This window comes from Pantherophis guttatus, chromosome 6 (assembly GCF_059756535.1).
Source record: "Pantherophis guttatus breed Tessera chromosome 6, ASM5975653v1, whole genome shotgun sequence".
NCBI classification, from domain to species: Eukaryota; Metazoa; Chordata; class Lepidosauria; order Squamata; family Colubridae; genus Pantherophis; species Pantherophis guttatus.
The window spans coordinates 83,101,701-83,245,879 of record NC_142068.1 but is presented as its reverse complement, the minus strand read 5'-3'; positions in this window follow the sequence as shown (position 1 = coordinate 83,245,879).

Here is a 144,179-nt window from a genome sequence, read left to right as displayed (position 1 = left end):
ACTGCCCAGGAGCAAAAAAATTTTTTTTGACTCAAATGTAACAACGGATGCTAGAATGTGATTCGGGGTGGAATTCCATGCTTAAAAATGTTATTATTAGCTGTTTTTAAAAATCGAGTGTTTTTGCTCCCAGAGGAAGAAAACGCGTGATGCCGGGGTCAGAAAAAAAACTGCCCAGGAGCAAAAAATTTTCTTTTGACTCAAATGTAACAACGGATGCTAGAATGTGATTCGGGGTGGTATTCCATGCTTAAAAATGTTATTATTAGCTGTTTTTAAAAATCGAGTGTTTTTGCTCCCAGAGGAAGAAAACGCGTGATGCCGGGGTCAGAAAAAAAACTGCCCAGGAGCAAAAAAATTTTTTTTGACTCAAATGTAACAACGGATGCTAGAATGTGATTCGGGGTGTAATTCCATGCTTAAAAATGTTATTATGAGCTGTTTTTAAAAATCGAGTGTTTTTGCTGCCCGAGGAAGAAAACGCGTGATGCCGGGGTCAGAAAAAAAACTGCCCAGGAGCAAAAAAAATTTTTTTGACTCAAATGTAACAACGGATGCTAGAATGTGATTCGGGGTGGAATTCCATGCTTAAAAATGTTATTATGAGCTGTTTTTAAAAATCGAGTGTTTTTGCTCCCAGAGGAAGAAAACGCGTGATGCCGGGGTCAGAAAAAAAACTGCCCAGGAGCAAAAAAATTTTTTTTGACTCAAATGTAACAACGGATGCTAGAATGTGATTCGGGGTGGAATTCCATGCTTAAAAATGTTATTATTAGCTGTTTTTAAAAATCGAGTGTTTTTGCTGCCCGAGGACGAAAACGCGTGATGCCGGGGTCAGAAAAAAAACTGCCCAGGAGCAAAAAAATTTTTTTTGACTCAAATGTAACAACGGATGCTAGAATGTGATTCGGAGTGGAATTCCATGCTTAAAAACGTTATTATTAGCTGTTTTTAAAAATCGAGTATTTTTGCTGCCCGAGGAAGAAAACGCGTGATGCCGGGGTCAGAAAAAAAACTGCCCAGGAGCAAAAAAATTTCTTTTGACTCAAATGTAACAACGGATGCTAGAATGTGATTCGGGGTGGAATTCCATGCTTAAAAATGTTATTATGAGCTGTTTTTAAAAACCGAGTGTTTTTGCTGCCCGAGGAAGAAAACGCGTGATGCCGGGGTCAGAAAAAAAACTGCCCAGGAGCAAAAAAAATTTTTTTGACTCAAATGTAACAACGGATGCTAGAATGTGATTCGGGTGGAATTCCATGCTTAAAAATGTTATTATGAACTGTTTTTAAAAATCGAGTGTTTTTGCTGCCCGAGGAAGAAAACGCGTGATGCCGGGGTCAGAAAAAAAACTGCCCAGGAGCAAAAAATTTTTTTTTGACTCAAATGTAACAACAGATGCTAGAATGTGATTCGGGGTGGAATTCCATGCTTAAAAATGTTATTATTAGCTGTTTTTAAAAATCGAGTGTTTTTGCTCCCAGAGGAAGAAAACGCGTGATGCCGGGGTCAGAAAAAAAACTGCCCAGGAGCAAAAAATTTTCTTTTTACTCAAATGTAACAACGGATGCTAGAATGTGATTCGGGGTGGTATTCCATGCTTAAAAATGTTATTATTAGCTGTTTTTAAAAATCGAGTGTTTTTGCTCCCAGAGGAAGAAAACGCGTGATGCCGGGGTCAGAAAAAAAACTGCCCAGGAGCAAAAAATTTTTTTTTGACTCAAATGTAACAACGGATGCTAGAATGTGATTCGGGGTGTAATTCCATGCTTAAAAATGTTATTATGAGCTGTTTTTAAAAATCGAGTGTTTTTGCTGCCCGAGGAAGAAAACGCGTGATGCCGGGGTCAGAAAAAAAACTGCCCAGGAGCAAAAAAATTTTTTTTGACTCAAATGTAACAACGGATGCTAGAATGTGATTCGGGGTGGAATTCCATGCTTAAAAATGTTATTATGAGCTGTTTTTAAAAATCGAGTGTTTTTGCTCCCAGAGGAAGAAAACGCGTGATGCCGGGGTCAGAAAAAAAACTGCCCAGGAGCAAAAAATTTTTTTTGACTCAAATGTAACAACGGATGCTAGAATGTGATTCGGGGTGGAATTCCATGCTTAAAAATGTTATTATTAGCTGTTTTTAAAAATCGAGTGTTTTTGCTGCCCGAGGACGAAAACGCGTGATGCCGGGGTCAGAAAAAAAACTGCCCAGGAGCAAAAAAATTTTTTTTGACTCAAATGTAACAACGGATGCTAGAATGTGATTCGGGGTGGAATTCCATGCTTAAAAATGTTATTATGAGCTGTTTTTAAAAATCAAGTGTTTTTGCTCCCAGAGGAAGAAAACGCGTGATGCCGGGGTCAGAAAAAAAACTGCCCAGGAGCAAAAAAATTTTTTTTGACTCAAATGTAACAACGGATGCTAGAATGTGATTCGGGGTGGAATTCCATGCTTAAAAATGTTATTATTAGCTGTTTTTAAAAATCGAGTGTTTTTGCTGCCCGAGGAAGAAAACGCGTGATGCCGGGGTCAGAAAAAAAACTGCCCAGGAGCAAAAAAATTTTTTTTGACTCAAATGTAACAACGGATGCTAGAATGTGATTCGGGGTGGAATTCCATGCTTAAAAATGTTATTATGAGCTGTTTTTAAAAATCGAGTGTTTTTGCTGCCCGAGGAAGAAAACGCGTGATGCCGGGGTCAGAAAAAAAACTGCCCAGGAGCAAAAAAATTTTTTTTGACTCAAATGTAACAACGGATGCTAGAATGTGATTCGGGGTGGAATTCCATGCTTAAAAATGTTATTATTAGCTGTTTTTAAAAATCGAGTGTTTTTGCTCCCAGAGGAAGAAAACGCATGATGCCGGGGTCAGAAAAAAAACTGCCCAGGAGCAAAAAATTTTCTTTTTACTCAAATGTAACAACGGATGCTAGAATGTGATTCGGGGTGGTATTCCATGCTTAAAAATGTTATTATTAGCTGTTTTTAAAAATCGAGTGTTTTTGCTCCCAGAGGAAGAAAACGCGTGATGCCGGGGTCAGAAAAAAAACTGCCCAGGAGCAAAAAATTTTTTTTTGACTCAAATGTAACAACGGATGCTAGAATGTGATTCGGGGTGTAATTCCATGCTTAAAAATGTTATTATGAGCTGTTTTTAAAAATCGAGTGTTTTTGCTGCCCGAGGAAGAAAACGCGTGATGCCGGGGTCAGAAAAAAAACTGCCCAGGAGCAAAAAATTTTTTTTTGACTCAAATGTAACAACGGATGCTAGAATGTGATTCGGGGTGGAATTCCATGCTTAAAAATGTTATTATGAGCTGTTTTTAAAAATCGAGTGTTTTTGCTCCCAGAGGAAGAAAACGCGTGATGCCGGGGTCAGAAAAAAAACTGCCCAGGAGCAAAAAAATTTTTTTTGACTCAAATGTAACAACGGATGCTAGAATGTGATTCGGGGTGGAATTCCATGCTTAAAAATGTTATTATTAGCTGTTTTTAAAAATCGAGTATTTTTGCTGCCCGAGGAAGAAAACGCGTGATGCCGGGGTCAGTAAAAAAAACTGCCCAGGAGCAAAAAAATTTTTTTTGACTCAAATGTAACAACGGATGCTAGAATGTGATTCGGGGTGGAATTCCATGCTTAAAAATGTTATTATGAGCTGTTTTTAAAAATCGAGTGTTTTTGCTCCCAGAGGAAGAAAACGCGTGATGCCGGGGTCAGAAAAAAAACTGCCCAGGAGCAAAAAAAATTTTTTTGACTCAAATGTAACAACGGATGCTAGAATGTGATTCGGGTGGAATTCCATGCTTAAAAATGTTATTATGAACTGTTTTTAAAAATCGAGTGTTTTTGCTGCCCGAGGAAGAAAACGCGTGATGCCGGGGTCAGAAAAAAAACTGCCCAGGAGCAAAAAATTTTTTTTTGACTCAAATGTAACAACAGATGCTAGAATGTGATTCGGGGTGGAATTCCATGCTTAAAAATGTTATTATGAGCTGTTTTTAAAAATCGAGTGTTTTTGCTGCCCGAGGAAGAAAACGCGTGATGCCGGGGTCAGAAAAAAAACTGCCCAGGAGCAAAAAAATTTTTTTTGACTCAAATGTAACAACGGATGCTAGAATGTGATTCGGGGTGGAATTCCATGCTTAAAAATGTTATTATTAGCTGTTTTTAAAAATCGAGTGTTTTTGCTCCCAGAGGAAGAAAACGCATGATGCCGGGGTCAGAAAAAAAACTGCCCAGGAGCAAAAAATTTTCTTTTTACTCAAATGTAACAACGGATGCTAGAATGTGATTCGGGGTGGTATTCCATGCTTAAAAATGTTATTATTAGCTGTTTTTAAAAATCGAGTGTTTTTGCTCCCAGAGGAAGAAAACGCGTGATGCCGGGGTCAGAAAAAAAACTGCCCAGGAGCAAAAAATTTTTTTTTGACTCAAATGTAACAACGGATGCTAGAATGTGATTCGGGGTGTAATTCCATGCTTAAAAATGTTATTATGAGCTGTTTTTAAAAATCGAGTGTTTTTGCTGCCCGAGGAAGAAAACGCGTGATGCCGGGGTCAGAAAAAAAACTGCCCAGGAGCAAAAAATTTTTTTTTGACTCAAATGTAACAACGGATGCTAGAATGTGATTCGGGGTGGAATTCCATGCTTAAAAATGTTATTATGAGCTGTTTTTAAAAATCGAGTGTTTTTGCTCCCAGAGGAAGAAAACGCGTGATGCCGGGGTCAGAAAAAAAACTGCCCAGGAGCAAAAAAATTTTTTTTGACTCAAATGTAACAACGGATGCTAGAATGTGATTCGGGGTGGAATTCCATGCTTAAAAATGTTATTATTAGCTGTTTTTAAAAATCGAGTATTTTTGCTGCCCGAGGAAGAAAACGCGTGATGCCGGGGTCAGTAAAAAAAACTGCCCAGGAGCAAAAAAATTTTTTTTGACTCAAATGTAACAACGGATGCTAGAATGTGATTCGGGGTGGAATTCCATGCTTAAAAATGTTATTATGAGCTGTTTTTAAAAATCGAGTGTTTTTGCTCCCAGAGGAAGAAAACGCGTGATGCCGGGGTCAGAAAAAAAACTGCCCAGGAGCAAAAAAAATTTTTTTGACTCAAATGTAACAACGGATGCTAGAATGTGATTCGGGTGGAATTCCATGCTTAAAAATGTTATTATGAACTGTTTTTAAAAATCGAGTGTTTTTGCTGCCCGAGGAAGAAAACGCGTGATGCCGGGGTCAGAAAAAAAACTGCCCAGGAGCAAAAAATTTTTTTTTGACTCAAATGTAACAACAGATGCTAGAATGTGATTCGGGGTGGAATTCCATGCTTAAAAATGTTATTATTAGCTGTTTTTAAAAATCGAGTGTTTTTGCTCCCAGAGGAAGAAAACGCGTGATGCCGGGGTCAGAAAAAAAACTGCCCAGGAGCAAAAAATTTTCTTTTTACTCAAATGTAACAACGGATGCTAGAATGTGATTCGGGGTGGTATTCCATGCTTAAAAATGTTATTATTAGCTGTTTTTAAAAATCGAGTGTTTTTGCTCCCAGAGGAAGAAAACGCGTGATGCCGGGGTCAGAAAAAAAACTGCCCAGGAGCAAAAAATTTTTTTTTGACTCAAATGTAACAACGGATGCTAGAATGTGATTCGGGGTGTAATTCCATGCTTAAAAATGTTATTATGAGCTGTTTTTAAAAATCGAGTGTTTTTGCTGCCCGAGGAAGAAAACGCGTGATGCCGGGGTCAGAAAAAAAACTGCCCAGGAGCAAAAAAATTTTTTTTGACTCAAATGTAACAACGGATGCTAGAATGTGATTCGGGGTGGAATTCCATGCTTAAAAATGTTATTATGAGCTGTTTTTAAAAATCGAGTGTTTTTGCTCCCAGAGGAAGAAAACGCGTGATGCCGGGGTCAGAAAAAAAACTGCCCAGGAGCAAAAAATTTTTTTTGACTCAAATGTAACAACGGATGCTAGAATGTGATTCGGGGTGGAATTCCATGCTTAAAAATGTTATTATTAGCTGTTTTTAAAAATCGAGTGTTTTTGCTGCCCGAGGACGAAAACGCGTGATGCCGGGGTCAGAAAAAAAACTGCCCAGGAGCAAAAAAATTTTTTTTGACTCAAATGTAACAACGGATGCTAGAATGTGATTCGGGGTGGAATTCCATGCTTAAAAATGTTATTATGAGCTGTTTTTAAAAATCAAGTGTTTTTGCTGCCCGAGGAAGAAAACGCGTGATGCCGGGGTCAGAAAAAAAACTGCCCAGGAGCAAAAAAATTTTTTTTGACTCAAATGTAACAACGGATGCTAGAATGTGATTCGGGGTGGAATTCCATGCTTAAAAATGTTATTATGAGCTGTTTTTAAAAATCGAGTGTTTTTGCTGCCCGAGGAAGAAAACGCGTGATGCCGGGGTCAGAAAAAAAACTGCCCAGGAGCAAAAAAATTTTTTTTGACTCAAATGTAACAACGGATGCTAGAATGTGATTCGGGGTGGAATTCCATGCTTAAAAATGTTATTATTAGCTGTTTTTAAAAATCGAGTGTTTTTGCTCCCAGAGGAAGAAAACGCATGATGCCGGGGTCAGAAAAAAAACTGCCCAGGAGCAAAAAATTTTCTTTTTACTCAAATGTAACAACGGATGCTAGAATGTGATTCGGGGTGGTATTCCATGCTTAAAAATGTTATTATTAGCTGTTTTTAAAAATCGAGTGTTTTTGCTCCCAGAGGAAGAAAACGCGTGATGCCGGGGTCAGAAAAAAAACTGCCCAGGAGCAAAAAATTTTTTTTTGACTCAAATGTAACAACGGATGCTAGAATGTGATTCGGGGTGTAATTCCATGCTTAAAAATGTTATTATGAGCTGTTTTTAAAAATCGAGTGTTTTTGCTGCCCGAGGAAGAAAACGCGTGATGCCGGGGTCAGAAAAAAAACTGCCCAGGAGCAAAAAATTTTTTTTTGACTCAAATGTAACAACGGATGCTAGAATGTGATTCGGGGTGGAATTCCATGCTTAAAAATGTTATTATGAGCTGTTTTTAAAAATCGAGTGTTTTTGCTCCCAGAGGAAGAAAACGCGTGATGCCGGGGTCAGAAAAAAAACTGCCCAGGAGCAAAAAAATTTTTTTTGACTCAAATGTAACAACGGATGCTAGAATGTGATTCGGGGTGGAATTCCATGCTTAAAAATGTTATTATTAGCTGTTTTTAAAAATCGAGTATTTTTGCTGCCCGAGGAAGAAAACGCGTGATGCCGGGGTCAGTAAAAAAAACTGCCCAGGAGCAAAAAAATTTTTTTTGACTCAAATGTAACAACGGATGCTAGAATGTGATTCGGGGTGGAATTCCATGCTTAAAAATGTTATTATGAGCTGTTTTTAAAAATCGAGTGTTTTTGCTCCCAGAGGAAGAAAACGCGTGATGCCGGGGTCAGAAAAAAAACTGCCCAGGAGCAAAAAATTTTTTTTTGACTCAAATGTAACAACGGATGCTAGAATGTGATTCGGGGTGGAATTCCATGCTTAAAAATGTTATTATTAGCTGTTTTTAAAAATCGAGTATTTTTGCTGCCCGAGGAAGAAAACGCGTGATGCCGGGGTCAGAAAAAAAACTGCCCAGGAGCAAAAAAATTTCTTTTGACTCAAATGTAACAACGGATGCTAGAATGTGATTCGGGGTGGAATTCCATGCTTAAAAATGTTATTATGAGCTGTTTTTAAAAATCAAGTGTTTTTGCTCCCAGAGGAAGAAAATGCGTGATGCCGGGGTCAGAAAAAAAACTGCCCAGGAGCAAAAAATTTTTTTTTGACTCAAATGTAACAACGGATGCTAGAATGTGATTCGGGGTGGAATTCCATGCTTAAAAATGTTATTATTAGCTGTTTTTAAAAATCGAGTGTTTTTGCTGCCCGAGGACGAAAACGCGTGATGCCGGGGTCAGAAAAAAAACTGCCCAGGAGCAAAAAAATTTTTTTTGACTCAAATGTAACAACGGATGCTAGAATGTGATTCGGGGTGGAATTCCATGCTTAAAAATGTTATTATGAGCTGTTTTTAAAAATCGAGTGTTTTTGCTCCCAGAGGAAGAAAAGGCGTGATGCCGGGGTCAGAAAAAAAACTGCCCAGGAGCAAAAAATTTTCTTTTGACTCAAATGTAACAACGGATGCTAGAATGTGATTCGGGGTGGTATTCCATGCTTAAAAATGTTATTATTAGCTGTTTTTAAAAATCGAGTGTTTTTGCTCCCAGAGGAAGAAAACGCGTGATGCCGGGGTCAGAAAAAAAACTGCCCAGGAGCAAAAAAAATTTTTTTGACTCAAATGTAACAACGGATGCTAGAATGTGATTCGGGGTGGAATTCCATGCTTAAAAATGTTATTATTAGCTGTTTTTAAAAATCGAGTGTTTTTGCTGCCCGAGGAAGAAAACGCGTGATGCCGGGGTCAGAAAAAAAACTGCCCAGGAGCAAAAAAATTTTTTTTGACTCAAATGTAACAACGGATGCTAGAATGTGATTCGGGGTGGAATTCCATGCTTAAAAATGTTATTATGAGCTGTTTTTAAAAATCGAGTGTTTTTGCTGCCCGAGGAAGAAAACGCGTGATGCCGGGGTCAGAAAAAAAACTGCCCAGGAGCAAAAAAAATTTTTTTGACTCAAATGTAACAACGGATGCTAGAATGTGATTCGGGGTGGAATTCCATGCTTAAAAATGTTATTATTAGCTGTTTTTAAAAATCGAGTGTTTTTGCTCCCAGAGGAAGAAAACGCGTGATGCCGGGGTCAGAAAAAAAACTGCCCAGGAGCAAAAAATTTTCTTTTTACTCAAATGTAACAACGGATGCTAGAATGTGATTCGGGGTGGTATTCCATGCTTAAAAATGTTATTATTAGCTGTTTTTAAAAATCGAGTGTTTTTGCTCCCAGAGGAAGAAAACGCGTGATGCCGGGGTCAGAAAAAAAACTGCCCAGGAGCAAAAAATTTTTTTTTGACTCAAATGTAACAACGGATGCTAGAATGTGATTCGGGGTGTAATTCCATGCTTAAAAATGTTATTATGAGCTGTTTTTAAAAATCGAGTGTTTTTGCTGCCCGAGGAAGAAAACGCGTGATGCCGGGGTCAGAAAAAAAACTGCCCAGGAGCAAAAAATTTTCTTTTGACTCAAATGTAACAACGGATGCTAGAATGTGATTCGGGGTGGTATTCCATGCTTAAAAATGTTATTATTAGCTGTTTTTAAAAATCGAGTGTTTTTGCTCCCAGAGGAAGAAAACGCGTGATGCCGGGGTCAGAAAAAAAACTGCCCAGGAGCAAAAAAAATTTTTTTGACTCAAATGTAACAACGGATGCTAGAATGTGATTCGGGGTGGAATTCCATGCTTAAAAATGTTATTATTAGCTGTTTTTAAAAATCGAGTGTTTTTGCTGCCCGAGGAAGAAAACGCGTGATGCCGGGGTCAGAAAAAAAACTGCCCAGGAGCAAAAAAATTTTTTTTGACTCAAATGTAACAACGGATGCTAGAATGTGATTCGGGGTGGAATTCCATGCTTAAAAATGTTATTATGAGCTGTTTTTAAAAATCGAGTGTTTTTGCTGCCCGAGGAAGAAAACGCGTGATGCCGGGGTCAGAAAAAAAACTGCCCAGGAGCAAAAAAATTTTTTTTGACTCAAATGTAACAACGGATGCTAGAATGTGATTCGGGGTGGAATTCCATGCTTAAAAATGTTATTATGAGCTGTTTTTAAAAATCGAGTGTTTTTGCTGCCCGAGGAAGAAAACGCGTGATGCCGGGGTCAGAAAAAAAACTGCCCAGGAGCAAAAAAATTTTTTTTGACTCAAATGTAACAACGGATGCTAGAATGTGATTCGGGGTGGAATTCCATGCTTAAAAATGTTATTATTAGCTGTTTTTAAAAATCGAGTGTTTTTGCTCCCAGAGGAAGAAAACGCATGATGCCGGGGTCAGAAAAAAAACTGCCCAGGAGCAAAAAATTTTCTTTTTACTCAAATGTAACAACGGATGCTAGAATGTGATTCGGGGTGGTATTCCATGCTTAAAAATGTTATTATTAGCTGTTTTTAAAAATCGAGTGTTTTTGCTCCCAGAGGAAGAAAACGCGTGATGCCGGGGTCAGAAAAAAAACTGCCCAGGAGCAAAAAATTTTTTTTTGACTCAAATGTAACAACGGATGCTAGAATGTGATTCGGGGTGTAATTCCATGCTTAAAAATGTTATTATGAGCTGTTTTTAAAAATCGAGTGTTTTTGCTGCCCGAGGAAGAAAACGCGTGATGCCGGGGTCAGAAAAAAAACTGCCCAGGAGCAAAAAATTTTTTTTTGACTCAAATGTAACAACGGATGCTAGAATGTGATTCGGGGTGGAATTCCATGCTTAAAAATGTTATTATGAGCTGTTTTTAAAAATCGAGTGTTTTTGCTCCCAGAGGAAGAAAACGCGTGATGCCGGGGTCAGAAAAAAAACTGCCCAGGAGCAAAAAAATTTTTTTTGACTCAAATGTAACAACGGATGCTAGAATGTGATTCGGGGTGGAATTCCATGCTTAAAAATGTTATTATTAGCTGTTTTTAAAAATCGAGTATTTTTGCTGCCCGAGGAAGAAAACGCGTGATGCCGGGGTCAGTAAAAAAAACTGCCCAGGAGCAAAAAAATTTTTTTTGACTCAAATGTAACAACGGATGCTAGAATGTGATTCGGGGTGGAATTCCATGCTTAAAAATGTTATTATGAGCTGTTTTTAAAAATCGAGTGTTTTTGCTCCCAGAGGAAGAAAACGCGTGATGCCGGGGTCAGAAAAAAAACTGCCCAGGAGCAAAAAATTTTTTTTTGACTCAAATGTAACAACGGATGCTAGAATGTGATTCGGGGTGGAATTCCATGCTTAAAAATGTTATTATTAGCTGTTTTTAAAAATCGAGTATTTTTGCTGCCCGAGGAAGAAAACGCGTGATGCCGGGGTCAGAAAAAAAACTGCCCAGGAGCAAAAAAATTTCTTTTGACTCAAATGTAACAACGGATGCTAGAATGTGATTCGGGGTGGAATTCCATGCTTAAAAATGTTATTATGAGCTGTTTTTAAAAATCAAGTGTTTTTGCTCCCAGAGGAAGAAAATGCGTGATGCCGGGGTCAGAAAAAAAACTGCCCAGGAGCAAAAAATTTTTTTTTGACTCAAATGTAACAACGGATGCTAGAATGTGATTCGGGGTGGAATTCCATGCTTAAAAATGTTATTATTAGCTGTTTTTAAAAATCGAGTGTTTTTGCTGCCCGAGGACGAAAACGCGTGATGCCGGGGTCAGAAAAAAAACTGCCCAGGAGCAAAAAAATTTTTTTTGACTCAAATGTAACAACGGATGCTAGAATGTGATTCGGGGTGGAATTCCATGCTTAAAAATGTTATTATGAGCTGTTTTTAAAAATCGAGTGTTTTTGCTCCCAGAGGAAGAAAAGGCGTGATGCCGGGGTCAGAAAAAAAACTGCCCAGGAGCAAAAAATTTTCTTTTGACTCAAATGTAACAACGGATGCTAGAATGTGATTCGGGGTGGTATTCCATGCTTAAAAATGTTATTATTAGCTGTTTTTAAAAATCGAGTGTTTTTGCTCCCAGAGGAAGAAAACGCGTGATGCCGGGGTCAGAAAAAAAACTGCCCAGGAGCAAAAAAAATTTTTTTGACTCAAATGTAACAACGGATGCTAGAATGTGATTCGGGGTGGAATTCCATGCTTAAAAATGTTATTATTAGCTGTTTTTAAAAATCGAGTGTTTTTGCTGCCCGAGGAAGAAAACGCGTGATGCCGGGGTCAGAAAAAAAACTGCCCAGGAGCAAAAAAATTTTTTTTGACTCAAATGTAACAACGGATGCTAGAATGTGATTCGGGGTGGAATTCCATGCTTAAAAATGTTATTATGAGCTGTTTTTAAAAATCGAGTGTTTTTGCTGCCCGAGGAAGAAAACGCGTGATGCCGGGGTCAGAAAAAAAACTGCCCAGGAGCAAAAAAAATTTTTTTGACTCAAATGTAACAACGGATGCTAGAATGTGATTCGGGGTGGAATTCCATGCTTAAAAATGTTATTATTAGCTGTTTTTAAAAATCGAGTGTTTTTGCTCCCAGAGGAAGAAAACGCGTGATGCCGGGGTCAGAAAAAAAACTGCCCAGGAGCAAAAAATTTTCTTTTTACTCAAATGTAACAACGGATGCTAGAATGTGATTCGGGGTGGTATTCCATGCTTAAAAATGTTATTATTAGCTGTTTTTAAAAATCGAGTGTTTTTGCTCCCAGAGGAAGAAAACGCGTGATGCCGGGGTCAGAAAAAAAACTGCCCAGGAGCAAAAAATTTTTTTTTGACTCAAATGTAACAACGGATGCTAGAATGTGATTCGGGGTGTAATTCCATGCTTAAAAATGTTATTATGAGCTGTTTTTAAAAATCGAGTGTTTTTGCTGCCCGAGGAAGAAAACGCGTGATGCCGGGGTCAGAAAAAAAACTGCCCAGGAGCAAAAAATTTTCTTTTGACTCAAATGTAACAACGGATGCTAGAATGTGATTCGGGGTGGTATTCCATGCTTAAAAATGTTATTATTAGCTGTTTTTAAAAATCGAGTGTTTTTGCTCCCAGAGGAAGAAAACGCGTGATGCCGGGGTCAGAAAAAAAACTGCCCAGGAGCAAAAAAAATTTTTTTGACTCAAATGTAACAACGGATGCTAGAATGTGATTCGGGGTGGAATTCCATGCTTAAAAATGTTATTATTAGCTGTTTTTAAAAATCGAGTGTTTTTGCTGCCCGAGGAAGAAAACGCGTGATGCCGGGGTCAGAAAAAAAACTGCCCAGGAGCAAAAAAATTTTTTTTGACTCAAATGTAACAACGGATGCTAGAATGTGATTCGGGGTGGAATTCCATGCTTAAAAATGTTATTATGAGCTGTTTTTAAAAATCGAGTGTTTTTGCTGCCCGAGGAAGAAAACGCGTGATGCCGGGGTCAGAAAAAAAACTGCCCAGGAGCAAAAAAAATTTTTTTGACTCAAATGTAACAACGGATGCTAGAATGTGATTCGGGGTGGAATTCCATGCTTAAAAATGTTATTATTAGCTGTTTTTAAAAATCGAGTGTTTTTGCTCCCAGAGGAAGAAAACGCGTGATGCCGGGGTCAGAAAAAAAACTGCCCAGGAGCAAAAAATTTTCTTTTTACTCAAATGTAACAACGGATGCTAGAATGTGATTCGGGGTGGTATTCCATGCTTAAAAATGTTATTATTAGCTGTTTTTAAAAATCGAGTGTTTTTGCTCCCAGAGGAAGAAAACGCGTGATGCCGGGGTCAGAAAAAAAACTGCCCAGGAGCAAAAAATTTTTTTTTGACTCAAATGTAACAACGGATGCTAGAATGTGATTCGGGGTGTAATTCCATGCTTAAAAATGTTATTATGAGCTGTTTTTAAAAATCGAGTGTTTTTGCTGCCCGAGGAAGAAAACGCGTGATGCCGGGGTCAGAAAAAAAACTGCCCAGGAGCAAAAAATTTTTTTTTGACTCAAATGTAACAACGGATGCTAGAATGTGATTCGGGGTGGAATTCCATGCTTAAAAATGTTATTATGAGCTGTTTTTAAAAATCGAGTGTTTTTGCTCCCAGAGGAAGAAAACGCGTGATGCCGGGGTCAGAAAAAAAACTGCCCAGGAGCAAAAAAATTTTTTTTGACTCAAATGTAACAACGGATGCTAGAATGTGATTCGGGGTGGAATTCCATGCTTAAAAATGTTATTATTAGCTGTTTTTAAAAATCGAGTATTTTTGCTGCCCGAGGAAGAAAACGCGTGATGCCGGGGTCAGTAAAAAAAACTGCCCAGGAGCAAAAAAATTTTTTTTGACTCAAATGTAACAACGGATGCTAGAATGTGATTCGGGGTGGAATTCCATGCTTAAAAATGTTATTATGAGCTGTTTTTAAAAATCGAGTGTTTTTGCTCCCAGAGGAAGAAAAGGCGTGATGCCGGGGTCAGAAAAAAAACTGCCCAGGAGCAAAAAATTTTTTTTTGACTCAAATGTAACAACGGATGCTAGAATGTGATTCGGGGTGGAATTCCATGCTTAAAAATGTTATTATTAGCTGTTTTTAAAAATCGAGTATTTTTGCTGCCCGAGGAAGAAAACGCGTGATGCCGGGGTCAGAAAAAAAACTGCCCAGGAGCAAAAAAATTTCTTTTGACTCAAATGTAACAACGGATGCTAGAATGTGATTCGGGGTGGAATTCCATGCTTAAAAATGTTATTATGAGCTGTTTTTAAAAATCAAGTGTTTTTGCTCCCAGAGGAAGAAAATGCGTGATGCCGGGGTCAGAAAAAAAACTGCCCAGGAGCAAAAAATTTTTTTTTGACTCAAATGTAACAACGGATGCTAGAATGTGATTCGGGGTGGAATTCCATGCTTAAAAATGTTATTATTAGCTGTTTTTAAAAATCGAGTGTTTTTGCTGCCCGAGGACGAAAACGCGTGATGCCGGGGTCAGAAAAAAAACTGCCCAGGAGCAAAAAAATTTTTTTTGACTCAAATGTAACAACGGATGCTAGAATGTGATTCGGGGTGGAATTCCATGCTTAAAAATGTTATTATGAGCTGTTTTTAAAAATCGAGTGTTTTTGCTCCCAGAGGAAGAAAAGGCGTGATGCCGGGGTCAGAAAAAAAACTGCCCAGGAGCAAAAAATTTTCTTTTGACTCAAATGTAACAACGGATGCTAGAATGTGATTCGGGGTGGTATTCCATGCTTAAAAATGTTATTATTAGCTGTTTTTAAAAATCGAGTGTTTTTGCTCCCAGAGGAAGAAAACGCGTGATGCCGGGGTCAGAAAAAAAACTGCCCAGGAGCAAAAAAAATTTTTTTGACTCAAATGTAACAACGGATGCTAGAATGTGATTCGGGGTGGAATTCCATGCTTAAAAATGTTATTATTAGCTGTTTTTAAAAATCGAGTGTTTTTGCTGCCCGAGGAAGAAAACGCGTGATGCCGGGCTCAGAAAAAAAACTGCCCAGGAGCAAAAAAATTTCTTTTGACTCAAATGTAACAACGGATGCTAGAATGTGATTCGGGTTGGAATTCCATGCTTAAAAATGTTATTATTAGCTGTTTTTAAAAATCGAGTATTTTTGCTGCCCGAGGAAGAAAACGCGTGATGCCGGGGTCAGTAAAAAAAACTGCCCAGGAGCAAAAAAATTTTTTTTGACTCAAATGTAACAACGGATGCTAGAATGTGATTCGGGGTGGAATTCCATGCTTAAAAATGTTATTATGAGCTGTTTTTAAAAATCGAGTGTTTTTGCTCCCAGAGGAAGAAAACGCGTGATGCCGGGGTCAGAAAAAAAACTGCCCAGGAGCAAAAAATTTTCTTTTGACTCAAATGTAACAACGGATGCTAGAATGTTATTCGGGGTGGTATTCCATGCTTAAAAATGTTATTATTAGCTGTTTTTAAAAATCGAGTGTTTTTGCTCCCAGAGGAAGAAAACGCGTGATGCCGGGGTCAGAAAAAAAACTGCCCAGGAGCAAAAAATTTTTTTTTGACTCAAATGTAACAACGGATGCTAGAATGTGATTCGGGGTGGAATTCCATGCTTAAAAATGTTATTATTAGCTGTTTTTAAAAATCGAGTATTTTTGCTGCCCGAGGAAGAAAACGCGTGATGTCGGGGTCAGAAAAAAAACTGCCCAGGAGCAAAAAAATTTCTTTTGACTCAAATGTAACAACGGATGCTAGAATGTGATTCGGGGTGGAATTCCATGCTTAAAAATGTTATTATGAGCTGTTTTTAAAAATCAAGTGTTTTTGCTCCCAGAGGAAGAAAATGCGTGATGCCGGGGTCAGAAAAAAAACTGCCCAGGAGGAAAAAATTTTCTTTTGACTCAAATGTAACAACGGATGCTAGAATGTGATTCAGGGTGGAATTCCATGCTTTAAAATGTTATTATGAGCTGTTTTTAAAAATCGAGTATTTTTGCTGCCCGAGGAAGAAAACGCGTGATGCCGGGGTCAGAAAAAAAACTGCCCAGGAGCAAAAAATTTTCTTTTTACTCAAATGTAACAACGGATGCTAGAATGTGATTCGGGGTGGTATTCCATGCTTAAAAATGTTATTATTAGCTGTTTTTAAAAATCGAGTGTTTTTGCTCCCAGAGGAAGAAAACGCGTGATGCCGGGGTCAGAAAAAAAACTGCCCAGGAGCAAAAAAATTTTTTTTGACTCAAATGTAACAACGGATGCTAGAATGTGATTCGGGGTGGAATTCCATGCTTAAAAATGTTATTATGAGCTGTTCTTAAAAATCGAGTGTTTTTGCTGCCCGAGGAAGAAAACGCGTGATGCCGGGGTCAGAAAAAAAACTGCCCAGGAGCAAAAAAATTTTTTTTGACTCAAATGTAACAACGGATGCTAGAATGTGATTCGGGGTGGAATTCCATGCCTAAAAATGTTATTATGAGCTGTTTTTAAAAATCGAGTGTTTTTGCTCCCAGAGGAAGAAAACGCGTGATGCCGGGGTCAGAAAAAAAACTGCCCAGGAGCAAAAAAATTTTTTTTGACTCAAATGTAACAACGGATGCTAGAATGTGATTCGGGGTGGAATTCCATGCTTAAAAATGTTATTATGAGCTGTTTTTAAAAATCGAGTGTTTTTGCTCACAGAGGAAGAAAACGCGTGATGCCGGGGTCAGAAAAAAAACTGCCCAGGAGCAAAAAATTTTCTTTTGACTCAAATGTAACAACGGATGCTAGAATGTTATTCGGGGTGGTATTCCATGCTTAAAAATGTTATTATTAGCTGTTTTTAAAAATCGAGTGTTTTTGCTCCCAGAGGAAGAAAACGCGTGATGCCGGGGTCAGAAAAAAAACTGCCCAGGAGCAAAAAATTTTTTTTTGACTCAAATGTAACAACGGATGCTAGAATGTGATTCGGGGTGGAATTCCATGCTTAAAAATGTTATTATTAGCTGTTTTTAAAAATCGAGTATTTTTGCTGCCCGAGGAAGAAAACGCGTGATGCCGGGGTCAGAAAAAAAACTGCCCAGGAGCAAAAAAATTTCTTTTAACTCAAATGTAACAACGGATGCTAGAATGTGATTCGGGGTGGAATTCCATGCTTAAAAATGTTATTATGAGCTGTTTTTAAAAATCAAGTGTTTTTGCTCCCAGAGGAAGAAAATGCGTGATGCCGGGGTCAGAAAAAAAACTGCCCAGGAGGAAAAAATTTTCTTTTGACTCAAATGTAACAACGGATGCTAGAATGTGATTCAGGGTGGAATTCCATGCTTTAAAATGTTATTATTAGCTGTTTTTAAAAATCGAGTATTTTTGCTGCCCGAGGAAGAAAACGCGTGATGCCGGGGTCAGAAAAAAAACTGCCCAGGAGCAAAAAAATTTTCTTTTTACTCAAATGTAACAACGGATGCTAGAATGTGATTCGGGGTGGTATTCCATGCTTAAAAATGTTATTATTAGCTGTTTTTAAAAATCGAGTGTTTTTGCTCCCAGAGGAAGAAAACGCGTGATGCCGGGGTCAGAAAAAAAACTGCCCAGGAGCAAAAAAAATTTTTTTGACTCAAATGTAACAACGGATGCTAGAATGTGATTCGGGGTGGAATTCCATGCTTAAAAATGTTATTATGAGCTGTTTTTAAAAATCGAGTGTTTTTGCTGCCCGAGGAAGAAAACGCGTGATGCCGGGGTCAGAAAAAAAACTGCCCAGGAGCAAAAAATTTTTTTTTGACTCAAATGTAACAACGGATGCTAGAATGTGATTCGGGGTGGAATTCCATGCTTAAAAATGTTATTATGAGCTGTTTTTAAAAATCGAGTGTTTTTGCTCCCAGAGGAAGAAAACGCGTGATGCCGGGGTCAGAAAAAAAACTGCCCAGGAGCAAAAAAATTTTTTTTGACTCAAATGTAACAACGGATGCTAGAATGTGATTCGGGGTGGAATTCCATGCTTAAAAATGTTATTATGAGCTGTTTTTAAAAATCGAGTGTTTTTGCTCACAGAGGAAGAAAACGCGTGATGCCGGGGTCAGAAAAAAAACTGCCCAGGAGCAAAAAAATTTTTTTTGGCTCAAATGTAACAACGGATGCTAGAATGTGATTCGGGGTGGAATTCCATGCTTAAAAATGTTATTATGAGCTGTTTTTAAAAATCGAGTATTTTTGCTCCCAGAGGAAGAAAACGCGTGATGCCGGGGTCAGAAAAAAAACTGCCCAGGAGGAAAAAATTTTCTTTTGACTCAAATGTAACAACGGATGCTAGAATGTGATTCGGGGTGGTATTCCATGCTTAAAAATGTTATTATTAGCTGTTTTTAAAAATCGAGTGTTTTTGCTCCCAGAGGAAGAAAACGCGTGATGCCGGGGTCAGAAAAAAAACTGCCCAGGAGCAAAAAAATTTTTTTTGACTCAAATGTAACAACGGATGCTAGAATGTGATTCGGGGTGGAATTCCATGCTTAAAAATGTTATTATGAGCTGTTTTTAAAAATCGAGTGTTTTTGCTCCCAGAGGAAGAAAAGGCGTGATGCCGGGGTCAGAAAAAAAACTGCCCAGGAGCAAAAAATTTTCTTTTGACTCAAATGTAACAACGGATGCTAGAATGTGATTCGGGGTGGTATTCCATGCTTAAAAATGTTATTATTAGCTGTTTTTAAAAATCGAGTGTTTTTGCTCCCAGAGGAAGAAAACGCGTGATGCCGGGGTCAGAAAAAAAACTGCCCAGGAGCAAAAAAATTTTTTTTGACTCAAATGTAACAACGGATGCTAGAATGTGATTCGGGGTGGAATTCCATGCTTAAAAATGTTATTATTAGCTGTTTTTAAAAATCGAGTATTTTTGCTGCCCGAGGAAGAAAACGCGTGATGCCGGGGTCAGAAAAAAAACTGCCCAGGAGCAAAAAAATTTCTTTTGACTCAAATGTAACAACGGATGCTAGAATGTGATTCGGGGTGGAATTCCATGCTTAAAAATGTTATTATGAGCTGTTTTTAAAAATCGAGTATTTTTGCTGCCCGAGGAAGAAAACGCGTGATGCCGGGGTCAGAAAAAAAACTGCCCAGGAGCAAAAAAATTTCTTTTGACTCAAATGTAACAACGGATGCTAGAATGTGATTCGGGGTGGAATTCCATGCTTAAAAATGTTATTATTAGCTGTTTTTAAAAATCAAGTGTTTTTGCTCCCAGAGGAAGAAAACGCGTGATGCCGGGGTCAGAAAAAAAACTGCCCAGGAGCAAAAAATTTTCTTTTGACTCAAATGTAACAACGGATGCTAGAATGTTATTCGGGGTGGTATTCCATGCTTAAAAATGTTATTATTAGCTGTTTTTAAAAATCGAGTGTTTTTGCTCCCAGAGGAAGAAAACGCGTGATGCCGGGGTCAGAAAAAAAACTGCCCAGGAGCAAAAAAATTTTTTTTGACTCAAATGTAACAACGGATGCTAGAATGTGATTCCGGGTGGAATTCCATGCTTAAAAATGTTATTATTAGCTGTTTTTAAAAATCGAGTATTTTTGCTGCCCGAGGAAGAAAACGCGTGATGCCGGGGTCAGAAAAAAAACTGCCCAGGAGCAAAAAAATTTCTTTTGACTCAAATGTAACAACGGATGCTAGAATGTGATTCGGGGTGGAATTCCATGCTTAAAAATGTTATTATGAGCTGTTTTTAAAAATCAAGTGTTTTTGCTCCCAGAGGAAGAAAACGCGTGATGCCGGGGTCAGAAAAAAAACTGCCCAGGAGCAAAAAATTTTCTTTTGACTCAAATGTAACAACGGATGCTAGAATGTGATTCAGGGTGGAATTCCATGCTTTAAAATGTTATTATTAGCTGTTTTTAAAAATCGAGTATTTTTGCTGCCCGAGGAAGAAAACGCGAGATGCCGGGGTCCGAAAAAAAACTGCCCAGGAGCAAAAAATTTTCTTTTTACTCAAATGTAACAACGGATGCTAGAATGTGATTCGGGGTGGTATTCCATGCTTAAAAATGTTATTATTAGCTGTTTTTAAAAATCGAGTGTTTTTGCTCCCAGAGGAAGAAAACGCGTGATGCCGGGGTCAGAAAAAAAACTGCCCAGGAGCAAAAAAATTTTTTTTGACTCAAATGTAACAACGGATGCTAGAATGTGATTCGGGGTGGAATTCCATGCTTAAAAATGTTATTATGAGCTGTTTTTAAAAATCGAGTGTTTTTGCTCCCAGAGGAAGAAAACGCGTGATGCCGGGGTCAGAAAAAAAACTGCCCAGGAGCAAAAAATTTTTTTTTGACTCAAATGTAACAACGGATGCTAGAATGTGATTCGGGGTGGAATTCCATGCTTAAAAATGTTATTATTAGCTGTTTTTAAAAATCGAGTGTTTTTGCTGCCCGAGGAAGAAAACGCGTGATGCCGGGGTCAGAAAAAAAACTGCCCAGGAGCAAAAAAATTTTTTTTGACTCAAATGTAACAACGGATGCTAGAATGTGATTCGGGGTGGAATTCCATGCTTAAAAATGTTATTATGAGCTGTTTTTAAAAATCGAGTATTTTTGCTGCCCGAGGAAGAAAACGCGTGATGCCGGGGTCAGAAAAAAAACTGCCCAGGAGCAAAAAAATTTTTTTTGACTCAAATGTAACAACGGATGCTAGAATGTGATTCGGGGTGGAATTCCATGCTTAAAAATGTTATTATGAGCTGTTTTTAAAAATCGAGTGTTTTTGCTCCCAGAGGAAGAAAACGCGTGATGCCGGGGTCAGAAAAAAAACTGCCCAGGAGGAAAAAATTTTCTTTTGACTCAAATGTAACAACGGATGCTAGAATGTGATTCGGGGTGGTATTCCATGCTTAAAAATGTTATTATTAGCTGTTTTTAAAAATCGAGTGTTTTTGCTCCCAGAGGAAGAAAACGCGTGATGCCGGGGTCAGAAAAAAAACTGCCCAGGAGCAAAAAATTTTTTTTTGACTCAAATGTAACAACGAATGCTAGAATGTTATTCAGGGTGGTATTCCATGCTTAAAAATGTTATTATTAGCTGTTTTTAAAAATCGAGTGTTTTTGCTCCCAGAGGAAGAAAACGCGTGATGCCGGGGTCAGAAAAAAAACTGCCCAGGAGCAAAAAAATTTTTTTTGACTCAAATGTAACAACGGATGCTAGAATGTGATTCGGGGTGGAATTCCATGCTTAAAAATGTTATTATTAGCTGTTTTCAAAAATCGAGTGTTTTTGCTGCCCGAGGAAGAAAACGCGTGATGCCGGGGTCAGAAAAAAATCTGCCCAGGAGCAAAAAAAATTTTTTTGACTCAAATGTAACAACGGATGCTAGAATGTGATTCGGGGTGGAATTCCATGCTTAAAAATGTTATTATGAGCTGTTTTTAAAAATCAAGTGTTTTTGCTCCCAGAGGAAGAAAACGCGTGATGCCGGGGTCAGAAAAAAAACTGCCCAGGAGCAAAAAATTTTCTTTTGACTCAAATGTAACAACGGATGCTAGAATGTGATTCGGGGTGGTATTCCATGCTTAAAAATGTTATTATTAGCTGTTTTTAAAAATCGAGTGTTTTTGCTCCCAGAGGAAGAAAACGCGTGATGCCGGGGTCAGAAAAAAAACTGCCCAGGAGCAAAAAAATTTTTTTTGACTCAAATGTAACAACGGATGCTAGAATGTGATTCGGGGTGGAATTCCATGCTTAAAAATGTTATTATTAGCTGTTTTTAAAAATCGAGTATTTTTGCTGCCTGAGGAAGAAAACGCGTGATGCCGGGGTCAGAAAAAAAACTGCCCAGGAGCAAAAAATTTTTTTTTGACTCAAATGTAACAACGGATGCTAGAATGTGATTCGGGGTGGAATTCCATGCTTAAAAATGTTATTATTAGCTGTTTTTAAAAATCAAGTGTTTTTGCTCCCAGAGGAAGAAAACGCGTGATGCCGGGGTCAGAAAAAAAACTGCCCAGGAGCAAAAAATTTTCTTTTGACTCAAATGTAACAACGGATGCTAGAATGTTATTCGGGGTGGTATTCCATGCTTAAAAATGTTATTATTAGCTGTTTTTAAAAATCGAGTGTTTTTGCTCCCAGAGGAAGAAAACGCGTGATGCCGGGGTCAGAAAAAAAACTGCCCAGGAGCAAAAAATTTTTTTTTGACTCAAATGTAACAACGGATGCTAGAATGTGATTCGGGGTGGAATTCCATGCTTAAAAATGTTATTATTAGCTGTTTTTAAAAATCGAGTATTTTTGCTGCCCGAGGAAGAAAACGCGTGATGCCGGGGTCAGAAAAAAAACTGCCCAGGAGGAAAAAATTTTCTTTTGACTCAAATGTAACAACGGATGCTAGAATGTGATTCGGGGTGGTATTCCATGCTTAAAAATGTTATTATTAGCTGTTTTTAAAAATCGAGTGTTTTTGCTCCCAGAGGAAGAAAACGCGTGATGCCGGGGTCAGAAAAAAAACTGCCCAGGAGCAAAAAATTTTTTTTTGACTCAAATGTAACAACGGATGCTAGAATGTTATTCAGGGTGGTATTCCATGCTTAAAAATGTTATTATTAGCTGTTTTTAAAAATCGAGTGTTTTTGCTCCCAGAGGAAGAAAACGCGTGATGCCGGGGTCAGAAAAAAAACTGCCCAGGAGCAAAAAAATTTTTTTTGACTCAAATGTAACAACGGATGCTAGAATGTGATTCGGGGTGGAATTCCATGCTTAAAAATGTTATTATTAGCTGTTTTCAAAAATCGAGTGTTTTTGCTGCCCGAGGAAGAAAACGCGTGATGCCGGGGTCAGAAAAAAATCTGCCCAGGAGCAAAAAAATTTTTTTTGACTCAAATGTAACAACGGATGCTAGAATGTGATTCGGGGTGGAATTCCATGCTTAAAAATGTTATTATGAGCTGTTTTTAAAAATCGAGTGTTTTTGCTCCCAGAGGAAGAAAACGCGTGATGCCGGGGTCAGAAAAAAAACTGCCCAGGAGCAAAAAAATTTTTTTTGACTCAAATGTAACAACGGATGCTAGAATGTGATTCGGGGTGGAATTCCATGCTTAAAAATGTTATTATGAGCTGTTTTTAAAAATCGAGTGTTTTTGCTCCCAGAGGAAGAAAACGCGTGATGCCGGGGTCAGAAAAAAAACTGCCCAGGAGCAAAAAATTTTCTTTTGACTCAAATGTAACAACGGATGCTAGAATGTGATTCGGGGTGGTATTCCATGCTTAAAAATGTTATTATTAGCTGTTTTTAAAAATCGAGTGTTTTTGCTCCCAGAGGAAGAAAACGCGTGATGCCGGGGTCAGAAAAAAAACTGCCCAGGAGCAAAAAAATTTTTTTTGACTCAAATGTAACAACGGATGCTAGAATGTGATTCGGGGTGGAATTCCATGCTTAAAAATGTTATTATTAGCTGTTTTCAAAAATCGAGTGTTTTTGCTGCCCGAGGAAGAAAACGCGTGATGCCGGGGTCAGAAAAAAATCTGCCCAGGAGCAAAAAAATTTTTTTTGACTCAAATGTAACAACGGATGCTAGAATGTGATTCGGGGTGGAATTCCATGCTTAAAAATGTTATTATGAGCTGTTTTTAAAAATCGAGTGTTTTTGCTCCCAGAGGAAGAAAACGCGTGATGCCGGGGTCAGAAAAAAAACTGCCCAGGAGCAAAAAAATTTTTTTTGACTCAAATGTAACAACGGATGCTAGAATGTGATTCGGGGTGGAATTCCATGCTTAAAAATGTTATTATGAGCTGTTTTTAAAAATCGAGTGTTTTTGCTCCCAGAGGAAGAAAACGCGTGATGCCGGGGTCAGAAAAAAAACTGCCCAGGAGCAAAAAATTTTCTTTTGACTCAAATGTAACAACGGATGCTAGAATGTGATTCGGGGTGGTATTCCATGCTTAAAAATGTTATTATTAGCTGTTTTTAAAAATCGAGTGTTTTTGCTCCCAGAGGAAGAAAACGCGTGATGCCGGGGTCAGAAAAAAAACTGCCCAGGAGCAAAAAATTTTTTTTTGACTCAAATGTAACAACGGATGCTAGAATGTGATTCGGGGTGGAATTCCATGCTTAAAAATGTTGTTATGAGCTGTTTTTAAAAATCGAGTGTTTTTGCTCCCAGAGGAAGAAAACGCGTGATGCCGGGGTCAGAAAAAAAACTGCCCAGGAGCAAAAAAATTTTTTTTGACTCAAATGTAACAACGGATGCTAGAATGTGATTCGGGGTGGAATTCCATGCTTAAAAATGTTATTATTAGCTGTTTTTAAAAATCGAGTGTTTTTGCTGCCCGAGGAAGAAAACGCGTGATGCCGGGGTCAGAAAAAAAACTGCCCAGGAGCAAAAAAATTTTTTTTGACTCAAATGTAACAACGGATGCTAGAATGTGATTCGGGGTGGAATTCCATGCTTAAAAATGTTATTATGAGCTGTTTTTAAAAATCGAGTATTTTTGCTGCCCGAGGAAGAAAACGCGTGATGCCGGGGTCAGAAAAAAAACTGCCCAGGAGCAAAAAATTTTTTTTTGACTCAAATGTAACAACGGATGCTAGAATGTGATTCGGGGTGGAATTCCATGCTTAAAAATGTTATTATGAGCTGTTTTTAAAAATCGAGTGTTTTTGCTCCCAGAGGAAGAAAACGCGTGATGCCGGGGTCAGAAAAAAAACTGCCCAGGAGGAAAAAATTTTCTTTTGACTCAAATGTAACAACGGATGCTAGAATGTGATTCGGGGTGGTATTCCATGCTTAAAAATGTTATTATTAGCTGTTTTTAAAAATCGAGTGTTTTTGCTCCCAGAGGAAGAAAACGCGTGATGCCGGGGTCAGAAAAAAAACTGCCCAGGAGCAAAAATTTTTTTTTTTACTCAAATGTAACAACGGATGCTAGAATGTTATTCAGGGTGGTATTCCATGCTTAAAAATGTTATTATTAGCTGTTTTTAAAAATCGAGTGTTTTTGCTCCCAGAGGAAGAAAACGCGTGATGCCGGGGTCAGAAAAAAAACTGCCCAGGAGCAAAAAAATTTTTTTTGACTCAAATGTATCAACGGATGCTAGAATGTGATTCGGGGTGGAATTCCATGCTTAAAAATGTTATTATTAGCTGTTTTCAAAAATCGAGTGTTTTTGCTGCCCGAGGAAGAAAACGCGTGATTCCGGGGTCAGAAAAAAATCTGCCCAGGAGCAAAAAAAAATTTTTTGACTCAAATGTAACAACGGATGCTAGAATGTGATTCGGGGTGGAATTCCATGTTTAAAAATGTTATTATTAGCTGTTTTTAAAAATCGAGTATTTTTCCTGCCCGAGGAAGAAAACGCGTGATGCCGGGGTCAGAAAAAAAACTGCCCAGGAGCAAAAAAATTTCTTTTGACTCAAATGTAACAACGGATGCTAGAATGTGATTCGGGGTGGAATTCCATGCTTAAAAATGTTATTATGAGCTGTTTTCAAAAATCGAGTGTTTTTGCTGCCCGAGGAAGAAAACGCGTGATTCCGGGGTCAGAAAAAAATCTGCCCAGGAGCAAAAAAAAATTTTTTGACTCAAATGTAACAACGGATGCTAGAATGTGATTCGGGGTGGAATTCCATGTTTAAAAATGTTATTATTAGCTGTTTTTAAAAATCGAGTATTTTTCCTGCCCGAGGAAGAAAACGCGTGATGCCGGGGTCAGAAAAAAAACTGCCCAGGAGCAAAAAAATTTCTTTTGACTCAAATGTAACAACGGATGCTAGAATGTGATTCGGGGTGGAATTCCATGCTTAAAAATGTTATTATGAGCTGTTTTTAAAAATCAAGTGTTTTTGCTCCCAGAGGAAGAAAACGCGTGATGCCGGGGTCAGAAAAAAAACTGCCCAGGAGCAAAAAATTTTCTTTTGACTCAAATGTAACAACGGATGCTAGAATGTGATTCGGGGTGGTATTCCATGCTTAAAAATGTTATTATTAGCTGTTTTTAAAAATCGAGTGTTTTTGCTCCCAGAGGAAGAAAACGCGTGATGCCGGGGTCAGAAAAAAAACTGCCCAGGAGCAAAAAAATTTTTTTTGACTCAAATGTAACAACGGATGCTAGAATGTGATTCGGGGTGGAATTCCATGCTTAAAAATGTTATTATTAGCTGTTTTTAAAAATCGAGTATTTTTGCTGCCCGAGGAAGAAAACGTGTGATGCCGGGGTCAGAAAAAAAACTGCCCAGGAGCAAAAAAATTTCTTTTGACTCAAATGTAACAACGGATGCTAGAATGTGATTCGGGGTGGAATTCCATGCTTAAAAATGTTATTATGAGCTGTTTTTAAAAATCAAGTGTTTTTGCTCCCAGAGGAAGAAAACGCGTGATGCCGGGGTCAGAAAAAAAACTGCCCAGGAGGAAAAAATTTTCTTTTGACTCAAATGTAACAACGGATGCTAGAATGTGATTCAGGGTGGAATTCCATGCTTTAAAATGTTATTATGAGCTGTTTTTAAAAATCGAGTATTTTTGCTCCCAGAGGAAGAAAACGCGTGATGCCGGGGTCAGAAAAAAAACTGCCCAGGAGGAAAAAATTTTTTTTTGACTCAAATGTAACAACGGATGCTAGAATGTGATTCAGGGTGGAATTCCATGCTTTAAAATGTTATTATTAGCTGTTTTTAAAAATCGAGTATTTTTGCTCCCAGAGGAAGAAAACGCGTGATGCCGGGGTCAGAAAAAAAACTGCCCAGGAGCAAAAAAATTTTTTTTGACTCAAATGTAACAACGGATGCTAGAATGTGATTCGGGGTGGAATTCCATGCTTAAAAATGTTATTATTAGCTGTTTTTAAAAATCGAGTATTTTTGCTGCCCGAGGAAGAAAACGCGTGATGCCGGGGTCAGAAAAAAAACTGCCCAGGAGCAAAAAAATTTCTTTTGACTCAAATGTAACAACGGATGCTAGAATGTGATTCGGGGTGGAATTCCATGCTTAAAAATGTTATTATGAGCTGTTTTTAAAAATCAAGTGTTTTTGCTCCCAGAGGAAGAAAACGCGTGATGCCGGGGTCAGAAAAAAAACTGCCCAGGAGCAAAAAATTTTCTTTTGACTCAAATGTAACAACGGATGCTAGAATGTGATTCGGGGTGGTATTCCATGCTTAAAAATGTTATTATGAGCTGTTTTTAAAAATCGAGTGTTTTTGCTCCCAGAGGAAGAAAACGCGTGATGCCGGGGTCAGAAAAAAAACTGCCCAGGAGCAAAAAAAATTTTTTTGACTGAAATGTAACAACGGATGCTAGAATGTGATTCGGGGTGGAATTCCATGCTTAAAAATGTTATTATTAGCTGTTTTTAAAAATCGAGTGTTTTTGCTCCCAGAGGAAGAAAACGCGTGATGCCGGGGTCAGAAAAAAAACTGCCCAGGAGCAAAAAATTTTCTTTTGACTCAAATGTAACAACGGATGCTAGAATGTGATTCGGGGTGGAATTCCATGCTTAAAAATGTTATTATTAGCTGTTTTTAAAAATCGAGTGTTTTTGCTCCCAGAGGAAGAAAACGCGTGATGCCGGGGTCAGAAAAAAAACTGCCCAGGAGCAAAAAAAATTTTTTTGACTCAAATGTAACAACGGATGCTAGAATGTGATTCGGGGTGGAATTCCATGCTTAAAAATGTTATTATTAGCTGTTTTTAAAAATCGAGTATTTTTGCTGCCCGAGGAAGAAAACGCATGATGCCGGGGTCAGAAAAAAAACTGCCCAGGAGCAAAAAAATTTCTTTTGACTCAAATGTAACAACGGATGCTAGAATGTGATTCGGGGTGGAATTCCATGCTTAAAAATGTTATTATGAGCTGTTTTTAAAAATCAAGTGTTTTTGCTCCCAGAGGAAGAAAACGCGTGATGCCGGGGTCAGAAAAAAAACTGCCCAGGAGGAAAAAATTTTCTTTTGACTCAAATGTAACAACGGATGCTAGAATGTGATTCAGGGTGGAATTCCATGCTTAAAAATGTTATTATTAGCTGTTTTTAAAAATCGAGTATTTTTGCTGCCCGAGGAAGAAAACGCGTGATGCCGGGGTCAGTAAAAAAAACTGCCCAGGAGCAAAAAAATTTTTTTTGACTCAAATGTAACAACGGATGCTAGAATGTGATTCGGGGTGGAATTCCATGCTTAAAAATGTTATTATGAGCTGTTTTTAAAAATCGAGTGTTTTTGCTCCCAGAGGAAGAAAACGCGTGATGCCGGGGTCAGAAAAAAAACTGCCCAGGAGCAAAAAATTTTCTTTTGACTCAAATGTAACAACGGATGCTAGAATGTGATTCGGGGTGGTATTCCATGCTTAAAAATGTTATTATTAGCTGTTTTTAAAAATCGAGTGTTTTTGCTCCCAGAGGAAGAAAACGCGTGATGCCGGGGTCAGAAAAAAAACTGCCCAGGAGCAAAAAAATTTTTTTTGACTGAAATGTAACAACGGATGCTAGAATGTGATTCGGGGTGGAATTCCATGCTTAAAAATGTTATTATTAGCTGTTTTTAAAAATCGAGTGTTTTTGCTGCCCGAGGAACAAAACGCGTGATGCCGGGGTCAAAAAAAAAACTGCCCAGGAGCAAAAAATTTTCTTTTGACTCAAATGTAACAACGGATGCTAGAATGTGATTCGGGGTGGAATTCCATGCTTAAAAATGTTATTATTAGCTGTTTTTAAAAATCGAGTGTTTTTGCTCCCAGAGGAAGAAAACGCGTGATGCCGGGGTCAGAAAAAAAACTGCCCAGGAGCAAAAAAAATTTTTTGACTCAAATGTAACAACGGATGCTAGAATGTGATTCGGGGTGGAATTCCATGCTTAAAAATGTTATTATTAGCTGTTTTTAAAAATCGAGTATTTTTGCTGCCCGAGGAAGAAAACGCGTGATGCCGGGGTCAGAAAAAAAACTGCCCAGGAGCAAAAAAATTTCTTTTGACTCAAATGTAACAACGGATGCTAGAATGTGATTCGGGGTGGAATTCCATGCTTAAAAATGTTATTATGAGCTGTTTTTAAAAATCAAGTGTTTTTGCTCTCAGAGGAAGAAAACGCGTGATGCCGGGGTCAGAAAAAAAACTGCCCAGGAGGAAAAAAATTTTTTTTGACTCAAATGTAACAACGGATGCTAGAATGTGATTCAGGGTGGAATTCCATGCTTTAAAATGTTATTATTAGCTGTTTTTAAAAATCGAGTATTTTTGCTCCCAGAGGAAGAAAACGCGTGATGCCGGGGTCAGAAAAAAAACTGCCCAGGAGCAAAAAAATTTTTTTTGACTCAAATGTAACAACGGATGCTAGAATGTGATTCGGGGTGGAATTCCATGCTTAAAAATGTTATTATTAGCTGTTTTTAAAAATCGAGTGTTTTTGCTGCCCGAGGAAGAAAACGCGTGATGCCGGGGTCAGTAAAAAAAACTGCCCAAGAGCAAAAAAAATTTTTTTGACTCAAATGTAACAACGGATGCTAGAATGTGATTCGGGGTGGAATTCCATGCTTAAAAATGTTATTATGAGCTGTTTTTAAAAATCGAGTGTTTTTGCTCCCAGAGGAAGAAAACGCGTGATGCCGGGGTCAGAAAAAAAACTGCCCAGGAGCAAAAAATTTTCTTTTGACTCAAATGTAACAACGGATGCTAGAATGTGATTCGGGGTGGTATTCCATGCTTAAAAATGTTATTATTAGCTGTTTTTAAAAATCGAGTGTTTTTGCTCCCAGAGGAAGAAAACGCGTGATGCCGGGGTCAGAAAAAAAACTGCCCAGGAGCAAAAAAATTTTTTTTGACTCAAATGTAACAACGGATGCTAGAATGTGATTCGGGGTGGAATTCCATGCTTAAAAATGTTATTATTAGCTGTTTTTAAAAATCGAGTGTTGTTGCTGCCCGAGGAAGAAAACGCGTGATGCCGGGGTCAGAAAAAAAACTGCCCAGGAGCAAAAAATTTTCTTTTGACTCAAATGTAACAACGGATGCTAGAATGTGATTCGGGGTGGTATTCCATGCTTAAAAATGTTATTATTAGCTGTTTTTAAAAATCGAGTGTTTTTGCTCCCAGAGGAAGAAAACGCGTGATGCCGGGGTCAGAAAAAAAACTGCCCAGGAGCAAAAAAATTTTTTTTGACTCAAATGTAACAACGGATGCTAGAATGTGATTCGGGGTGGAATTCCATGCTTAAAAATGTTATTATGAGCTGTTTTTAAAAATCGAGTGTTTTTGCTCCCAGAGGAAGAAAACGCGTGATGCCGGGGTCAGAAAAAAAACTGCCCAGGAGCAAAAAATTTTCTTTTGACTCAAATGTAACAACGGATGCTAGAATGTGATTCGGGGTGGTATTCCATGCTTAAAAATGTTATTATTAGCTGTTTTTAAAAATCGAGTGTTTTTGCTCCCAGAGGAAGAAAACGCGTGATGCCGGGGTCAGAAAAAAAACTGCCCAGGAGCAAAAAAATTTTTTTTGACTGAAATGTAACAACGGATGCTAGAATGTGATTCGGGGTGGAATTCCATGCTTAAAAATGTTATTATTAGCTGTTTTTAAAAATCGAGTGTTTTTGCTGCCCGAGGAACAAAACGCGTGATGCCGGGGTCAAAAAAAAAACTGCCCAGGAGCAAAAAATTTTCTTTTGACTCAAATGTAACAACGGATGCTAGAATGTGATTCGGGGTGGAATTCCATGCTTAAAAATGTTATTATTAGCTGTTTTTAAAAATCGAGTGTTTTTGCTCCCAGAGGAAGAAAACGCGTGATGCCGGGGTCAGAAAAAAAACTGCCCAGGAGCAAAAAAATTTTTTTGACTCAAATGTAACAACGGATGCTAGAATGTGATTCGGGGTGGAATTCCATGCTTAAAAATGTTATTATTAGCTGTTTTTAAAAATCGAGTATTTTTGCTGCCCGAGGAAGAAAACGCGTGATGCCGGGGTCAGAAAAAAAACTGCCCAGGAGCAAAAAAATTTCTTTTGACTCAAATGTAACAACGGATGCTAGAATGTGATTCGGGGTGGAATTCCATGCTTAAAAATGTTATTATGAGCTGTTTTTAAAAATCAAGTGTTTTTGCTCTCAGAGGAAGAAAACGCGTGATGCCGGGGTCAGAAAAAAAACTGCCCAGGAGGAAAAAAATTTTTTTTGACTCAAATGTAACAACGGATGCTAGAATGTGATTCAGGGTGGAATTCCATGCTTTAAAATGTTATTATTAGCTGTTTTTAAAAATCGAGTATTTTTGCTCCCAGAGGAAGAAAACGCGTGATGCCGGGGTCAGAAAAAAAACTGCCCAGGAGCAAAAAAATTTTTTTTGACTCAAATGTAACAACGGATGCTAGAATGTGATTCGGGGTGGAATTCCATGCTTAAAAATGTTATTATTAGCTGTTTTTAAAAATCGAGTGTTTTTGCTGCCCGAGGAAGAAAACGCGTGATGCCGGGGTCAGTAAAAAAAACTGCCCAGGAGCAAAAAAAATTTTTTTGACTCAAATGTAACAACGGATGCTAGAATGTGATTCGGGGTGGAATTCCATGCTTAAAAATGTTATTATGAGCTGTTTTTAAAAATCGAGTGTTTTTGCTCCCAGAGGAAGAAAACGCGTGATGCCGGGGTCAGAAAAAAAACTGCCCAGGAGCAAAAAATTTTCTTTTGACTCAAATGTAACAACGGATGCTAGAATGTGATTCGGGGTGGTATTCCATGCTTAAAAATGTTATTATTAGCTGTTTTTAAAAATCGAGTGTTTTTGCTCCCAGAGGAAGAAAACGCGTGATGCCGGGGTCAGAAAAAAAACTGCCCAGGAGCAAAAAAATTTTTTTTGACTCAAATTTAACAACGGATGCTAGAACGTGATTCGGGGTGGAATTCCATGCTTAAAAATGTTATTATTAGCTGTTTTTAAAAATCGAGTATTTTTGCTGCCCGAGGAAGAAAACGCGTGATGCCGGGGTCAGAAAAAAAACTGCCCAGGAGCAAAAAATTTTCTTTTGACTCAAATGTAACAACGGATGCTAGAATGTGATTCGGGGTGGTATTCCATGCTTAAAAATGTTATTATTAGCTGTTTTTAAAAATCGAGTGTTTTTGCTCCCAGAGGAAGAAAACGCTTGATGCCGGGTTCAGAAAAAAAACTGCCCAGGAGCAAAAAAAATTTTTTTGACTCAAATGTAACAACGGATGCTAGAATGTGATTCGGGGTGGAATTCCATGCTTAAAAATGTTATTATTAGCTGTTTTTAAAAATCGAGTGTTTTTGCTGCCCGAGGAAGAAAACGCGTGATGCCGGGGTCAGAAAAAAAACTGCCCAGGAGCAAAAAAATTTTTTTTGACTCAAATGTAACAACGGATGCTAGAATGTGATTCGGGGTGGAATTCCATGCTTAAAAATGTTATTATTAGCTGTTTTTAAAAATCGAGTGTTTTTGCTCCCAGAGGAAGAAAACGCGTGATGCCGGGGTCAGAAAAAAAACTGCCCAGGAGCAAAAAAATTTTTTTTGACTCAAATGTAACAACGGATGCTAGAATGTGATTCGGGGTGGAATTCCATGCTTAAAAATGTTATTATGAGCTGTTTTTAAAAATCGAGTGTTTTTGCTCCCAGAGGAAGAAAACGCGTGATGCCGCGGTCAGAAAAAAAACTGCCCAGGAGCAAAAAAAATTTTTTTGACTCAAATGTAACAACGGATGCTAGAATGTGATTCGGGGTGGTATTCCATGCTTAAAAATATTATTATTAGCTGTTTTTAAAAATCGAGTGTTTTTGCTCCCAGAGGAAGAAAACGCGTGATGCCGGGGTCAGAAAAAAAACTGCCCAGGAGCAAAAAAATTTTTTTTGACTCAAATGTAACAACGGATGCTAGAATGTGATTCGGGGTGGAATTCCATGCTTAAAAATGTTATTATGAGCTGTTTTTAAAAATCGAGTGTTTTTGCTCCCAGAGGAAGAAAACGCGTGATGCCGCGGTCAGAAAAAAAACTGCCCAGGAGCAAAAAAAATTTTTTTGACTCAAATGTAACAACGGATGCTAGAATGTGATTCGGGGTGGTATTCCATGCTTAAAAATGTTATTATTAGCTGTTTTTAAAAATCGAGTGTTTTTGCTCCCAGAGGAAGAAAACGCGTGATGCCGGGGTCAGAAAAAAAACTGCCCAGGAGCAAAAAAATTTTTTTTGACTCAAATGTAACAACGTATACTAGAATGTGATTCGGGGTGGAATTCCATGCTTAAAAATGTTATTATGAGCTGTTTTTAAAAATCGAGTGTTTTTGCTCCCAGAGGAAGAAAACGAGTGATGCCGGGGTCAGAAAAAAAACTGCCCAGGAGCAAAAAAATTTCTTTTGACTCAAATGTAACAACGGATGCTAGAATGTGATTCGGGGTGGAATTCCATGCTTAAAAATGTTATTATGAGCTGTTTTTAAAAATCGAGTGTTTTTGCTCCCAGAGGAAGAAAACGAGTGATGCCGGGGTCAGAAAAAAAACTGCCCAGGAGCAAAAAAATTTCTTTTGACTCAAATGTAACAACGGATGCTAGAATGTGATTCGGGGTGGAATTCCATGCTTAAAAATGTTATTATTAGTTGTTTTTAAAAATTGAGTATTTTTGCTGCCCAAGGAAGAAAACGCGTGATGCCGGGATCAGAAAAAAAACTGCCGAGGAGCAAAAAATTTTCTTTTGACTCAAATGTAACAAAGGATGCTAGAATGTGATTCGGGGTGGAATTCCATGCTTAAAAATGTTATTATGAGCTGTTTTTAAAAATCGAGTGTTTTTGCTCCCAGAGGAAGAAAACGCGTGATGCCGCGGTCAGAAAAAAAACTGCTCAGGAGCAAAAAAAATTTTTTTGACTCAAATGTAACAACGGATGCTAGAATGTGATTCGGGGTGGAATTCCATGCTTAAAAATGTTATTATTAGCTGTTTTTAAAAATCGAGTGTTTTTGCTACCCGAGGAAGAAAACGCGTGATGCCGGGGTCAGAAAAAAAACTGCCCAGGAGCAAAAAAATTTTTTTTGACTCAAATGTAACAACGTATACTAGAATGTGATTCGGGGTGGAATTCCATGCTTAAAAATGTTATTATGAGCTGTTTTTAAAAATCGAGTGTTTTTGCTCCCAGAGGAAGAAAACGAGTGATGCCGGGGTCAGAAAAAAAACTGCCCAGGAGCAAAAAAATTTCTTTTGACTCAAATGTAACAACGGATGCTAGAATGTGATTCGGGGTGGAATTCCATGCTTAAAAATGTTATTATGAGCTGTTTTTAAAAATCGAGTGTTTTTGCTCCCAGAGGAAGAAAACGAGTGATGCCGGGGTCAGAAAAAAAACTGCCCAGGAGCAAAAAAATTTCTTTTGACTCAAATGTAACAACGGATGCTAGAATGTGATTCGGGGTGGAATTCCATGCTTAAAAATGTTATTATTAGTTGTTTTTAAAAATTGAGTATTTTTGCTGCCCAAGGAAGAAAACGCGTGATGCCGGGATCAGAAAAAAAACTGCCGAGGAGCAAAAAATTTTCTTTTGACTCAAATGTAACAACGGATGCTAGAATGTGATTCGGGGTGGAATTCCATGCTTAAAAATGTTATTATGAGCTGTTTTTAAAAATCGAGTGTTTTTGCTACCCGAGGAAGAAAACGCGTGATGCCGGGGTCAGAAAAAAAACTGCCCAGGAGCAAAAAAATTTTTTTTGACTCAAATGTAACAACGTATGCTAGAATGTGATTCGGGGTGGAATTCCATGCTTAAAAATGTTATTATGAGCTGTTTTTAAAAATCGAGTGTTTTTGCTCCCAGAGGAAGAAAACGAGTGATGCCGGGGTCAGAAAAAAAACTGCCCAGGAGCAAAAAAATTTCTTTTGACTCAAATGTAACAACGGATGCTAGAATGTGATTCGGGGTGGAATTCCATGCTTAAAAATGTTATTATTAGCTGTTTTTAAAAATCGAGTATTTTTGCTGCCCGAGGAAGAAAACGCATGATGCCGGGGTCAGAAAAAAAACTGCCCAGGAGCAAAAAAATTTCTTTTGACTCAAATGTAACAACGGATGCTAGAATGTGATTCGGGGTGGAATTCCATGCTTAAAAATGTTATTATGAGCTGTTTTTAAAAATCAAGTGTTTTTGCTCCCAGAGGAAGAAAACGCGTGATGCCGGGGTCAGAAAAAAAACTGCCCAGGAGGAAAAAATTTTCTTTTGACTCAAATGTAACAACGGATGCTAGAATGTGATTCAGGGTGGAATTCCATGCTTAAAAATGTTATTATTAGCTGTTTTTAAAAATCGAGTATTTTTGCTGCCCGAGGAAGAAAACGCGTGATGCCGGGGTCAGTAAAAAAAACTGCCCAGGAGCAAAAAAAAATTTTTTGACTCAAATGTAACAATGGATGCTAGAATGTGATTCGGGGTGGAATTCCATGCTTAAAAATGTTATTATTAGCTGTTTTTAAAAATTGAGTGTTTTTGCTCCCAGAGGAAGAAAACGAGTGATGCCAGGGGTCAGAAAAAAAACTGCCCAGGAGCAAAAAAATTTCTTTTGACTCAAATGTAACAACGGATGCTAGAATGTGATTCGGGGTGGAATTCCATGCTTAAAAATGTTATTATTAGCTGTTTTTAAAAATCGAGTGTTTTTGCTGCCCGAGGAAGAAAACGCGTGATGCCGGGGTCAGAAAAAAAACTGCCCAGGAGCAAAAATTTTTCTTTTGACTCAAATGTAACAACGGATGCTAGAATGTGATTCGGGGTGGAATTCCATGCTTAAAAATGTTATTATTAGCTGTTTTTAAAAATCGAGTGTTTTTGCTCCCAGAGGAAGAAAACGCGTGATGCCGGGGTCAGAAAAAAAACTGCCCAGGAGCAAAAAAATTTTTTTTGACTCAAATGTAACAACGGATGCTAGAATGTGATTCGGGGTGGAATTCCATGCTTAAAAATGTTATTATTAGCTGTTTTTAAAAATCGAGTATTTTTGCTGCCCGAGGAAGAAAACGCATGATGCCGGGGTCAGAAAAAAAACTGCCCAGGAGCAAAAAAATTTCTTTTGACTCAAATGTAACAACGGATGCTAGAATGTGATTCGGGGTGGAATTCCATGCTTAAAAATGTTATTATGAGCTGTTTTTAAAAATCAAGTGTTTTTGCTCCCAGAGGAAGAAAACCCGTGATGCCGGGGTCAGAAAAAAAACTGCCCAGGAGGAAAAAAATTTCTTTTGACTCAAATGTAACAACGGATGCTAGAATGTGATTCAGGGTGGAATTCCATGCTTAAAAATGTTATTATTAGCTGTTTTTAAAAATCGAGTATTTTTGCTGCCCGAGGAAGAAAACGCGTGATGCCGGGGTCAGTAAAAAAAACTGCCCAGGAGCAAAAAAAATTTTTTTGACTCAAATGTAACAACGGATGCTAGAATGTGATTCGGGGTGGAATTCCATGCTTAAAAATGTTATTATGAGCTGTTTTTAAAAATCGAGTGTTTTTGCTCCCAGAGGAAGAAAACGCGTGATGCCGGGGTCAGAAAAAAAACTGCCCAGGAGCAAAAAAATTTTTTTTGACTCAAATGTAACAACGGATGCTAGAATGTGATTCGGGGTGGAATTCCATGCTTAAAAATGTTATTATTAGCTGTTTTTAAAAATCGAGTGTTTTTGCTCCCAGAGGAAGAAAACGCGTGATGCCGGGGTCAGAAAAAAAACTGCCCAGGAGCAAAAAAATTTTTTTTGACTCAAATGTAACAACGGATGCTAGAATGTGATTCGGGGTGGAATTCCATGCTTAAAAATGTTATTATGAGCTGTTTTTAAAAATCGAGTGTTTTTGCTCCCAGAGGAAGAAAACGCGTGATGCCGGGGTCAGAAAAAAAACTGCCCAGGAGCAAAAAATTTTCTTTTGACTCAAATGTAACAACGGATGCTAGAATGTGATTCGGGGTGGTATTCCATGCTTAAAAATGTTATTATTAGCTGTTTTTAAAAATCGAGTGTTTTTGCTCCCAGAGGAAGAAAACGCGTGATGCCGGGGTCAGAAAAAAAACTGCCCAGGAGCAAAAAAAATTTTTTTGACTCAAATGTAACAACGGATGCTAGAATGTGATTCGGAGTGGAATTCCATGCTTAAAAATGTTATTATGAGCTGTTTTTAAAAATCGAGTGTTTTTGCTGCCCGAGGAAGAAAACGCGTGATGCCGGGGTCAGAAAAAAAACTGCCCAGGAGCAAAAAATTTTTTTTTGACTCAAATGTAACAACGGATGCTAGAATGTGATTCGGGGTGGAATTCCATGCTTAAAAATGTTATTATTAGCTGTTTTTAAAAATCGAGTATTTTTGCTCCCAGAGGAAGAAAACGCGTGATACCGGGGTCAGAAAAAAAACTGCCCAGGAGCAAAAAAATTTTTTTTGACTCAAATGTAACAACGGATGCTAGAATGTGATTCGGGGTGGAATTCCATGCTTAAAAATGTTATTATTAGCTGTTTTTAAAAATCGAGTATTTTTGCTGCCCGAGGAAGAAAACGCGTGATACCGGGGTCAGAAAAAAAACTGCCCAGGAGCAAAAAATTTTCTTTTGACTCAAATGTAACAACGGATGCTAGAATGTGATTCGGGGTGGTATTCCATGCTTAAAAATGTTATTATTAGCTGTTTTTAAAAATCGAGTGTTTTTGCTCCCAGAGGAAGAAAACGCGTGATGCCGGGTTCAGAAAAAAAACTGCCCAGGAGCAAAAAAATTTTTTTTGACTCAAATGTAACAACGGATGCTAGAATGTGATTCGGGGTGGAATTCCATGCTTAAAAATGTTATTATTAGCTGTTTTTAAAAATCGAGTGTTTTTGCTGCCCGAGGAAGAAAACGCGTGATGCCGGGGTCAGAAAAAAAACTGCCCAGGAGCAAAAAAATTTTTTTTGACTCAAATGTAACAACGGATGCTAGAATGTGATTCGGGGTGGAATTCCATGCTTAAAAATGTTATTATTAGCTGTTTTTAAAAATCGAGTGTTTTTGCTCCCAGAGGAAGAAAACGCGTGATGCCGGGGTCAGAAAAAAAACTGCCCAGGAGCAAAAAAATTTTTTTTGACTCAAATGTAACAACGGATGCTAGAATGTGATTCGGGGTGGAATTCCATGCTTAAAAATGTTATTATGAGCTGTTTTTAAAAATCGAGTGTTTTTGCTCCCAGAGGAAGAAAACGGGTGATGCCGGGGTCAGAAAAAAAACTGCCCAGGAGCAAAGAATTTTCTTTTTACTCAAATGTAACAACGGATGCTAGAATGTGATTCGGGGTGGTATTCCATGCTTAAAAATGTTATTATTAGCTGTTTTTAAAAATCGAGTGTTTTTGCTCCCAGAGGAAGAAAACGCGTGATGCCGGGGTCAGAAAAAAAACTGCCCAGGAGCAAAAAAAATTTTTTTGACTCAAATGTAACAACGGATGCTAGAATGTGATTCGGAGTGGAATTCCATGCTTAAAAATGTTATTATTAGCTGTTTTTAAAAATCGAGTGTTTTTGCTGCCCGAGGAAGAAAACCCGTGATGCCGGGGTCAGAAAAAAAACTGCCCAGGAGCAAAAAAATTTTTTTTGACTCAAATGTAACAACGGATGCTAGAATGTGATTCGGGGTGGAATTCCATGCTTAAAAATGTTATTATTAGCTGTTTTTAAAAATCGAGTGTTTTTGCTGCCCGAGGAAGAAAACGCGTGATGCCGGGGTCAGAAAAAAAACTGCCCAGGAGCAAAAAAATTTTTTTTGACTCAAATGTAACAACGGATGCTAGAATGTGATTCGGGGTGGAATTCCATGCTTAAAAATGTTATTATTAGCTGTTTTTAAAAATCGAGTGTTTTTGCTCCTAGAGGAAGAAAACGCGTGATGCCGGGGTCAGAAAAAAAACTGCCCAGGAGCAAAAAAATTTTTTTTGACTCAAATGTAACAACGGATGCTAGAATGTGATTCGGGGTGGAATTCCATGCTTAAAAATGTTATTATGAGCTGTTTTTAAAAATCGAGTGTTTTTGCTCCCAGAGGAAGAAAACGGGTGATGCCTGGGTCAGAAAAAAAACTGCCCAGGAGCAAAGAATTATCTTTTTACTCAAATGTAACAACGGATGCTAGAATGTGATTCGGGGTGGTATTCCATGCTTAAAAATGTTATTATTAGCTGTTTTTAAAAATCGAGTGTTTTTGCTCCCAGAGGAAGAAAACGCGTGATGCCGGGGTCAGAAAAAAAACTGCCCAGGAGCAAAAAAAATTTTTTTGACTCAAATGTAACAACGGATGCTAGAATGTGATTCGGAGTGGAATTCCATGCTTAAAAATGTTATTATTAGCTGTTTTTAAAAATCGAGTGTTTTTGCTGCCCGAGGAAGAAAACGCGTGATGCCGGGGTCAGAAAAAAAACTGCCCAGGAGCAAAAAAATTTTTTTTGACTCAAATGTAACAACGGATGCTAGAATGTGATTCGGGGTGGAATTCCATGCTTAAAAATGTTTTTATGAGCTGTTTTTAAAAATCGAGTGTTTTTGCTCCCAGAGGAAGAAAACGCGTGATGCCGCGGTCAGAAAAAAAACTGCCCAGGAGCAAAAAAAATTTTTTTTTGACTCAAATGTAACAACGGATGCTAGAATGTGATTCGGGGTGGAATTCCATTCTTAAAAATGTTTTTATGAGCTGTTTTTAAAAATCGAGTGTTTTTGCTCCCAGAGGAAGAAAACGCGTGATGCCGGGGTCAGAAGAAAAACTGCCCAGGAGGAAAAAAATTTTTTTTGACTCAAATGTAACAACGGATGCTAGAATGTGATTCGGGGTGGAATTCCATGCTTAAAAATGTTATTATTAGCTGTTTTTAAAAATCGAGTGTTTTTGCTGCCCGAGGAAGAAAACCCGTGATGCCGGGGTCAGAAAAAAAACTGCCCAGGAGCAAAAAAATTTCTTTTGACTCAAATGTAACAACGGATGCTAGAATGTGATTCGGGGTGGAATTCCATGCTTAAAAATGTTATTATTAGCTGTTTTTAAAAATCGAGTATTTTTGCTGCCCGAGGAAGAAAACGCGTGATGCCGGGGTCAGAAAAAAAACTGCCCAGGAGCAAAAAAATTTTTTTTGACTCAAATGTAACAACGGATGCTAGAATGTGATTCGGGGTGGAATTCCATGCTTAAAAATGTTATTATTAGCTGTTTTTAAAAATCGAGTATTTTTGCTCCCAGAGGAAGAAAACGCGTGATACCGGGGTCAGAAAAAAAACTGCCCAGGAGCAAAAAAATTTTTTTTGACTCAAATGTAACAACGGATGCTAGAATGTGATTCGGGGTAGAATTCCATGCTTAAAAATGTTATTATTAGCTGTTTTTAAAAATCGAGTATTTTTGCTGCCCGAGGAAGAAAACGCGTGATGCCGGGGTCAGAAAAAAAACTGCCCAGGAGCAAAAAAATTTTTTTTGACTCAAATGTAACAACGGATGCTAGAATGTGATTCGGGGTGGAATTCCATGCTTAAAAATGTTATTATTAGCTGTTTTTAAAAATCGAGTATTTTTGCTCCCAGAGGAAGAAAACGCGTGATACCGGGGTCAGAAAAAAAACTGCCCAGGAGCAAAAAATTTTTTTTTGACTCAAATGTAACAACGGATGCTAGAATGTGATTCGGGGTAGAATTCCATGCTTAAAAATGTTATTATTAGCTGTTTTTAAAAATCGAGTATTTTTGCTGCCCGAGGAAGAAAACGCGTGATGCCGGGGTCAGAAAAAAAACTGCCCAGGAGCAAAAAATTTTCTTTTGACTCAAATGTAACAACGGATGCTAGAATGTGATTCGGGGTGGTATTCCATGCTTAAAAATGTTATTATTAGCTGTTTTTAAAAATCGAGTGTTTTTGCTCCCAGAGGAAGAAAACGCGTGATGCCGGGGTCAGAAAAAAAACTGCCCAGGAGCAAAAAAATTTTTTTTGACTCAAATGTAACAACGGATGCTAGAATGTGATTCAGAGTGGAATTCCATGCTTAAAAATGTTATTATTAGCTGTTTTTAAAAATCGAGTGTTTTTGCTGCCCGAGGAAGAAAACGCGTGATGCCGGGGTCAGAAAAAAAACTGCCCAGGAGCAAAAAAATTTTTTTGACTCAAATGTAACAACGGATGCTAGAATGTGATTCGGGGTGGAATTCCATGCTTAAAAATGTTTTTATGAGCTGTTTTTAAAAATCGAGTGTTTTTGCTCCCAGAGGAAGAAAACGCGTGATGCCGCGGTCAGAAAAAAAACTGCCCAGGAGCAAAAAATTTTTTTTTTGACTCAAATGTAACAACGGATGCTAGAATGTGATTCGGGGTGGAATTCCATTCTTAAAAATGTTTTTATGAGCTGTTTTTAAAAATCGAGTGTTTTTGCTCCCAGAGGAAGAAAACGCGTGATGCCGGGGTCAGAAGAAAAACTGCCCAGGAGGAAAAAATTTTTTTTTGACTCAAATGTAACAACGGATGCTAGAATGTGATTCGGGGTGGAATTCCATGCTTAAAAATGTTATTATTAGCTGTTTTTAAAAATCGAGTGTTTTTGCTGCCCGAGGAAGAAAACCCGTGATGCCGGGGTCAGAAAAAAAACTGCCCAGGAGCAAAAAAATTTCTTTTGACTCAAATGTAACAACGGATGCTAGAATGTGATTCGGGGTGGAATTCCATGCTTAAAAATGTTATTATTAGCTGTTTTTAAAAATCGAGTATTTTTGCTGCCCGAGGAAGAAAACGCGTGATGCCGGGGTCAGAAAAAAAACTGCCCAGGAGCAAAAAAATTTTTTTTGACTCAAATGTAACAACGGATGCTAGAATGTGATTCGGGGTGGAATTCCATGCTTAAAAATGTTATTATTAGCTGTTTTTAAAAATCGAGTATTTTTGCTCCCAGAGGAAGAAAACGCGTGATACCGGGGTCAGAAAAAAAACTGCCCAGGAGCAAAAAAATTTTTTTTGACTCAAATGTAACAACGGATGCTAGAATGTGATTCGGGGTGGAATTCCATGCTTAAAAATGTTATTATTAGCTGTTTTTAAAAATCGAGTATTTTTGCTGCCCGAGGAAGAAAACGCGTGATGCCGGGGTCAGAAAAAAAACTGCCCAGGAGCAAAAAATTTTCTTTTGACTCAAATGTAACAACGGATGCTAGAATGTGATTCGGGGTGGTATTCCATGCTTAAAAATGTTATTATTAGCTGTTTTTAAAAATCGAGTGTTTTTGCTCCCAGAGGAAGAAAACGCGTGATGCCGGGTTCAGAAAAAAAACTGCCCAGGAGCAAAAAAATTTTTTTTGACTCAAATGTAACAACGGATGCTAGAATGTGATTCGGGGTGGAATTCCATGCTTAAAAATGTTATTATTAGCTGTTTTTAAAAATCGAGTGTTTTTGCTGCCCGAGGAAGAAAACGCGTGATGCCGGGGTCAGAAAAAAAACTGCCCAGGAGCAAAAAAATTTTTTTTGACTCAAATGTAACAACGGATGCTAGAATGTGATTCGGGGTGGAATTCCATGCTTAAAAATGTTATTATTAGCTGTTTTTAAAAATCGAGTGTTTTTGCTCCCAGAGGAAGAAAACGCGTGATGCCGGGGTCAGAAAAAAAACTGCCCAGGAGCAAAAAAATTTTTTTTGACTCAAATGTAACAACGGATGCTAGAATGTGATTCGGGGTGGAATTCCATGCTTAAAAATGTTATTATGAGCTGTTTTTAAAAATCGAGTGTTTTTGCTCCCAGAGGAAGAAAACGGGTGATGCCGGGGTCAGAAAAAAAACTGCCCAGGAGCAAAGAATTTTCTTTTTACTCAAATGTAACAACGGATGCTAGAATGTGATTCGGGGTGGTATTCCATGCTTAAAAATGTTATTATTAGCTGTTTTTAAAAATCGAGTGTTTTTGCTCCCAGAGGAAGAAAACGCGTGATGCCGGGGTCAGAAAAAAAACTGCCCAGGAGCAAAAAAATTTTTTTTGACTCAAATGTAACAACGGATGCTAGAATGTGATTCGGAGTGGAATTCCATGCTTAAAAATGTTATTATTAGCTGTTTTTAAAAATCGAGTGTTTTTGCTGCCCGAGGAAGAAAACGCGTGATGCCGGGGTCAGAAAAAAAACTGCCCAGGAGCAAAAAAATTTTTTTTGACTCAAATGTAACAACGGATGCTAGAATGTGATTCGGGGTGGAATTCCATGCTTAAAAATGTTTTTATGAGCTGTTTTTAAAAATCGAGTGTTTTTGCTCCCAGAGGAAGAAAACGCGTGATGCCGCGGTCAGAAAAAAAACTGCCCAGGAGCAAAAAATTTTTTTTTGACTCAAATGTAACAACGGATGCTAGAATGTGATTCGGGGTGGAATTCCATTCTTAAAAATGTTTTTATGAGCTGTTTTTAAAAATCGAGTGTTTTTGCTCCCAGAGGAAGAAAACGCGTGATGCCGGGGTCAGAAGAAAAACTGCCCAGGAGGAAAAAAATTTTTTTTGACTCAAATGTAACAACGGATGCTAGAATGTGATTCGGGGTGGAATTCCATGCTTAAAAATGTTATTATTAGTTGTTTTTAAAAATCGAGTATTTTTGCTGCCCAAGGAAGAAAACGCGTGATGCCGGGATCAGAAAAAAAACTGCCGAGGAGCAAAAAATATTTTTTGACTCAAATGTAACAAAGGATGCTAGAATGTGATTCGGGGTGGAATTCCATGCTTAAAAATGTTATTATTAGCTGTTTTTAAAAATCGAGTATTTTTGCTGCCCGAGGAAGAAAACGCGTGATGCCGGGGTCAGAAGAAAAACTGCCCAGGAGGAAAAAATTTTTTTTTGACTCAAATGTAACAACGGATGCTAGAATGTGATTCGGGGTGGAATTCCATGCTTAAAAATGTTTTTATGAGCTGTTTTTAAAAATCGAGTGTTTTTGCTCCCAGAGGAAGAAAACGAGTGATGCCGGGGTCAGAAAAAAAACTGCCCAGGAGCAAAAAAATTTCTTTTGACTCAAATGTAACAACGGATGCTAGAATGTGATTCGGGGTGGAATTCCATGCTTAAAAATGTTATTATGAGCTGTTTTTAAAAATCGAGTGTTTTTGCTGCCCGAGGAAGAAAACGCGTGATGCCGGGGTCAGAAAAAAAACTGCCCCGGAGCAAAAATTTTTTTTTGACTCAAATGTAACAACGGATCCTAGAATATGATTCGGGGCGGAATTCCATGCTTAAAAATGTTATTATGAGCTGTTTTTAAAAATCGAGTGTTTTTGCTCCCAGAGGAAGAAAACGCGTGATGCCGGGGTCAGAAAAAAAACTGCCAAGGAGCAAAAAATTTTCTTTTGACTCAAATGTAACAAAGGATGCTAGAATGTGATTCGGGGTGGAATTCCATGCTTAAAAATGTTATTATGAGCTGTTTTTAAAAATCGAGTGTTTTTGCTCCCAGAGGAAGAAAACGGGTGATGCCGGGGTCAGAAAAAAAACTGCCCAGGAGCAAAGAATTTTCTTTTTACTCAAATGTAACAACGGATGCTAGAATGTGATTCGGGGTGGTATTCCATGCTTAAAAATGTTATTATTAGCTGTTTTTAAAAATCGAGTGTTTTTGCTCCCAGAGGAAGAAAACACGTGATGCCGGGGTCAGAAAAAAAACTGCCCAGGAGCAAAAAAATTTTTTTTGACTCAAATGTAACAACGGATGCTAGAATGTGATTCAGAGTGGAATTCCATGCTTAAAAATGTTATTATTAGCTGTTTTTAAAAATCGAGTGTTTTTGCTGCCCGAGGAAGAAAACGCGTGATGCCGGGGTCAGAAAAAAAACTGCCCAGGAGCAAAAAAATTTTTTTTGACTCAAATGTAACAACGGATGCTAGAATGTGATTCGGGGTGGAATTCCATGCTTAAAAATGTTTTTATGAGCTGTTTTTAAAAATCGAGTGTTTTTGCTCCCAGAGGAAGAAAACGCGTGATGCCGCGGTCAGAAAAAAAACTGCCCAGGAGCAAAAAATTTTTTTTTTGACTCAAATGTAACAACGGATGCTAGAATGTGATTCGGGGTGGAATTCCATTCTTAAAAATGTTTTTATGAGCTGTTTTTAAAAATCGAGTGTTTTTGCTCCCAGAGGAAGAAAACGCGTGATGCCGGGGTCAGAAGAAAAACTGCCCAGGAGGAAAAAATTTTTTTTGACTCAAATGTAACAACGGATGCTAGAATGTGATTCGGGGTGGAATTCCATGCTTAAAAATGTTATTATTAGCTGTTTTTAAAAATCGAGTGTTTTTGCTGCCCGAGGAAGAAAACCCGTGATGCCGGGGTCAGAAAAAAAACTGCCCAGGAGCAAAAAAATTTCTTTTGACTCAAATGTAACAACGGATGCTAGAATGTGATTCGGGGTGGAATTCCATGCTTAAAAATGTTATTATTAGCTGTTTTTAAAAATCGAGTATTTTTGCTGCCCGAGGAAGAAAACGCGTGATGCCGGGGTCAGAAAAAAAACTGCCCAGGAGCAAAAAAATTTTTTTTGACTCAAATGTAACAACGGATGCTAGAATGTGATTCGGGGTGGAATTCCATGCTTAAAAATGTTATTATTAGCTGTTTTTAAAAATCGAGTATTTTTGCTCCCAGAGGAAGAAAACGCGTGATACCGGGGTCAGAAAAAAAACTGCCCAGGAGCAAAAAAATTTTTTTTGACTCAAATGTAACAACGGATGCTAGAATGTGATTCGGGGTGGAATTCCATGCTTAAAAATGTTATTATTAGCTGTTTTTAAAAATCGAGTATTTTTGCTGCCCGAGGAAGAAAACGCGTGATGCCGGGGTCAGAAAAAAAACTGCCCAGGAGCAAAAAATTTTCTTTTGACTCAAATGTAACAACGGATGCTAGAATGTGATTCGGGGTGGTATTCCATGCTTAAAAATGTTATTATTAGCTGTTTTTAAAAATCGAGTGTTTTTGCTCCCAGAGGAAGAAAACGCGTGATGCCGGGTTCAGAAAAAAAACTGCCCAGGAGCAAAAAAATTTTTTTTGACTCAAATGTAACAACGGATGCTAGAATGTGATTCGGGGTGGAATTCCATGCTTAAAAATGTTATTATTAGCTGTTTTTAAAAATCGAGTGTTTTTGCTGCCCGAGGAAGAAAACGCGTGATGCCGGGGTCAGAAAAAAAACTGCCCAGGAGCAAAAAAATTTTTTTTGACTCAAATGTAACAACGGATGCTAGAATGTGATTCGGGGTGGAATTCCATGCTTAAAAATGTTATTATTAGCTGTTTTTAAAAATCGAGTGTTTTTGCTCCCAGAGGAAGAAAACGCGTGATGCCGGGGTCAGAAAAAAAACTGCCCAGGAGCAAAAAAATTTTTTTTGACTCAAATGTAACAACGGATGCTAGAATGTGATTCGGGGTGGAATTCCATGCTTAAAAATGTTATTATGAGCTGTTTTTAAAAATCGAGTGTTTTTGCTCCCAGAGGAAGAAAACGGGTGATGCCGGGGTCAGAAAAAAAACTGCCCAGGAGCAAAGAATTTTCTTTTTACTCAAATGTAACAACGGATGCTAGAATGTGATTCGGGGTGGTATTCCATGCTTAAAAATGTTATTATTAGCTGTTTTTAAAAATCGAGTGTTTTTGCTCCCAGAGGAAGAAAACGCGTGATGCCGGGGTCAGAAAAAAAACTGCCCAGGAGCAAAAAAATTTTTTTTGACTCAAATGTAACAACGGATGCTAGAATGTGATTCGGGGTGGAATTCCATGCTTAAAAATGTTTTTATGAGCTGTTTTTAAAAATCGAGTGTTTTTGCTCCCAGAGGAAGAAAACGCGTGATGCCGCGGTCAGAAAAAAAACTGCCCAGGAGCAAAAAATTTTTTTTTGACTCAAATGTAACAACGGATGCTAGAATGTGATTCGGGGTGGAATTCCATTCTTAAAAATGTTTTTATGAGCTGTTTTTAAAAATCGAGTGTTTTTGCTCCCAGAGGAAGAAAACGCGTGATGCCGGGGTCAGAAGAAAAACTGCCCAGGAGGAAAAAAAATTTTTTTGACTCAAATGTAACAACGGATGCTAGAATGTGATTCGGGGTGGAATTCCATGCTTAAAAATGTTATTATTAGTTGTTTTTAAAAATCGAGTATTTTTGCTGCCCAAGGAAGAAAACGCGTGATGCCGGGATCAGAAAAAAAACTGCCGAGGAGCAAAAAATATTTTTTGACTCAAATGTAACAAAGGATGCTAGAATGTGATTCGGGGTGGAATTCCATGCTTAAAAATGTTATTATTAGCTGTTTTTAAAAATCGAGTATTTTTGCTGCCCGAGGAAGAAAACGCGTGATGCCGGGGTCAGAAGAAAAACTGCCCAGGAGGAAAAATTTTTTTTTTGACTCAAATGTAACAACGGATGCTAGAATGTGATTCGGGGTGGAATTCCATGCTTAAAAATGTTTTTATGAGCTGTTTTTAAAAATCGAGTGTTTTTGCTTCCAGAGGAAGAAAACGAGTGATGCCGGGGTCAGAAAAAAAACTGCCCAGGAGCAAAAAAATTTCTTTTGACTCAAATGTAACAACGGATGCTAGAATGTGATTCGGGGTGGAATTCCATGCTTAAAAATGTTATTATGAGCTGTTTTTAAAAATCGAGTGTTTTTGCTGCCCGAGGAAGAAAACGCGTGATGCCGGGGTCAGAAAAAAAACTGCCCAGGAGCAAAAATTTTTTTTTGACTCAAATGTAACAACGGATCCTAGAATATGATTCGGGGCGGAATTCCATGCTTAAAAATGTTATTATGAGCTGTTTTTAAAAATCGAGTGTTTTTGCTCCCAGAGGAAGAAAACGCGTGATGCCGGGGTCAGAAAAAAAACTGCCAAGGAGCAAAAAATTTTCTTTTGACTCAAATGTAACAAAGGATGCTAGAATGTGATTCGGGGTGGAATTCCATGCTTAAAAATGTTATTATGAGCTGTTTTTAAAAATCGAGTGTTTTTGCTCCCAGAGGAAGAAAACGCGTGATGCCGCGGTCAGAAAAAAAACTGCCCAGGAGCAAAAAAATTTCTTTTGACTCAAATGTAACAACGGATGCTAGAATGTGATTCGGGGTGGAATTCCATGCTTAAAAATGTTATTATTAGTTGTTTTTAAAAATCGAGTATTTTTGCTGCCCAAGGAAGAAAACGCGTGATGCCGGGATCAGAAAAAAAACTGCCGAGGAGCAAAAAATTTTTTTTGACTCAAATGTAACAAAGGATGCTAGAATGTGATTCGGGGTGGAATTCCATGCTTAAAAATGTTATTATTAGCTGTTTTTAAAAATCGAGTATTTTTGCTCCCAGAGGAAGAAAACGTGTGATGCCGGGGTTAGAAGAAAAACTGCCCAGGAGGAAAAAAATTTTTTTTGACTCAAATGTAACAACGGATGCTAGAATGTGATTCGGGGTGGAATTCCATGCTTAAAAATGTTTTTATGAGCTGTTTTTAAAAATCGAGTGTTTTTGCTCCCAGAGGAAGAAAACGAGTGATGCCGGGGTCAGAAAAAAAACTGCCCAGGAGCAAAAAAATTTCTTTTGACTCAAATGTAACAACGGATGCTAGAATGTGATTCGGGGTGGAATTCCATGCTTAAAAATGTTATTATTAGCTGTTTTTAAAAATCGAGTATTTTTGCTCCCAGAGGAAGAAAACGCGTGATGCCGGGGTCAGAAAAAAAACTGCCCAGTAGCAAAAAAAAATTTTTTGACTCAAATGTAACAACGGATGCTAGAATGTGATTCGGGGTGGAATTCCATGCTTAAAAATGTTATTATTAGCTGTTTTTAAAAATCGAGTATTTTTGCTGCCTGAGGAAGAAAACGCGTGATGCCGGGGTCAGAAAAAAAACTGCCCAGGAGCAAAAAAATTTTTTTTGACTCAAATGTAACAACGGATGTTAGAATGTGATTCGGGGTGGAATTCCATGCTTAAAAATGTTATTATGAGCTGTTTTTAAAAATCGAGTATTTTTGCTGCCCGAGGAAGAAAACGCGTGATGCCGGGGTCAGAAAAAAAACTGCCCAGGAGCAAAAAAAATTTTTTTGACTCAAATGTAACAACGGATGCTAGAATGTGATTCGGGGTGGAATTCCATGCTTAAAAATGTTATTATGAGCTGTTTTTAAAAATCGAGTGTTTTTGCTCCCAGAGGAAGAAAACGAGTGATGCCGGGGTCAGAAAAAAAACTGCCCAGGGGAAAAAAAAATTTTTTTGACTCAAATGTAACAACGGATGCTAGAATGGGATTCGGGTTGGAATTCCATGCTTAAAAATGTTATTATGAGCTGTTTTTAAAAATCGAGTGTTTTTGCTGCCAGAGGAAGAAAACGAGTGATGCCGGGGTCAGAAAAAAAACTGCCCAGGAGCAAAAAAATTTTTTTTGACTCAAATGTAACAACGGATGTTAGAATGTGATTCGGGGTGGAATTCCATGCTTAAAAATGTTATTATGAGCTGTTTTTAAAAATCGAGTATTTTTGCTGCCCGAGGAAGAAAACGCGTGATGCCGGGGTCAGAAAAAAAACTGCCCAGGAGCAAAAAAAATTTTTTTGACTCAAATGTAACAACGGATGCTAGAATGTGATTCGGGGTGGAATTCCATGCTTAAAAATGTTATTATGAGCTGTTTTTAAAAATCGAGTTTTTTTGCTCCCAGAGGAAGAAAACGAGTGATGCCGGGGTCAGAAAAAAAACTGCCCAGGAGCAAAAAAATTTCTTTTGACTCAAATGTAACAACGGATGCTAGAATGTGATTCGGAGTGGAATTCCATGCTTAAAAATGTTATTATTAGCTGTTTTTAAAAATCGAGTATTTTTGCTGCCCAAGGAAGAAAACGCGTGATGCCGGGGTCAGAAAAAAAACTGCCCAGGAGTAAAAAAAAATTTTTTTTTGACTCAAATGTAACAACGGATGCTAGAATGTGATTCGGGGTGGAATTCCATGCTTAAAAATGTTATTATGAGCTGTTTTTAAAAATCGAGTGTTTTTGCTCACAGAGGAAGAAACCGAGTGATGCCGGGGTCAGAAAAAAAACTGCCCAGGAGCAAAAAAAATTTCTTTTGACTCAAATGTAACAACGGATGCTAGAATGTGATTCGGGGTGGAATTCCATGCTTAAAAATGTTATTATTAGCTGTTTTTAAAAATCGAGTATTTTTGCTGCCCAAGGAAGAAAACGCGTGATGCCGGGGTCAGAAAAAAAACTGCCGAGGAGCAAAAAAAATTTTTTTGACTCAAATGTAACAACGGATGCTAGAATGTGATTCGGGGTGGAATTTCATGCTTAAAAATTTTATTATTAGCTGTTTTTAAAAATCGAGTATTTTTGCTGCCCGAGGAAGAAAACGCGTGATGCCGGGGTCAGAAAAAAAACTGCCCAGGAGTAAAAAAATTTTTTTGGACTCAAATGTAACAACGGATGCTAGAATGTGATTCGGGGTGGAATTCCATGCTTAAAAATGTTATTATTAGCTGTTTTTAAAAATCGAGTATTTTTGCTCCCAGAGGAAGAAAACGCGTGATGCCGGGGTCAGAAAAAAAACTGCCCAGTAGCAAAAAAAAATTTTTTGACTCAAATGTAACAACGGATGCTAGAATGTGATTCGGGCTGGAATTCCATGCTTAAAAATGTTATTATTAGCTGTTTTTAAAAATCGAGTGTTTTTGCTGCCCGAGGAAGAAAACGCGTGATGCCGGGGTCAGAAAAAAAACTGCCCAGGAGCAAAAAAAATTTTTTTGACTCAAATGTAACAACGGATGCTAGAATGTGATTTGGGGTGGAATTCCATGCTTAAAAATGTTATTATTAGCTGTTTTTAAAAATCGAGTGTTTTTGCTGCCCGAGGAACAAAACGCGTGATGCCGGGGTCAGAAAAAAAACTGCCCAGGAGCAAAAAAATTTCTTTTGACTCAAATGTAACAAAGGATGCTAGAATGTGATTCGGGGTGGAATTCCATGCTTAAAAATGTTATTATGAGCTGTTTTTAAAAATCGAGTATTTTTGCTCCCAGAGGAAGAAAACGCGTGATGCCGGGGTCAGAAGAAAAACTGCCCAGGAGCAAAAAAAAATTTTTTTGACTCAAATGTAACAACGGATACTAGAATGTGATTCAGGGTGGAATTTCATGCTTAAAAATGTTATTATTAGCTGTTTTTAAAAATCGAGTGTTTTTGCTGCCCGAGGAAGAAAACGCGTAATGCCGGGGTCAGAAAAAAAACTGCCCAGGAGCAAAAAAAATTTTTTTGACTCAAATGTAACAACGGATGCTAGAATGTGATTCGGGGTGGAATTTCATGCTTAAAAATGTTATTATGAGCTGTTTTTAAAAATCGAGTATTTTTGCTGCCCGAGGAATAAAACGCGTGATGCCGGGGTCAGAAAAAAAACTGCCCAGGAGCAAAAAAAATTTTTTTGACTCAAATGTAACAAAGGATGCTAGAATGTGATTCGGGGTGGAATTCCATGCTTAAAAATGTTATTATGAGCTGTTTTTAAAAATCGAGTGTTTTTGCTGCCCGAGGAAGAAAACGCGTGATGCCGGGGTCAGAAAAAAAACTGCCCAGGAGCAAAAAAAATTTTTTTGACTCAAATGTAACAACGGATGCTAGAATGTGATTCGGGGTGGAATTTCATGCTTAAAAATGTTATTATTAGCTCTTTTTAAAAATCGAGTATTTTTGCTGCCCGAGGAATAAAACGCGTGATGCCGGGGTCAGAAGAAAAACTGCCCAGGAGGAAAAAAAATTTTTTTGACTCAAATGTAACAACGGATGCTAGAATGTGATTCGGGGTGGAATTCCATGCTTAAAAATGTTATTATTAGCTGTTTTTAAAAATTGAGTATTTTTTCTGCCCGAGGAAGAAAACGCGTGATGCCGGGGTCAGAAAAAAAACTGCCCAGGAGCAAAAAAATTTTTTTTGACTCAAATGTAACAACGGATGCTAGAATGTGATTCGGGGTGGAATTCCATGCTTAAAAATGTTATTATGAGCTGTTTTTAAAAATCGAGTATTTTTGCTGCCCGAGGAAGAAAACGCGTGATGCCGGGGTCAGAAAAAAAACTGCCCAGGAGCAAAAAAATTTGTTTTGACTCAAATGTAACAACGGATGCTAGAATGTGATTCGGGGTGGAATTCCATGCTTAAAAATGTTATTATGAGCTGTTTTTAAAAATCGAGTGTTTTTGCTCCCAGAGGAAGAAAACGAGTGATGCCGGGGTCAGAAAAAAAACTGCCCAGGAGCAAAAAACTTTTTTTTGACTCAAATGTAACAACGGATGCTAGAATGTGATTCGGGGTGGAATTCCATGCTTAAAAATGTTATTATGAGCTGTTTTTAAAAATCGAGTGTTTTTGCTCCCAGAGGAAGAAAACGAGTGATGCCGGGGTCAGAAAAAAAACTGCCCAGGAGCAAAAAACTTTTTTTTGACTCAAATGTAACAACGGATGCTAGAATGTGATTCGGGGTGGAATTCCATGCTTAAAAATGTTATTATGAGCTGTTTTTAAAAATCGAGTATTTTTGCTGCCCGAGGAAGAAAACGCGTAATGCCGGGGTCAGAAAAAAAACTGCCCAGGAGCAAAAAAATTTTTTTTGACTCAAATGTAACAACGGATGCTAGAATGTGATTCGGGGTGGAATTTCATGCTTAAAAATGTTATTATTAGCTCTTTTTAAAAATCGAGTATTTTTGCTGCCCGAGGAAGAAAACGCGTCATGCCGGGGTCAGAAAAAAAACTACCCAGGAGCAAAAAAAAATTTTTTGACTCAAATGTAACAACGGATGCTAGAATGTGATTCGGGGTGGAATTCCATGCTTGAAAATGTTATTATTAGCTGTTTTTAAAAATCGAGTGTTTTTGCTGCCCGAGGAAGAAAACGCGTGATGCCGGGTTCAGAAAAAAAACTGCCCAGGAGCAAAAAAAATTTTTTTTACTCAAATGTAACAACGGATGCTAGAATGTGATTCGGGGTGGAATTCCATACTTAAAAATGTTATTATGAGCTGTTTTTAAAAATCGAGTATTTTTGCTGCCCGAGGAATAAAACGCGTGATGCCGGGGTCAGAAAAAAAACTGCCCAGGAGCAAAAAAATTTCTTTTGACTCAAATGTAACAACGGATGCTAGAATGTGATTCGGGGTGGAATTCCATGCTTAAAAATGTTATTATTAGCTGTTTTTAAAAATCGAGTGTTTTTGCTGCCCGAGGAAGAAAACGCGTGATGCCGGGGTAAGAAAAAAAACTGCCCAGGAGCAAAAAATTTTTTTTTGACTCAAATGTAACAACGGATGCTAGAATGTGATTCGGGGGGGAATTCCATGCTTAAAAATGTTATTATGAGCTGTTTTTAAAAATCGAGTATTTTTGCTGCCCGAGGAAGAAAACGCGTGATGCCGGGGTCAGAAAAAAAACTGCCCAGGAGCAAAAAAATTTTTTTTGACTCAAATGTAACAACGGATGCTAGAATGTGATTCGGGGTGGAATTCCATGCTTAAAAATGTTATTATTAGCTGTTTTTAAAAATCGAGTATTTTTGCTGCCCGAGGAAGAAAACGCGTGATGCCGGGGTCAGAAAAAAAACTGCCCAGGAGCAAAAAAAATTTTTTTGACTCAAATGTAACAACGGATGCTAGAATGTGATTCGGGGTGGAATTCCATGCTTAAAAATGTTATTATGAGCTGTTTTTAAAAATCGAGTATTTTTGCTGCCCGAGGAAGAAAACGCGTGATGCCGGGGTCAGAAAAAAAACTGCCCAGGAGCAAAAAAATTTTTTTTGACTCAAATGTAACAACGGATGCTAGAATGTGATTCGGGGTGGAATTCCATGCTTAAAAATGTTATTATGAGCTGTTTTTAAAAATCGAGTGTTTTTGCTCCCAGAGGAAGAAAACGAGTGATGCCGGGGTCAGAAAAAAAACTGCCCAGGAGCAAAAAAATTTCTTTTGACTCAAATGTAACAACGGATGCTAGAATGTGATTCGGAGTGGAATTCCATGCTTAAAAATGTTATTATGAGCTGTTTTTAAAAATCGAGTATTTTTGCTGCCCGAGGAAGAAAACGCGTGATGCCGGGGTCAGAAAAAAAACTGCCCAGGAGCAAAAAAATTTTTTTTGACTCAAATGTAACAACGGATGCTAGAATGTGATTCGGGGTGGAATTCCATGCTTAAAAATGTTATTATTAGCTGTTTTTAAAAATCGAGTATATTTGTGCCCGAGGAAGAAAACGCGTGATGCCGGGGTCAGAAAAAAAACTGCCCAGGAGCAAAAAACTTTTTTTTGACTCAAATGTAACAACGGATGCTAGAATGTGATTCGGGGTGGAATTCCATGCTTAAAAATGTTATTATGAGCTGTTTTTAAAAATCGAGTATTTTTGCTGCCCGAGGAAGAAAACGCGTGATGCCGGGGTCAGAAAAAAAACTGCCCAGGAGCAAAAAAAATTTTTTTGACTCAAATGTAACAACGGATGCTAGAATGTGATTCGGGGTGGAATTTCATGCTTAAAAATGTTATTATTAGCTGTTTTTAAAAATCGAGTATTTTTGCTGCCCGAGGAAGAAAACGCGTGATGCCGGGGTCAGAAAAAAAACTGCCCAGGAGCAAAAAAATTTTTTTTGACTCAAATGTAACAACGGATGCTAGAATGTGATTCGGGGTGGAATTCCATGCTTAAAAATGTTATTATTAGCTGTTTTTAAAAATCGAGTATTTTTGCTGCCCGAGGAAGAAAACGCGTGATGCCGGGGTCAGAAAAAAAACTGCCCAGGAGCAAAAAAAATTTTTTTTACTCAAATGTAACAACGGATGCTAGAATGTGATTCGGGGTGGAATTCCATACTTAAAAATGTTATTATTAGCTGTTTTTAAAAATCGAGTATTTTTGCTGCCCGAGGAATAAAACGCGTGATGCCGGGGTCAGAAAAAAAACTGCCCAGGAGCAAAAAATTTTCTTTTGACTCAAATGTAACAACGGATGCTAGAATGTGATTCGGGGTGGAATTCCATGCTTAAAAATGTTATTATTAGCTGTTTTTAAAAATCGAGTGTTTTTGCTGCCCGAGGAAGAAAACGCGTGATGCCGGGGTAAGAAAAAAAACTGCCCAGGAGCAAAAAAAATTTTTTTGACTCAAATGTAACAACGGATGCTAGAATGTGATTCGGGGTGGAATTCCATGCTTAAAAATGTTATTATGAGCTGTTTTTAAAAATCGAGTATTTTTGCTGCCCGAGGAAGAAAACGCGTGATGCCGGGGTCAGAAAAAAAACTGCCCAGGAGCAAAAAAATTTTTTTTGACTCAAATGTAACAACGGATGCTAGAATGTGATTCGGGGTGGAATTCCATGCTTAAAAATGTTATTATGAGCTGTTTTTAAAAATCGAGTATTTTTGCTGCCCGAGGAAGAAAACGCGTGATGCCGGGGTCAGAAAAAAAACTGCCCAGGAGCAAAAAAATTTTTTTTGACTCAAATGTAACAACGGATGCTAGAATGTGATTCGGGGTGGAATTCCATGCTTAAAAATGTTATTATGAGCTGTTTTTAAAAATCGAGTATTTTTGCTGCCCGAGGAAGAAAACGCGTGATGCCGGGGTCAGAAAAAAAACTGCCCAGGAGCAAAAAAATTTTTTTTGACTCAAATGTAACAACGGATGCTAGAATGTGATTCGGGGTGGAATTCCATGCTTAAAAATGTTATTATGAGCTGTTTTTAAAAATCGAGTGTTCTTGCTCCCAGAGGAAGAAAACGAGTGATGCCGGGGTCAGAAAAAAAACTGCCCAGGAGCAAAAAAATTTCTTTTGACTCAAACGTAACAACGGATGCTAGAATGTGATTCGGAGTGGAATTCCATGCTTAAAAATGTTATTATGAGCTGTTTTTAAAAATCGAGTATTTTTGCTGCCCGAGGAAGAAAACGCGTGATGCCGGGGTCAGAAAAAAAACTGCCCAGGAGCAAAAAAATTTTTTTTGACTCAAATGTAACAACGGATGCTAGAATGTGATTCGGGGTGGAATTCCATGCTTAAAAATGTTATTATTAGCTGTTTTTAAAAATCGAGTATATTTGTGCCCGAGGAAGAAAACGCGTGATGCCGGGGTCAGAAAAAAAACTGCCCAGGAGCAAAAAACTTTTTTTTGACTCAAATGTAACAACGGATGCTAGAATGTGATTCGGGGTGGAATTCCATGCTTAAAAATGTTATTATGAGCTGTTTTTAAAAATCGAGTATTTTTGCTGCCCGAGGAAGAAAACGCGTGATGCCGGGGTCAGAAAAAAAACTGCCCAGGAGCAAAAAAAATTTTTTTGACTCAAATGTAACAACGGATGCTAGAATGTGATTCGGGGTGGAATTTCATGCTTAAAAATGTTATTATTAGCTCTTTTTAAAAATCGAGTATTTTTGCTGCCCGAGGAAGAAAACGCGTCATGCCGGGGTCAGAAAAAAAACTACCCAGGAGCAAAAAAAAATTTTTTGACTCAAATGTAACAACGGATGCTAGAATGTGATTCGGGGTGGAATTCCATGCTTAAAAATGTTATTATGAGCTGTTTTTAAAAATCGAGTATTTTTGCTGCCCGAGGAAGAAAACGCGTGATGCCGGGGTCAGAAAAAAAACTGCCCAGGAGCAAAAAAATTTTTTTTGACTCAAATGTAACAACGGATGCTAGAATGTGATTCGGGGTGGAATTCCATGCTTAAAAATGTTATTATGAGCTGTTTTTAAAAATCGAGTATTTTTGCTGCCCGAGGAAGAAAACGCGTGATGCCGGGGTCAGAAAAAAAACTGCCCAGGAGCAAAAAAATTTTTTTTGACTCAAATGTAACAACGGATGCTAGAATGTGATTCGGGGTGGAATTCCATGCTTAAAAATGTTATTATGAGCTGTTTTTAAAAATCGAGTATTTTTGCTGCCCGAGGAATAAAACGCGTGATGCCGGGGTCAGAAAAAAAACTGCCCAGGAGCAAAAAATTTTCTTTTGACTCAAATGTAACAACGGATGCTAGAATGTGATTCGGGGTGGAATTCCATGCTTAAAAATGTTATTATTAGCTGTTTTTAAAAATCGAGTGTTTTTGCTGCCCGAGGAAGAAAACGCGTGATGCCGGGGTAAGAAAAAAAACTGCCCAGGAGCAAAAAAAATTTTTTTGACTCAAATGTAACAACGGATGCTAGAATGTGATTCGGGGTGGAATTCCATGCTTAAAAATGTTATTATGAGCTGTTTTTAAAAATCGAGTGTTTTTGCTCCCAGAGGAAGAAAACGAGTGATGCCGGGGTCAGAAAAAAAACTGCCCAGGAGCAAAAAAATTTCTTTTGACTCAAATGTAACAACGGATGCTAGAATGTGATTCGGAGTGGAATTCCATGCTTAAAAATGTTATTATTAGCTGTTTTTAAAAATCGAGTATTTTTGCTGCCCGAGGAAGAAAACGCGTGATGCCGGGGTCAGAAAAAAAACTGCCCAGGAGCAAAAAATTTTTTTTTGACTCAAATGTAACAACGGATGCTAGAATGTGATTCGGGGTGGAATTCCATGCTTAAAAATGTTATTATTAGCTCTTTTTAAAAATCGAGTATATTTGTGCCCGAGGAAGAAAACGCGTGATGCCGGGGTCAGAAAAAAAACTGCCCAGGAGCAAAAAACTTTTTTTTGACTCAAATGTAACAACGGATGCTAGAATGTGATTCGGGGTGGAATTCCATGCTTTAAAATGTTATTATGAGCTGTTTTTAAAAATCGAGTATTTTTGCTGCCCGAGGAAGAAAACGCGTGATGCCGGGGTCAGAAAAAAAACTGCCCAGGAGCAAAAAAAATTTTTTTGACTCAAATGTAACAACGGATGCTAGAATGTGATTCGGGGTGGAATTTCATGCTTAAAAATGTTATTATTAGCTCTTTTTAAAAATCGAGTATTTTTGCTGCCCGAGGAAGAAAACGCGTCATGCCGGGGTCAGAAAAAAAACTACCCGGGAGCAAAAAAAATTTTTTGACTCAAATGTAACAACGGATGCTAGAATGTGATTCGGGGTGGAATTCCATGCTTAAAAATGTTATTATTAGCTGTTTTTAAAAATCGAGTGTTTTTGCTGCCCGAGGAAGAAAACGCGTGATGCCGGGTTCAGAAAAAAAACTGCCCAGGAGCAAAAAAAATTTTTTTTACTCAAATGTAACAACGGATGCTAGAATGTGATTCGGGGTGGAATTCCATACTTAAAAATGTTATTATTAGCTGTTTTTAAAAATCGAGTATTTTTGCTGCCCGAGGAATAAAACGCGTGATGCCGGGGTCAGAAAAAAAACTGCCCAGGAGCAAAAAATTTTCTTTTGACTCAAATGTAAGAACGGATGCTAGAATGTGATTCGGGGTGGAATTCCATGCTTAAAAATGTTATTATTAGCTGTTTTTAAAAATCGAGTATTTTTGCTCCCAGAGGAAGAAAACGCGTGATGCCGGGGTCAGAAAAAAAACTGCCCAGGAGCAAAAAAATTTTTTTTGACTCAAATGTAACAACGGATGCTAGAATGTGATTCGGGGTGGAATTCCATGCTTAAAAATGTTATTATGAGCTGTTTTTAAAAATCGAGTATTTTTGCTGCCCGAGGAAGAAAACGCGTGATGCCGGGGTCAGAAAAAAAACTGCCCAGGAGCAAAAAAAATTTTTTTGACGCAAATGTAACAACGGATGCTAGAATGTGATTCGGGGTGGAATTCCATGCTTAAAAATGTTATTATTAGCTGTTTTTAAAAATAGAGTATATTTGTGCCCGAGGAAGAAAACGCGTGATGCCGGGGTCAGAAAAAAAACTGCCCAGGAGCAAAAAAAATTTTTTTGACTCAAATGCAACAACGGATGCTAGAATGTGATTCGGGGTGGAATTCCATGCTTAAAAATGTTATTATGAGCTGTTTTTAAAAATCGAGTGTTTTTGCTCCCAGAGGAAGAAAACGCGTGATGCCGGGGTCAGAAAAAAAACTGCCCAGGAGGAAAAAAATTTCTTTTGACTCAAATGTAAGAACGGATGCTAGAATGTGATTCGGGGTGGAATTCCATGCTTAAAAATGTTATTATTAGCTGTTTTTAAAAATCGAGTATTTTTGCTCCCAGAGGAAGAAAACGCGTGATGCCGGGGTCAGAAAAAAAACTGCCCAGGAGCAAAAAAATTTTTTTTGACTCAAATGTAACAACGGATGCTAGAATGTGATTCGGGGTGGAATTCCATGCTTAAAAATGTTATTATTAGCTGTTTTTAAAAATCGAGTGTTTTTGCTGCCCGAGGAAGAAAACGCGTGATGCCGGGGTCAGAAAAAAAACTGCCCAGGAGCAAAAAAATTTTTTTTGACTCAAATGTAACAACGGATGCTAGAATGTGATTCGGGGTGGAATTTCATGCTTAAAAATGTTATTATTAGCTGTTTTTAAAAATCGAGTATTTTTGCTGCCCGAGGAACAAAACGCATGATGCCGGGGTCAGAAAAAATACTGCCCAGGAGCAAAAAAAATTTTTTTGACTCAAATGTAACAACGGATGCTAGAATGTGACTCGGGGTGGAATTCCATGCTTAAAAATGTTATTATGAGCTGTTTTTAAAAATCGAGTGTTTTTGCTCCCAGAGGAAGAAAACGCGTGATGCCGGGGTCAGAAAAAAAACTGCCCAGGAGCAAAAAAAATTTTTTTGACTCAAATGTAACAACGGATGCTAGAATGTGATTCGGGGTGGAATTTCATGCTTAAAAATGTTATTATTAGCTCTTTTTAAAAATCGAGTATTTTTGCTGCCCGAGGAAGAAAACGCGTCATGCCGGGGTCTGAAAAAAAACTACCCAGGAGCAAAAAAAAATTTTTTTGACTCAAATGTAACAACGGATGCTAGAATGTGATTCGGGGTGGAATTCCATGCTTAAAAATGTTATTATGAGCTGTTTTTAAAAATCGAGTGTTTTTGCTGCCCGAGGAAGAAAACGCGTGATGCCGGGTTCAGAAAAAAAACTGCCCAGGAGCAAAAAAAATTTTTTTTACTCAAATGTAACAACGGATGCTAGAATGTGATTCGGGGTGGAATTCCATACTTAAAAATGTTATTATTAGCTGTTTTTAAAAATCGAGTATTTTTGCTGCCCGAGGAATAAAACGCGTGATGCCGGGGTCAGAAAAAAAACTGCCCAGGAGCAAAAAATTTTCTTTTGACTCAAATGTAACAACGGATGCTAGAATGTGATTCGGGGTGGAATTCCATGCTTAAAAATGTTATTATTAGCTGTTTTTAAAAATCGAGTGTTTTTGCTGCCCGAGGAAGAAAACGCGTGATGCCGGGGTAAGAAAAAAAACTGCCCAGGAGCAAAAAAAATTTTTTTGACTCAAATGTAACAACGGATACTAGAATGTGATTCAGGGTGGAATTTCATGCTTAAAAATGTTATTATTAGCTGTTTTTAAAAATCGAGTGTTTTTGCTGCCAGAGGAAGAAAACGCGTGATGCCGGGGTCAGAAAAAAAACTGCCCAGGAGCAAAAAAATTTTTTTGGACTCAAATGTAACAACGGATGCTAGAATGTGATTCGGGGTGGAATTCCATGCTTAAAAATGTTATTATTAGCTGTTTTTAAAAATCGAGTATTTTTGCTGCCCGAGGAAGAAAACGCGTGATGCCGGGGTCAGAAAAAAAACTGCCCAGGAGCAAAAAAAAATTTTTTGTCGCAAATGTAACAACGGATGCTAGAATGTGATTCGGGGTGGAATTCCATGCTTAAAAATGTTATTATTAGCTGTTTTTAAAAATCGAGTGTTTTTGCTGCCCGAGGAAGAAAACGCGTGATGCCGGGGTAAGAAAAAAAACTGCCCAGGAGCAAAAAAAAATTTTTTGACTCAAATGTAACAACGGATACTAGAATGTGATTCAGGGTGGAATTTCATGCTTAAAAATGTTATTATTAGCTGTTTTTAAAAATCGAGTGTTTTTGCTGCCCGAGGAAGAAAACGCGTGATGCCGGGGTCAGAAAAAAAACTGCCCAGGAGCAAAAAAATTTTTTTGGACTGAAATGTAACAACGGATGCTAGAATGTGATTCGGGGTGGAATTCCATGCTTAAAAATGTTATTATTAGCTGTTTTTAAAAATCGAGTATTTTTGCTGCCCGAGGAAGAAAACGCGTGATGCCGGGGTCAGAAAAAAAACTGCCCAGGAGCAAAAAAAAATTTTTTGACGCAAATGTAACAACGGATGCTAGAATGTGATTCGGGGTGGAATTCCATGCTTAAAAATGTTATTATTAGCTGTTTTTAAAAATTGAGTATATTTGTGCCCGAGGAAGAAAACGCGTGATGCCGGGGTCAGAAAAAAAACTGCCCAGGAGCAAAAAAATTTTTTTTGACTCAAATGCAACAACGGATGCTAGAATGTGATTCGGGGTGGAATTCCATGCTTAAAAATGTTATTATGAGCTGTTTTTAAAAATCGAGTGTTTTTGCTCCCAGAGGAAGAAAACGCGTGATGCCGGGGTCAGAAAAAAAACTGCCCAGGAGCAAAAAAATTTCTTTTGACTCAAATGTAACAATGGATGCTAGAATGTGATTCGGGGTGGAATTCCATGCTTAAAAATGTTATTATTAGTTGTTTTTAAAAATCGAGTATTTTTGCTGCCCAAGGAAGAAAACGCGTGATGCCGGGATCAGAAAAAAAACTGCCGAGGAGCAAAAAAATTTTTTTGACTCAAATGTAACAACGGATGCTAGAATGTGATTCGGGGTGGAATTCCATGCTTAAAAATGTTATTATTAGCTGTTTTTAAAAATAGAGTATATTTGTGCCCGAGGAAGAAAACGCGTGATGCCGGGGTCAGAAAAAATACTGCCCAGGAGCAAAAAAAATTTTTTTGACTCAAATGTAACAACGGATGCTAGAATGTGACTCGGGGTGGAATTCCATGCTTAAAAATGTTATTATGAGCTGTTTTTAAAAATCGAGTGTTTTTGCTCCCAGAGGAAGAAAACGCGTGATGCCGGGGTCAGAAAAAAAACTGCCCAGGAGCAAAAAAATTTTTTTTGACTCAAATGTAACAACGGATGCTAGAATGTGATTCGGGGTGGAATTCCATGCTTAAAAATGTTATTATGAGCTGTTTTTAAAAATCGAGTATTTTTGCTGCCCGAGGAAGAAAACGCGTGATGCCGGGGTCAGAAAAAAAACTGCCCAGGAGCAAAAAAAAATTTTTTGACGCAAATGTAACAACGGATGCTAGAATGTGATTCGGGGTGGAATTCCATGCTTAAAAATGTTATTATTAGCTGTTTTTAAAAATAGAGTATATTTGTGCCCGAGGAAGAAAACGCGTGATGCCGGGGTCAGAAAAAAAACTGCCCAGTAGCAAAAAAATTTTTTTTGACTCAAATGAAACAATGGATGCTAGAATGTGATTCGGGGTGGAATTCCATGCTTAAAAATGTTATTATGAGCTGTTTTTAAAAATCGAGTGTTTTTGCTCCCAGAGGAAGAAAACGCGTGATGCCGGGGTCAGAAAAAAAACTGCCCAGGAGCAAAAAAATTTCTTTTGACTCAAATGTAAGAACGGATGCTAGAATGTGATTCGGGGTGGAATTCCATGCTTAAAAATGTTATTATTAGCTGTTTTTAAAAATCGAGTGTTTTTGCTGCCCGAGGAAGAAAACGCGTGATGCCGGGGTCAGAAAAAAAACTGCCCAGGAGCAAAAAAATTTTTTTTGACTCAAATGTAACAACGGATGCTAGAATGTGATTCGGGGTGGAATTTCATGCTTAAAAATGTTATTATTAGCTGTTTTTAAAAATCGAGTATTTTTGCTGCCCGAGGAACGAAACGCATGATGCCGGGGTCAGAAAAAATACTGCCCAGGAGCAAAAAAAAATTTTTTGACTCAAATGTAACAACGGATGCTAGAATGTGACTCGGGGTGGAATTCCATGCTTAAAAATGTTATTATGAGCTGTTTTTAAAAATCGAGTGTTTTTGCTCCCAGAGGAAGAAAACGCGTGATGCCGGGGTCAGAAAAAAAACTGCCCAGGAGCAAAAAAATTTTTTTTGACTCAAATGTAACAACGGATGCTAGAATGTGATTCGGGGTGGAATTCCATGCTTAAAAATGTTATTATTAGCTGTTTTTAAAAATCGAATATTTTTGCTGCCCGAGGAAGAAAACGCGTGATGCCGGGGTCAGAAGGAAAACTGCCCAGGAGGAAAAAAATTTTTTTTGACTCAAATGTAACAACGGATGCTAGAATGTGATTCGGGGTGGAATTCCATGCTTAAAAATGTTGTTATTAGCTGTTTTTAAAAATCGAGTGTTTTTGCTGCCCGAGGAAGAAAACACGTGATGCCGGGGTCAGAAAAAAAACTGCCCAGGAGCAAAAAAATTTTTTTTGACTCAAATGTAACAACGGATGCTAGAATGTGATTCGGGGTGGAATTTCATGCTTAAAAATGTTATTATTAGCTGTTTTTAAAAATCGAGTATTTTTGCTGCCCGAGGAAGAAAACGCGTGATGCCGGGGTCAGAAAAAAAACTGCCCAGGAGCAAAAAAATTTTTTTTGACTCAAATGTAACAACGGATGCTAGAATGTGATTCGGGGTGGAAATCCATGCTTAAAAATGTTATTATTAGCTGTTTTTAAAAATTGAGTGTTTTTGCTGCCCGAGGAAGAAAACGCTTGATGCCGGGGTCAGAAAAAAAACTGCCCAGGAGCAAAAAAAATTTTTTTGACTCAAATGTAACAACGGATGCTAGAATGTGACTCGGGGTGGAATTCCATGCTTAAAAATGTTATTATGAGCTGTTTTTAAAAATCGAGTGTTTTTGCTCCCAGAGGAAGAAAACGCGTGATGCCGGGGTCAGAAAAAAAACTGCCCAGGAGCAAAAAAATTTTTTTTGACTCAAATGTAACAACGGATGCTAGAATGTGATTCGGGGTGGAATTCCATGCTTAAAAATGTTATTATGAGCTGTTTTTAAAAATCGAGTATTTTTGCTGCCCGAGGAAGAAAACGCGTGATGCCGGGGTCAGAAAAAAAACTGCCCAGGAGCAAAAAAAAATTTTTTGACGCAAATGTAACAACGGATGCTAGAATGTGATTCGGGGTGGAATTCCATGCTTAAAAATGTTATTATTAGCTGTTTTTAAAAATAGAGTATATTTGTGCCCGAGGAAGAAAACGCGTGATGCCGGGGTCAGAAAAAAAACTGCCCAGTAGCAAAAAAATTTTTTTTGACTCAAATGAAACAATGGATGCTAGAATGTGATTCGGGGTGGAATTCCATGCTTAAAAATGTTATTATGAGCTGTTTTTAAAAATCGAGTGTTTTTGCTCCCAGAGGAAGAAAACGCGTGATGCCGGGGTCAGAAAAAAAACTGCCCAGGAGCAAAAAAATTTCTTTTGACTCAAATGTAAGAACGGATGCTAGAATGTGATTCGGGGTGGAATTCCATGCTTAAAAATGTTATTATTAGCTGTTTTTAAAAATCGAGTGTTTTTGCTGCCCGAGGAAGAAAACGCGTGATGCCGGGGTCAGAAAAAAAACTGCCCAGGAGCAAAAAAATTTTTTTTGACTCAAATGTAACAACGGATGCTAGAATGTGATTCGGGGTGGAATTTCATGCTTAAAAATGTTATTATTAGCTGTTTTTAAAAATCGAGTATTTTTGCTGCCCGAGGAACGAAACGCATGATGCCGGGGTCAGAAAAAATACTGCCCAGGAGCAAAAAAAAATTTTTTGACTCAAATGTAACAACGGATGCTAGAATGTGACTCGGGGTGGAATTCCATGCTTAAAAATGTTATTATGAGCTGTTTTTAAAAATCGAGTGTTTTTGCTCCCAGAGGAAGAAAACGCGTGATGCCGGGGTCAGAAAAAAAACTGCCCAGGAGCAAAAAAAATTTTTTTGACTCAAATGTAACAACGGATGCTAGAATGTGATTCGGGGTGGAATTCCATGCTTAAAAATGTTATTATTAGCTGTTTTTAAAAATCGAATATTTTTGCTGCCCGAGGAAGAAAACGCGTGATGCCGGGGTCAGAAGGAAAACTGCCCAGGAGGAAAAAAATTTTTTTTGACTCAAATGTAACAACGGATGCTAGAATGTGATTCGGGGTGGAATTCCATGCTTAAAAATGTTGTTATTAGCTGTTTTTAAAAATCGAGTGTTTTTGCTGCCCGAGGAAGAAAACACGTGATGCCGGGGTCAGAAAAAAAACTGCCCAGGAGCAAAAAAATTTTTTTTGACTCAAATGTAACAACGGATGCTAGAATGTGATTCGGGGTGGAATTTCATGCTTAAAAATGTTATTATTAGCTGTTTTTAAAAATCGAGTATTTTTGCTGCCCGAGGAAGAAAACGCGTGATGCCGGGGTCAGAAAAAAAACTGCCCAGGAGCAAAAAAAATTTTTTTGACTCAAATGTAACAACGGATGCTAGAATGTGATTCGGGGTGGAAATCCATGCTTAAAAATGTTATTATTAGCTGTTTTTAAAAATTGAGTGTTTTTGCTGCCCGAGGAAGAAAACGCTTGATGCCGGGGTCAGAAAAAAAACTGCCCAGGAGCAAAAAAATTTTTTTTGACTCAAATGTAACAACGGATGCTAGAATGTGATTCGGGGTGGAATTTCATGCTTAAAAATGTTATTATTAGCTGTTTTTAAAAATCGAGTATTTTTGCTGCCCGAGGAATAAAATGCGTGATGCCGGGGTCAGAAAAAAAACTGCCCAGGAGCAAAAAAATTTTTTTTGACTCAAATGTAACAACGGATGCTAGAATGTGATTCGGGGTGGAATTCCATGCTTAAAAATGTTATTATGCGCTGTTTTTAAAAATCGAGTGTTTTTGCTGCCCGAGGAAGAAAACGCGTGATGCCGGGGTCAGAAAAAAAACTGCCCAGGAGCAAAAAAATTTTTTTTGACTCAAATGTAACAACGGATGCTAGAATGTGATTCGGGGTGGAATTCCATGCTTAAAAATGTTATTATTAGCTGTTTTTAAAAATCGAGTATTTTTGCTGCCCGAGGAATAAAACGCGTGATGCCGGGGTCAGAAAAAAAACTGCCCAGGAGGAAAAAATTTTCTTTTGACTCAAATGTAACAACGGATGCTAGAATGTGATTCGGGGTGGAATTCCATGCTTAAAAATGTTATTATTAGCTGTTTTTAAAAATCGAGTATTTTTGCTGCCCGAGGAAGAAAACGCGTGATGCCGGGGTCAGAAAAAAAACTGCCCAGGAGCAAAAAAAAATTTTTTGACTCAAATGTAACAACGGATGCTAGAATGTGATTCGGGGTGGAATTCCATGCTTAAAAATGTTATTATTAGCTGTTTTTAAAAATCGAGTATTTTTGCTCCCCGAGGAATAAAACGCGTGATGCCGGGGTCAGAAAAAAAACTGCCCAGGAGGAAAAAATTTTCTTTTGACTCAAATGTAACAACGGATGCTAGAATGTGATTCGGGGTGGAATTCCATGCTTAAAAATGTTATTATTAGCTGTTTTTAAAAATCGAGTATTTTTGCTGCCCGAGGAAGAAAACGCGTGATGCCGGGGTCAGAAAAAAAACTGCCCAGGAGCAAAAAAAATTTTTTTGACTCAAATGTAACAACGGATGCTAGAATGTGATTCGGGGTGGAATTCCATGCTTAAAAATGTTATTATGAGCTGTTTTTAAAAATCGACTGTTTTTGCTGCCTGAGGAAGAAAACGCGTGATGCCGGGGTCAGAAAAAAAAGTGCCCAGGAGCAAAAAATTTTCTTTTGACTCAAATGTAACAACCGATGCTAGAATGTGATTCGGGGTGGAATTTCATGCTTAAAAATGTTATTATTAGCTGTTTTTAAAAATCGAGTATTTTTGCTGCCCGAGGAACAAAACGCGTGATGCCGGGGTCAGAAAAAAACTGCCCAGGAGCAAAAAAATTTTTTTTGACTCAAATGTAACAACGGATGCTAGAATGTGATTCGGGGTGGAATTCCATGCTTAAAAATGTTATTATTAGCTGTTTTTAAAAATCGAGTGTTTTTGCTCCCAGAGGAAGAAAACGCGTGATGCCGGGGTCAGAAAAAAAACTGCCCACGAGCAAAAAAATTTTTTTTGACTCAAATGTAACAACGGATGCTAGAATGTGATTCGGGGTGGAATTCCATGCTTAAAAATGTTATTATGAGCTGTTTTTAAAAATCGAGTGTTTTTGCTCCCAGAGGAAGAAAACGCGTGATGCCGGGGTCAGAAAAAAAACTGCCCACGAGCAAAAAAATTTTTTTTGACTCAAATGTAACAACGGATGCTAGAATGTGATTCGGGGTGGAATTCCATGCTTAAAAATGTTATTATGAGCTGTTTTTAAAAATCGAGTGTTTTTGCTCCCAGAGGAAGAAAACGAGTGATGCCGGGGTCAGAAAAAAAACTGCCCAGGAGCAAAAAAATTTTTTTTGACTCAAATGTAACAACGGATGCTAGAATGTGATTCGGGGTGGAATTCCATGCTTAAAAATGTTATTATGAGCTGTTTTTAAAAATCGAGTGTTTTTGCTGCCCGAGGAAGAAAACGCGTGATGCCGGGGTCAGAAAAAAAACTGCCCAGGAGCAAAAAATTTTTTTTGACTCAAATGTAACAACGGATGCTAGAATGTGATTCGGGGTGGAATTCCATGCTTAAAAATGTTATTATGAGCTGTTTTTAAAAATCGAGTGTTTTTGCTCCCAGAGGAAGAAAACGCGTGATGCCGGGGTCAGAAAAAAAACTGCCCAGGAGCAAAAAAATTTCTTTTGACTCAGATGTAAGAACGGATGCTAGAATGTGATTCGGGGTGGAATTCCATGCTTAAAAATGTTATTATTAGCTGTTTTTAAAAATCGAGTATTTTTGCTCCCAGAGGAAGAAAATGCGTGATGCCGGGGTCAGAAAAAAAACTGCCCAGGAGCAAAAAAATTTTTTTTGACTCAAATGTAACAACGGATGCTAGAATGTGATTCGGGGTGGAATTCCATGCTTAAAAATGTTATTATTAGCTGTTTTTAAAAATCGAGTGTTTTTGCTGCCCGAGGAAGAAAACGCGTGATGCCGGGGTCAGAAAAAAAACTGCCCAGGAGCAAAAAAAATTTTTTTGACTCAAATGTAACAACGGATGCTAGAATGTGATTCGGGGTGGAATTTCATGCTTAAAAATGTTATTATGAGCTGTTTTTAAAAATCGAGTATTTTTGCTGCCCGAGGAACAAAACGCATGATGCCGGGGTCAGAAAAAATACTGCCCAGGAGCAAAAAAAAATTTTTTGACTCAAATGTAACAACGGATGCTAGAATGTGACTCGGGGTGGAATTCCATGCTTAAAAATGTTATTATTAGCTGTTTTTAAAAATCGAGTGTTTTTGCTCCCAGAGGAAGAAAACGCGTGATGCCGGGGTCAGAAAAAAAACTGCCCAGGAGCAAAAAATGTTCTTTTGACTCAAATGTAACAACGGATGCTAGAATGTGATTCGGGGTGGAATTCCATGCTTAAAAATGTTATTATTAGCTGTTTTTAAAAATCGAGTGTTTTTGCTGCCCGAGGAAGAAAACGCGTGATGCCGGGGTCAGAAAAAAAACTGCCCAGGAGCAAAAAAAATTTTTTTGACTCAAATGTAACAACGGATGCTAGAATGTGATTCGGGGTGGAATTCCATGCTTAAAAATGTTATTATTAGCTGTTTTTAAAAATCGAGTGTTTTTGCTGCCCGAGGAAGAAAACGCGTGATGCCGGGGTCAGAAAAAAAACTGCCCAGGAGCAAAAAAATTTTTTTTGACTCAAATGTAACAACGGATGCTAGAATGTGATTCGGGGTGGAATTCCATGCTTAAAAATGTTATTATTAGCTGTTTTTAAAAATCGAGTATTTTTGCTGCCCGAGGAATAAAACGCGTGATGCCGGGGTCAGAAAAAAAACTGCCCAGGAGCAAAAAATTTTCTTTTGACTCAAATGTAACAACGGATGCTAGAATGTGATTCGGGGTGGAATTCCATGCTTAAAAATGTTATTATTAGCTGTTTTGAAAAATCGAGTGTTTTTGCTGCCCGAGGAAGAAAACGCGTGATGCCGGGGTCAGAAAAAAAACTGCCCAGGAGGAAAAAAATTTTTTTTGACTCAAATGTAACAACGGATGCTAGAATGTGATTCGGGGTGGAATTTCATGCTTAAAAATGTTATTATTAGCTGTTTTGAAAAATCGAGTATTTTTGCTACCCGAGGAAGAAAACGCGTGATGCCGGGGTCAGAAAAAAAACTGCCCAGGAGCAAAAAAATTTTTTTTCACTCAAATGTAACAACGGATGCTAGAATGTGATTCGGGGTGGAATTCCATGCTTAAAAATGTTATTATTAGCTGTTTTTAAAAATCGAGTATTTTTGCTGCCCGAGGAAGAAAACGAGTGATGCCGGGGTCAGAAAAAAAACTGCCCAGGAGCAAAAAAAATTTTTTTGACTCAAATGTAACAACGGATGCTAGAATGTGATTCGGGGTGGAATTCCATGCTTAAAAATGTTATTATGAGCTGTTTTTAAAAATCGAGTGTTTTTGCTCCCAGAGGAAGAAAACGCGTGATGCCGGGGTCAGAAAAAAAAGTGCCCAGGAGCAAAAAATTTTCTTTTGACTCAAATGTAACAACCAATGCTAGAATGTGATTCGGGGTGGAATTTCATGCTTAAAAATGTTATTATTAGCTGTTTTTAAAAATCGAGTATTTTTGCTGCCCGAGGAACAAAACGCGTGATGCCGGGGTCAGAAAAAAAACTGCCCAGGAGCAAAAAAATTTTTTTTGACTCAAATGTAACAACGGATGCTAGAATGTGATTCGGGGTGGAATTCCATGCTTAAAAATGTTATTATTAGCTGTTTTTAAAAATCGAGTGTTTTTGCTCCCAGAGGAAGAAAACGCGTGATGCCGGGGTCAGAAAAAAAACTGCCCACGAGCAAAAAAAATTTTTTTGACTCAAATGTAACAACGGATGCTAGAATGTGATTCGGGGTGGAATTCCATGCTTAAAAATGTTATTATGAGCTGTTTTTAAAAATCGAGTGTTTTTGCTGCCCGAGGAAGAAAACGCGTGATGCCGGGGTCAGAAAAAAAACTGCCCAGGAGCAAAAAATTTTCTTTTGACTCAAATGTAACAACGGATGCTAGAATGTGATTCGGGGTAGAATTCCATGCTTAAAAATGTTATTATGAGCTGTTTTTAAAAATCGAGTGTTTTTGCTGCCCGAGGAAGAAAACGCGTGATGCCGGGGTCAGAAAAAAAACTGCCCAGGATCAAAAAATTTTTTTTTGACTCAAATGTAACAACGGATGCTAGAATGTGATTCGGGGTGGAATTCCATGCTTAAAAATGTTATTATTAGCTGTTTTTAAAAATCGAGTATTTTTGCTGCCCGAGGAATAAAACGCGTGATGCCGGGGTCAGAAAAAAAACTGCCCAGGAGCAAAAAATTTTCTTTTGACTCAAATGTAACAACGGATGCTAGAATGTGATTCGGGGTGGAATTCCATGCTTAAAAATGTTATTATTAGCTGTTTTGAAAAATCGAGTGTTTTTGCTGCCCGAGGAAGAAAACGCGTGATGCCGGGGTCAGAAAAAAAACTGCCCAGGAGCAAAAAAATTTTTTTTGACTCAAATGTAACAACGGATGTTAGAATGTGATTCGGGGTGGAATTCCATGCTTAAAAATGTTATTATTAGCTGTTTTTTAAAATCGAGTGTTTTTGCTGCCCGAGGAAGAAAACGCGTGATGCCGGGGTCAGAAAAAAAACTGCCCAGGAGCAAAAAAAATTTTTTTGACTCAAATGTAACAACGGATGCTAGAATGTGATTCGGGGTGGAATTCCATGCTTAAAAATGTTATTATTAGCTGTTTTTAAAAATCGAGTGTTTTTGCTGCCCGAGGAAGAAAACGCGTGATGCCGGGGTCAGAAAAAAAACTGCCCAGGAGCAAAAAAAAATTTTTTGACTCAAATGTAACAACGGATGCTAGAATGTGATTCGGGGTGGAATTTCATGCTTAAAAATGTTATTATTAGCTGTTTTGAAAAATCGAGTATTTTTGCTACCCGAGGAAGAAAACGCGTGATGCCGGGGTCAGAAAAAAAACTGCCCAGGAGCAAAAAAAATTTTTTTCACTCAAATGTAACAACGGATGCTAGAATGTGATTCGGGGTGGAATTCCATGCTTAAAAATGTTATTATTAGCTGTTTTTAAAAATCGAGTTTTTTTGCTCCCAGAGGAAGAAAACGCGTGATGCCGGGGTCAGAAAAAAAAGTGCCCAGGAGCAAAAAATTTTCTTTTGACTCAAATGTAACAACCAATGCTAGAATGTGATTCGGGGTGGAATTTCATGCTTAAAAATGTTATTATTAGCTGTTTTTAAAAATCGAGTATTTTTGCTGCCCGAGGAACAAAACGCGTGATGCCGGGGTCAGAAAAAAAACTGCCCAGGAGCAAAAAAATTTTTTTTGACTCAAATGTAACAACGGATGCTAGAATGTGATTCGGGGTGGAATTCCATGCTTAAAAATGTTATTATTAGCTGTTTTTAAAAATCGAGTGTTTTTGCTCCCAGAGGAAGAAAACGCGTGATGCCGGGGTCAGAAAAAAAACTGCCCACGAGCAAAAAAATTTTTTTTGACTCAAATGTAACAACGGATGCTAGAATGTGATTCGGGGTGGAATTCCATGCTTAAAAATGTTATTATGAGCTGTTTTTAAAAATCGAGTGTTTTTGCTGCCCGAGGAAGAAAACGCGTGATGCCGGGGTCAGAAAAAAAACTGCCCAGGAGCAAAAAATTTTCTTTTGACTCAAATGTAACAACGGATGCTAGAATGTGATTCGGGGTGGAATTCCATGCTTAAAAATGTTATTATGAGCTGTTTTTAAAAATCGAGTGTTTTTGCTGCCCGAGGAAGAAAACGCGTGATGCCGGGGTCAGAAAAAAAACTGCCCAGGATCAAAAAAATTTTTTTTGACTCAAATGTAACAACGGATGCTAGAATGTGATTCGGGGTGGAATTCCATGCTTAAAAATGTTATTATTAGCTGTTTTTAAAAATCGAGTGTTTTTGCTGCCCGAGGAAGAAAACGCGTGATGCCGGGGTCAGAAAAAAAACTGCCCAGGAGCAAAAATTTTTTTTTTGACTCAAATGTAACAACGGATGCTAGAATGTGATTCGGGGTGGAATTTCATGCTTAAAAATGTTATTATTAGCTCTTTTTAAAAATCGAGTATTTTTGCTGCCCGAGGAAGAAAACGCGTGATGCCGGGGTCAGAAAAAAAACTGCCCAGGAGCAAAAAAATTTTTTTTGACTCAAATGTAACAACGGATGCTAGAATGTGATTCGGGGTGGAATTTCATGCTTAAAAATGTTATTATTAGCTCTTTTTAAAAATCGAGTATTTTTGCTGCCCGAGGAAGAAAACGCGTGATGCCGGGGTCAGAAAAAAAACTGCCCAGGAGCAAAAAAATTTTTTTTTACTCAAATGTAACAACGGATGCTAGAATGTGATTCGGGGTGGAATTCCATGCTTAAAAATGTTATTATTAGCTGTTTTTAAAAATCGAGTATTTTTGCTGCCCGAGGAATAAAACGCGTGATGCCGGGGTCAGAAAAAAAACTGCCCAGGAGCAAAAAATTTTCTTTTGACTCAAATGTAACAACGGATGCTAGAATGTGATTCGGGGTGGAATTCCATGCTTAAAAATGTTATTATTAGCTGTTTTGAAAAATCGAGAGTTTTTGCTGCCCGAGGAAGAAAACGCGTGATGCCGGGGTCAGAAAAAAAACTGCCCAGGAGCAAAAAAATTTTTTTTGACTCAAATGTAACAACGGATGCTAGAATGTGATTCGGGGTGGAATTCCATGCTTAAAAATGTTATTATGAGCTGTTTATAAAAATCGAGTGTTTTTGCTGCCCGAGGAAGAAAACGCGTGATGCCGGGGTCAGAAAAAAAACTGCCCAGGAGCAAAAAAATTTTTTTTGACTCAAATGTAACAACGGATGCTAGAATGTGATTCGGGGTGGAATTTCATGCTTAAAAATGTTATTATTAGCTCTTTTTAAAAATCGAGTATTTTTGCTGCCCGAGGAAGAAAACGCGTGATGCCGGGGTCAGAAAAAAAACTGCCCAGGAGCAAAAAAATTTTTTTTTACTCAAATGTAACAACGGATGCTAGAATGTGATTCGGGGTGGAATTCCATGCTTAAAAATGTTATTATTAGCTGTTTTTAAAAATCGAGTATTTTTGCTGCCTGAGGAAGAAAACGCGTGATGCCGGGGTCAGAAAAAAAACTGCCCAGGAGCAAAAAAATTTTTTTTGACTCAAATGTAACAACGGATGTTAGAATGTGATTCGGGGTGGAATTCCATGCTTAAAAATGTTATTATTAGCTGTTTTTTAAAATCGAGTGTTTTTGCTGCCCGAGGAAGAAAACGCGTGATGCCGGGGTCAGAAAAAAAACTGCCCAGGAGCAAAAATTTTTTTTTTGACTCAAATGTAACAACGGATGCTAGAATGTGATTCGGGGTGGAATTTCATGCTTAAAAATGTTATTATTAGCTCTTTTTAAAAATCGAGTATTTTTGCTGCCCGAGGAAGAAAACGCGTGATGCCGGGGTCAGAAAAAAAACTGCCCAGGAGCAAAAAAATTTTTTTTGACTCAAATGTAACAACGGATGCTAGAATGTGATTCGGGGTGGAATTTCATGCTTAAAAATGTTATTATTAGCTCTTTTTAAAAATCGAGTATTTTTGCTGCCCGAGGAAGAAAACGCGTGATGCCGGGGTCAGAAAAAAAACTGCCCAGGAGCAAAAAATTTTCTTTTGACTCAAATGTAACAACGGATGCTAGAATGTGATTCGGGGTGGAATTCCATGCTTAAAAATGTTATTATGAGCTGTTTATAAAAATCGAGTGTTTTTGCTGCCCGAGGAAGAAAACGCGTGATGCCGGGGTCAGAAAAAAAACTGCCCAGGAGCAAAAAAATTTTTTTTTACTCAAATGTAACAACGGATGCTAGAATGTGATTCGGGGTGGAATTCCATGCTTAAAAATGTTATTATTAGCTGTTTTTAAAAATCGAGTATTTTTGCTGCCTGAGGAAGAAAACGCGTGATGCCGGGGTCAGAAAAAAAACTGCCCAGGAGCAAAAAAATTTTTTTTGACTCAAATGTAACAACGGATGTTAGAATGTGATTCGGGGTGGAATTCCATGCTTAAAAATGTTATTATTAGCTGTTTTTTAAAATCGAGTGTTTTTGCTGCCCGAGGAAGAAAACGCGTGATGCCGGGGTCAGAAAAAAAACTGCCCAGGAGGAAAAAATTTTTTTTTGACTCAAATGTAACAACGGATGCTAGAATGTGATTCGGGGTGGAATTTCATGCTTAAAAATGTTATTATTAGCTCTTTTTAAAAATCGAGTATTTTTGCTGCCCGAGGAAGAAAACGCGTGATGCCGGGGTCAGAAAAAAAACTGCCCAGGAGCAAAAAATTTTCTTTTGACTCAAATGTAACAACGGATGCTAGAATGTGATTCGGGGTAGAATTCCATGCTTAAAAATGTTATTATGAGCTGTTTTTAAAAATCGAGTGTTTTTGCTGCCCGAGGAAGAAAACGCGTGATGCCGGGGTCAGAAAAAAAACTGCCCAGGAGCAAAAAAATTTTTTTTGACTCAAATGTAACAACGGATGTTAGAATGTGATTCGGGGTGGAATTCCATGCTTAAAAATGTTATTATTAGCTGTTTTTTAAAATCGAGTGTTTTTGCTGCCCGAGGAAGAAAACGCGTGATGCCGGGGTCAGAAAAAAAACTGCCCAGGAGCAAAAAAAATTTTTTTGACTCAAATGTAACAACGGATGCTAGAATGTGATTCGGGGTGGAATTCCATGCTTAAAAATGTTATTATTAGCTGTTTTTAAAAATCGAGTGTTTTTGCTGCCCGAGGAAGAAAACGCGTGATGCCGGGGTCAGAAAAAAAACTGCCCAGGAGCAAAAAAAATTTTTTTGACTCAAATGTAACAACGGATGCTAGAATGTGATTCGGGGTGGAATTTCATGCTTAAAAATGTTATTATTAGCTGTTTTGAAAAATCGAGTATTTTTGCTGCCCGAGGAAGAAAACGCGTGATGCCGGGGTCAGAAAAAAAACTGCCCAGGAGCAAAAAAAATTTTTTTTACTCAAATGTAACAACGGATGCTAGAATGTGATTCTGGGTGGAATTCCATGCTTAAAAATGTTATTATTAGCTGTTTTTAAAAATCGAGTATTTTTGCTGCCTGAGGAAGAAAACGCGTGATGCCGGGGTCAGAAAAAAAACTGCCCAGGAGCAAAAAAATTTTTTTTGACTCAAATGTAACAACGGATGTTAGAATGTGATTCGGGGTGGAATTCCATGCTTAAAAATGTTATTATTAGCTGTTTTTTAAAATCGAGTGTTTTTGCTGCCCGAGGAAGAAAACGCGTGATGCCGGGGTCAGAAAAAAAACTGCCCAGGAGCAAAAAAATTTTTTTTGACTCAAATGTAACAACGGATGCTAGAATGTGATTCGGGGTGGAATTTCATGCTTAAAAATGTTATTATTAGCTCTTTTTAAAAATCGAGTATTTTTGCTGCCCGAGGAAGAAAACGCGTGATGCCGGGGTCAGAAAAAAAACTGCCCAGGAGCAAAAAATTTTCTTTTGACTCAAATGTAACAACGGATGCTAGAATGTGATTCGGGGTAGAATTCCATGCTTAAAAATGTTATTATGAGCTGTTTTTAAAAATCGAGTGTTTTTGCTGCCCGAGGAAGAAAACGCGTGATGCCGGGGTCAGAAAAAAAACTGCCCAGGAGCAAAAAAATTTTTTTTGACTCAAATGTAACAACGGATGTTAGAATGTGATTCGGGGTGGAATTCCATGCTTAAAAATGTTATTATTAGCTGTTTTTTAAAATCGAGTGTTTTTGCTGCCCGAGGAAGAAAACGCGTGATGCCGGGGTCAGAAAAAAAACTGCCCAGGAGCAAAAAAAATTTTTTTGACTCAAATGTAACAACGGATGCTAGAATGTGATTCGGGGTGGAATTCCATGCTTAAAAATGTTATTATTAGCTGTTTTTAAAAATCGAGTGTTTTTGCTGCCCGAGGAAGAAAACGCGTGATGCCGGGGTCAGAAAAAAAACTGCCCAGGAGCAAAAAAAATTTTTTTGACTCAAATGTAACAACGGATGCTAGAATGTGATTCGGGGTGGAATTTCATGCTTAAAAATGTTATTATTAGCTGTTTTGAAAAATCGAGTATTTTTGCTGCCCGAGGAAGAAAACGCGTGATGCCGGGGTCAGAAAAAAAACTGCCCAGGAGCAAAAAAAATTTTTTTTACTCAAATGTAACAACGGATGCTAGAATGTGATTCTGGGTGGAATTCCATGCTTAAAAATGTTATTATTAGCTGTTTTTAAAAATCGAGTATTTTTGCTGCCTGAGGAAGAAAACGCGTGATGCCGGGGTCAGAAAAAAAACTGCCCAGGAGCAAAAAAATTTTTTTTGACTCAAATGTAACAACGGATGTTAGAATGTGATTCGGGGTGGAATTCCATGCTTAAAAATGTTATTATTAGCTGTTTTTTAAAATCGAGTGTTTTTGCTGCCCGAGGAAGAAAACGCGTGATGCCGGGGTCAGAAAAAAAACTGCCCAGGAGCAAAAAAATTTTTTTTGACTCAAATGTAACAACGGATGTTAGAATGTGATTCGGGGTGGAATTCCATGCTTAAAAATGTTATTATTAGCTGTTTTTTAAAATCGAGTGTTTTTGCTGCCCGAGGAAGAAAACGCGTGATGCCGGGGTCAGAAAAAAAACTGCCCAGGAGCAAAAAATTTTTTTTTGACTCAAATGTAACAACGGATGCTAGAATGTGATTCGGGGTGGAATTTCATGCTTAAAAATGTTATTATTAGCTCTTTTTAAAAATCGAGTATTTTTGCTGCCCGAGGAAGAAAACGCGTGATGCCGGGGTCAGAAAAAAAACTGCCCAGGAGCAAAAAAATTTTTTTTCACTCAAATGTAACAATGGATGCTAGAATGTGATTCGGGGTGGAATTCCATGCTTAAAAATGTTATTATTAGCTGTTTTTTAAAATCGAGTGTTTTTGCTGCCCGAGGAAGAAAACGCGTGATGCCGGGGTCAGAAAAAAAACTGCCCAGGAGCAAAAAAATTTTTTTTGACTCAAATGTAACAACGGATGCTAGAATGTGATTCGGGGTGGAATTCCATGCTTAAAAATGTTATTATTAGCTGTTTTTAAAAATCGAGTATTTTTGCTGCCTGAGGAAGAAAACGAGTGATGCCGGGGTCAGAAAAAAAACTGCCCAGGAGCAAAAAAATTTTTTTTGACTCAAATGTAACAACGGATGTTAGAATGTGATTCGGGGTGGAATTCCATGCTTAAAAATGTTATTATTAGCTGTTTTTTAAAATCGAGTGTTTTTGCTGCCCGAGGAAGAAAACGCGTGATGCCCGGGTCAGAAAAAAAACTGCCCAGGAGCAAAAAAATTTTTTTTGACTCAAATGTAACAACGGATGCTAGAATGTGATTCGGGGTGGAATTCCATGCTTAAAAAGGTTATTATTAGCTGTTTTTAAAAATCGAGTGTTTTTGCTGCCCGAGGAAGAAAACGCGTGATGCCGGGGTCAGAAAAAAAACTGCCCAGGAGCAAAAAAATTTTTTTTGACTCAAATGTAACAACGGATGCTAGAATGTGATTCGGGGTGGAATTCCATGCTTAAAAATGTTATTATTAGCTGTTTTTAAAAATCGAGTGATTTTGCTGCCCGAGGAAGAAAACGCGTGATGCCGGGGTCAGAAAAAAAACTGCCCAGGAGCAAAAAAATTTTTTTTGACTCAAATGTAACAACGGATGCTAGAATGTGATTCGGGGTGGAATTCCATGCTTAAAAATGTTATTATTAGCTGTTTTTAAAAATCGAGTATTTTTGCTGCCCGAGGAAGAAAACGCGTGATGCCGGGGTCAGAAAAAAAACTGCCCAGGAGCAAAAAAATTTTTTTTTACTCAAATGTAACAACGGATGCTAGAATGTGATTCGGGGTGGAATTCCATGCTTAAAAATGTTATTATTAGCTGTTTTTAAAAATCGAGTATTTTTGCTGCCTGAGGAAGAAAACGCGTGATGCCGGGGTCAGAAAAAAAACTGCCCAGGAGCAAAAAAATTTTTTTTGACTCAAATGTAACAACGGATGCTAGAATGTGATTCGGGGTGGAATTCCATGCTTAAAAATGTTATTATTAGCTGTTTTTAAAAATCGAGTATTTTTGCTGCCCGAGGAAGAAAACGCGTGATGCCGGGGTCAGAAAAAAAACTGCCCAGGAGCAAAAAAATTTTTTTTTACTCAAATGTAACAACGGATGCTAGAATGTGATTCGGGGTGGAATTTCATGCTTAAAAATGTTATTATGAGCTGTTTTTAAAAATCGAGTGTTTTTGCTCCCAGAGGAAGAAAACGCGTGATGCCGGGGTCAGAAAAAAAACTGCCCAGGAGGAAAAAAATTTTTTTGACTCAAATGTAACAACGGATGCTAGAATGTGATTCGGGGTGGAATTCCATGCTTAAAAATGTTATTATGAGCTGTTTTTAAAAATCGAGTGTTTTTGCTGCCTGAGGAAGAAAACGCGTGATGCCGGGGTCAGAAAAAAAACTGCCCAGGAGCAAAAAAAATTTTTTTGACTCAAATGTAACAACGGATGCTAGAATGTGATTCGGGGTGGAATTCCATGCTTAAAAATGTTATTATTAGCTGTTTTTAAAAATCGAGTGATTTTGCTGTCCGAGGAAGAAAACGCGTGATGCCAGGGTCAGAAAAAAAACTGCCCAGGAGCAAAAAAATTTTTTTTGACTCAAATGTAACAACGGATGCTAGAATGTGATTCGGGGTGGAATTCCATGCTTAAAAATGTTATTATTAGCTGTTTTTAAAAATCGAGTATTTTTGCTGCCCGAGGAAGAAAACGCGTGATGCCGGGGTCAGAAAAAAAACTGCCCAGGAGCAAAAAAATTTTTTTTTACTCAAATGTAACAACGGATGCTAGAATGTGATTCGGGGTGGAATTCCATGCTTAAAAATGTTATTATTAGCTGTTTTTAAAAATCGAGTATTTTTGCTGCCTGAGGAAGAAAACGCGTGATGCCGGGGTCAGAAAAAAAACTGCCCAGGAGCAAAAAAATTTTTTTTGACTCAAATGTAACAACGGATGCTAGAATGTGATTCGGGGTGGAATTCCATGCTTAAAAATGTTATTATTAGCTGTTTTTAAAAATCGAGTGTTTTTGCTGCCCGAGGAAGAAAACGCGTGATGCCGGGGTCAGAAAAAAAACTGCCCAGGAGCAAAAAAATTTTTTTTGACTCAAATGTAACAACGGATGCTAGAATGTGATTCGGGGTGGAATTTCATGCTTAAAAATGTTATTATTAGCTGTTTTTAAAAATCGAGTATTTTTGCTGCCCGAGGAACAATACGCGTGATGCCGGGGTCAGAAAAAAAACTGCCCAGGAGCAAAAAAATTTTTTTTGACTCAAATGTAACAACGGATGCTAGAATGTGATTCGGGGCGGAATTCCATGCCTAAAAATGTTATTATTAGCTGTTTTTAAAAATCGAGTGTTTTTGCTCCCAGAGGAAGAAAACGCGTGATGCCGGGGTCAGAAAAAAAAGTGCCCAGTAGCAAAAAATTTTCTTTTGACTCAAATGTAACAACCGATGCTAGAATGTGATTCGGGGTGGAATTCCATGCTTAAAAATGTTATTATTAGCTGTTTTTAAAAATCGAGTATTTTTGCAGCCCGAGGAACAAAACGCGTGATGCCGGGGTCAGAAAAAAAACTGCCCAGGAGCAAAAAAATTTTTTTTGACTCAAATGTAACAACGGATGCTAGAATGTGATTCGGGGTGGAATTCCATGCTTAAAAATGTTATTATTAGCTGTTTTTAAAAATCGAGTGTTTTTGCTCCCAGAGGAAGAAAACGCGTGATGCCGGGGTCAGAAAAAAACTGCCCACGAGCAAAAAAATTTTTTTTGACTCAAATGTAACAACAGATGCTAGAATGTGATTCGGGGTGGAATTCCGTGCTTAAAAAGGTTATTATGAGCTGTTTTTAAAAATCGAGTGTTTTTGCTGCCCGAGGAAGAAAATGCGTGATGCCGGGGTCAGAAAAAAAACTGCCCAGGAGGAAAAAATTTTTTTTTGACTCAAATGTAACAACGGATGCTAGAATGTGATTCGGGGTGGAATTCCATGCTTAAAAATGTTATTATTAGCTGTTTTTAAAAATCGAGTGTTTTTGCTGCCCGAGGAAGAAAACGCGTGATGCCGGGGTCAGAAAAAAAACTGCCCAGGAGCAAAAAAATTTTTTTTGACTCAAATGTAACAACGGATGCTAGAATGTGATTCGGGGTGGAATTCCATGCTTAAAAATGTTATTATGAGCTGTTTATAAAAATCGAGTGTTTTTGCTGCCCGAGGAACAAAACGCGTGATGCCGGGGTCAGAAAAAAAACTGCCCAGGAGCAAAAAAATTTTTTTTGACTCAAATGTAACAACGGATGCTAGAATGTGATTCGGGGTGGAATTCCATGCTTAAAAATGTTATTATTAGCTCTTTTTAAAAATCGAGTATTTTTGCTGCCCGAGGAAGAAAACGCGTGATGCCGGGGTCAGAAAAAAAACTGCCCAGGAGCAAAAAATTTTCTTTTGACTCAAATGTAACAACCGATGCTAGAATGTGATTCGGGGTGGAATTCCATGCTTAAAAATGTTATTATTAGCTGTTTTTAAAAATCGAGTATTTTTGCAGCCCGAGGAACAAAACGCGTGATGCCGGGGTCAGAAAAAAAACTGCCCAGGAGCAAAAAAAATTTTTTTGACTCAAATGTAACAACGGATGCTAGAATGTGATTCGGGGTGGAATTCCATGCTTAAAAATGTTATTATTAGCTGTTTTTAAAAATCGAGTGTTTTTCCTCCCAGAGGAAGAAAACGCGTGATGCCGGGGTCAGAAAAAAAACTGCCCAGGAGCAAAAAAATTTTTTTTGACTCAAATGTAACAACGGATGCTAGAATGTGATTCGGGGTGGAATTCCATGCTTAAAAATGTTATTATGAGCTGTTTATAAAAATCGAGTGTTTTTGCTGCCCGAGGAACAAAACGCGTGATGCCGGGGTCAGAAAAAAAACTGCCCAGGAGCAAAAAAATTTTTTTTGACTCAAATGTAACAACGGATGCTAGAATGTGATTCGGGGTGGAATTCCATGCTTAAAAATGTTATTATTAGCTCTTTTTAAAAATCGAGTATTTTTGCTGCCCGAGGAAGAAAACGCGTGATGCCGGGGTCAGAAAAAAAACTGCCCAGGAGCAAAAAATTTTCTTTTGACTCAAATGTAACAACGGATGCTAGAATGTGATTCGGGGTGGAATTCCATGCTTAAAAATGTTATTATTAGCTGTTTTTAAAAATCGAGTATTTTTGCAGCCCGAGGAACAAAACGCGTGATGCCGGGGTCAGAAAAAAAACTGCCCAGGAGCAAAAAAAATTTTTTTGACTCAAATGTAACAACGGATGCTAGAATGTGATTCGGGGTGGAATTCCATGCTTAAAAATGTTATTATTAGCTGTTTTTAAAAATCGAGTGTTTTTCCTCCCAGAGGAAGAAAACGCGTGATGCCGGGGTCAGAAAAAAACTGCCCACGAGCAAAAAAAATTTTTTTGGCTCAAATGTAACAACGGATGCTAGAATGTGATTCGGGGTGGAATTCCATGCTTAAAAAGGTTATTATGAGCTGTTTTTAAAAATCGAGTGTTTTTGCTGCCCGAGGAAGAAAATGCGTGATGCCGGGGTCAGAAAAAAAACTGCCCAGGAGGAAAAAATTTTTTTTTGACTCAAATGTAACAACGGATGCTAGAATGTGATTCGGGGTGGAATTCCATGCTTAAAAATGTTATTATTAGCTGTTTTTAAAAATCGAGTGTTTTTGCTGCCCGAGGAAGAAAACGCGTGATGCCGGGGTCAGAAAAAAAACTGCCCAGGAGCAAAAAAATTTTTTTTGACTCAAATGTAACAACGGATGCTAGAATGTGATTCGGGGTGGAATTCCATGCTTAAAAATGTTATTATTAGCTGTTTTTAAAAATCGAGTGTTTTTGCTGCCCGAGGAAGAAAACGCGTGATGCCGGGGTCAGAAAAAAAACTGCCCAGGAGCAAAAAATTTTCTTTTGACTCAAATGTAACAACGGATGCTAGAATGTGATTCGGGGTGGAATTCCATGCTTAAAAATGTTATTATTAGCTGTTTTTAAAAATCGAGTGTTTTTGCTGCCCGAGGAAGAAAACGCGTGATGCCGGGGTCAGAAAAAAAACTGCCCAGGAGCAAAAAAATTTTTTTTGACTCAAATGTAACAACGGATGCTAGAATGTGATTCGGGGTGGAATTCCATGCTTAAAAATGTTATTATTAGCTGTTTTTAAAAATCGAGTGTTTTTGCTGCCCGAGGAAGAAAACGCGTGATGCCGGGGTCAGAAAAAAAACTGCCCAGGAGCAAAAAATTTTCTTTTGACTCAAATGTAACAACGGATGCTAGAATGTGATTCGGGGTGGAATTCCATGCTTAAAAATGTTATTATGAGCTGTTTTTAAAAATCGAGTGTTTTTGCTGCCCGAGGAAGAAAACGCGTGATGCCGGGGTCAGAAAAAAAACTGTCCAGGATCAAAAAAATTTTTTTTGACTCAAATGTAACAACGGATGCTAGAATGTGATTCGGGTTGGAATTTCATGCTTAAAAATGTTATTATTAGCTGTTTTTAAAAATCGAGTGTTTTTGCTTCCCGAGGAAGAAAACGCGTGATGCCGGGGTCAGAAAAAAAACTGCCCAGGAGCAAAAAAATTTTTTTTGACTCAAATGTAACAACGGATGCTAGAATGTGATTCGGGGTGGAATTTCATGCTTAAAAATGTTATTATTAGCTCTTTTTAAAAATCGAGTATTTTTGCTGCCCGAGGAAGAAAAGGCGTGATGCCGGGGTCAGAAAAAAAACTGCCCAGGAGCAAAAAAATTTTTTTTGACTCAAATGTAACAACGGATGCTAGAATGTGATTCGGGGTGGAATTTCATGCTTAAAAATGTTATTATTAGCTCTTTTTAAAAATCGAGTATTTTTGCTGCCCGAGGAAGAAAACGCGTGATGCCGGGGTCAGAAAAAAAACTGCCCAGGAGCAAAAAAATTTTTTTTTACTCAAATGTAACAACGGATGTGAGAATGTGATTCAGGGTGGAATTCCATGCTTAAAAATGTTATTATTAGCTGTTTTTTTAAAATCGAGTGTTTTTGCTGCCCGAGGAAGAAAACGCGTGATGCCGGGGTCAGAAAAAAAACTGCCCAGGAGCAAAAAATTTTTTTTTGACTCAAATGTAACAACGGATGCTAGAATGTGATTGGGGGTGGAATTCCATGCTTAAAAATGTTATTATTAGCTGTTTTTAAAAATCGAGTATTTTTGCTGCCCGAGGAAGAAAACGCGTGATGCCGGGGTCAGAAAAAAAACTGCCCAGGAGCAAAAAAATTTTTTTTGAGTCAAATGTAACAACGGATGCTAGAATGTGATTCGGGGTGGAATTCCATGCTTAAAAATGTTATTATGAGCTGTTTATAAAAATCGAGTGTTTTTGCTGCCCGAGGAAGAAAACGCGTGATGCCGGGGTCAGAAAAAAAACTGCCCAGGAGCAAAAAAATTTTTTTTGACTCAAATGTAACAACGGATGCTAGAATGTGATTCGGGGTGGAATTCCATGCTTAAAAATGTTATTATTAGCTGTTTTTAAAAATCGAGTGTTTTTGCTGCCCGAGGAAGAAAACGCGTGATGCCGGGGTCAGAAAAAAAACTGCCCAGGAGCAAAAAATTTTTTTTTGACTCAAATGTAACAACGGATGCTAGAATGTGATTCGGGGTGGAATTTCATGCTTAAAAATGTTATTATTAGCTCTTTTTAAAAATCGAGTATTTTTGCTGCCCGAGGAAGAAAACGCGTGATGCCGGGGTCAGAAAAAAAACTGCCCAGGAGCAAAAAAATTTTTTTTTACTCAAATGTAACAACGGATGCTAGAATGTGATTCGGGGTGGAATTCCATGCTTAAAAATGTTATTATTAGCTGTTTTTAAAAATCGAGTATTTTTGCTGCCTGAGGAAGAAAACGCGTGATGCCGGGGTCAGAAAAAAAACTGCCCAGGAGCAAAAAAAATTTTTTGACTCAAATGTAACAACGGATGCTAGAATGTGATTCGGGGTGGAATTTCATGCTTAAAAATGTTATTATTAGCTGTTTTTAAAAATCGAGTGTTTTTGCTGCCCGAGGAAGAAAACGCGTGATGCCGGGGTCAGAAAAAAAACTGCCCAGGAGCAAAAAATTTTCTTTTGACTCAAATGTAACAACGGATGCTAGAATGTGATTCGGGGTGGAATTCCATGCTTAAAAATGTTATTATGAGCTGTTTTTAAAAATCGAGTGTTTTTGCTGCCCGAGGAAGAAAACGCGTGATGCCGGGGTCAGAAAAAAAACTGTCCAGGATCAAAAAAATTTTTTTTGACTCAAATGTAACAACGGATGCTAGAATGTGATTCGGGTTGGAATTTCATGCTTAAAAATGTTATTATTAGCTGTTTTTAAAAATCGAGTGTTTTTGCTTCCCGAGGAAGAAAACGCGTGATGCCGGGGTCAGAAAAAAAACTGCCCAGGAGCAAAAAAATTTTTTTTGACTCAAATGTAACAACGGATGCTAGAATGTGATTCGGGGTGGAATTTCATGCTTAAAAATGTTATTATTAGCTCTTTTTAAAAATCGAGTATTTTTGCTGCCCGAGGAAGAAAAGGCGTGATGCCGGGGTCAGAAAAAAAACTGCCCAGGAGCAAAAAAATTTTTTTTGACTCAAATGTAACAACGGATGCTAGAATGTGATTCGGGGTGGAATTTCATGCTTAAAAATGTTATTATTAGCTCTTTTTAAAAATCGAGTATTTTTGCTGCCCGAGGAAGAAAACGCGTGATGCCGGGGTCAGAAAAAAAACTGCCCAGGAGCAAAAAAATTTTTTTTTACTCAAATGTAACAACGGATGTGAGAATGTGATTCAGGGTGGAATTCCATGCTTAAAAATGTTATTATTAGCTGTTTTTTTAAAATCGAGTGTTTTTGCTGCCCGAGGAAGAAAACGCGTGATGCCGGGGTCAGAAAAAAAACTGCCCAGGAGCAAAAAATTTTTTTTTGACTCAAATGTAACAACGGATGCTAGAATGTGATTGGGGGTGGAATTCCATGCTTAAAAATGTTATTATTAGCTGTTTTTAAAAATCGAGTATTTTTGCTGCCCGAGGAAGAAAACGCGTGATGCCGGGGTCAGAAAAAAAACTGCCCAGGAGCAAAAAAATTTTTTTTGAGTCAAATGTAACAACGGATGCTAGAATGTGATTCGGGGTGGAATTCCATGCTTAAAAATGTTATTATGAGCTGTTTATAAAAATCGAGTGTTTTTGCTGCCCGAGGAAGAAAACGCGTGATGCCGGGGTCAGAAAAAAAACTGCCCAGGAGCAAAAAAATTTTTTTTGACTCAAATGTAACAACGGATGCTAGAATGTGATTCGGGGTGGAATTCCATGCTTAAAAATGTTATTATTAGCTGTTTTTAAAAATCGAGTGTTTTTGCTGCCCGAGGAAGAAAACGCGTGATGCCGGGGTCAGAAAAAAAACTGCCCAGGAGCAAAAAATTTTTTTTTGACTCAAATGTAACAACGGATGCTAGAATGTGATTCGGGGTGGAATTTCATGCTTAAAAATGTTATTATTAGCTCTTTTTAAAAATCGAGTATTTTTGCTGCCCGAGGAAGAAAACGCGTGATGCCGGGGTCAGAAAAAAAACTGCCCAGGAGCAAAAAAATTTTTTTTTACTCAAATGTAACAACGGATGCTAGAATGTGATTCGGGGTGGAATTCCATGCTTAAAAATGTTATTATTAGCTGTTTTTAAAAATCGAGTATTTTTGCTGCCTGAGGAAGAAAACGCGTGATGCCGGGGTCAGAAAAAAAACTGCCCAGGAGCAAAAAAATTTTTTTGACTCAAATGTAACAACGGATGCTAGAATGTGATTCGGGGTGGAATTTCATGCTTAAAAATGTTATTATTAGCTGTTTTTAAAAATCGAGTATTTTTGCTGCCCGAGGAACAAAACGCGTGATGCCGGGGTCAGAAAAAAAACTGCCCAGGAGCAAAAAAAATTTTTTTGACTCAAATGTAACAACGGATGCTAGAATGTGATTCGGGGCGGAATTCCATGCCTAAAAATGTTATTATTAGCTGTTTTTAAAAATCGAGTGTTTTTGCTCCCAGAGGAAGAAAACGCGTGATGCCGGGGTCAGAAAAAAAAGTGCCCAGGAGCAAAAAATTTTCTTTTGACTCAAATGTAACAACCGATGCTAGAATGTGATTCGGGGTGGAATTCCATGCTTAAAAATGTTATTATTAGCTGTTTTTAAAAATCGAGTATTTTTGCAGCCCGAGGAACAAAACGCGTGATGCCGGGGTCAGAAAAAAAACTGCCCAGGAGCAAAAAAAATTTTTTTGACTCAAATGTAACAACGGATGCTAGAATGTGATTCGGGGTGGAATTCCATGCTTAAAAATGTTATTATTAGCTGTTTTTAAAAATCGAGTGTTTTTGCTCCCAGAGGAAGAAAACGCGTGATGCCGGGGTCAGAAAAAAACTGCCCACGAGCAAAAAAATTTTTTTTGACTCAAATGTAACAACGGATGCTAGAATGTGATTCGGGGTGGAATTCCATGCTTAAAAAGGTTATTATTAGCTGTTTTTAAAAATCGAGTATTTTTGCTGCCCGAGGAAGAAAACGCGTGATGCCGGGGTCAGAAAAAAAACTGCCCAGGAGCAAAAAAATTTTTTTTGAGTCAAATGTAACAACGGATGCTAGAATGTGATTCGGGGTGGAATTCCATGCTTAAAAATGTTATTATGAGCTGTTTATAAAAATCGAGTGTTTTTGCTGCCCGAGGAAGAAAACGCGTGATGCCGGGGTCAGAAAAAAAACTGCCCAGGAGCAAAAAAATTTTTTTTGACTCAAATGTAACAACGGATGCTAGAATGTGATTCGGGGTGGAATTCCATGCTTAAAAATGTTATTATGAGCTGTTTTTAAAAATCGAGTGTTTTTGCTGCCCGAGGAAGAAAACGCGTGATGCCGGGGTCAGAAAAAAAACTGCCCAGGAGCAAAAAATTTTTTTTTGACTCAAATGTAACAACGGATGCTAGAATGTGATTCGGGGTGGAATTTCATGCTTAAAAATGTTATTATTAGCTCTTTTTAAAAATCGAGTATTTTTGCTGCCCGAGGAAGAAAACGCGTGATGCCGGGGTCAGAAAAAAAACTGCCCAGGAGCAAAAAAATTTTTTTTTACTCAAATGTAACAACGGATGCTAGAATGTGATTCGGGGTGGAATTCCATGCTTAAAAATGTTATTATTAGCTGTTTTTAAAAATCGAGTATTTTTGCTGCCTGAGGAAGAAAACGCGTGATGCCGGGGTCAGAAAAAAAACTGCCCAGGAGCAAAAAAAATTTTTTGACTCAAATGTAACAACGGATGCTAGAATGTGATTCGGGGTGGAATTTCATGCTTAAAAATGTTATTATTAGCTGTTTTTAAAAATCGAGTATTTTTGCTGCCCGAGGAACAAAACGCGTGATGCCGGGGTCAGAAAAAAAACTGCCCAGGAGCAAAAAAATTTTTTTTGACTCAAATGTAACAACGGATGCTAGAATGTGATTCGGGGCGGAATTCCATGCCTTAAAATGTTATTATTAGCTGTTTTTAAAAATCGAGTGTTTTTGCTCCCAGAGGAAGAAAACGCGTGATGCCGGGGTCAGAAAAAAAAGTGCCCAGGAGCAAAAAATTTTCTTTTGACTCAAATGTAACAACCGATGCTAGAATGTGATTCGGGGTGGAATTCCATGCTTAAAAATGTTATTATTAGCTGTTTTTAAAAATCGAGTATTTTTGCAGCCCGAGGAACAAAACGCGTGATGCCGGGGTCAGAAAAAAAACTGCCCAGGAGCAAAAAAAATTTTTTTGACTCAAATGTAACAACGGATGCTAGAATGTGATTCGGGGTGGAATTCCATGCTTAAAAATGTTATTATTAGCTGTTTTTAAAAATCGAGTGTTTTTGCTCCCAGAGGAAGAAAACGCGTGATGCCGGGGTCAGAAAAAAACTGCCCACGAGCAAAAAAAATTTTTTTGACTCAAATGTAACAACGGATGCTAGAATGTGATTCGGGGTGGAATTCCATGCTTAAAAATGTTATTATTAGCTGTTTTTAAAAATCGAGTGTTTTTGCTCCCAGAGGAAGAAAACGCGTGATGCCGGGGTCAGAAAAAAACTGACCACGAGCAAAAAAAATTTTTTTGACTCAAATGTAACAACGGATGCTAGAATGTGATTCGGGGTGGAATTCCATGCTTAAAAAGGTTATTATGAGCTGTTTTTAAAAATCGAGTGTTTTTGCTGCCCGAGGAAGAAAATGCGTGATGCCGGGGTCAGAAAAAAAACTGCCCAGGAGGAAAAAAATTTTTTTTGACTCAAATGTAACAACGGATGCTAGAATGTGATTCGGGGTGGAATTCCATGCTTAAAAATGTTATTATTAGCTGTTTTTAAAAATCGAGTGTTTTTGCTGCCCGAGGAAGAAAACGCGTGATGCCGGGGTCAGAAAAAAAACTGCCCAGGAGCAAAAAAATTTTTTTTGACTCAAATGTAACAACGGATGCTAGAATGTGATTCGGGGTGGAATTCCATGCTTAAAAATGTTATTATTAGCTGTTTTTAAAAATCGAGTGTTTTTGCTGCCCGAGGAAGAAAACGCGTGATGCCGGGGTCAGAAAAAAAACTGCCCAGGAGCAAAAAATTTTCTTTTGACTCAAATGTAACAACGGATGCTAGAATGTGATTCGGGGTGGAATTCCATGCTTAAAAATGTTATTATGAGCTGTTTTTAAAAATCGAGTGTTTTTGCTGCCCGAGGAAGAAAACGCGTGATGCCGGGGTCAGAAAAAAAACTGCCCAGGATCAAAAAAATTTTTTTTGACTCAAATGTAACAACGGATGCTAGAATGTGATTCGGGTTGGAATTTCATGCTTAAAAATGTTATTATTAGCTGTTTTTAAAAATCGAGTGTTTTTGCTGCCCGAGGAAGAAAACGCGTGATGCCGGGGTCAGAAAAAAAACTGCCCAGGAGCAAAAAAATTTTTTTTGACTCAAATGTAACAACGGATGCTAGAATGTGATTCGGGGGGGAATTTCATGCTTAAAAATGTTATTATTAGCTCTTTTTAAAAATCGAGTATTTTTGCTGCCCGAGGAAGAAAAGGCGTGATGCCGGGGTCAGAAAAAAAACTGCCCAGGAGCAAAAAAATTTTTTTTGACTCAAATGTAACAACGGATGCTAGAATGTGATTCGGGGTGGAATTTCATGCTTAAAAATGTTATTATTAGCTCTTTTTAAAAATCGAGTATTTTTGCTGCCCGAGGAAGAAAACGCGTGATGCCGGGGTCAGAAAAAAAACTGCCCAGGAGCAAAAAAAATTTTTTTTACTCAAATGTAACAACGGATGTTAGAATGTGATTCGGGGTGGAATTCCATGCTTAAAAATGTTATTATTAGCTGTTTTTTAAAATCGAGTGTTTTTGCTGCCCGAGGAAGAAAACGCGTGATGCCGGGGTCAGAAAAAAAACTGCCCAGGAGCAAAAAAATTTTTTTTGACTCAAATGTAACAACGGATGCTAGAATGTGATTGGGGGTGGAATTCCATGCTTAAAAATGTTATTATTAGCTGTTTTTAAAAATCGAGTATTTTTGCTGCCCGAGGAAGAAAACGCGTGATGCCGGGGTCAGAAAAAAAACTGCCCAGGAGCAAAAAAATTTTTTTTGACTCAAATGTAACAACGGATGCTAGAATGTGATTCGGGGTGGAATTCCATGCTTAAAAATGTTATTATGAGCTGTTTATAAAAATCGAGTGTTTTTGCTGCCCGAGGAAGAAAACGCGTGATGCCGGGGTCAGAAAAAAAACTGCCCAGGAGCAAAAAAATTTTTTTTGACTCAAATGTAACAACGGATGCTAGAATGTGATTCGGGGTGGAATTCCATGCTTAAAAATGTTATTATTAGCTGTTTTTAAAAATCGAGTGTTTTTGCTGCCCGAGGAAGAAAACGCGTGATGCCGGGGTCAGAAAAAAAACTGCCCAGGAGCAAAAAAATTTTTTTTGACTCAAATGTAACAACGGATGCTAGAATGTGATTCGGGGTGGAATTTCATGCTTAAAAATGTTATTATTAGCTCTTTTTAAAAATCGAGTATTTTTGCTGCCCGAGGAAGAAAACGCGTGATGCCGGGGTCAGAAAAAAAACTGCCCAGGAGCAAAAAAATTTTTTTTGACTCAAATGTAACAACGGATGCTAGAATGTGATTCGGGGCGGAATTCCATGCCTTAAAATGTTATTATTAGCTGTTTTTAAAAATCGAGTGTTTTTGCTCCCAGAGGAAGAAAACGCGTGATGCCGGGGTCAGAAAAAAAAGTGCCCAGGAGCAAAAAATTTTCTTTTGACTCAAATGTAACAACCGATGCTAGAATGTGATTCGGGGTGGAATTCCATGCTTAAAAATGTTATTATTAGCTGTTTTTAAAAATCGAGTATTTTTGCAGCCCGAGGAACAAAACGCGTGATGCCGGGGTCAGAAAAAAAACTGCCCAGGAGCAAAAAAAATTTTTTTGACTCAAATGTAACAACGGATGCTAGAATGTGATTCGGGGTGGAATTCCATGCTTAAAAATGTTATTATTAGCTGTTTTTAAAAATCGAGTGTTTTTGCTCCCAGAGGAAGAAAACGCGTGATGCCGGGGTCAGAAAAAAACTGCCCACGAGCAAAAAAAATTTTTTTGACTCAAATGTAACAACGGATGCTAGAATGTGATTCGGGGTGGAATTCCATGCTTAAAAATGTTATTATTAGCTGTTTTTAAAAATCGAGTGTTTTTGCTCCCAGAGGAAGAAAACGCGTGATGCCGGGGTCAGAAAAAAACTGACCACGAGCAAAAAAAATTTTTTTGACTCAAATGTAACAACGGATGCTAGAATGTGATTCGGGGTGGAATTCCATGCTTAAAAAGGTTATTATGAGCTGTTTTTAAAAATCGAGTGTTTTTGCTGCCCGAGGAAGAAAATGCGTGATGCCGGGGTCAGAAAAAAAACTGCCCAGGAGGAAAAAAATTTTTTTTGACTCAAATGTAACAACGGATGCTAGAATGTGATTCGGGGTGGAATTCCATGCTTAAAAATGTTATTATTAGCTGTTTTTAAAAATCGAGTGTTTTTGCTGCCCGAGGAAGAAAACGCGTGATGCCGGGGTCAGAAAAAAAACTGCCCAGGAGCAAAAAAATTTTTTTTGACTCAAATGTAACAACGGATGCTAGAATGTGATTCGGGGTGGAATTCCATGCTTAAAAATGTTATTATTAGCTGTTTTTAAAAATCGAATGTTTTTGCTGCCCGAGGAAGAAAACGCGTGATGCCGGGGTCAGAAAAAAAACTGCCCAGGAGCAAAAAATTTTCTTTTGACTCAAATGTAACAACGGATGCTAGAATGTGATTCGGGGTGGAATTCCATGCTTAAAAATGTTATTATGAGCTGTTTTTAAAAATCGAGTGTTTTTGCTGCCCGAGGAAGAAAACGCGTGATGCCGGGGTCAGAAAAAAAACTGCCCAGGATCAAAAAAATTTTTTTTGACTCAAATGTAACAACGGATGCTAGAATGTGATTCGGGTTGGAATTTCATGCTTAAAAATGTTATTATTAGCTGTTTTTAAAAATCGAGTGTTTTTGCTGCCCGAGGAAGAAAACGCGTGATGCCGGGGTCAGAAAAAAAACTGCCCAGGAGCAAAAAAATTTTTTTTGACTCAAATGTAACAACGGATGCTAGAATGTGATTCGGGGGGGAATTTCATGCTTAAAAATGTTATTATTAGCTCTTTTTAAAAATCGAGTATTTTTGCTGCCCGAGGAAGAAAAGGCGTGATGCCGGGGTCAGAAAAAAAACTGCCCAGGAGCAAAAAAATTTTTTTTGACTCAAATGTAACAACGGATGCTAGAATGTGATTCGGGGTGGAATTTCATGCTTAAAAATGTTATTATTAGCTCTTTTTAAAAATCGAGTATTTTTGCTGCCCGAGGAAGAAAACGCGTGATGCCGGGGTCAGAAAAAAAACTGCCCAGGAGCAAAAAAAATTTTTTTTACTCAAATGTAACAACGGATGTTAGAATGTGATTCGGGGTGGAATTCCATGCTTAAAAATGTTATTATTAGCTGTTTTTTAAAATCGAGTGTTTTTGCTGCCCGAGGAAGAAAACGCGTGATGCCGGGGTCAGAAAAAAAACTGCCCAGGAGCAAAAAAATTTTTTTTGACTCAAATGTAACAACGGATGCTAGAATGTGATTGGGGGTGGAATTCCATGCTTAAAAATGTTATTATTAGCTGTTTTTAAAAATCGAGTATTTTTGCTGCCCGAGGAAGAAAACGCGTGATGCCGGGGTCAGAAAAAAAACTGCCCAGGAGCAAAAAAATTTTTTTTGACTCAAATGTAACAACGGATGCTAGAATGTGATTCGGGGTGGAATTCCATGCTTAAAAATGTTATTATGAGCTGTTTATAAAAATCGAGTGTTTTTGCTGCCCGAGGAAGAAAACGCGTGATGCCGGGGTCAGAAAAAAAACTGCCCAGGAGCAAAAAAATTTTTTTTGACTCAAATGTAACAACGGATGCTAGAATGTGATTCGGGGTGGAATTCCATGCTTAAAAATGTTATTATTAGCTGTTTTTAAAAATCGAGTGTTTTTGCTGCCCGAGGAAGAAAACGCGTGATGCCGGGGTCAGAAAAAAAACTGCCCAGGAGCAAAAAAAATTTTTTTGACTCAAATGTAACAACGGATGCTAGAATGTGATTCGGGGTGGAATTTCATGCTTAAAAATGTTATTATTAGCTCTTTTTAAAAATCGAGTATTTTTGCTGCCCGAGGAAGAAAACGCGTGATGCCGGGGTCAGAAAAAAAACTGCCCAGGAGCAAAAAAATTTTTTTTTACTCAAATGTAACAACGGATGCTAGAATGTGATTCGGGGTGGAATTCCATGCTTAAAAATGTTATTATTAGCTGTTTTTAAAAATCGAGTATTTTTGCTGCCTGAGGAAGAAAACGCGTGATGCCGGGGTCAGAAAAAAAACTGCCCAGGAGCCAAAATTTTTTTTTTGACTCAAATGTAACAACGGATGTTAGAATGTGATTCGGGGTGGAATTCCATGCTTAAAAATGTTATTATTAGCTGTTTTTAAAAATCGAGTGATTTTGCTGCCCAAGGAAGAAAACGCGTGATGCCGGGGTCAGAAAAAAAACTGCCCAGGAGCAAAAAAATTTTTTTTGACTCAAATGTAACAACGGATGCTAGAATGTGATTCGGGGTGGAATTCCATGCTTAAAAATGTTATTATTAGCTGTTTTTAAAAATCGAGTGTTTTTGCTGCCCGAGGAAGAAAACGCGTGATGCCGGGGTCAGAAAAAAAACTGCCCAGGAGCAAAAAATTTTTTTTTGACTCAAATGTAACAACGGATGCTAGAATGTGATTCGGGGTGGAATTTCATGCTTAAAAATGTTATTATTAGCTCTTTTTAAAAATCGAGTATTTTTGCTGCCCGAGGAAGAAAACGCGTGATGCCGGGGTCAGAAAAAAAACTGCCCAGGAGCAAAAAAATTTTTTTTTACTCAAATGTAACAACGGATGCTAGAATGTGATTCGGGGTGGAATTCCATGCTTAAAAATGTTATTATTAGCTGTTTTTAAAAATCGAGTATTTTTGCTGCCTGAGGAAGAAAACGCGTGATGCCGGGGTCAGAAAAAAAACTGCCCAGGAGCAAAAAAATTTTTTTGACTCAAATGTAACAACGGATGCTAGAATGTGATTCGGGGTGGAATTTCATGCTTAAAAATGTTATTATTAGCTCTTTTTAAAAATCGAGTATTTTTGCTGCCCGAGGAAGAAAACGCGTGATGCCGGGGTCAGAAAAAAAACTGCCCAGGAGCAAAAAAATTTTTTTTTACTCAAATGTAACAACGGATGCTAGAATGTGATTCGGGGTGGAATTCCATGCTTAAAAATGTTATTATGAGCTGTTTATAAAAATCGAGTGTTTTTGCTGCCCGAGGAAGAAAACGCGTGATGCCGGGGTCAGAAAAAAAACTGCCCAGGAGCAAAAAAATTTTTTTTGACTCAAATGTAACAACGGATGCTAGAATGTGATTCGGGGTGGAATTCCATGCTTAAAAATGTTATTATTAGCTGTTTTTTAAAATCGAGTGTTTTTGCTGCCCGAGGAAGAAAACGCGTGATGCCGGGGTCAGAAAAAAAACTGCCCAGGAGCAAAAAATTTTCTTTTGACTCAAATGTAACAACGGATGCTAGAATGTGATTCGGGGTGGAATTCCATGCTTAAAAATGTTATTATGAGCTGTTTTTAAAAATCGAGTATTTTTGCTGCCCGAGGAAGAAAACGCGTGATGCCGGGGTCAGAAAAAAAACTGCCCAGGAGCAAAAAAATTTTTTTTTACTCAAATGTAACAACGGATGCTAGAATGTGATTCGGGGTGGAATTCCATGCTTAAAAATGTTATTATGAGCTGTTTCTAAAAATCGAGTGTTTTTGCTGCCCGAGGAAGAAAACGCGTGATGCCGGGGTCAGAAAAAAAACTGCCCAGGAGCAAAAAAATTTTTTTTGACTCAAATGTAACAACGGATGCTAGAATGTGATTCGGGGTGGAATTCCATGCTTAAAAATGTTATTATTAGCTGTTTTTAAAAATCGAGTGTTTTTGCTGCCCGAGGAAGAAAACGCGTGATGCCGGGGTCAGAAAAAAAACTGCCCAGGAGCAAAAAATTTTCTTTTGACTCAAATGTAACAACGGATGCTAGAATGTGATTCGGGGTGGAATTCCATGCTTAAAAATGTTATTATGAGCTGTTTTTAAAAATCGAGTGTTTTTGCTGCCCGAGGAAGAAAACGCGTGATGCCGGGGTCAGAAAAAAAACTGTCCAGGAGCAAAAAATTTTTTTTGACTCAAATGTAACAACGGATGCTAGAATGTGATTCGGGGTGGAATTCCATGCTTAAAAATGTTATTATTAGCTGTTTTTAAAAATCGAGTGTTTTTGCTGCCCGAGGAAGAAAACGCGTGATGCCGGGGTCAGAAAAAAAACTGCCCAGGAGCAAAAAATTTTTTTTTGACTCAAATGTAACAACGGATGCTAGAATGTGATTCGGGGTGGAATTCCATGCTTAAAAATGTTATTATGAGCTGTTTTTAAAAATCGAGTGTTTTTGCTGCCCGAGGAAGAAAACGCGTGATGCCGGGGTCAGAAAAAAAACTGCCCAGGATCAAAAAAATTTTTTTTGACTCAAATGTAACAACGGATGCTAGAATGTGATTCGGGGTGGAATTCCATGCTTAAAAATGTTATTATTAGCTGTTTTTAAAAATCGAGTGTTTTTGCTGCCCGAGGAAGAAAACGCGTGATGCCGGGGTCAGAAAAAAAACTGCCCAGGAGCAAAAAATTTTTTTTTGACTCAAATGTAACAACGGATGCTAGAATGTAATTCGGGGTGGAATTTCATGCTTAAAAATGTTATTATTAGCTCTTTTTAAAAATCGAGTATTTTTGCTGCCCGAGGAACAAAACGCGTGATGCCGGGGTCAGAAAAAAAACTGCCCAGGAGCAAAAAAATTTTTTTTGACTCAAATGTAACAACGGATGCTAGAATGTGATTCGGGGTGGAATTTCATGCTTAAAAATGTTATTATTAGCTGTTTTTAAAAATCGAGTATTTTTGCTGCCCGAGGAAGAAAACGCGTGATGCCGGGGTCAGAAAAAAAACTGCCCAGGAGCAAAAAAATTTTTTTTGACTCAAATGTAACAACGGATGCTAGAATGTGATTCAGGGTGGAATTCCATGCTTAAAAATGTTATTATTAGCTCTTTTTAAAAATCGAGTATTTTTGCTGCCCGAGGAAGAAAACGCGTGATGCCGGGGTCAGAAAAAAAACTGCCCAGGAGCAAAAAAATTTTTTTTTACTCAAATGTAACAACGGATGCTAGAATGTGATTCGGGGTGGAATTCCATGCTTAAAAATGTTATTATTAGCTGTTTTTAAAAATCGAGTGATTTTGCTGCCCGAGGAAGAAAACACGTGATGCCGGGGTCAGAAAAAAAACTGCCCAGGAGCAAAAAAATTTTTTTTTACTCAAATGTAACAACGGATGCTAGAATGTGATTCGGGGTGGAATTCCATGCTTAAAAATGTTATTATGAGCTGTTTATAAAAATCGAGTGTTTTTGCTGCCCGAGGAAGAAAACGCGTGATGCCGGGGTCAGAAAAAAAACTGCCCAGGAGCAAAAAAATTTTTTTTGACTCAAATGTAACAACGGATGCTAGAATGTGATTCGGGGTGGAATTCCATGCTTAAAAATGTTATTATTAGCTGTTTTTAAAAATCGAGTGTTTTTGCTGCCCGAGGAAGAAAACGCGTGATGCCGGGGTCAGAAAAAAAACTGCCCAGGAGCAAAAAATTTTCTTTTGACTCAAATGTAACAACGGATGCTAGAATGTGATTCGGGGTGGAATTCCATGCTTAAAAATGTTATTATGAGCTGTTTTTAAAAATCGAGTGTTTTTGCTGCCCGAGGAAGAAAACGCGTGATGCCGGGGTCAGAAAAAAAACTGTCCAGGAGCAAAAAATTTTTTTTGACTCAAATGTAACAACGGATGCTAGAATGTGATTCGGGGTGGAATTCCATGCTTAAAAATGTTATTATTAGCTGTTTTTAAAAATCGAGTGTTTTTGCTGCCCGAGGAAGAAAACGCGTGATGCCGGGGTCAGAAAAAAAACTGCCCAGGAGCAAAAAATTTTTTTTTGACTCAAATGTAACAACGGATGCTAGAATGTGATTCGGGGTGGAATTTCATGCTTAAAAATGTTATTATTAGCTCTTTTTAAAAATCGAGTATTTTTGCTGCCCGAGGAACAAAACGCGTGATGCCGGGGTCAGAAAAAAAACTGCCCAGGAGCAAAAAAATTTTTTTTGACTCAAATGTAACAACGGATGCTAGAATGTGATTCGGGGTGGAATTTCATGCTTAAAAATGTTATTATTAGCTGTTTTTAAAAATCGAGTATTTTTGCTGCCCGAGGAAGAAAACGCGTGATGCCGGGGTCAGAAAAAAAACTGCCCAGGAGCAAAAAAAATTTTTTTGACTCAAATGTAACAACGGATGCTAGAATGTGATTCGGGGTGGAATTCCATGCTTAAAAATGTTATTATTAGCTCTTTTTAAAAATCGAGTATTTTTGCTGCCCGAGGAAGAAAACGCGTGATGCCGGGGTCAGAAAAAAAACTGCCCAGGAGCAAAAAAATTTTTTTTTACTCAAATGTAACAACGGATGCTAGAATGTGATTCGGGGTGGAATTCCATGCTTAAAAATGTTATTATTAGCTGTTTTTAAAAATCGAGTGATTTTGCTGCCCGAGGAAGAAAACACGTGATGCCGGGGTCAGAACAAAAACTGCCCAGGAGCAAAAAAATTTTTTTTTACTCAAATGTAACAACGGATGCTAGAATGTGATTCGGGGTGGAATTCCATGCTTAAAAATGTTATTATGAGCTGTTTTTTAAAATCGAGTGTTTTTGCTGCCCAAGGAAGAAAACGCGTGATGCCGGGGTCAGAAAAAAAACTGCCCAGGAGCAAAAAAATTTTTTTTGACTCAAATGTAACAACGGATGCTAGAATGTGATTCGGGGTGGAATTTCATGCTTAAAAATGTTATTATTAGCTCTTTTTAAAAATCGAGTATTTTTGCTGCCCGAGGAACAAAACGCGTGATGCCGGGGTCAGAAAAAAAACTGCCCAGGAGCAAAAAAAATTTTTTTGACTCAAATGTAACAACGGATGCTAGAATGTGATTCGGGGTGGAATTCCATGCTTAAAAATGTTATTATGAGCTGTTTTTAAAAATCGAGTGTTTTTGCTCCCAGAGGAAGAAAACGCGTGATGCCGGGGTCAGAAAAAAAAGTGTCCAGGAGCAAAAAAATTTCTTTTGACTCAAATGTAACAACCGATGCTAGAATGTGATTCGTGGTGGAATTCCATGCTTAAAAATGTTATTATTAGCTGTTTTTAAAAATCGAGTATTTTTGCTGCCCGAGGAACAAAACGCGTGATGCCGGGGTCAGAAAAAAAACTGCCCAGGAGCAAAAAAAATTTTTTTGACTCAAATGTAACAACGGATGCTAGAATGTGATTCGGGGTGGAATTCCATGCTTAAAAATGTTATTATTAGCTGTTTTTAAAAATCGAGTGTTTTTGCTCCCAGAGGAAGAAAACGCGTGATGCCGGGGTCAGAAAAAAAACTGCCCACGAGCAAAAAAAATTTTTTTGACTCAAATGTAACAACGGATGCTAGAATGTGATTCGGGGTGGAATTCCATGCTTAAAAAGGTTATTATGAGCTGTTTTTAAAAATCGAGTGTTTTTGCTGCCCGAGGAAGAAAACGCGTGATGCCGGGGTCAGAAAAAAAACTGCCCAGGCGGAAAAAAAATTTTTTTGACTCAAATGTAACAACGGATGCTAGAATGTGATTCGGGGTGGAATTCCATGCTTAAAAATGTTATTATTAGCTGTTTTTAAAAATCGAGTGTTTTTGCTGCCCAAGGAAGAAAACGCGTGATGCCGGGGTCAGAAAAAAAACTGCCCAGGAGCAAAAAAAATTTTTTTGACTCAAATGTAACAACGGATGCTAGAATGTGATTCGGGGTGGAATTCCATGCTTAAAAATGTTATTATTAGCTGTTTTTAAAAATCGAGTGATTTTGCTGCCCGAGGAAGAAAACGCGTGATGCCGGGGTCAGAAAAAAAACTGCCCAGGACCAAAAAAATTTTTTTTTACTCAAATGTTACAACGGATGCTAGAATGTGATTCGGGGTGGAATTCCATGCTTAAAAATGTTATTATGAGCTGTTTTTAAAAATCGAGTGTTTTTCCTGCCCGAGGAAGAAAACGCGTGATGCCGGAGTCAGAAAAAAAAATGCCCAGGAGCAAAAAAATTTTTTTTGACTCAAATGTAACAACGGATGCTAGAATGTGATTCGGGGTGGAATTCCATGCTTAAAAATGTTATTATGAGCTGTTTTTAAAAATCGAGTGTTTTTGCTGCCCGAGGAAGAAAATGCGTGATGCCGGGGTCAGAAAAAAAACTGCCCAGGAGCAAAAAATTTTTTTTTGACTCAAATGTAACAACGGATGCTAGAATGTGATTCGGGGTGGAATTCCATGCTTAAAAATGTTATTATTAGCTGTTTTTAAAAATCGAGTGTTTTTGCTGCCCGAGGAAGAAAACGCGTGATGCCGGGGTCAGAAAAAAAACTGCCCAGGAGCAAAAAAAAATTTTTTTACTCAAATGTAACAACGGATGCTAGAATGTGATTCGGGGTGGAATTCCATGCTTAAAAATGTTATTATTAGCTGTTTTTAAAAATCGAGTATTTTTGCTCCCAGAGGAAGAAAACGCGTGATGCCGGGGTCAGAAAAAAAACTGCCCACGAGCAAAAAAAATTTTTTTGACTCAAATGTAACAACGGATGCTAGAATGTGATTCGGGGTGGAATTCCATGCTTAAAAATGTTATTATTAGCTTTTTTTAAAAATCGAGTGTTTTTGCTGCGCGAGGAAGAAAACGCGTGATGCCGGGGTCAGAAAAAAAACTGCCCAGGAGCAAAAAATTTTTTTTTGACTCAAATGTAACAACGGATGCTAGAATGTGATTCGGGGTGGAATTCCATGCTTAAAAATGTTATTATTAGCTGTTTTTTAAAATCGAGTGTTTTTGCTGCCTGAGGAAGAAAACGCGTGATGCCGGGGTCAGAAAAAAAACTGCCCAGGAGCAAAAAAAATTTTTTTGACTCAAATGTAACAACAGATGTTAGAATGTGATTCGGGGTGGAATTCCATGCTTAAAAATGTTATTATTAGCTGTTTTTTAAAATCGAGTGTTTTTGCTGCCCGAGGAAGAAAACGCGTGATGCCGGGGTCAGAAAAAAAACTGCCCAGGAGCAAAAAAAATTTTTTTGACTCAAATGTAACAACGGATGTTAGAATGTGATTCGGGGTGGAATTTCATGCTTAAAAATGTTATTATTAGCTGTTTTTTTAAATCGAGTGTTTTTGCTGCCCGAGGAAGAAAACGCGTGATGCCGGCGTCAGAAAAAAAACTGCCCAGGAGCAAAAAAATTTTTTTTGACTCAAATGTAACAACGGATGCTAGAATGTGATTCAGGGTGGAATTCCATGCTTAAAAATGTTATTATTAGCTGTTTTTAAAAATCGAGTGTTTTTGCTGCCTGAGGAAGAAAACACGTGATGCCGGGGTCAGAAAAAAAACTGCCCAGGAGCAAAAAAAATTTTTTTTGACTCAAATGTAACAACGGATGCTAGAATGTGATTCGGGGTGGAATTCCATGCTTAAAAATGTTATTATTAGCTGTTTTTAAAAATCGAGTATTTTTGCTGCCCGAGGAAGAAAACGCGTGATGCCGGGGTCAGAAAAAAAACTGCCCAGGAGCAAAAAAAAATTTTTTGACTCAAATGTAACAACGGATGCTAGAATGTGATTCGGGGTGGAATTCCATGCTTAAAAATTTTATTATTAGCTGTTTTTAAAAATCGAGTGTTTTTGCTGCCCGAGGAACAAAACGCGTGATGCCGGGGTCAGAAAAAAAACTGCCCAGGAGCAAAAAAATTTTTTTTGACTCAAATGTAACAACGGATGCTAGAATGTGATTCGGGGTGGAATTCCATGCTTAAAAATGTTATTATTAGCTGTTTTTAAAAATCGAGTGTTTTTGCTCCCAGAGGAAGAAAACGCGTGATGCCGGGGTCAGAAAAAAAACTGCCCACGAGCAAAAAAAATTTTTTTGACTCAAATGTAACAACGGATGCTAGAATGTGATTCGGGGTGGAATTCCATGCTTAAAAATGTTATTATTAGCTTTTTTTAAAAATCGAGTGTTTTTGCTGTCCGAGGAAGAAAACGCGTGATGCCGAAGTCAGAAAAAAAACTGCCCAGGAGCAAAAAAAATTTTTTTGACTCAAATGTAACAACGGATGCTAGAATGTGATTCGGGGTGGAATTCCATGCTTAAAAATGTTATTATGAGCTGTTTTGAAAAATCGAGTGTTTTTGCTGCCCGAGGAAGAAAACGCGTGATGCTGGGGTCAGAAAAAAAACTGCCCAGGAGCAAAAAAATTTTTTTTGACTCAAATGTAACAACGGATGTTAGAATGTGATTCGGGGTGGAATTTCATGCTTAAAAATGTTATTATTAGCTGTTTTTTAAAATCGAGTGTTTTTGCTGCCCGAGGAAGAAAACGCGTGATGCCGGGGTCAGAAAAAAAACTGCCCAGGAGCAAAAAAATTTTTTTCGACTCAAATGTAACAACGGATGCTAGAATGTGATTCGGGGTGGAATTCCATGCTTAAAAATGTTATTATGAGCTGTTTTTAAAAATCGAGTGTTTTTGCTGCGCGAGGAAGAAAACGCGTGATGCCGGGGTCAGAAAAAAAACTGCCCAGGAGCAAAAATTTTTTTTTTGACTCAAATGTAACAACGGATGCTAGAATGTGATTCGGGGTGGAATTCCATGCTTAAAAATGTTATTATTAGCTGTTTTTAAAAATCGAGTGTTTTTGCTGCCTGAGGAAGAAAACGCGTGATGCCGGGGTCAGAAAAAAAACTGCCCAGGAGCAAAAAAATTTTTTTTGACTCAAATGTAACAACAGATGTTAGAATGTGATTCGGGGTGGAATTCCATGCTTAAAAATGTTATTATTAGCTGTTTTTTAAAATCGAGTGTTTTTGCTGCCCGAGGAAGAAAACGCGTGATGCCGGGGTCAGAAAAAAAACTGCCCAGGAGCAAAAAATTTTTTTTTGACTCAAATGTAACAACGGATGTTAGAATGTGATTCGGGGTGGAATTTCATGCTTAAAAATGTTATTATTAGCTGTTTTTTTAAATCGAGTGTTTTTGCTGCCTGAGGAAGAAAACGCGTGATGCCGGGGTCAGAAAAAAAACTGCCCAGGAGCAAAAAAATTTTTCTTGACTCAAATGTAACAACGGATGTTAGAATGTGATTCGGGGTGGAATTTCATGCTTAAAAATGTTATTATTAGCTGTTTTTTTAAATCGAGTGTTTTTGCTGCCCGAGGAAGAAAACGCGTGATGCCGGCGTCAGAAAAAAAACTGCCCAGGAGCAAAAAAATTTTTTTTGACTCAAATGTAACAACGGATGCTAGAATGTGATTCAGGGTGGAATTCCATGCTTAAAAATGTTATTATTAGCTGTTTTTAAAAATCGAGTGTTTTTGCTGCCTGAGGAAGAAAACACGTGATGCCGGGGTCAGAAAAAAAACTGCCCAGGAGCAAAAAAAATTTTTTTTGACTCAAATGTAACAACGGATGCTAGAATGTGATTCGGGGTGGAATTCCATGCTTAAAAATGTTATTATTAGCTGTTTTTAAAAATCGAGTATTTTTGCTGCCCGAGGAAGAAAACGCGTGATGCCGGGGTCAGAAAAAAAACTGCCCAGGAGCAAAAAAAATTTTTTTGACTCAAATGTAACAACGGATGCTAGAATGTGATTCGGGGTGGAATTCCATGCTTAAAAATTTTATTATTAGCTGTTTTTAAAAATCGAGTGTTTTTACTGCCCGAGGAACAAAACGCGTGATGCCGGGGTCAGAAAAAAAACTGCCCAGGAGCAAAAAAATTTTTTTTGACTCAAATGTAACAACGGATGCTAGAATGTGATTCGGGGTGGAATTCCATGCTTAAAAATGTTATTATTAGCTGTTTTTAAAAATCGAGTGTTTTTGCTCCCAGAGGAAGAAAACGCGTGATGCCGGGGTCAGAAAAAAAACTGCCCACGAGCAAAAAAATTTTTTTTGACTCAAATGTAACAACGGATGCTAGAATGTGATTCGGGGTGGAATTCCATGCTTAAAAATGTTATTATTAGCTTTTTTTAAAAATCGAGTGTTTTTGCTGTCCGAGGAAGAAAACGCGTGATGCCGGGGTCAGAAAAAAAACTGCCCAGGAGCAAAAAAATTTTTTTTGACTCAAATGTAACAACGGATGCTAGAATGTGATTCGGGGTGGAATTCCATGCTTAAAAATGTTATTATGAGCTGTTTTGAAAAATCGAGTGTTTTTGCTGCCCGAGGAAGAAAACGCGTGATGCCGGGGTCAGAAAAAAAACTGCCCAGGAGCAAAAAAATTTTTTTTGACTCAAATGTAACAACGGATGTTAGAATGTGATTCCGGGTGGAATTTCATGCTTAAAAATGTTATTATTAGCTGTTTTTTAAAATCGAGTGTTTTTGCTGCCCGAGGAAGAAAACGCGTGATGCCGGGGTCAGAAAAAAAACTGCCCAGGAGCAAAAAAAATTTTTTTGACTCAAATGTAACAACGGATGCTAGAATGTGATTCGGGGTGGAATTCCATGCTTAAAAATGTTATTATGAGCTGTTTTTAAAAATCGAGTGTTTTTGCTGCGCGAGGAAGAAAACGCGTGATGCCGGGGTCAGAAAAAAAACTGCCCAGGAGCAAAAATTTTTTTTTTGACTCAAATGTAACAACGGATGCTAGAATGTGATTCGGGGTGGAATTCCATGCTTAAAAATGTTATTATTAGCTGTTTTTAAAAATCGAGTGTTTTTGCTGCCTGAGGAAGAAAACGCGTGATGCCGGGGTCAGAAAAAAAACTGCCCAGGAGCAAAAAAATTTTTTTTGACTCAAATGTAACAACAGATGTTAGAATGTGATTCGGGGTGGAATTCCATGCTTAAAAATGTTATTATTAGCTGTTTTTTAAAATCGAGTGTTTTTGCTGCCCGAGGAAGAAAACGCGTGATGCCGGGGTCAGAAAAAAAACTGCCCAGGAGCAAAAAAAATTTTTTTGACTCAAATGTAACAACGGATGTTAGAATGTGATTCGGGGTGGAATTTCATGCTTAAAAATGTTATTATTAGCTGTTTTTTTAAATCGAGTGTTTTTGCTGCCTGAGGAAGAAAACGCATGATGCCGGGGTCAGAAAAAAAACTGCCCAGGAGCAAAAAAATTTTTTTTGACTCAAATGTAACAACAGATGTTAGAATGTGATTCGGGGTGGAATTCCATGCTTAAAAATGTTATTATTAGCTGTTTTTTAAAATCGAGTGTTTTTGCTGCCCGAGGAAGAAAACGCGTGATGCCGGGGTCAGAAAAAAAACTGCCCAGGAGCAAAAAAATTTTTTTTGACTCAAATGTAACAACGGATGTTAGAATGTGATTCGGGGTGGAATTTCATGCTTAAAAATGTTATTATTAGCTGTTTTTTTAAATCGAGTGTTTTTGCTGCCCGAGGAAGAAAACGCGTGATGCCGGGGTCAGAAAAAAAACTGCCCAGGAGCAAAAAAATTTTTTTTGACTCAAATGTAACAACGGATGCTAGAATGTGATTCAGGGTGGAATTCCATGCTTAAAAATGTTATTATTAGCTGTTTTTAAAAATCGAGTGTTTTTGCTGCCTGAGGAAGAAAACACGTGATGCCGGGGTCAGAAAAAAAACTGCCCAGGAGCAAAAAAAATTTTTTTGACTCAAATGTAACAACAGATGTTAGAATGTGATTCGGGGTGGAATTCCATGCTTAAAAATGTTATTATTAGCTGTTTTTTAAAATCGAGTGTTTTTGCTGCCCGAGGAAGAAAACGCGTGATGCCGGGGTCAGAAAAAAAACTGCCCAGGAGCAAAAAAAATTTTTTTGACTCAAATGTAACAACGGATGCTAGAATGTGATTCGGGGTGGAATTCCATGCTTAAAAATGTTATTATTAGCTGTTTTTAAAAATCGAGTGTTTTTGCTGCCCGAGGAAGAAAACGCGTGATGCCGGGGTCAGAAAAAAAACTGCCCATGAGCAAAAAAATTTTTTTTGACTCAAATGTAACAACAGATGCTAGAATGTGATTCGGGGTGGAATTTCATGATTAAAAATGTTATTATTAGCTGTTTTTAAAAATCGAGTATTTTTGCTGCCCGAGGAACAAAACGCGTGATGCCGGGGTCAGAAAAAAAACTGCCCAGGAGCAAAAAAAATTTTTTTGACTCAAATGTAACAACGGATGCTAGAATGTGATTCGGGGTGGAATTCCATGCTTAAAAATGTTATTATTAGCTGTTTTTAAAAATCGAGTGTTTTTGCTCCCAGAGGAAGAAAACGCGTGATGCCGGGGTCAGAAAAAAAACTGCCCAGGAGCAAAAAAAATTTTTTTGACTCAAATGTAACAACGGATGCTAGAATGTGATTCGGGCTGGAATTCCATGCTTAAAAATATTATTATGAGCTGTTTTTAAAAATCGAGTGTTTTTACTGCCCGAGGAAGAAAACGCGTGATGCCGGGGTCAGAAAAAAAACTGCCCAGGAGCAAAAAAATTTTTTTTGACTCAAATGTAACAACGGATGCTAGAATGTGATTCGGGGTGGAATTCCATGCTTAAAAATGTTATTATGAGCTGTTTTGAAAAATCGAGTGTTTTTGCTGCCCGAGGAAGAAAACGCGTGATGCCGGGGTCAGAAAAAAAACTGCCCAGGAGCAAAAAAATTTTTTTTGACTCAAATGTAACAACGGATGTTAGAATGTGATTCGGGGTGGAATTTCATGCTTAAAAATGTTATTATTAGCTGTTTTTTAAAATCGAGTGTTTTTGCTGCCCGAGGAAGAAAACGCGTGATGCCGGGGTCAGAAAAAAAACTGCCCAGGAGCAAAAATTTTTTTTTTGACTCAAATGTAACAACGGATGCTAGAATGTGATTCGGGGTGGAATTCCATGCTTAAAAATGTTATTATTAGCTGTTTTTAAAAATCGAGTGTTTTTGCTGCCTGAGGAAGAAAACGAGTGATGCCGGGGTCAGAAAAAAAACTGCCCAGGAGCAAAAAAATTTTTTTTGACTCAAATGTAACAACAGATGTTAGAATGTGATTCGGGGTGGAATTCCATGCTTAAAAATGTTATTATTAGCTGTTTTTTAAAATCGAGTGTTTTTGCTGCCCGAGGAAGAAAACGCGTGATGCCGGGGTCAGAAAAAAAACTGCCCAGGAGCAAAAAAAATTTTTTTGACTCAAATGTAACAACGGATGTTAGAATGTGATTCGGGGTGGAATTTCATGCTTAAAAATGTTATTATTAGCTGTTTTTTTAAATCGAGTGTTTTTGCTTCCTGAGGAAGAAAACGCATGATGCCGGGGTCAGAAAAAAAACTGCCCAGGAGCAAAAAAATTTTTTTTGACTCAAATGTAACAACAGATGTTAGAATGTGATTCGGGGTGGAATTCCATGCTTAAAAATGTTATTATTAGCTGTTTTTTAAAATCGAGTGTTTTTGCTGCCCGAGGAAGAAAACGCGTGATGCCGGGGTCAGAAAAAAAACTGCCCAGGAGCAAAAAAATTTTTTTTGACTCAAATGTAACAACGGATGTTAGAATGTGATTCGGGGTGGAATTTCATGCTTAAAAATGTTATTATTAGCTGTTTTTTTAAATCGAGTGTTTTTGCTGCCCGAGGAAGAAAACGCGTGATGCCGGGGTCAGAAAAAAAACTGCCCAGGAGCAAAAAAATTTTTTTTGACTCAAATGTAACAACGGATGCTAGAATGTGATTCAGGGTGGAATTCCATGCTTAAAAATGTTATTATTAGCTGTTTTTAAAAATCGAGTGTTTTTGCTGCCTGAGGAAGAAAACACGTGATGCCGGGGTCAGAAAAAAAACTGCCCAGGAGCAAAAAAAATTTTTTTGACTCAAATGTAACAACAGATGTTAGAATGTGATTCGGGGTGGAATTCCATGCTTAAAAATGTTATTATTAGCTGTTTTTAAAAATCGAGTATTTTTGCTGCCCGAGGAACAAAACGCGTGATGCCGGGGTCAGAAAAAAAACTGCCCAGGAGCAAAAAAAATTTTTTTGACTCAAATGTAACAACGGATGCTAGAATGTGATTCGGGGTGGAATTCCATGCTTAAAAATGTTATTATTAGCTGTTTTTAAAAATCGAGTGTTTTTGCTCCCAGAGGAAGAAAACGCGTGATGCCGGGGTCAGAAAAAAAACTGCCCAGGAGCAAAAAAAATTTTTTTGACTCAAATGTAACAACGGATGCTAGAATGTGATTCGGGCTGGAATTCCATGCTTAAAAATATTATTATGAGCTGTTTTTAAAAATCGAGTGTTTTTACTGCCCGAGGAAGAAAACGCGTGATGCCGGGGTCAGAAAAAAAACTGCCCAGGCGGAAAAAAATTTTTTTTGACTCAAATGTAACAACGGATGCTAGAATGTGATTCGGGGTGGAATTCCATGCTTAAAAATGTTATTATTAGCTGTTTTTAAAAATCGAGTGTTTTTGCTGCCCGAGGAAGAAAACGCGTGATGCCGGGGTCAGAAAAAAAACTGCCCAGGCGGAAAAAAAATTTTTTTGACTCAAATGTAACAACGGATGCTAGAATGTGATTCGGGGTGGAATTCCATGCTTAAAAATGTTATTATTAGCTGTTTTTAAAAATCGAGTGTTTTTGCTGCCCGAGGAAGAAAACGCGTGATGCCGGGGTCAGAAAAAAAACTGCCCAGGAGCAAAAAAATTTTTTTTGACTCAAATGTAACAACGGATGCTAGAATGTGATTCGGGGTGGAATTCCATGCTTAAAAATGTTATTATTAGCTGTTTTTAAAAATCGAGTGATTTTGCTGCCCGAGGAAGAAAACGCGTGATGCCGGGGTCAGAAAAAAAACTGCCCAGGAGCAAAAAAATTTTTTTTTACTCAAATGTTACAACGGATGCTAGAATGTGATTCGGGGTGGAATTCCATGCTTAAAAATGTTATTATGAGCTGTTTTTAAAAATCGAGTGTTTTTCCTGCCCGAGGAAGAAAACACGTGATGCCGGAGTCAGAAAAAAAAATGCCCAGGAGCAAAAAATTTTTTTTTGACTCAAATGTAACAACGGATGCTAGAATGTGATTCGGGGTGGAATTCCATGCTTAAAAATGTTATTATGAGCTGTTTATAAAAATCGAGTGTTTTTGCTGCCCGAGGAAGAAAACGCGTGATGCCGGGGTCAGAAAAAAAACTGCCCAGGAGCAAAAAAATTTTTTTGACTCAAATGTAACAACGGATGCTAGAATGTGATTCGGGGTGGAATTCCATGCTTAAAAATGTTATTATTAGCTGTTTTTAAAAATCGAGTATTTTTGCTGCCCGAGGAAGAAAACGCGTGATGCCGGGGTCAGAAAAAAAACTGCCCAGGAGCAAAAAAAATTTTTTTGACTCAAATGTAACAACGGATGTTAGAATGTGATTCGGGGTTGAATTCCATGCTTAAAAATGTTATTATGAGCTGTTTTTTAAAATCGAGTGTTTTTGCTGCCCGAGGAAGAAAACGCGTGATGCCGGGGTCAGAAAAAAAACTGCCCAGGAGCAAAAAATTTTTTTTTGACTCAAATGTAACAACGGATGCTAGAATGTGATTCGGGGTGGAATTCCATGCTTAAAAATGTTATTATGAGCTGTTTTTTAAAATCGAGTGTTTTTGCTGCCCGAGGAAGAAAACGCGTGATGCCGGGGTCAGAAAAAAAACTGCCCAGGAGCAAAAAAATTTTTTTTGACTCAAATGTAACAACGGATGCTAGAATGTGATTCGGGGTGGAATTTCACGCTTAAAAATGTTATTATTAGCTGTTTTTAAAAATCGAGTATTTTTGCTGCCCGAGGAACAAAACGCGTGATGCCGGGGTCAGAAAAAAAACTGCCCAGGAGCAAAAAAATTTTTTTTGACTCAAATGTAACAACGGATGCTAGAATGTGATTCGGGGTGGAATTCCATGCTTAAAAATGTTATTATTAGCTGTTTTTAAAAATCGAGTGTTTTTGCTCCCAGAGGAAGAAAACGCGTGATGCCGGGGTCAGAAAAAAAACTGCCCAGGAGCAAAAAAATTTTTTTTGACTCAAATGTAACAACGGATGCTAGAATGTGATTCGGGCTGGAATTCCATGCTTAAAAATATTATTATGAGCTGTTTTTAAAAATCGAGTGTTTTTACTGCCCGAGGAAGAAAACGCGTGATGCCGGGGTCAGAAAAAAAACTGCCCAGGCGGAAAAAAATTTTTTTTGACTCAAATGTAACAACGGATGCTAGAATGTGATTCGGGGTGGAATTCCATGCTTAAAAATGTTATTATTAGCTGTTTTTAAAAATCGAGTGTTTTTGCTGCCCGAGGAAGAAAACGCGTGATGCCGGGGTCAGAAAAAAAACTGCCCAGGCGGAAAAAAATTTTTTTTGACTCAAATGTAACAACGGATGCTAGAATGTGATTCGGGGTGGAATTCCATGCTTAAAAATGTTATTATTAGCTGTTTTTAAAAATCGAGTGTTTTTGCTGCCCGAGGAAGAAAACGCGTGATGCCGGGGTCAGAAAAAAAACTGCCCAGGAGCAAAAAAATTTTTTTTGACTCAAATGTAACAACGGATGCTAGAATGTGATTCGGGGTGGAATTCCATGCTTAAAAATGTTATTATTAGCTGTTTTTAAAAATCGAGTGATTTTGCTGCCCGAGGAAGAAAACGCGTGATGCCGGGGTCAGAAAAAAAACTGCCCAGGAGCAAAAAAATTTTTTTTTACTCAAATGTTACAACGGATGCTAGAATGTGATTCGGGGTGGAATTCCATGCTTAAAAATGTTATTATGAGCTGTTTTTAAAAATCGAGTGTTTTTCCTGCCCGAGGAAGAAAACGCGTGATGCCGGAGTCAGAAAAAAAAATGCCCAGGAGCAAAAAAATTTTTTTTGACTCAAATGTAACAACGGATGCTAGAATGTGATTCGGGGTGGAATTCCATGCTTAAAAATGTTATTATGAGCTGTTTATAAAAATCGAGTGTTTTTGCTGCCCGAGGAAGAAAACGCGTGATGCCGGGGTCAGAAAAAAAACTGCCCAGGAGCAAAAATTTTTTTTTTGACTCAAATGTAACAACGGATGCTAGAATGTGATTCGGGGTGGAATTTCATGCTTAAAAATGTTATTATGAGCTCTTTTTAAAAATCGAGTATTTTTGCTGCCCGAGGAAGAAAACGCGTGATGCCGGGGTCAGAAAAAAAACTGCCCAGGAGCAAAAAAAATTTTTTTTACACAAATGTAACAACGGATGCTAGAATGTGATTCGGGGTGGAATTCCATGCTTAAAAATGTTATTATTAGCTGTTTTTAAAAATCGAGTATTTTTGCTGCCCGAGGAAGAAAACGCGTGATGCCGGGGTCAGAAAAAAAACTGCCCAGGAGCAAAAAAAATTTTTTTGACTCAAATGTAACAACGGATGTTAGAATGTGATTCGGGGTTGAATTCCATGCTTAAAAATGTTATTATGAGCTGTTTTTTAAAATCGAGTGTTTTTGCTGCCCGAGGAAGAAAACGCGTGATGCCGGGGTCAGAAAAAAAACTGCCCAGGAGCAAAAAATTTTTTTTTGACTCAAATGTAACAACGGATGCTAGAATGTGATTCGGGGTGGAATTCCATGCTTAAAAATGTTATTATGAGCTGTTTTTTAAAATCGAGTGTTTTTGCTGCCCGAGGAAGAAAACGCGTGATGCCGGGGTCAGAAAAAAAACTGCCCAGGAGCAAAAAATTTTTTTTTGACTCAAATGTAACAACGGATGCTAGAATGTGATTCGGGGTGGAATTTCATGCTTAAAAATGTTATTATGAGCTCTTTTTAAAAATCGAGTATTTTTGCTGCCCGAGGAAGAAAACGCGTGATGCCGGGGTCAGAAAAAAAACTGCCCAGGAGCAAAAAAATTTTTTTTTACTCAAATGTAACAACGGATGCTAGAATGTGATTCGGGGTGGAATTCCATGCTTAAAAATGTTATTATTAGCTGTTTTTAAAAATCGAGTATTTTTGCTGCCTGAGGAAGAAAACGCGTGATGCCGGGGTCAGAAAAAAAACTGCCCAGGAGCAAAAAAAAATTTTTTTGACTCAAATGTAACAACGGATGCTAGAATGTGATTCGGGGTGGAATTCCATGCTTAAAAATGTTATTATTAGCTGTTTTTAAAAATCGAGTGTTTTTGCTCCCAGAGGAAGAAAACGCGTGATGCCGGGGTCAGAAAAAAAACTGCCCACGAGCAAAAAAAATTTTTTTGACTCAAATGTAACAACGGATGCTAGAATGTGATTCGGGGTGGAATTCCATGCTTAAAAATGTTATTATTAGCTTTTTTTAAAAATCGAGTGTTTTTGCTGTCCGAGGAAGAAAACGCGTGATGCCGGGGTCAGAAAAAAAACTGCCCAGGAGCAAAAAATTTTTTTTTGACTCAAATGTAACAACGGATGCTAGAATGTGATTCGGGGTGGAATTCCATGCTTAAAAATGTTATTATTAGCTGTTTTTAAAAATCGAGTGTTTTTGCTGCCTGAGGAAGAAAACGCGTGATGCCGGGGTCAGAAAAAAAACTGCCCAGGAGCAAAAAATTTTTTTTTGACTCAAATGTAACAACAGATGTTAGAATGTGATTCGGGGTGGAATTCCATGCTTAAAAATGTTATTATTAGCTGTTTTTTAAAATCGAGTGTTTTTGCTGCCCGAGGAAGAAAACGCGTGATGCCGGGGTCAGAAAAAAAACTGCCCAGGAGCAAAAAATTTTTTTTTGACTCAAATGTAACAACGGATGCTAGAATGTGATTCGGGGTGGAATTCCATGCTTAAAAATGTTATTATTAGCTGTTTTTAAAAATCGAGTGATTTTGCTGCCCGAGGAAGAAAACGCGTGATGCCGGGGTCAGAAAAAAAACTGCCCAGGAGCAAAAAAATTTTTTTTTACTCAAATGTTACAACGGATGCTAGAATGTGATTCGGGGTTGAATTCCATGCTTAAAAATGTTATTATGAGCTGTTTTTTAAAATCGAGTGTTTTTGCTGCCCGAGGAAGAAAACGCGTGATGCCGGGGTCAGAAAAAAAACTGCCCAGGAGCAAAAAATTTTTTTTTGACTCAAATGTAACAACGGATGCTAGAATGTGATTCGGGGTGGAATTCCATGCTTAAAAATGTTATTATGAGCTGTTTTTTAAAATCGAGTGTTTTTGCTGCCCGAGGAAGAAAACGCGTGATGCCGGGGTCAGAAAAAAAACTGCCCAGGAGCAAAAAATTTTTTTTTGACTCAAATGTAACAACGGATGCTAGAATGTGATTCGGGGTGGAATTTCATGCTTAAAAATGTTATTATGAGCTCTTTTTAAAAATCGAGTATTTTTGCTGCCCGAGGAAGAAAACGCGTGATGCCGGGGTCAGAAAAAAAACTGCCCAGGAGCAAAAAAAATTTTTTTTACTCAAATGTAACAACGGATGCTAGAATGTGATTCGGGGTGGAATTCCATGCTTAAAAATGTTATTATTAGCTGTTTTTAAAAATCGAGTATTGTTGCTGCCTGAGGAAGAAAACGCCTGATGCCGGAGTCAGAAAAAAAAATGCCCAGGAGCAAAAAAATTTTTTTTGACTCAAATGTAACAACGGATGCTAGAATGTGATTCGGGGTGGAATTCCATGCTTAAAAATGTTATTATGAGCTGTTTATAAAAATCGAGTGTTTTTGCTGCCCGAGGAAGAAAACGCGTGATGCCGGGGTCAGAAAAAAAACTGCCCAGGAGCAAAAATTTTTTTTTTGACTCAAATGTAACAACGGATGCTAGAATGTGATTCGGGGTGGAATTTCATGCTTAAAAATGTTATTATGAGCTCTTTTTAAAAATCGAGTATTTTTGCTGCCCGAGGAAGAAAACGCGTGATGCCGGGGTCAGAAAAAAAACTGCCCAGGAGCAAAAAAAATTTTTTTTACACAAATGTAACAACGGATGCTAGAATGTGATTCGGGGTGGAATTCCATGCTTAAAAATGTTATTATTAGCTGTTTTTAAAAATCGAGTATTTTTGCTGCCCGAGGAAGAAAACGCGTGATGCCGGGGTCAGAAAAAAAACTGCCCAGGAGCAAAAAAAATTTTTTTGACTCAAATGTAACAACGGATGTTAGAATGTGATTCGGGGTTGAATTCCATGCTTAAAAATGTTATTATGAGCTGTTTTTTAAAATCGAGTGTTTTTGCTGCCCGAGGAAGAAAACGCGTGATGCCGGGGTCAGAAAAAAAACTGCCCAGGAGCAAAAAATTTTTTTTTGACTCAAATGTAACAACGGATGCTAGAATGTGATTCGGGGTGGAATTCCATGCTTAAAAATGTTATTATGAGCTGTTTTTTAAAATCGAGTGTTTTTGCTGCCCGAGGAAGAAAACGCGTGATGCCGGGGTCAGAAAAAAAACTGCCCAGGAGCAAAAAATTTTTTTTTGACTCAAATGTAACAACGGATGCTAGAATGTGATTCGGGGTGGAATTTCATGCTTAAAAATGTTATTATGAGCTCTTTTTAAAAATCGAGTATTTTTGCTGCCCGAGGAAGAAAACGCGTGATGCCGGGGTCAGAAAAAAAACTGCCCAGGAGCAAAAAAAATTTTTTTTACTCAAATGTAACAACGGATGCTAGAATGTGATTCGGGGTGGAATTCCATGCTTAAAAATGTTATTATTAGCTGTTTTTAAAAATCGAGTATTTTTGCTGCCTGAGGAAGAAAACGCGTGATGCCGGGGTCAGAAAAAAAACTGCCCAGGAGCAAAAAAAATTTTTTTTGACTCAAATGTAACAACGGATGCTAGAATGTGATTCGGGGTGGAATTCCATGCTTAAAAATGTTATTATTAGCTGTTTTTAAAAATCGAGTGTTTTTGCTCCCAGAGGAAGAAAACGCGTGATGCCGGGGTCAGAAAAAAAACTGCCCACGAGCAAAAAAAATTTTTTTGACTCAAATGTAACAACGGATGCTAGAATGTGATTCGGGGTGGAATTCCATGCTTAAAAATGTTATTATTAGCTTTTTTTAAAAATCGAGTGTTTTTGCTGTCCGAGGAAGAAAACGCGTGATGCCGGGGTCAGAAAAAAAACTGCCCAGGAGCAAAAAATTTTTTTTTGACTCAAATGTAACAACGGATGCTAGAATGTGATTCGGGGTGGAATTCCATGCTTAAAAATGTTATTATTAGCTGTTTTTAAAAATCGAGTGTTTTTGCTGCCTGAGGAAGAAAACGCGTGATGCCGGGGTCAGAAAAAAAACTGCCCAGGAGCAAAAAATTTTTTTTTGACTCAAATGTAACAACAGATGTTAGAATGTGATTCGGGGTGGAATTCCATGCTTAAAAATGTTATTATTAGCTGTTTTTTAAAATCGAGTGTTTTTGCTGCCCGAGGAAGAAAACGCGTGATGCCGGGGTCAGAAAAAAAACTGCCCAGGAGCAAAAAAATTTTTTTTGACTCAAATGTAACAACGGATGCTAGAATGTGATTCGGGGTGGAATTCCATGCTTAAAAATGTTATTATTAGCTGTTTTTAAAAATCGAGTGATTTTGCTGCCCGAGGAAGAAAACGCGTGATGCCGGGGTCAGAAAAAAAACTGCCCAGGAGCAAAAAAATTTTTTTTTACTCAAATGTTACAACGGATGCTAGAATGTGATTCGGGGTTGAATTCCATGCTTAAAAATGTTATTATGAGCTGTTTTTTAAAATCGAGTGTTTTTGCTGCCCGAGGAAGAAAACGCGTGATGCCGGGGTCAGAAAAAAAACTGCCCAGGAGCAAAAATTTTTTTTTTGACTCAAATGTAACAACGGATGCTAGAATGTGATTCGGGGTGGAATTCCATGCTTAAAAATGTTATTATGAGCTGTTTTTTAAAATCGAGTGTTTTTGCTGCCCGAGGAAGAAAACGCGTGATGCCGGGGTCAGAAAAAAAACTGCCCAGGAGCAAAAATTTTTTTTTTGACTCAAATGTAACAACGGATGCTAGAATGTGATTCGGGGTGGAATTCCATGCTTAAAAATGTTATTATGAGCTGTTTTTTAAAATCGAGTGTTTTTGCTGCCCGAGGAAGAAAACGCGTGATGCCGGGGTCAGAAAAAAAACTGCCCAGGAGCAAAAAATTTTTTTTTGACTCAAATGTAACAACGGATGCTAGAATGTGATTCGGGGTGGAATTTCATGCTTAAAAATGTTATTATGAGCTCTTTTTAAAAATCGAGTATTTTTGCTGCCCGAGGAAGAAAACGCGTGATGCCGGGGTCAGAAAAAAAACTGCCCAGGAGCAAAAAAAATTTTTTTTACTCAAATGTAACAACGGATGCTAGAATGTGATTCGGGGTGGAATTCCATGCTTAAAAATGTTATTATTAGCTGTTTTTAAAAATCGAGTATTGTTGCTGCCTGAGGAAGAAAACGCGTGATGCCGGGGTCAGAAAAAAAACTGCCCAGGAGCAAAAAAAATTTTTTTGACTCAAATGTAACAACGGATGTTAGAATGTGATTCGGGGTGGAATTTCATGCTTAAAAATGTTATTATTAGCTGTTTTTTTAAATCGAGTGTTTTTGCTGCCCGAGGAAGAAAACGCGTGATGCCGGGGTCAGAAAAAAAACTGCCCAGGAGCAAAAAAATTTTTTTTGACTCAAATGTAACAACGGATGCTAGAATGTGATTCAGGGTGGAATTCCATGCTTAAAAATGTTATTATTAGCTGTTTTTAAAAATCGAGTGTTTTTGCTGCCTGAGGAAGAAAACACGTGATGCCGGGGTCAGAAAAAAAACTGCCCAGGAGCAAAAAAAATTTTTTTGACTCAAATGTAACAACAGATGTTAGAATGTGATTCGGGGTGGAATTCCATGCTTAAAAATGTTATTATTAGCTGTTTTTTAAAATCGAGTGTTTTTGCTGCCCGAGGAAGAAAACGCGTGATGCCGGGGTCAGAAAAAAAACTGCCCAGGAGCAAAAAAATTTTTTTTGACTCAAATGTAACAACGGATGCTAGAATGTAATTCGGGGTGGAATTCCATGCTTAAAAATGTTATTATTAGCTGTTTTTAAAAATCGAGTGTTTTTGCTGCCCGAGGAAGAAAACGCGTGATGCCGGGGTCAGAAAAAAAACTGCCCAGGAGCAAAAAAATTTTTTTTGACTCAAATGTAACAACGGATGCTAGAATGTGATTCGGGGTGGAATTTCATGCTTAAAAATGTTATTATTAGCTGTTTTTAAAAATCGAGTATTTTTGCTGCCCGAGGAACAAAACGCGTGATGCCGGGGTCAGAAAAAAAACTGCCCAGGAGCAAAAAAATTTTTTTTGACTCAAATGTAACAACGGATGCTAGAATGTGATTCGGGGTGGAATTCCATGCTTAAAAATGTTATTATTAGCTGTTTTTAAAAATCGAGTGTTTTTGCTCCCAGAGGAAGAAAACGCGTGATGCCGGGGTCAGAAAAAAAACTGCCCATGAGCAAAAAAATTTTTTTTGACTCAAATGTAACAACGGATGCTAGAATGTGATTCGGGCTGGAATTCCATGCTTAAAAATATTATTATGAGCTGTTTTTAAAAATCGAGTGTTTTTACTGCCCGAGGAAGAAAACGCGTGATGCCGGGGTCAGAAAAAAAACTGCCCAGGCGGAAAAAAATTTTTTTTGACTCAAATGTAACAACGGATGCTAGAATGTGATTCGGGGTGGAATTCCATGCTTAAAAATGTTATTATTAGCTGTTTTTAAAAATCGAGTGTTTTTGCTGCCCGAGGAAGAAAACGCGTGATGCCGGGGTCAGAAAAAAAACTGCCCAGGCGGAAAAAAATTTTTTTTGACTCAAATGTAACAACGGATGCTAGAATGTGATTCGGGGTGGAATTCCATGCTTAAAAATGTTATTATTAGCTGTTTTTTAAAATCGAGTGTTTTTGCTGCCCGAGGAAGAAAACGCGTGATGCCGGGGTCAGAAAAAAAACTGCCCAGGCGGAAAAAAAATTTTTTTGACTCAAATGTAACAACGGATGCTAGAATGTGATTCGGGGTGGAATTCCATGCTTAAAAATGTTATTATTAGCTGTTTTTAAAAATCGAGTGTTTTTGCTGCCCGAGGAAGAAAACGCGTGATGCCGGGGTCAGAAAAAAAACTGCCCAGGAGCAAAAAAATTTTTTTTGACTCAAATGTAACAACGGATGCTAGAATGTGATTCGGGGTGGAATTCCATGCTTAAAAATGTTATTATTAGCTGTTTTTAAAAATCGAGTGATTTTGCTGCCCGAGGAAGAAAACGCGTGATGCCGGGCTCAGAAAAAAAACTGCCCAGGAGCAAAAAAATTTTGTTTTACTCAAATGTTACAACGGATGCTAGAATGTGATTCGGGGTGGAATTCCATGCTTAAAAATGTTATTATGAGCTGTTTTTAAAAATCGAGTGTTTTTCCTGTCCGAGGAAGAAAACGCGTGATGCCGGAGTCAGAAAAAAAAATCCCCAGGAGCAAAAAAATTTTTTTTGACTCAAATGTAACAACGGATGCTAGAATGTGATTCGGGGTGGAATTCCATGCTTAAAAATGTTATTATGAGCTGTTTATAAAAATCGAGTGTTTTTGCTGCCCGAGGAAGAAAACGCGTGATGCCGGGGTCAGAAAAAAAACTGCCCAGGAGCAAAAAATTTTTTTTTGACTCAAATGTAACAACGGATGCTAGAATGTGATTCGGGGTGGAATTTCATGCTTAAAAATGTTATTATGAGCTCTTTTTAAAAATCGAGTATTTTTGCTGCCCGAGGAAGAAAACGCGTGATGCCGGGGTCAGAAAAAAAACTGCCCAGGAGCAAAAAAAATTTTTTTTACTCAAATGTAACAATGGATGCTAGAATGTGATTCGGGGTGGAATTCCATGCTTAAAAATGTTATTATTAGCTGTTTTCAAAAATCGAGTATTTTTGCTGCCCGAGGAAGAAAACGCGTGATGCCGGGGTCAGAAAAAAAACTGCCCAGGAGCAAAAAAAATTTTTTTGACTCAAATGTAACAACGGATGTTAGAATGTGATTCGGGGTTGAATTCCATGCTTAAAAATGTTATTATGAGCTGTTTTTTAAAATCGAGTGTTTTTGCTGCCCGAGGAAGAAAACGCGTGATGCCGGGGTCAGAAAAAAAACTGCCCAGGAGCAAAAAATTTTTTTTTGACTCAAATGTAACAACGGATGCTAGAATGTGATTCGGGGTGGAATTCCATGCTTAAAAATGTTATTATGAGCTGTTTTTTAAAATCGAGTGTTTTTGCTGCCCGAGGAAGAAAACGCGTGATGCCGGGGTCAGAAAAAAAACTGCCCAGGAGCAAAAAAATTTTTTTTGACTCAAATGTAACAACGGATGCTAGAATGTGATTCGGGGTGGAATTTCATGCTTAAAAATGTTATTATTAGCTGTTTTTAAAAATCGAGTATTTTTGCTGCCCGAGGAACAAAACGCGTGATGCCGGGGTCAGAAAAAAAACTGCCCAGGAGCAAAAAAAAATTTTTTGACTCAAATGTAACAACGGATGCTAGAATGTGATTCGGGGTGGAATTCCATGCTTAAAAATGTTATTATTAGCTGTTTTTAAAAATCGAGTGTTTTTGCTCCCAGAGGAAGAAAACGCGTGATGCCGGGGTCAGAAAAAAAACTGCCCAGGAGCAAAAAAATTTTTTTTGACTCAAATGTAACAACGGATGCTAGAATGTGATTCGGGCTGGAATTCCATGCTTAAAAATATTATTATGAGCTGTTTTTAAAAATCGAGTGTTTTTACTGCCCGAGGAAGAAAACGCGTGATGCCGGGGTCAGAAAAAAAACTGCCCAGGCGGAAAAAATTTTTTTTTGACTCAAATGTAACAACGGATGCTAGAATGTGATTCGGGGTGGAATTCCATGCTTAAAAATGTTATTATTAGCTGTTTTTAAAAATCGAGTGTTTTTGCTGCCCGAGGAAGAAAACGCGTGATGCCGGGGTCAGAAAAAAAACTGCCCAGGCGGAAAAAAATTTTTTTTGACTCAAATGTAACAACGGATGCTAGAATGTGATTCGGGGTGGAATTCCATGCTTAAAAATGTTATTATTAGCTGTTTTTAAAAATCGAGTGTTTTTGCTGCCCGAGGAAGAAAACGCGTGATGCCGGGGTCAGAAAAAAAACTGCCCAGGAGCAAAAAAAATTTTTTTGACTCAAATGTAACAACGGATGCTAGAATGTGATTCGGGGTGGAATTCCATGCTTAAAAATGTTATTATTAGCTGTTTTTCAAAATCGAGTGATTTTGCTGCCCGAGGAAGAAAACGCGTGATGCCGGGGTCAGAAAAAAAACTGCCCAGGAGCAAAAAAATTTTTTTTTACTCAAATGTTACAACGGATGCTAGAATGTGATTCGGGGTGGAATTCCATGCTTAAAAATGTTATTATGAGCTGTTTTTAAAAATCGAGTGTTTTTCCTGCCCGAGGAAGAAAACGCGTGATGCCGGAGTCAGAAAAAAAAATGCCCAGGAGCAAAAAAAATTTTTTTGACTCAAATGTAACAACGGATGCTAGAATGTGATTCGGGGTGGAATTCCATGCTTAAAAATGTTATTATGAGCTGTTTATAAAAATCGAGTGTTTTTGCTGCCCGAGGAAGAAAACGCGTGATGCCGGGGTCAGAAAAAAAACTGCCCAGGAGCAAAAAATTTTTTTTTGACTCAAATGTAACAACGGATGCTAGAATGTGATTCGGGGTGGAATTTCATGCTTAAAAATGTTATTATGAGCTCTTTTTAAAAATCGAGTATTTTTGCTGCCCGAGGAAGAAAACGCGTGATGCCGGGGTCAGAAAAAAAACTGCCCAGGAGCAAAAAAAATTTTTTTTACTCAAATGTAACAACGGATGCTAGAATGTGATTCGGGGTGGAATTCCATGCTTAAAAATGTTATTATTAGCTGTTTTCAAAAATCGAGTATTTTTGCTGCCCGAGGAAGAAAACGCGTGATGCCGGGGTCAGAAAAAAAACTGCCAAGGAGCAAAAAAAATTTTTTTGACTCAAATGTAACAACGGATGTTAGAATGTGATTCGGGGTTGAATTCCATGCTTAAAAATGTTATTATGAGCTGTTTTTTAAAATCGAGTGTTTTTGCTGCCCGAGGAAGAAAACGCGTGATGCCGGGGTCAGAAAAAAAACTGCCCAGGAGCAAAAAATTTTTTTTTGACTCAAATGTAACAACGGATGCTAGAATGTGATTCGGGGTGGAATTCCATGCTTAAAAATGTTATTATTTGCTGTTTTTAAAAATCGAGTATTTTTGCTACCCGAGGAAGAAAACGCGTGATGCCGGGGTCAGAAAAAAAACTGCCCATGAGGAAAAAAATTTTTTTTCACTCAAATGTAACAACGGATGCTAGAATGTGATTCGGGGTGGAATTCCATGCTTAAAAATGTTATTATTAGCTGTTTTTAAAAATCGAGTATTTTTGCTGCCCGAGGAAGAAAACGCGTGATGGCGGGGTCAGAAAAAAAACTGCCCAGGAGCAAAAAAAAAATTTTTGACTCAAATGTAACAACGGATGCTAGAATGTGATTCGGGGTGGAATTCCATGCTTAAAAATGTTATTATGAGCTGTTTTTAAAAATCGAGTGTTTTTGCTGCCCGAGGAAGAAAACGCGTGATGCCGGGGTCAGAAAAAAAACTGCCCAGGAGCAAAAAAATTTTTTTTGACTCAAATGTAACAACGGATGCTAGAATGTGATTCGGGGTGGAATTCCATGCTTAAAAATGTTATTATTAGCTGTTTTTAAAAATCGAGTATTTTTGCTGCCTGAGGAAGAAAACGCGTGATGCCGGGGTCAGAAAAAAAACTGCCCAGGAGCAAAAAAATTTTTTTTGACTCAAATGTAACAACGGATGTTAGAATGTGATTCGGGGTGGAATTCCATGCTTAAAAATGTTATTATTAGCTGTTTTTTAAAATCGAGTGTTTTTGCTGCCCGAGGAAGAAAACGCGTGATGCCGGGGTCAGAAAAAAAACTGCCCAGGAGCAAAAAAATTTTTTTTGACTCAAATGTAACAACGGATGCTAGAATGTGATTCGGGGTGGAATTCCATGCTTAAAAATGTTATTATTAGCTGTTTTTAAAAATCGAGTGTTTTTGCTGCCCGAGGAAGAAAACGCGTGATGCCGGGGTCAGAAAAAAAACTGCCCAGGAGCAAAAAAATTTTTTTTGACTCAAATGTAACAACGGATGCTAGAATGTGATTCGGGGTGGAATTCCATGCTTAAAAATGTTATTATGAGCTGTTTTTAAAAATCGAGTATTTTTGCTTCCCGAGGAACAAAACGCGTGATGCCGGGGTCAGAAAAAAAACTGCCCAGGAGCAAAAAATTTTTTTTTGACTCAAATGTAACAACGGATGCTAGAATGTGATTCGGGGTGGAATTCCATGCTTAAAAATGTTATTATTAGCTGTTTTTAAAAATCGAGTGTTTTTGCTCCCAGAGGAAGAAAACGCGTGATGCCGGGGTCAGAAAAAAAACTGCCCACGAGCAAAAAAATTTTTTTTGACTCAAATGTAACAACGGATGCTAGAATGTGATTCGGGGTGGAATTCCATGCTTAAAAATGTTATTATTAGCTTTTTTTAAAAATCGAGTGTTTTTGCTGTCCGAGGAAGAAAACGCGTGATGCCGGGGTCAGAAAAAAAACTGCCCAGGAGCAAAAAATTTTTTTTTGACTCAAATGTAACAACGGATGCTAGAATGTGATTCGGGGTGGAATTCCATGCTTAAAAATGTTATTATGAGCTGTTTTTAAAAATCGAGTGTTTTTGCTGCCCGAGGAAGAAAACGCGTGATGCCGGGGTCAGAAAAAAAACTGCCCAGGAGCAAAAAAATTTTTTTTGACTCAAATGTAACAACGGATGCTAGAATGTGATTCGGGGTGGAATTCCATGCTTAAAAATGTTATTATGAGCTGTTTTTAAAAATCGAGTGTTTTTGCTGCCCGAGGAAGAAAACGCGTGATGCCGGGGTCAGAAAAAAAACTGCCCAGGAGCAAAAAAATTTTTTTTGACTCAAATGTAACAACGGATGCTAGAATGTGATTCGGGGTGGAATTCCATGCTTAAAAATGTTATTATTAGCTGTTTTTAAAAATCGAGTGTTTTTGCTGCCTGAGGAAGAAAACGCGTGATGCCGGGGTCAGAAAAAAAACTGCCCAGGAGCAAAAAAATTTTTTTTGACTCAAATGTAACAACGGATGCTAGAATGTGATTCGGGGTGGAATTCCATGCTTAAAAATGTTATTATTAGCTGTTTTTAAAAATCGAGTGTTTTTGCTGCCCGAGGAAGAAAACGCGTGATGCCGGGGTCAGAAAAAAAACTGCCCAGGAGCAAAAAAAATTTTTTTGACTCAAATGTAACAACGGATGCTAGAATGTGATTCGGGGTGGAATTTCATGCTTAAAAATGTTATTATTAGCTGTTTTTAAAAATCGAGTATTTTTGCTGCCCGAGGAACAAAACGCGTGATGTCGGGGTCAGAAAAAAAACTGCCCAGGAGCAAAAATTTTTTTTTTGACTCAAATGTAACAACGGATGTTAGAATGTGATTCGGGGTGGAATTCCATGCTTAAAAATGTTATTATTAGCTGTTTTTAAAAATCGAGTGATTTTGCTGCCCAAGGAAGAAAACGCGTGATGCCGGGGTCAGAAAAAAAACTGCCCAGGAGCAAAAAAAATTTTTTTGACTCAAATGTAACAACGGATGCTAGAATGTGATTCGGGGTGGAATTCCATGCTTAAAAATGTTATTATTAGCTGTTTTTAAAAATCGAGTGTTTTTGCTGCCAGAGGAAGAAAACGCGTGATGCCGGGGTCAGAAAAAAAACTGCCCAGGAGCAAAAAAATTTTTTTTGACTCAAATGTAACAACGGATGCTAGAATGTGATTCGGGGTGGAATTCCATGCTTAAAAATATTATTATGAGCTGTTTTTAAAAATCGAGTGTTTTTACTGCCCGAGGAAGAAAACGCGTGATGCCAGGGTCAGAAAAAAAACTGCCCACGAGCAAAAAAATTTTTTTTGACTCAAATGTAACAACGGATGCTAGAATGTGATTCGGGGTGGAATTCCATGCTTAAAAATGTTATTATTAGCTGTTTTTAAAAATCGAGTGTTTTTGCTGCCCGAGGAAGAAAACGCGTGATGCCGGGGTCAGAAAAAAAACTCCCAGGAGCAAAAAAAATTTTTTTGACTCAAATGTAACAACGGATGCTAGAATGTGATTCGGGGTGGAATTTCATGCTTAAAAATGTTATTATTAGCTCTTTTTAAAAATCGAGTATTTTTGCTGCCCGAGGAAGAAAACGCGTGATGCCGGGGTCAGAAAAAAAACTGCCCAGGAGCAAAAAAATTTTTTTTGACTCAAATGTAACAACGGATGCTAGAATGTGATTCGGGGTGGAATTTCATGCTTAAAAATGTTATTATTAGCTGTTTTTAAAAATCGAGTGTTTTTGCTCCCAGAGGAAGAAAACGCGTGATGCCGGGGTCAGAAAAAAAACTGCCCAGGAGCAAAAAAAATTTTTTTGACTCAAATGTAACAACGGATGCTAGAATGTGATTCGGGGTGGAATTCCATGCTTAAAAATATTATTATGAGCTGTTTTTAAAAATCGAGTGTTTTTACTGCCCGAGGAAGAAAACGCGTGATGCCGGGGTCAGAAAAAAAACTGCCCAGGAGCAAAAAAATTTTTTTTGACTCAAATGTAACAACGGATGCTAGAATGTGATTCGGGGTGGAATTCCATGCTTAAAAATGTTATTATTAGCTGTTTTTAAAAATCGAGTGTTTTTGCTGCCCGAGGAAGAAAACGCGTGATGCCGGGGTCAGAAAAAAAACTCCCAGGAGCAAAAAAATTTTTTTTGACTCAAATGTAACAACGGATGCTAGAATGTGATTCGGGGTGGAATTCCATGCTTAAAAATGTTATTATTTGCTGTTTTTAAAAATCGAGTATTTTTGCTACCCGAGGAAGAAAACGCGTGATGCCGGGGTCAGAAAAAAAACTGCCCATGAGGAAAAAATTTTTTTTTCACTCAAATGTAACAACGGATGCTAGAATGTGATTCGGGGTGGAATTCCATGCTTAAAAATGTTATTATTAGCTGTTTTTAAAAATCGAGTATTTTTGCTGCCCGAGGAAGAAAACGCGTGATGCCGGGGTCAGAAAAAAAACTGCCCAGGAGCAAAAAAAAATTTTTTGACTCAAATGTAACAACGGATGCTAGAATGTGATTCGGGGTGGAATTCCATGCTTAAAAATGTTATTATTAGCTGTTTTTAAAAATCGAGTGTTTTTGCTCCCAGAGGAAGAAAACGCGTGATGCCGGGGTCAGAAAAAAAACTGCCCAGGAGCAAAAAAATTTTTTTTGACTCAAATGTAACAATGGATGTTAGAATGTGATTCGGGGTGGAATTCCATGCTTAAAAATGTTATTATTAGCTGTTTTTAAAAATCGAGTGTTTTTGCTGCCCGAGGAAGAAAACGCGTGATGCCGGGGTCAGAAAAAAAACTGCCCAGGAGCAAAAAAATTTTTTTTGACTCAAATGTAACAACGGATGCTAGAATGTGATTCGGGGTGGAATTCCATGCTTAAAAATGTTATTATTAGCTGTTTTTAAAAATCGACTGTTTTGTCTGCCCGAGGAAGAAAACGCGTGATGCCGGGGTCAGAAAAAAAACTGCCCAGGAGCAAAAAATTTTTTTTTGACTCAAATGTAACAACGGATGCTAGAATGTGATTCGGGGTGGAATTTCATGCTTAAAAATGTTATTATTAGCTGTTTTTAAAAATCGAGTATTTTTGCTGCCCGAGGAACAAAACGCGTGATGCCGGGGTCAGAAAAAAAACTGCCCAGGAGCAAAAAAATTTTTTTTGACTCAAATGTAACAACGGATGCTAGAATGTGATTCGGGGTGGAATTCCATGCTTAAAAATGTTATTATTAGCTGTTTTTAAAAATCGAGTGTTTTTGCTCCCAGAGGAAGAAAACGCGTGATGCCGGGGTCAGAAAAAAAACTGCCCAGGAGCAAAAAAATTTTTTTTGACTCAAATGTAACAACGGATGCTAGAATGTGATTCGGGGTGGAATTTCATGCTTAAAAATGTTATTATTAGCTGTTTTTAAAAATCGAGTATTTTTGCTGCCCGAGGAACAAAACGCGTGATGCCGGGGTCAGAAAAAAAACTGCCCAGGAGCAAAAAAATTTTTTTTGACTCAAATGTAACAACGGATGCTAGAATGTGATTCGGGGTGGAATTCCATGCTTAAAAATGTTATTATTAGCTGTTTTTAAAAATCGAGTGTTTTTGCTCCCAGAGGAAGAAAACGCGTGATGCCGGGGTCAGAAAAAAAACTGCCCAGGAGCAAAAAAATTTTTTTTGACTCAAATGTAACAACGGATGCTAGAATGTGATTCGGGGTGGAATTCCATGCTTAAAAATGTTATTATGAGCTGTTTTTAAAAATCGAGTGTTTTTGCTGCCCGAGGAAGAAAACGCGTGATGCCGGGGTCAGAAAAAAAACTGCCCAGGAGCAAAAAAATTTTTTTTGACTCAAATGTAACAACGGATGCTAGAATGTGATTCGGGGTGGAATTCCATGCTTAAAAATGTTATTATTAGCTGTTTTTAAAAATCGAGTGTTTTTGCTGCCCGAGGAAGAAAACGCGTGATGCCGGGGTCAGAAAAAAAACTGCCCAGGGGCAAAACAAATTTTTTTGACTCAAATGTAACAACAGATGCTAGAATGTGATTCGGGGTGGAATTTCATGCTTAAAAATGTTATTATTAGCTGTTTTTAAAAATCGAGTATTTTTGCTGCCCGAGGAAGAAAACGCGTGATGCCGGGGTCAGAAAAAAAACTGCCCAGGAGCAAAAAAAATTTTTTTGACTCAAATGTAACAACGGATGCTAGAATGTGATTCGGGGTGGAATTCCATGCTTAAAAATGTTATTATGAGCTGTTTTTAAAAATCGAGTGTTTTTGCTCCCAGAGGAAGAAAACGCGTGATGCCGGGGTCAGAAAAAAAAGTGCCCAGGAGCAAAAAATTTTCTTTTGACTCAAATGTAACAACCGATGCTAGAATGTGATTCGGGGGGGAATTCCATGCTTAAAAATGTTATCATTAGCTGTTTTTAAAAATCGAGTATTTTTGCTGCCCGAGGAACAAAACGCGTGATGCCGGGGTCAGAAAAAAAACTGCCCAGGAGCAAAAAAATTTTTTTTGACTCAAATGTAACAACAGATGCTAGAATGTGATTCGGGGTGGAATTCCATGCTTAAAAATGTTATTATTAGCTGTTTTTAAAAATCGAGTGTTTTTGCTCCCAGAGGAAGAAAACGCGTGATGCCGGGGTCAGAAAAAAAACTGCCCAGGAGCAAAAAAATTTTTTTTGACTCAAATGTAACAACGGATGCTAGAATGTGATTCGGGGTGGAATTCCATGCTTAAAAATGTTATTATGAGCTGTTTTTAAAAATCGAGTGTTTTTGCTGCCCGAGGAAGAAAACGCGTGATGCCGGGGTCAGAAAAAAAACTGCCCAGGAGGAAAAAAATTTTTTTGACTCAAATGTAACAACGGATGCTAGAATGTGATTCGGGGTGGAATTCCATGCTTAAAAATGTTATTATTTGCTGTTTTTAAAAATCGAGTGTTTTTGCTGCCCGAGGAAGAAAACGCGTGATGCCGGGGTCAGAAAAAAAACTGCCCAGGAGCAAAAAAATTTTTTTTGACTCAAATGTAACAACGGATGCTAGAATGTGATTCGGGGTGGAATTTCATGCTTAAAAATGTTATTATTAGCTCTTTTTAAAAATCGAGTATTTTTGCTGCCCGAGGAAGAAAACCCGTGATGCCGGGGTCAGAAAAAAAACTGCCCAGGAGCAAAAAAAAATTTTTTGACTCAAATGTAACAACGGATGCTAGAATGTGATTCGGGGTGGAATTCCATGCTTAAAAATGTTATTATTAGCTGTTTTTAAAAATCGAGTGTTCTTGCTGCCCGAGGAAGAAAACGCGTGATGCCGGGGTCCGAAAAAAAACTGCCCAGGAGCAAAAAAAAATTTTTTCACTCAAATGTAACAACGGATGCTAGAATGTGATTCGGGGTGGAATTCCATGCTTAAAAATGTTATTATTAGCTGTTTTTAAAAATCGAGTGTTTTTGCTCCCAGAGGAAGAAAACGCGTGATGCCGGGGTCAGAAAAAAAACTGCCCAGGAGGAAAAAAAATTTTTTTGACTCAAATGTAACATCGGATGCTAGAATGTGATTCGGGGTGGAATTCCATGCTTAAAAATGTTATTATTAGCTGTTTTTAAAAATCGAGTGTTTTTGCTCCCAGAGGAAGAAAACGCGTGATGCCGGGGTCAGAAAAAAAACTGCCCAGGAGCAAAAAAATTTTTTTTGACTCAAATGTAACAACGGATGCTAGAATGTGATTCGGGGTGGAATTCCATGCTTAAAAATGTTATTATGAGCTGTTTTTAAAAATCGAGTGTTTTTGCTGCCCGAGGAAGAAAACGCGTGATGCCGGGGTCAGAAAAAAAACTGCCCAGGAGGAAAAAAAATTTTTTTGACTCAAATGTAACAACGGATGCTAGAATGTGATTCGGGGTGGAATTTCATGCTTAAAAATGTTATTATTAGCTGTTTTTAAAAATCGAGTATTTTTGCTGCCCGAGGAAGAAAACCCGTGATGCCGGGGTCAGAAAAAAAACTGCCCAGGAGCAAAAAAATTTTTTTTGACTCAAATGTAACAACGGATGCTAGAATGTGATTCGGGGTGGAATTCCATGCTTAAAAATGTTATTATTAGCTGTTTTTAAAAATCGAGTATTTTTGCTGCCCGAGGAATAAAACGCGTGATGCCGGGGTCAGAAAAAAAACTGCCCAGGAGCAAAAAATTTTCTTTTGACTCAAATGTAACAACGGATGCTAGAATGTGATTCGGGGTGGAATTCCATGCTTAAAAATGTTATTATTAGCTGTTTTGAAAAATCGAGTGTTTTTGCTGCCCGAGGAAGAAAACGCGTGATGCCGTGGTCAGAAAAAAAACTGCCCAGGAGCAAAAAAATTTTTTTTCACTCAAATGTAACAACGGATGCTAGAATGTGATTCGGGGTGGAATTCCATGCTTAAAAATGTTATTATTAGCTGTTTTTAAAAATCGAGTATTTTTGCTGCCCGAGGAAGAAAACGCGTGATGCCGGGGTCAGAAAAAAAACTGCCCAGGAGCAAAAAAAAATTTTTTGACTCAAATGTAACAACGGATGCTAGAATGTGATTCGGGGTGGAATTCCATGCTTAAAAATGTTATTATGAGCTGTTTTTAAAAATCGAGTGTTTTTGCTCCCAGAGGAAGAAAACGCGTGATGCCGGGGTCAGAAAAAAAAGTGCCCAGGAGCAAAAAATTTTCTTTTGACTCAAATGTAACAACCGATGCTAGAATGTGATTCGGGGTGGAATTCCATGCTTAAAAATGTTATTATTAGCTGTTTTTAAAAATCGAGTATTTTTGCTGCCCGAGGAACAAAACGCGTGATGCCGGGGTCAGAAAAAAAACTGCCCAGGAGCAAAAAAATTTTTTTTGACTCAAATGTAACAACAGATGCTAGAATGTGATTCGGGGTGGAATTCCATGCTTAAAAATGTTATTATTAGCTGTTTTTAAAAATCGAGTGTTTTTGCTCCCAGAGGAAGAAAATGCGTGATGCCGGGGTCAGAAAAAAAACTGCCCAGGAGCAAAAAAATTTTTTTTGACTCAAATGTAACAACGGATGCTAGAATGTGATTCGGGGTGGAATTCCATGCTTAAAAATGTTATTATGAGCTGTTTTTAAAAATCGAGTGTTTTTGCTCCCAGAGGAAGAAAACGCGTGATGCCGGGGTCAGAAAAAAAACTGCCCAGGAGCAAAAAATTTTTTTTTGACTCAAATGTAACAACGGATGCTAGAATGTGATTCGGGGTGGAATTCCATGCTTAAAAATGTTATTATGAGCTGTTTTTAAAAATCGAGTGTTTTTGCTCCCAGAGGAAGAAAACGCGTGATGCCGGGGTCAGAAAAAAAAGTGCCCAGGAGGAAAAAAATTTTTTTTGACTCAAATGTAACAACGGATGCTAGAATGTGATTCGGGGTGGAATTCCATGCTTAAAAATGTTATTATTAGCTGTTTTTAAAAATCGAGTGTTTTTGCTGCCCGAGGAAGAAAACGCGTGATGCCGGGGTCAGAAAAAAAACTGCCCAGGAGCAAAAAATTTTTTTTTGACTCAAATGTAACAACGGATGCTAGAATGTGATTCGGGGTGGAATTTCATGCTTAAAAATGTTATTATTAGCTGTTTTTAAAAATCGAGTATTTTTGCTGCCCGAGGAACAAAACGCGTGATGCCGGGGTCAGAAAAAAAACTGCCCAGGAGCAAAAAAAATTTTTTGACTCAAATGTAACAACGGATGCTAGAATGTGATTCGGGGTGGAATTCCATGCTTAAAAATGTTATTATTAGCTGTTTTTAAAAATCGAGTGTTTTTGCTCCCAGAGGAAGAAAACGCGTGATGCCGGGGTCAGAAAAAAAACTGCCCAGGAGCAAAAAAAATTTTTTTGACTCAAATGTAACAACGGATGCTAGAATGTGATTCGGGGTGGAATTCCATGCTTAAAAATGTTATTATGAGCTGTTTTTAAAAATCGAGTGTTTTTGCTGCCCGAGGAAGAAAACGCGTGATGCCGGGGTCAGAAAAAAAACTGCCCAGGAGCAAAAAAAATTTTTTTGACTCAAATGTAACAACGGATGCTAGAATGTGATTCGGGGTGGAATTCCATGCTTAAAAATGTTATTATTAGCTGTTTTTAAAAATCGAGTGTTTTTGCTGCCCGAGGAAGAAAACGCGTGATGCCGGGGTCAGAAAAAAAACTGCCCAGGGGCAAAACAAATTTTTTTGACTCAAATGTAACAACAGATGCTAGAATGTGATTCGGGGTGGAATTTCATGCTTAAAAATGTTATTATTAGCTCTTTTTAAAAATCGAGTATTTTTGCTGCCCGAGGAAGAAAACGCGTGATGCCGGGGTCAGAAAAAAAACTGCCCAGGAGCAAAAAAATTTTTTTTGACTCAAATGTAACAACGGATGCTAGAATGTGATTCGGGGTGGAATTCCATGCTTAAAAATGTTATTATTAGCTGTTTTTAAAAATCGAGTGTTTTTGCTGCCCGAGGAAGAAAACGCGTGATGCCGTGGTCAGAAAAAAAACTGCCCAGGAGCAAAAAAATTTTTTTTCACTCAAATGTAACAACGGATGCTAGAATGTGATTCGGGGTGGAATTCCATGCTTAAAAATGTTATTATTAGCTGTTTTTAAAAATCGAGTATTTTTGCTGCCCGAGGAAGAAAACGCGTGATGCCGGGGTCAGAAAAAAAACTGCCCAGGAGCAAAAAAAAATTTTTTGACTCAAATGTAACAACGGATGCTAGAATGTGATTCGGGGTGGAATTCCATGCTTAAAAATGTTATTATGAGCTGTTTTTAAAAATCGAGTGTTTTTGCTCCCAGAGGAAGAAAACGCGTGATGCCGGGGTCAGAAAAAAAAGTGCCCAGGAGCAAAAAATTTTCTTTTGACTCAAATGTAACAACCGATGCTAGAATGTGATTCGGGGTGGAATTCCATGCTTAAAAATGTTATTATTAGCTGTTTTTAAAAATCGAGTATTTTTGCTGCCCGAGGAACAAAACGCGTGATGCCGGGGTCAGAAAAAAAACTGCCCAGGAGCAAAAAAATTTTTTTTGACTCAAATGTAACAACAGATGCTAGAATGTGATTCGGGGTGGAATTCCATGCTTAAAAATGTTATTATTAGCTGTTTTTAAAAATCGAGTGTTTTTGCTCCCAGAGGAAGAAAACGCGTGATGCCGGGGTCAGAAAAAAAACTGCCCAGGAGCAAAAAAATTTTTTTTGACTCAAATGTAACAACGGATGCTAGAATGTGATTCGGGGTGGAATTCCATGCTTAAAAATGTTATTATGAGCTGTTTTTAAAAATCGAGTGTTTTTGCTGCCCGAGGAAGAAAACGCGTGATGCCGGGGTCAGAAAAAAAACTGCCCAGGAGGAAAAAAATTTTTTTTGACTCAAATGTAACAACGGATGCTAGAATGTGATTCGGGGTGGAATTCCATGCTTAAAAATGTTATTATTTGCTGTTTTTAAAAATCGAGTGTTTTTGCTGCCCGAGGAAGAAAACGCGTGATGCCGGGGTCAGAAAAAAAACTGCCCAGGAGCAAAAAAATTTTTTTTGACTCAAATGTAACAACGGATGCTAGAATGTGATTCGGGGTGGAATTTCATGCTTAAAAATGTTATTATTAGCTCTTTTTAAAAATCGAGTATTTTTGCTGCCCGAGGAAGAAAACCCGTGATGCCGGGGTCAGAAAAAAAACTGCCCAGGAGCAAAAAAAAATTTTTTGACTCAAATGTAACAACGGATGCTAGAATGTGATTCGGGGTGGAATTCCATGCTTAAAAATGTTATTATTAGCTGTTTTTAAAAATCGAGTGTTTTTGCTGCCCGAGGAAGAAAACGCGTGATGCCGGGGTCCGAAAAAAAACTGCCCAGGAGCAAAAAATTTTCTTTTGACTCAAATGTAACAACGGATGCTAGAATGTGATTCGGGGTGGAATTCCATGCTTAAAAATGTTATTATTAGCTGTTTTGAAAAATCGAGTGTTTTTGCTGCCCGAGGAAGAAAACGCGTGATGCCGTGGTCAGAAAAAAAACTGCCCAGGAGCAAAAAAATTTTTTTTCACTCAAATGTAACAACGGATGCTAGAATGTGATTCGGGGTGGAATTCCATGCTTAAAAATGTTATTATTAGCTGTTTTTAAAAATCGAGTATTTTTGCTGCCCGAGGAAGAAAACGCGTGATGCCGGGGTCAGAAAAAAAACTGCCCAGGAGCAAAAAAAAATTTTTTGACTCAAATGTAACAACGGATGCTAGAATGTGATTCGGGGTGGAATTCCATGCTTAAAAATGTTATTATGAGCTGTTTTTAAAAATCGAGTGTTTTTGCTCCCAGAGGAAGAAAACGCGTGATGCCGGGGTCAGAAAAAAAAGTGCCCAGGAGCAAAAAATTTTCTTTTGACTCAAATGTAACAACCGATGCTAGAATGTGATTCGGGGTGGAATTCCATGCTTAAAAATGTTATTATTAGCTGTTTTTAAAAATCGAGTATTTTTGCTGCCCGAGGAACAAAACGCGTGATGCCGGGGTCAGAAAAAAAACTGCCCAGGAGCAAAAAATTTTTTTTTGACTCAAATGTAACAACAGATGCTAGAATGTGATTCGGGGTGGAATTCCATGCTTAAAAATGTTATTATTAGCTGTTTTTAAAAATCGAGTGTTTTTGCTCCCAGAGGAAGAAAACGCGTGATGCCGGGGTCAGAAAAAAAACTGCCCAGGAGCAAAAAAATTTTTTTTGACTCAAATGTAACAACGGATGCTAGAATGTGATTCGGGGTGGAATTCCATGCTTAAAAATGTTATTATGAGCTGTTTTTAAAAATCGAGTGTTTTTGCTCCCAGAGGAAGAAAACGCGTGATGCCGGGGTCAGAAAAAAAACTGCCCAGGAGGAAAAAAATTTTTTTTGACTCAAATGTAACAACGGATGCTAGAATGTGATTCGGGGTGGAATTCCATGCTTAAAAATGTTATTATTTGCTGTTTTTAAAAATCGAGTGTTTTTGCTGCCCGAGGAAGAAAACGCGTGATGCCGGGGTCAGAAAAAAAACTGCCCAGGAGCAAAAAAATTTTTTTTGACTCAAATGTAACAACGGATGCTAGAATGTGATTCGGGGTGGAATTTCATGCTTAAAAATGTTATTATTAGCTCTTTTTAAAAATCGAGTATTTTTGCTGCCCGAGGAAGAAAACCCGTGATGCCGGGGTCAGAAAAAAAACTGCCCAGGAGCAAAAAAAAATTTTTTGACTCAAATGTAACAACGGATGCTAGAATGTGATTCGGGGTGGAATTCCATGCTTAAAAATGTTATTATTAGCTGTTTTTAAAAATCGAGTGTTTTTGCTGCCCGAGGAAGAAAACGCGTGATGCCGGGGTCCGAAAAAAAACTGCCCAGGAGCAAAAAAAATTTTTTTCACTCAAATGTAACAACGGATGCTAGAATGTGATTCGGGGTGGAATTCCATGCTTAAAAATGTTATTATGAGCTGTTTTTAAAAATCGAGTGTTTTTGCTCCCAGAGGAAGAAAACGCGTGATGCCGGGGTCAGAAAAAAAACTGCCCAGGAGGAAAAAAATTTTTTTTGACTCAAATGTAACAACGGATGCTAGAATGTGATTCGGGGTGGAATTCCATGCTTAAAAATGTTATTATTAGCTGTTTTTAAAAATCGAGTGTTTTTGCTCCCCGAGGAAGAAAACGCGTGATGCCGGGGTCAGAAAAAAAACTGCCCAGGAGCAAAAAATTTTTTTTTGACTCAAATGTAACAACGGATGCTAGAATGTGATTCGGGGTGGAATTCCATGCTTAAAAATGTTATTATTAGCTGTTTTTAAAAATCGAGTGTTTTTGCTCCCAGAGGAAGAAAACGCGTGATGCCGGGGTCAGAAAAAAAACTGCCCAGGAGGAAAAAAATTTTTTTTGACTCAAATGTAACATCGGATGCTAGAATGTGATTCGGGGTGGAATTCCATGCTTAAAAATGTTATTATTAGCTGTTTTTAAAAATCGAGTGTTTTTGCTCCCAGAGGAAGAAAACGCGTGATGCCGGGGTCAGAAAAAAAACTGCCCAGGAGCAAAAAAATTTTTTTTGACTCAAATGTAACAACGGATGCTAGAATGTGATTCGGGGTGGAATTCCATGCTTAAAAATGTTATTATGAGCTGTTTTTAAAAATCGAGTGTTTTTGCTGCCCGAGGAAGAAAACGCGTGATGCCGGGGTCAGAAAAAAAACTGCCCAGGAGGAAAAAAAATTTTTTTGACTCAAATGTAACAACGGATGCTAGAATGTGATTCGGGGTGGAATTTCACGCTTAAAAATGTTATTATTAGCTCTTTTTAAAAATCGAGTATTTTTGCTGCCCGAGGAAGAAAACCCGTGATGCCGGGGTCAGAAAAAAAACTGCCCAGGAGCAAAAAAAATTTTTTTGACTCAAATGTAACAACGGATGCTAGAATGTGATTCGGGGTGGAATTCCATGCTTAAAAATGTTATTATTAGCTGTTTTTAAAAATCGAGTGTTTTTGCTGCCCGAGGAAGAAAACGCGTGATGCCGGGGTCCGAAAAAAAACTGCCCAGGAGCAAAAAAAATTTTTTTCACTCAAATGTAACAACGGATGCTAGAATGTGATTCGGGATGGAATTCCATGCTTAAAAATGTTATTATGAGCTGTTTTTAAAAATCGAGTGTTTTTGCTCCCAGAGGAAGAAAACGCGTGATGCCGGGGTCAGAAAAAAAACCGCCCAGGAGGAAAAAAATTTTTTTTGACTCAAATGTAACAACGGATGCTAGAATGTGATTCGGGGTGGAATTTCATGCTTAAAAATGTTATTATTAGCTGTTTTGAAAAATCGAGTATTTTTGCTACCCGAGGAAGAAAACGCGTGATGCCGGGGTCAGAAAAAAAACTGCCCAGGAGTAAAAAATTTTTTTTTCACTCAAATGTAACAACGGATGCTAGAATGTGATTCGGGGTGGAATTCCATGCTTAAAAATGTTATGAGCTGTTTTTAAAAATCGAGTGTTTTTGCTCCCAGAGGAAGAAAACGCGTGATGCCGGGGTCAGAAAAAAAACTGCCCAGGAGGAAAAAATTTTTTTTGACTCAAATGTAACAACGGATGCTAGAATGTGATTCGGGGTGGAATTCCATGCTTAAAAATGTTATTATTAGCTGTTTTTAAAAATCGAGTATTTTTGCTCCCAGAGGAAGAAAATGCGTGATGCCGGGGTCAGAAAAAAAACTGCCCAAGAGCAAAAAAATTTTTTTTGACTCAAATGTAACAACGGATGCTAGAATGTGATTCGGGGTGGAATTCCATGCTTAAAAATGTATTTATTAGCTGTTTTTAAAAATCGAGTGTTTTTGCTCCCAGAGGAAGAAAACGCGTGATGCCGGGGTCAGAAAAAAAACTGCCCACGAGCAAAAAAAAATTTTTTGACTCAAATGTAACAACGGATGCTAGAATGTGATTCGGGGTGGAATTCCATGCTTAAAAATGTTATTATGAGCTGTTTTTAAAAATCGAGTGTTTTTGCTGCCCGAGGAAGAAAACGCGTGATGCCGGGGTCAGAAAAAAAACTGCCCAGGAGCAAAAAAATTTTTTTTTACTCAAATGTAACAACGGATGCTAGAATGTGATTCGGGGTGGAATTCCATGCTTAAAAATGTTATTATTAGCTGTTTTTAAAAATCGAGTATTTTTGCTGCCCGAGGAATAAAACGCGTGATGCCGGGGTCAGAAAAAAAACTGCCCAGGAGCAAAAAAATTTCTTTTGACTCAAATGTAACAACGGATGCTAGAATGTGATTCGGGGTGGAATTCCATGCTTAAAAATGTTATTATTAGCTGTTTTGAAAAATCGAGTGTTTTTGCTGCCCGAGGAAGAAAACGCGTGATGCCGGGGTCAGAAAAAAAACTGCCCAGGAGCAAAAAAAATTTTTTTGACTCAAATGTAACAACGGATGTTAGAATGTGATTCGGGGTGGAATTCCATGCTTAAAAATGTTATTATTAGCTGTTTTTAAAAATCGAGTGTTTTTGCTGCCCGAGGAAGAAAACGCGTGATGCCGGGGTCAGAAAAAAAACTGCCCAGGAGCAAAAAAAATTTTTTTGACTCAAATGTAACAACGGATGCTAGAATGTGATTCGGGGTGGAATTCCATGCTTAAAAATGTTATTATTAGCTGTTTTTAAAAATCGAGTGTTTTTGCTGCCCGAGGAACAAAACGCGTGATGCCGGGGTCAGAAAAAAAACTGCCCAGGAGCAAAAAATTTTTTTTTGACTCAAATGTAACAACGGATGCTAGAATGTGATTCGGGGTGGAATTTCATGCTTAAAAATGTTATTATAAGCTGTTTTTAAAAATCGAGTATTTTTGCTGCCCGAGGAACAAAACGCGTGATGCCGGGGTCAGAAAAAAAACTGCCCAGGAGCAAAAAAATTTTTTTTGACTCAAATGTAACAACGGATGCTAGAATGTGATTCGGGGTGGAATTCCATGCTTAAAAATGTTATTATTAGCTGTTTTTAAAAATCGAGTGTTTTTGCTCCCAGAGGAAGAAAACGCGTGATGCCGGGGTCAGAAAAAAAACTGCCCAGGAGCAAAAAAAAATTTTTTGACTCAAATGTAACAACGGATGCTAGAATGTGATTCGGGGTGGAATTCCATGCTTAAAAATGTTATTATGAGCTGTTTTTAAAAATCGAGTGTTTTTGCTGCCCGAGGAAGAAAACGCGTGATGCCGGGGTCAGAAAAAAAACTGCCCAGGAGCAAAAAAATTTTTTTTGACTCAAATGTAACAACGGATGCTAGAATGTGATTCGCGGTGGAATTCCATGCTTAAAAATGTTATTATTAGCTGTTTTTAAAAATCGAGTGTTTTTGCTGCCCGAGGAAGAAAACGCGTGATGCCGGGGTCAGAAAAAAAACTGCCCAGGAGCAAAACAAATTTTTTTGACTCAAATGTAACAACGGATGCTAGAATGTGATTCGGGGTGGAATTCCATGCTTAAAAATGTTATTATGAGCTGTTTTTAAAAATCGAGTGTTTTTGCTCCCAGAGGAAGAAAACGCGTGATGCCGGGGTCAGAAAAAAAAGTGCCCAGGAGCAAAAAAATTTCTTTTGACTCAAATGTAACAACGGATGCTAGAATGTGATTCGGGGTGGAATTCCATGCTTAAAAATGTTATTATTAGCTGTTTTTAAAAATCGAGTATTTTTGCTGCCCGAGGAAGAAAACGCGTGATGCCGGGGTCAGAAAAAAAACTGCCCAGGAGCAAAACAAATTTTTTTGACTCAAATGTAACAACAGATGCTAGAATGTGATTCGGGGTGGAATTTCATGCTTAAAAATGTTATTATTAGCTCTTTTTATAAATCGAGTATTTTTGCTGCCCGAGGAAGAAAACGCGTGATGCCGGGGTCAGAAAAAAAACTGCCCAGGAGCAAAAAAATTTTTTTTGACTCAAATGTAACAACGGATGCTAGAATGTGATTCGGGGTGGAATTCCATGCTTAAAAATGTTATTATAAGCTGTTTTTAAAAATCGAGTATTTTTGCTGCCCGAGGAACAAAACGCGTGATGCCGGGGTCAGAAAAAAAACTGCCCAGGAGCAAAAAAATTTTTTTTGACTCAAATGTAACAACGGATGCTAGAATGTGATTCGGGGTGGAATTCCATGCTTAAAAATGTTATTATTAGCTGTTTTTAAAAATCGAGTGTTTTTGCTCCCAGAGGAAGAAAACGCGTGATGCCGGGGTCAGAAAAAAAACTGCCCAGGAGCAAAAAAAAATTTTTTGACTCAAATGTAACAACGGATGCTAGAATGTGATTCGGGGTGGAATTCCATGCTTAAAAATGTTATTATGAGCTGTTTTTAAAAATCGAGTGTTTTTGCTGCCCGAGGAAGAAAACGCGTGATGCCGGGGTCAGAAAAAAAACTGCCCAGGAGCAAAAAAATTTTTTTTGACTCAAATGTAACAACGGATGCTAGAATGTGATTCGCGGTGGAATTCCATGCTTAAAAATGTTATTATTAGCTGTTTTTAAAAATCGAGTGTTTTTGCTGCCCGAGGAAGAAAACGCGTGATGCCGGGGTCAGAAAAAAAACTGCCCAGGAGCAAAACAAATTTTTTTGACTCAAATGTAACAACGGATGCTAGAATGTGATTCGGGGTGGAATTCCATGCTTAAAAATGTTATTATGAGCTGTTTTTAAAAATCGAGTGTTTTTGCTCCCAGAGGAAGAAAACGCGTGATGCCGGGGTCAGAAAAAAAAGTGCCCAGGAGCAAAAAAATTTCTTTTGACTCAAATGTAACAACGGATGCTAGAATGTGATTCGGGGTGGAATTCCATGCTTAAAAATGTTATTATTAGCTGTTTTTAAAAATCGAGTATTTTTGCTGCCCGAGGAAGAAAACGCGTGATGCCGGGGTCAGAAAAAAAACTGCCCAGGAGCAAAACAAATTTTTTTGACTCAAATGTAACAACAGATGCTAGAATGTGATTCGGGGTGGAATTTCATGCTTAAAAATGTTATTATTAGCTCTTTTTATAAATCGAGTATTTTTGCTGCCCGAGGAAGAAAACGCGTGATGCCGGGGTCAGAAAAAAAACTGCCCAGGAGCAAAAAAATTTTTTTTGACTCAAATGTAACAACGGATGCTAGAATGTGATTCGGGGTGGAATTCCATGCTTAAAAATGTTATTATTAGCTGTTTTTAAAAATCGAGTGTTTTTGCTCCCAGAGGAAGAAAACGCGTGATGCCGGGGTCAGAAAAAAAAGTGCCCAGGAGCAAAAAATTTTCTTTTGACTCAAATGTAACAACCGATGCTAGAATGTGATTCGGGGTGGAATTCCATGCTTAAAAATGTTATTATTAGCTGTTTTTAAAAATCGAGTATTTTTGCTGCCCGAGGAACAAAACGCGTGATGCCGGGGTCAGAAAAAAAACTGCCCAGGAGCAAAAAATTTTTTTTTGACTCAAATGTAATGTAACAACAGATGCTAGAATGTGATTCGGGGTGGAATTCCATGCTTAAAAATGTTATTATTAGCTGTTTTTAAAAATCGAGTGTTTTTGCTCCCAGAGGAAGAAAACGCGTGATGCCGGGGTCAGAAAAAAAACTGCCCAGGAGCAAAAAAAATTTTTTTGACTCAAATGTAACAACGGATGCTAGAATGTGATTCGGGGTGGAATTCCATGCTTAAAAATGTTATTATGAGCTGTTTTTAAAAATCGAGTGTTTTTGCTGCCCGAGGAAGAAAACGCGTGATGCCGGGGTCAGAAAAAAAACTGCCCAGGAGGAAAAAATTTTTTTTTGACTCAAATGTAACAACGGATGCTAGAATGTGATTCGGGGTGGAATTCCATGCTTAAAAATGTTATTATTTGCTGTTTTTAAAAATCGAGTGTTTTTGCTGCCCGAGGAAGAGAACGCGTGATGCCGGGGTCAGAAAAAAAACTGCCCAGTAGCAAAAAATTTTTTTTTGACTCAAATGTAACAACGGATGCTAGAATGTGATTCGGGGTGGAATTTCATGCTTAAAAATGTTATTATTAGCTCTTTTTAAAAATCGAGTATTTTTGCTGCCCGAGGAAGAAAACCCGTGATGCCGGGGTCAGAAAAAAAACTGCCCAGGAGCAAAAAAAAATTTTTTGACTCAAATGTAACAACGGATGCTAGAATGTGATTCGGGGTGGAATTCCATGCTTAAAAATGTTATTATTAGCTGTTTTTAAAAATCGAGTGTTTTTGCTGCCCGAGGAAGAAAACGCGTGATGCCGGGGTCCGAAAAAAAACTGCCCAGGAGCAAAAAAAAATTTTTTCACTCAAATGTAACAACGGATGCTAGAATGTGATTCAGGGTGGAATTCCATGCTTAAAAATGTTATTATGAGCTGTTTTTAAAAATCGAGTGTTTTTGCTCCCAGAGGAAGAAAACGCGTGATGCCGGGGTCAGAAAAAAAACTGCCCAGGAGGAAAAAAATTTTTTTTGACTCAAATGTAACAACGGATGCTAGAATGTGATTCGGGGTGGAATTCCATGCTTAAAAATGTTATTATAAGCTGTTTTTAAAAATCGAGTGTTTTTGCTCCCCGAGGAAGAAAACGCGTGATGCCGGGGTCAGAAAAAAAACTGCCCAGGAGCAAAAAATTTTTTTTTGACTCAAATGTAACAACGGATGCTAGAATGTGATTCGGGGTGGAATTCCATGCTTAAAAATGTTATTATTAGCTGGTTTTAAAAATCGAGTGTTTTTGCTCCCAGAGGAAGAAAACGCGTGATGCCGGGGTCAGAAAAAAAACTGCCCAGGAGGAAAAAATTTTTTTTTGACTCAAATGTAACAACGGATGCTAGAATGTGATTCAGGGTGGAATTCCATGCTTAAAAATGTTATTATTAGCTGTTTTTAAAAATCGAGTGTTTTTGCTGCCCGAGGAAGAAAACGCGTGATGACGGGGTCAGAAAAAAAACTGCCCAGGAGCAAAAAATTTTTTTTTGACTCAAATGTAACAACGGATGCTAGAATGTGATTCGGGGTGGAATTCCATGCTTAAAAATGTTATTATTAGCTGTTTTTAAAAATCGAGTGTTTTTGCTGCCCGAGGAAGAAAACGCGTGATGCCGGGGTCAGAAAAAAAACTGCCCAGGAGCAAAAAAAATTTTTTTGACTCAAATGTAACAACGGATGCTAGAATGTGATTCGGGGTGGAATTTCATGCTTAAAAATGTTATTATTAGCTCTTTTTAAAAATCGAGTATTTTTGCTGCCCGAGGAAGAAAACGCGTGATGCCGGGGTCAGAAAAAAAACTGCCCAGGAGCAAAAAAAATTTTTTTGACTCAAATGTAACAACGGATGCTAGAATGTGATTCGGGGTGGAATTTCATGCTTAAAAATGTTATTATTAGCTGTTTTGAAAAATCGAGTATTTTTGCTACCCGAGGAAGAAAACGCGTGATGCCGGGGTCAGAAAAAAAACTGCCCAGGAGTAAAAAATTTTTTTTTCACTCAAATGTAACAACGGATGCTAGAATGTGATTCGGGGTGGAATTCCATGCTTAAAAATGTTATTATGAGCTGTTTTTAAAAATCGAGTGTTTTTGCTCCCAGAGGAAGAAAACGCGTGATGCCGGGGTCAGAAAAAAAACTGCCCAGGAGCAAAAAATTTTCTTTTGACTCAAATGTAACAACCGATGCTAGAATGTGATTCGGGGTGGAATTCCATGCTTAAAAATGTTATTATTAGCTGTTTTTAAAAATCGAGTATTTTTGCTGCCCGAGGAACAAAACGCGTGATGCCGGGGTCAGAAAAAAAACTGCCCAGGAGCAAAAAATTTTTTTTTGACTCAAATGTAACAACAGATGCTAGAATGTGATTCGGGGTGGAATTCCATGCTTAAAAATGTTATTATTAGCTGTTTTTAAAAATCGAGTGTTTTTGCTCCCTGAGGAAGAAAACGCGTGATGCCGGGGTCAGAAAAAAAACTGCCCAGGAGCAAAAAAATTTTTTTTGACTCAAATGTAACAACGGATGCTAGAATGTGATTCGGGGTGGAATTCCATGCTTAAAAATGTTATTATGAGCTGTTTTTAAAAATCGAGTGTTTTTGCTGCCCGAGGAAGAAAACGCGTGATGCCGGGGTCAGAAAAAAAACTGCCCAGGAGGAAAAAAATTTTTTTTGACTCAAATGTAACAACGGATGCTAGAATGTGATTCGGGGTGGAATTCCATGCTTAAAAATGTTATTATTTGCTGTTTTTAAAAATCGAGTGTTTTTGCTGCCCGAGGAAGAAAACGCGTGATGCCGGGGTCAGAAAAAAAACTGCCCAGGAGCAAAAAAATTTTTTTTGACTCAAATGTAACAACGGATGCTAGAATGTGATTCGGGGTGGAATTTCATGCTTAAAAATGTTATTATTAGCTCTTTTTAAAAATCGAGTATTTTTGCTGCCCGAGGAAGAAAACCCGTGATGCCGGGGTCAGAAAAAAAACTGCCCAGGAGCAAAAAAAATTTTTTTGACTCAAATGTAACAACGGATGCTAGAATGTGATTCGGGGTGGAATTCCATGCTTAAAAATGTTATTATTAGCTGTTTTTAAAAATCGAGTGTTTTTGCTGCCCGAGGAAGAAAACGCGTGATGCCGGGGTCAGAAAAAAAACTGCCCAGGAGCAAAAAAAAATTTTTTCACTCAAATGTAACAACGGATGCTAGAATGTGATTCAGGGTGGAATTCCATGCTTAAAAATGTTATTATTAGCTGTTTTTAAAAATCGAGTGTTTTTGCTCCCAGAGGAAGAAAACGCGTGATGCCGGGGTCAGAAAAAAAACTGCCCAGGAGGAAAAAAATTTTTTTTGACTCAAATGTAACAACGGATGCTAGAATGTGATTCGGGGTGGAATTCCATGCTTAAAAATGTTATTATTAGCTGTTTTTAAAAATCGAGTGTTTTTGCTGCCCAAGGAAGAAAACGCGTGATGACGGGGTCAGAAAAAAAACTGCCCAGGAGCAAAAAAATTTTTTTTGACTCAAATGTAACAACGGATGCTAGAATGTGATTCGGGGTGGAATTCCATGCTTAAAAATGTTATTATTAGCTGTTTTTAAAAATCGAGTGTTTTTGCTGCCCGAGGAAGAAAACGCGTGATGCCGGGGTCAGAAAAAAAACTGCCCAGGAGCAAAAAAAATTTTTTTGACTCAAATGTAACAACGGATGCTAGAATGTGATTCGGGGTGGAATTTCATGCTTAAAAATGTTATTATTAGCTCTTTTTAAAAATCGAGTATTTTTGCTGCCCGAGGAAGAAAACGCGTGATGCCGGGGTCAGAAAAAAAACTGCCCAGGAGCAAAAAAAAATTTTTTGACTCAAATGTAACAACGGATGCTAGAATGTGATTCGGGGTGGAATTCCATGCTTAAAAATGTTATTATGAGCTGTTTTTAAAAATCGAGTGTTTTTGCTGCCCGAGGAAGAAAACGCGTGATGCCGGGATCAGAAAAAAAACTGTCCAGGAGCAAAAAAATTTTTTTTGACTCAAATGTAACAACGGATGCTAGAATGTGATTCGGGGTGGAATTCCATGCTTAAAAATGTTATTATGAGCTGTTTTTAAAAATCGAGTGTTTTTGCTCCCAGAGGAAGAAAACGCGTGATGCCGGGGTCAGAAAAAAAACTGCCCAGGAGGAAAAAAATTTTTTTTGACTCAAATGTAACAACGGATGCTAGAATGTGATTCGGGGTGGAATTCCATGCTTAAAAATGTTATTATTAGCTGTTTTTAAAAATCGAGTGTTTTTGCTGCCCGAGGAAGAAAACGCGTGATGCCGGGGTCCGAAAAAAAACTGCCCAGGAGCAAAAAAAAAATTTTTCACTCAAATGTAACAACGGATGCTAGAATGTGATTCAGGGTGGAATTCCATGCTTAAAAATGTTATTATGAGCTGTTTTTAAAAATCGAGTGTTTTTGCTCCCAGAGGAAGAAAACGCGTGATGCCGGGGTCAGAAAAAAAACTGCCCAGGAGGAAAAAATTTTTTTTTGACTCAAATGTAACAACGGATGCTAGAATGTGATTCGGGGTGGAATTCCATGCTTAAAAATGTTATTATTAGCTGTTTTTAAAAATCGAGTGTTTTTGCTCCCCGAGGAAGAAAACGCGTGATGCCGCGGTCAGAAAAAAAACTGCCCAGGAGCAAAAAATTTTTTTTTGACTCAAATGTAACAACGGATGCTAGAATGTGATTCGGGGTGGAATTCCATGCTTAAAAATGTTATTATTAGCTGTTTTTAAAAATCGAGTGTTTTTGCTCCCAGAGGAAGAAAACGCGTGATGCCGGGGTCAGAAAAAAAACTGCCCAGGAGGAAAAAATTTTTTTTTGACTCAAATGTAACAACGGATGCTAGAATGTGATTCGGGGTGGAATTCCATGCTTAAAAATGTTATTATTAGCTGTTTTTAAAAATCGAGTGTTTTTGCTGCCCGAGGAAGAAAACGCGTGATGCCGGGGTCAGAAAAAAAACTGCCCAGGAGCAAAAAAAATTTTTTTGACTCAAAT